Raw genomic sequence first — 144,179 nt, forward strand, 5'->3', positions numbered from 1 at the left:
TGGCAAAGTGGGGTGGCTTGGGAGGAAGGGTTGGAGGGTAGGAGAAGGGAGGAGGTGGATCTGTGGGTGGTATGTGGCATGAGTAGAAAATTTCTTAATAAAGAAAAATTGGAGGAAAAGTGGAATAAAGAGAGTGGTGACTCAGGGCAAAATCCTACCCAGCAAAGTTTCTGACTTGTGAAAAGGAACTAAAGAAAAGCTTAGATCTATTGATACAAATTTAATGTTAATTTGGTTATACTTTATGACTAGTTTTGCTCTTGTTTAGGATTTTATGTTCATTCAGCTCATTTGAAAATGTAATATATAATTACAAATATATATTAGTACTCATCTATACTAGCAAACTTATAGTCATGCTAGCTGTGTTTCCAAGGTTATACAGAGATATATTACAGACAGGCAATCTTCAAACACTCCAAAGACCTATAGGATATGGCATTTAAAATGTTTTGAGAACTTAGACATTTGCAGACAGTGAGACAGGTTTGCTCCGGGCAGCAACAATTACTTAAAAGAGGATGATGGGCATTAAAGAAAATCCATATGGAATTTGTTTTCTTTATGGCAAAAGCTAGCCATGTGGGCAAAGAAACTACCCTTGCCTTACCTGCTGAGAGTACGCTGTACAAATTGAATAAGTAGGACAGAAAAGAAAGTTGCTGCAGAAATTTGCCAAGACAAGATGGGAGAGTCCTCCAAAAATCCTGCTTCACAGATCAGTCTTTCAGATATGTTAGGCCTATCAGCCAAAGTAGGATGCCCCAACATGGCAGAGGAACTCTGGGTGACTGTCCAAGCAGCCTGACGTCCCTGTCATTAGGTAACATTGCATCCTTCTGTAGTCTTTGATGGAGTTGAAGACTAGACAGTTATATTTTTCTTTTGTTATAGTAAAAGATAAATAAGATACAAAACTTTAGACTCACTAAGATAAGACAGATAATTATTTTCTCTAACTTTATCAAATGCAAATGTATTGGATATTGTTATTGTAATTCTTATTTAATTTATTTTATAATTGAATTTAATTTTACATTTCAGCCATGGATTCCCCTATCCTTCCTCCTCTACCCACCCCTGCGCTCACCCCAGTCCGCCCCCCCCATTCCCATCTTCTCCAGGGCAAGGACTCCCCTGGGTATTCTGCCCAGTCTGGTAGATTCAGTCCAGGCAGGTCCAGTCCCCTCCTCCCTTCACCCAGGCTAAGCAAAGTATCGCTGCATAGGCTCCAAGTTCCAAACAGCCAGCTCATGCACTAAAGACAGGTCCCGGTCCCACTGCCTGGGGGGCCTCCCAAACCTTTCAAGTTAAACAACTGTCTCACTTATCCAGAGGGCCTGATCCAGTTGGGGGCTCCTCAGCTATTGGTTCATAGTTCATGTGTTTCTACTAGTTTGGCTATTTGTCCTTGTGCTTTTTCCAGTCATGGTCTCGACATCTCTTGCTCATACAATCCCTTCTCTTTCTCATCATTTGGAAACCAGAGCTACACCTGGGGCGTGGCCATGGATTTCTGCATCTGCTTCCTTCAGTCATTGGATGAGAGTTCTAACATGATTGTTAGGGTGTTTGGCCATCTTAATTAATAACTTTTTATTTAACTATATTAAGATTAAAACCTAGCTTTTTGAGAGGAGGGAAGAGGGGGATATTTGATTGGTATGTAAAATGAACAAAAATTTTTCTTTTTTTTATTTATTATATTTGTGTCTTAATTTTACACATCAGCCATGGGATCCCCCTGTCCTCCCCCCTCCCATCCCCGCCCCACCTTCTCCCCAGCCCCTCCCCTCCACTCCCATCTCCTCCAGGGCCAAGACTCCCCTGGGGATTCATTTAAACCTGGTGGATTCAGTACAGGCAGGTCCAGTCCCCTCCTTCCAGGCTGAGAAAAGCGTCCCTGTGTAAGCCCAAGGTTCCAAACAGCCAGCTCATTCACTAAGGACAGGTCCGGGTCACACAGCCTGGGTGCCTCCCTTCCAAACAGTTCAATTGTCTCACTTATCCAGAGGGCCTGATCCAGCTGGGGGCTCCACAGCCTTTGGTTCATAATTCATGTGCTTCCATTCATTTGGCTATTTGTGCCTGTGCTTTTTGCAATCTTGGGCTCAACAGTTCACACTCTTACAGTCCCTCCTCTTTCTCAACAATTGGACTCCTGGAGCTCCACCTGGGGCCTGGCTGAGGATCTCTGCATCCACTTCCATCAGTTATTGGATGAGAGTTCCAGCACGACTGTTAGGGTGTTTGGCCATCTGATCACCAGACTAGGTCAGATCAGGCTTTCTCTCTACCATTGCCAGCAGTCTACAGAGGATGTATCATTGTGGATTTAAGAGGACCTCTCCAGCACTCTGCCTATTCCTGTTCTCATGTGGTCTTCATTTATCATGGTCTGTTATTCCTTGTTCTCCCTTTCTGTTCTTGATCCAGCTGGGAACTCCAGCTCCCCTAAGCTTTCTTTCCCTCAAATCTTGCCCTTCATTACTCCCACTGTCATCCAGATTGTTCGTGTAGATCTCATCCATTTCTCTGTCATTGGGTGATCCCTGTGTCTTTCCTAGGGTCCTGTTTTCTAGGTAGCCTCCCTGGAGTTGTGTAGCAGTCTAGTCATCTTTGTTTTACATCTAGTATCCTCCTATGAGTGAGTACATACCATGTTTGTCCTTCTGATTCTGGGTTACCTCACTCAGGATGATTTCTTCTAGATCCATCCATTTGCCTGCAAACCTCATGATGTCATTGTTTTTCTCTGCTGAGTAGTACTCCATTGTGTATATGTACCATATTTTCTTTATCCATTCTTCAGTTGAAGGGCATCTAGGTTGTTTCCAGGTTCTGGCTATTACAATTTTCTTAATAAAAAAAAATAAAATAAACTTTTAATTAGACAATAAAAAGGGAAATATTTGGGATAATGCTACTGTACACTGTAAAGACTGGTTACTTGAATTGGTTTAATACAATGCTGATTGGCCAGTACTCAGGTCAGAAATATAGGCAGGGTGATTATACTAGGAAAATTGTGGGAAGAAGAAAGACAGAGTCAAGGGGTCACCAACCAGTCACAGAGGAAGCAAGATGAGAATGTCTGACTGAGAAAAGATACCAAGCCACATGGCTAAATGTAGATAAGAATTATGGGTTAATTTAAGTGTAAGAGCTAGTTAGTAATAAGCCTGAGCTACCAGCAAGTATTAATAAATAATATTAAACCTTCAAGTCAATTATTTGGGAAGGAGCTTCATGCTATTTGGGAACAGGCAGATGATAGAGAAACTTCTGCCTACAATTAAACAAATGTTCCACAGCATGAATAAATGTAACATATAGTGATATTTTATTTGTGTTGAAATGTGATTTTATTTGTATGTCAATGAAGTTGCCTTGAGGTCAGAGCAAGCCAGAGCAGAAGCTGAGCTGTAGTGGGGCACGCCTTTAATCCCAGCACTTGGGAGGCAGAGCTAGGAGGATCTCTGTGTGTTCAAGGACACAGCCAGCATGGCAGACACACGCCTTTAATCTCAATACCAACCATAGAAGACCTGGAGGTCTGTACAAACAGGCAGTGATGAGGAGGTCATGTGGCTGGGTTTACAACCAATGAAAAAACAGAACAGAAAGTCTTTAAATAGACAGGACGCACAGAAGTAGGTCTCTGGCAGAGAGGAAGAACAGCAGAAGCAGTGAAGGGTAAGGTTTTCTGCTCTTGCTCTGACCTCATGGTTTTTAACTCTGCAATAGGTTCTGTGTTTCTTATTTAACAAGCAGGTGACATCTACATTTGGCGCCCAACATGGGGCAAGAATTCATTAAAAAACCACTTGCCTTGGCAGTGGGTCCGGCTTCCCGCCTGGGCGGGCCCAGCTCCCTAGCTCAGGCTTCGCCCTGACCTAACCTGGGCCTAGCTCAGCTTAGGACTCAGGCCCAACCTGCCTTAGCTACGAGCAGTTACCGCTGCAGCTGGAGTTACTTACTTAAAAAGCCAGTGCTGAGAACAACTCAGGCCTGCAGGAGCTACCGCTAATTGCAGGAGCTACAAGCAACTGCAGATAGGCTGCTTTTGGCTGAAATGCCAGCGCACGTGGTCAGTCGGAGCTTAAGGAAGCCAGAGCCCAGGCTTGACTCGGGTCAAAGGGGAACATTGAAGCGGTTGGATTCAAGCTTTTAGCCAGAATGTGGCTACGCTTTCTCTCTCTCTCTCTCTCTCTCTCTCTCTCTCTCTCTCTCTCTCTCTTTCTCTCTGTCTCTCAACCCCACAGGTTCATGGCTATGTTAGCCACATATGGTTTTAATCTGCCTCTCTGTCCTTCTGAGCTGGGTGGTGGTGGCGCACGCCTTTAATCCCAGTACTTGGGAGGCAGAGCCAGGCGGATCTCTGTGAGTTTGAGGCCAGCCTGGGCTACCAAGTGAGTTCCAGGAAAGGCGTAAAGCTACACAGGGAAACCCTGTCTCGAAAAAACAAAACGAAACAAAACAAAACAAAACAGCAGATGAAACAGTTATTCTTGAAGAATAACTAAGCTCACCTCTCTCAATAGTAGACTGGCGTTTAATAGAGGGATATGGAGAAGAACAGGATGCCAAGATGAAGCCACATATACACAGCCAAGAAAAATGGACAGCTGAATTGAAAAGACATCAATAATTTCCAGAATTTAAAATCCTGAATCATGACATGACACTAATGGAATTCAGGTGTTTCTGGTACATGGACTGCTCTCACCAAATGTGAGGTCAAACTGTTGACCTTATATACATCCTAGTTCACAAAAGAGTCTGTCAGATATGCTAAGCCTATAGGCTGAAGATGATGCCCCAACACTGCGGAGAAACCTCAGGTGACTGTCCAGGCAGCTGGCTGTTTCTGTCAACTCACATTTTTTTTTTTTGGAAGCTGCTTGCATGCACTTCTTGTTTTTATTTTTTATTAGGTAGTATTATTTCCTCCTTGGGTCTCTGAGGGAGTTGAAGATCAGTTATTTATAGTTATAATTATCTTTGTTAAGGATTTCAGAAAAACTCACTAAGAGCTGTAAGTGTATAAATTTGAAAGATGTTATAAGACAGTTCCATTAGCAATATAAGTTAGGATAAAAGGTGAATCAGGTACCTTCTGGACTTACCAAAATAGGATAGATAATGGAATTATTTTCTCTGAATTTGTCAAATACAAATGGACTAGACATTGTTTAGGTATTTATTGTTTGTATATATGGTATATATAGTTATTATACTTTTGTATATAGTTTTTCTTATATTAGTTATAACTTTTTCCTTTTTTTTCTTTTTATTAAAATAGAAAAGGGGAAATATAGTGATATTTTATTTGTATTGAAATGTGATTTTATTTGTATGTCAATAAAGTTGCCTTGAGGTCAGAGCAAGCCAGAGCAGAAGCTGAGCTGTAGTGGGGCATGCCTTTAATCCCAGCACTTGGGAGGCAGAGCTAGGAGGATCTCTGTGTGTTCAAGGACACAGCCAGCATGGCAGACACACGCCTTTAATCTCAATACCAACCATAGAAGACCTGGAGGTCTGTACAAACAGGCAGTGATGAGGAGGTCATGTGGCTGGGTTTACAACCAATGAAAAAACAGAACAGAAAGTCTTTAAATAGATAAGACGCACAGAAGTAGGTCTCTGGCAGAGAGGAAGAACAGCAGAAGCAGTGAAGGGTAAGGTTTTCTGCTCTTGCTCTGACCTCATGGTTTTTAACTCTGCAATCAGTTCTGTGTTTCTTATTTAACAAGCCGGTTACATCTACAGTAACACATTTTAAAATAATATTCTCCATTAGACAACGAGGGAATGTTGAATTCTTTGAACTCTTAATATAAATGGCAGGCTCACCCATGTGTTGAAGCATAGGACAGAGTTGCATATTACATAGATATGGACATGTTTCCTTATCCTCTCAACTGAAAAGGAAATAAAAGCCAACAAAACATATTTCAAAAGTGAATGATAGCAACCAAAGTAGCAACCAAAGTTTGTGTTAATATGCTCTAGGAAAGTCCCTCGACCTGGCTGGTGGAAGTAACTGAGGACAGTATTTTGGTTTCTAGCTACACTAATCCACTATCATTATTCTCCATACTCTTTCTCGAGAGTTAAATGTGGATGTGACCAAAACTCTACTACTTCTTGCATAACTCTAATAAGTGGTAATAAGGAATTTATAATTGTTTTGTTTTTTATTGGAAGATAGTTGGTGTCTGAGTTCAGGTACTAGAGCTATTACATGTTCTTACCTCATAACCCAGAGGTCTCATGCCAATTACCATTTATGTTTGTTCTAATTATGAACTCAAGAACTGGAAACACAGCCTCTGAGTACATTACAGAATTCACAGAAATAGTCTAATTTGGGCAATATTCAATTTCTTATTTGTATTTTATTTTAACCTAACCAAAAGACAGTTATTATTCTCCATAGTCTCAGTTATTAGTAGATGATTACAGCTATAAACATACTTAAATATTCTCCTTCTCTGCTACGTAGATAAATGAGTTATATGTGCAACCATACTGGCAGAACAGGATCCCCCCTACTCTTACCTCAAGGAGTCTGTGTTTAAATGTATTTTAAGTCTGAAGAACTGAGAAACACACACTGGTTTCCTAGCTCTCCTGTGGAGTCACTAATCTTTTAGTTAAACTGAGTACAAGAATGGGTTGATCATCATGTGGTGCTCATTTTCTTTTATTTCTTCCTTCCTTCCTTCTTTTCTTTTTTTTTTTTTGTTTTTTTGTTTGTTTGTTTGTTTGAGATACGATATTCTATCACTATGGCAGGCAATATTAAACTGTGAAATGAGCTTCTTCATTGATTATGTCACATTTCACAAAAATTACATCTATTTTTATCTTCCACTACAGAGGTACCATTGTCCCATTGTTCCTGTGTCCTCTTAGCCTAATTGGTCTCAAAAAACTCAAGTCACAATGGCCTCTTCCATTGGTAGGTGTAACATACAGGAAAAACTCCCATAAACCAATTTGATGATGAAATTCCTCTCTCTACAATTTTCTCAGCATACATGACAAATGGTGGACTATCTAGATTTTGCATTGCAGCATAATCATCTAATCACATAAAACAGCCTTTCTATCCAGAACAGTTTCTTAATATTTTAATCACCTCTCTCACTGTTTGGAAAGAAAAACCTGACATAATATCATTTGATTAGGCCTCAATTCTTCTATGATTTGACCCAGTAGGTTTACCCTGTGTAATGATGTATTTTCCAAGTTGTTAAACACTATTCCAGGTCAATGCACCTAAATCAATAAATAACTTCTTAATCGAACCCCTCAGAACTCAATCCCTCACACACTGCTCTGTTTTCTGGTATTGTAGACTAAACACAATTTACATATTCTCACTAGCAACTTTTGTTTGTAGTTAATCATCAAGGATTTTATATAAATATATATATATATAAATAAATTTTATATAAATAAATAAATAAATATATATAAATATATATATATATATATATATATATATATATATTCATTAGTGGTTCTACAAACAAGACCACGCGTGTACACACACACATACTTTACTCTATCCTGACTTTGTTTACCTTTTCAGAATTCATATAGCATACTTTTAGGAGGTATTCCCAAAATTTTCAGCATATAGTTATTTCTAGACTCTGAAATTATAGCATTCACTGTAGTAAATACTGTTTACTAATTTTGTGAGAGTTCCTTTTTTTCATTTTTAGAGTTGATTGTAACATATATCTGTGTAGCTAAACGTTTTAGTTCCTTCCCTCACTGTTCTCACTGTTGCATTATTATAATATGGTCCCAGTTTTGGCTAAAATCATGAAAATGAGACGCAGAAATGATTCACAAATAAAAGCATGACTGGATTAATGATTAAGGCCACATACTGCTCTTGCAGAGGGCCTGAGTTAGGTTTCCAGTCTGGTGGCATACAATTTGCTATACCTCTAGGTCCAGGAGATCAAAAACCTCTTCTGCTCTTCATGAGAAACTACCTTCATATTCATGCACATAGAGGTACATAATTTAAAGTTAATCTTTTAAAAAATGAAACCATTTGATTTTTCAAAAGAAAATAAAGTGAAAATGTGAACCTATTATATATAGGCAAAAGGAAACATGAATTTACTCTTTTGCTTCTTTTCAACTATGAAATGGGATTGTTATACATGCCATATTGTATTGTAAGTTTCTGAACACTTTGGATCAATTTATTAACTATATTTAGGTTAGAACAACAACTATTTTATATATCTAGATATCTACATCCAACTACTTAAAATATCTTTCTATACCTGTACTAATACACAAATACACATTAAAACACATCTGTACATAGATACTTACAAATAATATTTTATGAAATAAAACATTCCTTGTAACATACTATATATAATGTTTTATATGTTACATATTTTACTACACTCCCACAATATATTTAAATATGGGATGCTTCATGAATTTGTGTGTCATCCTTGCACAGGGGACATACTAATCTTCACTGTATCATTCCAATTTTAGTATCTGTGCTGCCGAAGCAAGCACTACACTCACACAATTTTATCAAGCTATACATATATCTTGAAAAATGATTGATATGCATTTATTGTAGATAATTTTAAAATGTAAACAAAGTAAGTATAATTGCTTCTACCAATATATGTATTTTAGAAAATTTCTCTCTTAGATTCCATGACAAATAATGTCTTTCAGAAAATAAAGGCATTATAATAACCTTATAAATTCTTTCAACCAATTATATGTTTAAATATACAACAAAAGAAAAAAAAACATTCTTTTTTTTTTTTTTTTTTTTTTTGTCTTGTGGATCAAGTTCAAAAATACAAGTCTGGATCCAAAAATACATGAGCAGTGTGTTAAAATGTGAAGGACATTTTGCCACATCACCTAGTGTCCAATTTTCTTAGTGCCCAGCATTGACCCGGCAGTTCTGAGGTGAGTTAGATAGAATTGCCTATGTCAGTCACAAGGAACAGCTTGATTGCTCAGCCATCCTTTACAATCACCCACTGAACCAGGTAGAGGTGAAATAGTGTATACAGCAAAGTCATGAAGATTGATGGCGCCCAGCTGCTTCCAAAGTTACCCTGTTCTGCATTCAAACCACTTGACACATGAACTGATGGAAAACAAAGAGTGTTTGCACAGGAAAAGTGCCTCAGCAAGCTTAATTTCCATAGCCATTTGCACAGCAAAAGCAAGATCTAATAGGTCCCTGAGAAATCAGCAAAGCCATGATAAGAATTCAAAGCCACAAACTAAATAAAAAGAGATTATTAGCTACATTGCAGTAGGCAAACAGTAAGGACTCAAGTGATCAATACTTGACAAGAGACATGCCACTAACTTCATGTATAGGTCAGACTCACACACTGTCTTTTAAATATATCGACTGAGTCTTGGACAAGGCACATAAAATGTCACTTTTTATCTCTCAGTTGATATTTTCTTCTGGGGGGTGATATCTATTCACCTCTCTGAAAGATGTGATCGAAAAGATAGTCACTCCTGATATAAGGTTTAAAGGAGAAAACTGCAATCAAGTGGAAATTTTTGTCAGTATCTTAATCTCTGATTTGTAGAAGGTTTTGCTTTGGGATATTTGGAATGTCTGAGGATTGCCACCAAAGAGCCCTTCTGTTCTTTAATAGTGGCACTAAATCTTAACAAACGTGAGCATGAAAACTATTGTGTTGCACTTGTGAGGCATATATCAAAGTTATATTTTTTAAAGCTTGGAAAGGCAGTTGAATCATGCATGCTCTTTATGGAGCTCTGATCAGGCTGATAAAGGCAGTTCAGCTTCAATAAACGCTTTTTAAGTGAATGTTTTGGAAAGCGAATAGGAAATTCAAAGCTCACACTGTTGCCAAACGGCTCCCAGAGCACTTTGATCACTTTGTTTCTGACATTTTGTTGAAAATGTCTTGTTTTCATTAAAATGTTGGCATCTAGAGACCAAGAAAGTTAACTGTAGTCACTGAAAGTATAATATACAGTAAATCATGGAATGACATGACTTATTAAGTACTTTGTACACATTCCTTAAAAAGAAATCCATTTCCCTGTTGGGTCAAACATAGCATTGCACTTGTCTGAGAAAAAGTTCATATTGTTAAAAGAAAGACAAGTACAAAAGATAAATCAAACAGTGGCGTATTGCCCAAGGCAAAAGAAAACTAAGTCATATCCTTTTCCTTTTCAAAAGGATATGAATTGTATAATATAAAATGTTTTATATATATGCTCATAAAAATAATGTAGTGTGCACTGTTTTGAAGTTAAGATCTCAGAACTTATCTCTGACTTGAAGGACAGAAAGTCTAAGCGTTGGGAGCCTCTCACATTTGGGCACTAAGATGCTTCTTCAGTTAGAGGCTCACAAGTGGCACAGTTGGAGATGTGCAGGTTCTGCAACTCCACTGGTTTATCAGAAAGGGGAATGATGGTGAAAATGAAAAGGCAATGATTTGGAAGATTCTCAGAGACATGTTATTATGAAATAGAGTCAAGGCCCTTTACACATTCAGAAATACTTAAAAGCAAAAAGTCATGATGGCTGAAAGATGTGTGCTGTATTTTATTCTTCCACATTCCAATTTTAACTTAATAGGATAGGATATTACTTGTAATTGTAGTGGAAGTTTTCTTGCATACCAGCCAGCTGGCCAGAAGTCAGGACCAATCTCTCCCACTTGCATCCCCCAAGTAAACACACAGAGGCTTTTATTAATTATAACTGCTCAGCTATTAGCTCGGGCTTATTACTGACTAACTCTTACATTAACCCATTATTCTTATTTATGTTTATCCATGTGGCTTGGTGCCTTTTCTCAGTTCTGCCTTGTTATCTTGCTTCCTCTCTGTCTTCCTCTGAAGACTCCTGACTCAGCCTTCCTCTTCCCAGAATTCTCCTGGTCTGTTTGCCCTGCTTATACTTCCTGTCTGGCTAATGTCCAGTCAGCATTTTATTTATCAACAACACATATTTACAGGGTATAGAAAGTCATCCCAGAGCACTTCCCCTTTTCTTTCTAATTGAATAGAAAGATTTTAACTTTAACATGAAATATTTAATATATTTTTCAATGTTTTTCCTTTAATTTGGTTGATTACTCATGATATCTTCCTAAGTTAACACATGAAATTCTGGTAATTTTAATTTGCTTTTAAAGTATTAAGAACTATAAGACAAAATCACGCTTCCGAAAATATTGAGATTAATATGGATTTGACTTCAAATTAAAGAACTGAATTACAAGAATGTACTCAGAATAAGACAGACAGACAGGCAGACATACATACATACATACATACATACACACACACACACACACACACACACACACACACACACTCACGCACACACACACATTCACATGTACAAGTGTATATATACACATATACACACAGGTATACACACATATACACAAATAGCATCACATTGAAACAAATGGATCATTTACTTAATATTGACTTTACTGTTATAAACAATACATGGGTATGTATCATTTTTTCCAAACAGATTACTGAACATAACACATTCATTTTCTTGGAAAAAGTGAAGTCACAAATAATTGAAATATAAATAATTATCAATAAGTATTTTAGAAAGACACAGAATTGAGGAAGAAAAGCCAACAATGGAAACTCTTCTGCTTCCACAGACATTCCACAATCTGAATGTTGCAGCTGAAAACCAGGAGCTGTTGTGGAGCCTTTGCCAGACATCCAAGGAAAAAAGAGGAGATGGACTTGTTTCTATACGCTGTAAGAGGAGCACAGCATCATGAACTCTGTCAAAACAGACTGAGGCCCTGAAGTTCTGAATTTGACAAAGAAGTCATTTCATAATGGTAGAGAAAGACAGTATGTGATGAATAGCTGTATCTTTTCTCAATTATTTCTCTAAATTAATTTTTCTAAATACAGCGTAACAACAGAAACAAATGCAGAAAAGCATTTAAGAAATTAAAACAACTTATGGAAAAATCAGTAGAACAAAGGAAACTTTAGAAACGAAAATTAACAATGAATTATGATTTTTTAAAGAACTTAAATGATAGAAAATTTGCAATGAAGGTTAGATAAATAAAGAAAAAGCTTAAAATTAATAAAAACAAAATGATTGGATTCAATAATACATTATAAAACCCAAGGTGATTGTTCACTAATTAGAATATGAGGCCTATGAAACTATTGATTAGCTTAAAAACATCTAGAAAAGGGTAATTAATTTATGGTTTCATTTAATCCCACCATATAAGATGAATTCAATATCAGGTCAAGAACCTATGGTAAGACAGGACATAGACCCTCAGAAGGAGCCTCCTGTTATTATCCTGCTAAAGCAACACACTATTAACACAAATCCTAATGATGTCATTTTATCCAAAGACCAATATACTTCTCAGTCCTTGTCTGAGAAGCATATATTTGCAGATGGGGATTTGTGGTGATATTGTGTTCCACAAAATATCATGCACCCTAATAAACTTAGCTTGGGTCAGAGAACAGAACAGCTACTAGATATGGAGGCCAGAAAATGGTGGCATACAAAGCCTTTAATCTTAGCATTCCAAAGGCAGAGATCCACCTGGATCTCTGTGAGTTTAAGGCCACAATGGAAACAGCTAGGCTTGGTAACTAGAGCCTTTAATCCCAGGAAGTAATGGCAGAAAACAGAAAGGTATTTAAGGGGTGTGGACAAGGAACTAGAGCTGGTTAAACTTTTAGGCTTTTGAGCAGCACAGTTCAGCTGAGATCCATTTGGGTGAGGACTCAGAGGCTTCCAGTCTGAGGAAACAGGATCAGCGGAGGAACTGGCAAGGCATTCACGCCAATACCTGGCTCCAGGTTTTTTTTTGTTGTTGTTGTTTGTTTGTTTGTTTATTCAAGACAGGGTTTCTCTGTGTAGCTTTGTGCCTTTCCTGGAACTCACTTGGTAGCCCAGGCTGACCTCAAACTCACAGAGATCCACCTGGCTCTGCCTCCTGAGTGCTGGGATTAAAGGCGGGCACCACCACCACCTGGCTCTACCAGGTTTGTTTTTATTAATAAGACCCTTGAAGATTCATGCCACATCCGGCACCCAACACTTGTGGTACAAATCCGGAAAAAAAAGCTACTTGCCTGTGGCCTGGCTGGCCCCAGCTCAGACTGGAGTTACATTTTGCTAGTTGTGGTAGCACACTGGTTGAATTTACTGAAGGAGGCAGAGGCAGGAGGATCCCAAGTTTGAGGCCAGCCTGTGAGGCGTTCTAAGGAGAAACTGCAGCCAGGGCTGATCCACAAACATTGTCAGTGGGACCATGGAGGCAGCGGCTGCTGCTTTGAGTTGCTGGCTGCTTATCATCTTGTTGGTGACTACAATGATGCTGCCACCTGGGATGGAGGGTTTACTGGTGCTTGTTCAGAGAATTGCCAGGACCATCGTGTTACAAGAAAGCATTGGCAAAGGTCAGTTTGGAAACATTTGGCATGACAAATGCTGGGGAGAAATTGCTGTGAAGATTTTCTCTTTTAGGGAAGAATACTCATAGTTCTGAGAGACAGACATTTATCAGACTGTGATTGCTCCAAACCACAGAGGAGGCACACACACACACACACACACACACACACACACACACACACACACACACACACATGATCATGTCTAACAGCAACTTTGAAATCTTCAAAAAGAAGATTGGGCCGCACAATGATGATTCCACAGGGACTATGGAAAAGCCATTAAGCTGATTAATACCACAGAAAGATTGGCTTTGGATTACAGACTGCTCAGGGCAATTTCAAGATGGCTAACTGAGATGATCCAGATTCATAGACTACTCAAACAAGGACTTCAGACAAGCCCTGTACTTTCCCATTATGCAGAGACTAGACAAATGATACAGCTAAATTTCTTAGGACTTGACAATTAACCCCAAAATTTTCTTTACAGGATTCCCTAAAGATGCCTTTACCCACAGAAAGCAGGAAGTAATTTTAAGAAAACAACACCCACATTCCCAAGAGGTGGTATGGGAAGTTTTTGGTTGATTAATGAGTTATGGATATTGTCATTTTTTTTATGATGATTGGTTACAAGTTGCTAATTGTTAATGGTCAGGAAAAAAACTGAACAAAGAGATTAGATTCAGAGTTTTTGTTTAAAAAAAAGGAAAAGAAAAAAGAAGATAGATATGAGGTAGATCATTGAATCTCCTCTGAGAAAATAGATAAAGAAATAATAGGATAAATAGGTAGATCATTGAATCTACTCTAAAAAGAAAAAGGGGAAGATATAAAAAGAACAAAAGGCAGCTTATTGAATGTATTATGAAAAGAAAAAAAGAGAGAATATGAATATGATAAGATAAAAGGGGAGACTATTGAATCTACTTTTTAAAAGGAACTACTTGTTTTAAATAGGATAAGTAATGAAAATTTTTTGCCTGACTGTTAAATGTTAATGGACTAGACATTGTTAATGTAATTCTTGACTGTATATGTTGTATATACTTATTGGGTATAGTTTTTCTTGTATTAATTACAAGCTTTTTTAAATTTTAGACAAAAAAGGGGAAATGTGGTGACATTGTGTTCCCTAAAATATTGTGTACCCTAATAAACTTATCTGGGGTCAGAGAACAGAACAGTCACTAGATATGGAGGCCAGAAAATGGTGGCATACAAGCCTTTAATCCTAGAATTCCAGATGCAGAGATCCACTTGGATCTCTTTGAGTTCAAGGCCACACTGGAGACAGCCAGGCATGGTGACACATGCCTTTAATCCCAGGAAGTAATGGCAGAAAGCAGGAAGGTATTTAAGGGGTGAGGACAAGAAACTAGATCTGGTTAAACTTTTAGGCTTCTGAGCAGCACAGTTCAGCTGAGATACATTTGGGTGAGGACTCAGAGGCTTCTAGTATGAGAAAACAAGATCAGCTGAGGAACTGGCAAGGCAAGGTGGCTGTGGCTTCTTCTGCTTCTCTGATCTTCCAGGACTCACCTCAATATCTGGCTCCAGGTTTGTTTTTATTAGTAAGACCCTTTAAGATTCATGCTACTGGGATTAACATAGAGACTTCCAACCTGTCAATGTTAAGAAAACAAGAAACTATAAAGCATTATCCCTAAGGAGTATATATGTACTGTACTCCATTGCAAAGGTTCAGAGATCATTGCAGAAGAGGGAAAGGAACAATTATGAGCCAGAGACAGTGTATCACAGTAAGGAAGTATCTTGTGGACAGGACAGTGAATCTGTGCACTGAATGAGGTTGTCATCATCTTTTAGGCTGATGGAATAAAAGAAGAAAAAGAGCAAACATGAACACTGTATGTTTCACCTCCTTCTTGTCCAATATGACATGAATTGTTCTATTTAACCATTCCCTTCTCCCTCTTGGATGGAGACCGAAATCTCTTAATCCATTAGTCTCTCTACGCACCTCCACTTCTCCCTGCTTCTCATCTTATTTTGTCTGTTGTGTCACAATTACAAAATAAAACCACATACAGCTGTTATGAGGACTGTGTGTGTGTGTGTGTGTGTGTGTGTGTGTGTGTGTGTGTGTGTGTTGTTTATCTTTATAATGTGCTTTCAGATATGGTTTGAATCACTTTTTAGAAGGAATTTGGAAACATTCAGGCTACAGAAGCCTAGCTTGCAATAATCAGCAGTTCATCAACTAGCCTGGTTATAGACTAGATGTCCATCATGTTACTAGAATTGTAGATATTAGACAAAACAATCAGTCACCAGTCTATTGGGAAGTGGCTCAGAGGATATTCTTGTTATATGGTAAATCTATCTCTACTATGCCCATTTTGCAAAACTTTGTAGAAATCTAATTTAAAAGTGATATACTAATTAAATGGAATATATTTCAACATGGCCCTTGATTGAGTGTGCTTATTTACGAGTGCCTTTAGTGGGTTTAACAGCAAGAATTGGAAGCAAAAAGCACAGTTGAAGATTTTATAAACTGTGATTTGTTCTCAAAAGGAGTACCTTTAAAGTTGGGGCCAACTAAGTTGTGCCAGTTGAAGAGATTAGGACCATTAAAACAAAGTCAGCTAGCCTGAATTAGGGAACTTTGAATGATGGCTCAAAGAATCACAAGACTTTCAATCAAGACAGGCTCAATGGTGTGATGATATTAACTGGACTGAAGTAGTATGCGTCAAGAAGAAAGGAGATCCATGGTACCTTGCTAAGTAGATTCACAATGGCATGTGTTTCAGCAATTAGTCATCTAGTCCTCAGAGCATACTCTAGGTGTGATGCAAAAAGATCTAGCTTCTGTCAGAGTGTGCAGGGGCTTTTTGTATTGCTAATGTGATGATTATTCTGTAGTCATAAAAAAATGCAAGAATCATGACAGCATGGCAACTTTCATAAGGACATCAAATGGAAGCTTTGATAGAAACACACTTAGTGGCAGCATTAAAATTTCTCAGACAGCTTCATGGAGAATGAAGTATACAAGTTTCAGAAGTAAGATAAAATATAGTTGCAACCCCTGAAAGTTGGAGGTGCTTGTGTAATGAGAAGTCTGCAAAGGAAAGGTGCAAATGGTAAGTGCAGCCATATTTGGAGAGTGATCAGTCAGCTGGAAAGGGTGACCGGAGAAAAAGAGTGTAATGTTACAGATATTAGGAGTGTTGCTACCCAAGTCCATTAGAACTTACATCACAACACATTTCCAAAAAGAGGTACAACAAGTTATCCACCAGATACAGCGAAAAAAGAGTAACAAAATAGAAAGAAAAAAAAAAAAGGTTAGTGAAAATGGCCATTTTTTTTTCTGAGTTGTATGTAAGATAGAATCTGACATACCACAAAAGGTCAAAAGACAATTAACAGAATATATTTTAACCAAAGTGGATGAAATCATTGAACGGTGTGGTCAGATTATCAGAATTCAAAGAAAAACATTAAAAAAAATTAAGCATTAAGAGAGAAAACACTTGTCATGAAAAAGAATTTTTTAAAAAATTAAAATCTGATCTCTAAATATAAATGACTGAATCTGGAAGTATGGAATGTCATATTTAATACCAAGAAAAAAAACAAGACAAAGCAGACACCACCTACTCAGTATCTAGCAAAAGTATTCTCTAAATATGATGGAGAAATTATGACATTTCCTTGTAAATGGAATGTAAGGGGAATTAAAAGTAGCTTAAATGCTTCATAACTGATACCGAGGGGAGTACTTCACACTGAAATGACAGAATAATAGGCAGTAATGCAAACCATTAAATAAAGCATATTGACAGAGGTGACACATAGGCAAATAGGAATACCAATATCATTATATTTACTGTTTTTAACTCCTCTTTCATATTTTATGTGATCTAAATGGGAAATGTATAAGGAGGGAATTATAAATCTCTATAAAAATAATACAATGTATAAAGATGGAACCCATGGTAATAAAAGCATAAAAAATGAATGGAGACAAAAAGAGCAGAATACTTGATACGTTTAACCCTTTTCAAAAATCTTATCATTATTGTTATTTTAAATGCCTCTTTATTTCTAATGAGAAAAAGATGGAGTATGGAATATGAGTGGGGAGGATCTGGGACGAGTTGGGAGAAGGGAGCCTTTTATAAGAATAAACTGTCTGAAAAAAATGTTTATTTAAAAAATACTATGCTGACATTAATCTTAGTAATTTGTTGCTAGTAGAGGTGGTATTAAATCAATACTAAGAAAATATAAGATACAGAAAAATGAAATAAATAATCAAAATATATTTTTTCAAAAGAAACTAATGACATAAAAAAGTGGCTGGAAAAAACTGGAGATTATATACAAGGTGTAGAAACAATTTGTTAAATGAAAGAAGTGCACTATTAGTTACTTAAATATATATGAAATATATATGTATTCATCTCTCTTTCAAAGGATAAGGATTAGTAAATTGGAATTATAGATGATGAATAGACTTTTGTTAATTGAAAATTATATATATAATGAAATCTTACAGTGATTTGAAAGGAAACGGTCCCTATAGGAAGGGGCACTGATTAGGGGTTGTGGCTTGTTGTTATGGGTGTGGTCTTGATGGAGGAAGTGTGTCACTGTGGAGGTGGGCTCTCACCTTTCCTATATGCACAAGCGGTGCCCAGTGTGATAGTTAGTTCACTTTCTGTTGTCTGAGAATCAATACTTAGAACACTCAGCTCATTCTCGGGCAACATGTGCCTCCATGCCACCCACCACAATGATAATAAACAAAATTCTGAAGTGTACGGTAGCCCCAATTAATTTTTTTTCCTTTATAAAGTTTGTCATGGTCATAGTGTCTCCTCACAGCAGCAGAAATTCTAACTAAAACAATTCCCATTAAGGTTTTTCTTCTCCAATTAATCGCCCCCTCCCAACTTCCCTACCAGTCAGATCCACAACTTTTCTTTCTTTTATTAGAAAACAAAACAAAACAAAACAAAACAGGAATCCACAAAGGATATTAACAATAATATATAAAAGATAATATAAAATGAAAAACTAATATTCCATATTAGGACACAGCATCCCATTTATGACTGAGTGTTCCAAATTATATCACTGTTTTGTCTAGTTGTAGGTCTCTGTACTTTTTCCTATCTAATGTTGGAAGAAGTTTCTGCGATTTTGATTGCAAAGTCATTAGTCTACAAGTCTAATAGAATGTCACTAGGAGTATTTTACAGTTTTGTTTCTTTAGCAGAACATATGTATTTGGTTTTTCTCTAGCCCCCATCCTATTAGTGAATGATCCAATTTTCTCATTTTATACATAATGTCCAACTCTTGATTTCTTTATTTTTTCCCATCTGCTGCAGGAAGAAACTTCTCTGATGATGGTTTAACAAGACACTGATCTATAAATATGGAATATCATTAGTAGTCAATTTAGCACTACATTTTTTTAAATCCAGTATCATTTGGTTTTCCCCTAGGTCCCTGAGCTATCTACTCTCAGGTTATTGGTTACCAAAGCAATGCCATGTATGGGTTACATTTTGTGGAGTCAGCAGAAAGAGAAAGGTACATAAGGCGTGAGGACCAGGAACTGGAGGAGAAAAGCATGTACTTAGTTAAGCATTTGGTTGGATAAGCATTTAGGTTTTGGAGAAGCACAGTTCAGCTGAGAGCCATTGGGATGAGGATTCAGAGGCTTCCAGCCTGAGAAACAGGATCACGTGAGGAAATAGCAAGGTGAGATAGCTGTGACTTGTTCTGTTTGTCTGACTTTCCAGCATTCACCCCAATAACTGGCCTCAGGTTTGATTTCATTAATAAGAAAACTTAAGATTCATGCTACAGTCAGCCTTAAATCAAATAAGTTATTATTTAATGATAAATATAATATGTGTATACCTATATTAGCTGTGCAGGTGATGATAATCAAGCTGCATAGAAACACAATGGATAGGTATAAAGTAAGGGTAGAGAGGTAACAGAGAGATCTTTTGGGAAAGGCAAATAGAATAGATAGTAATATGCTTTTTTGGCTCTTTTTAATGTTTGTATTGTCTTATTCTGGTTTATTTTCTTTTATCACATCTGATTTTATTATTTATTATTACTACTATTTTTATTACCATTATTATTAACTTCTTGTTTATTTTCTTTTTTGTTATTTTTTTGAGACAATGTTTCTCTATGTAGCTTTGGCACCTTTCCTGGAACTTACTATGTAGCCCAGGCTGGCCTCAAACTCAGATATCTGTCTGCCTCTTCTTCCCCAGTGCTGGGATTAAAGGTGTGACCCATCATCACCACCACGCCTGGCTTCTTGTATATTTTCAAATGAGGGGAGAAGAATCTTGACTTTGTGTGAGTTTGAGAGATGGTGAGAATCTGGAGGGAGTTGGAGAAGAGGAAACTTTAATCAGAATATGTCATATGAAAATAAAGTATTTTCAATATAAATTTTAAAGTTATGGAAAATAAATTCAAAATTAGCAAAAATAAATGCATAATCAGAGAAAGCACTAGAATAAGATACTCACTCTTTCACAAGATCAAGAGTCCCATAAAACACTAACCTGAAAGCTATAATATTTACTCAGAGGACCTAGTACAGATCCCTATGATAACAGTGGGGTGAATTATCTGACTTCGCACAGCTATTGAATCTATTTCTAAATGAAGCTACACCTAATTGTTCAATGCATAAATAGAAATTCCAGCAGAATCACTTTATTTGCTTGCTGATATTATTTTCTCATTTTCAATTTTCATGTTTTCTAATGTTAGTTACATGAAAGCTGTGTTGTTTTGTGTGTGTGTGTGTATGTTTTCTTGTTCCCACCAAAAATGAAAGCTACCACAAACTTGTCAAAGTTGTTTTACAAAATCATAACTAGGAGGATGCATCCACCCTTCCATCACTCACTGTTCACATTGACCCAGTTCCTGACTCAAAGCAAAGCAAAGCAGGAAAGAGTTCTTAGGGCTGACTGTTCTCAAGGGTGCAGTCCATCATGGCAGGCAATGATGTGGTTACATTGCATCTGTAGTCAGGAAGCAGGGATAGAGTGTTGATGCTTGACTATCTTTTCATTTTTCTTCAGCCCTCAACAGAAGTCAGTTAGATGGTGCTCCTTATATATCAGCTGTCTTCAGTCAAATATTTCTGGAAATAGTCTCATAGACATACAAAAGAGTCATTTTCCTGTGGTGATCGTGAATCCAAATTGATAATAAATATAAGCTATCATAGCCATAGTCATCAAATATTGTTTGAATAATTAAAAATATCAAATCTTAAACTAAGTAATCATTTTCATCAGAAGAATGTTGGGTTTTATTTGGCATTGTATCACAGGTTATATGTTGGTGAGTGTTGAGTTCACTTTTAATATCAACAGACTTTTTCACATTTGGTTATGATTATACATTCATTTTCCAATTAACTGGCTGTATAATACCATCCACTTTATACTATCATTTTATCCAACTTAATGTTATTGTAAACATGTAGCTTATAAACACATTTAACTGTAGACATTTTCATTCTTCAATGGTTTCTTGTAACTTTTAAGAATCTTAGCACCTAGGTTGAAAAATCAATTAATGGTATAGTTATCTTTATGAATCAGATATTCTTTGTCTGTACACTGATATTTTGAAATATTTTTAGACAATACTGTACCAAGGAAAATCTTAAGGAAAGAGACGTACTTATTTACTGAATCAAAATTAGCCTCTGTGGGTGTTGAATTGAAATCAAATTTCTGTTAAATAGGGCCCCAAGAAATCAATTGTAACCAGCAGTTAATGACCAGTTTGCTAACAGCTTGAGGCAAAGCCAAGGGCAGTTAACACTTGAACAAATTAGTTGTTAACTGTGCTAATGACAGATTTTGCAGGATTATTGCTATTATAAACAGTCATCAATCTAGCTTTACCATTGAGCTTAGAAAAGTTTGCAGCCAAAAAAAAAAAAAAAAAAAAAGTTTATGTTTTCAGTTTGATATTGTGTGCTCTCATCAATATAATGGTAAAAAACTACACAATGCTTCATGTCCAGCTTTCTTGATAGTAAAATTGGTAGAATGTATTTTCTTTCTCTATGTGTGTAGTATGTGCATGGATGAATGTATGTCTGAATTTTACTGAGAAACAATAAAATACATTCAATATGCAAATCATTACACTGCATTTATCTGTAGCCCTGAAGCAGGAGGATAGGATTGTTGAGCATATACACCTGATTAATTTGATCACATATCCATTGTAAAATCATTGGACATAAATAAAAATGTTCTAATTACAGCCATTAAGTGTTTGCAGTTTAAATAACAAAAATTACAAGAAAGAAAGTAGACTTTATATTTATTTTTATAATAGATTTCATATTTTTCCAAAATAATATTTTGGAAACTAACTTACACAGTTTTAAGCACAAAAAAGTATTGACATTCCTCTCTCTCTTCTTACCTCCAGTTGTGAGTGTATCTTGCATGTGCCATAGTACGGGTACACCTTGTCTTGTTCTTTTACAACATACCAGAAAAAATATGATTCCATACTATATTATTTACTTATGGAAAGATATTTTCCTGTTTCACTAACATGTATTTATATATTCTAATCTAAACATTGATATATGGGTATTGTTTTAAGTGATAATCTATATTTTAAGGTATTTAGAATAAAACTGTTACATTCAGTAGACAATTGCAGACAATTTCAATTTTTATTAATAAACTTTTCATAAAGCTTACTTTAATATGAATATCAGATGTTTATGTTGAACTCATATATTTTAATACCTTTCATACTGCTATGATCATTCAAAGAATTTTAAATACAAGAAGTCTCATTTGACTGTTCTTATAAAATTGTTATTTATTTCAGCATCAATCATGGATTAGTTGTAGTTTGCTATTCTTTGTTTATTTTGTGAACAATATTAGTGGCCATTATATGTTTGAACATTGATATGTTGGTATATATTATGTTAGTAATTACTTAAGATTTATTATTATGTGTTTATTTTTTATACAGACACGAAACTACAGGAATTTCATATTCCTGATAAAATATGATTCATATCCTGGAATGATATTTAAGTTTCACTTTCTTTTTCATCAACAGTGACTTAAAACAAATGAGAAATGTAAATAAACTGACTGTAGTATATTGGGGTAATTATGTGTTGTGCTTATTAAACTTGCTAAAACCCAAAAGGCCTGGGTCTGATTCCCTGTGGCTTTGATATGAAAGTGTATTTTCTTCCACCAATCAGTGGACTAGGCCACTTTACTTAACTTAATATAGTAGTACTGAGTTTTCTATAGCCACTTTACTTGTGATGGTGGTATTGAAGCAGGAAGGAGTCGTGGATTACCATCTGAAAATATGTATGACACCTGAGGGTTTGTATCTCTACCTGTGTCAATCATTTGACACCAAAAATGAACATCAAGTACTCCCTCCCTCATTTGTCTGAATAAGACATAATATTCAGATATTGCCATCAAACCTCACTTGGTTTGGGTAGAGAAAAAGCAAAGAAAACACTACTTCTTATCATTTATAAACTTATTACCATGAGAATATTATTTATCTATTAATGCATATAAATTGTCCAAAATAGGCCTGGTGGTGGTGGCCCACGCCTTTAATCCCAGCACTCGGGAGGCAGAGCCAGGCAGATCTCTGTGAGTTTGAGGCCAGCCTGGTCTAAAAAGCAAGTTCCAGGAAAGGCACAAAACTACACAGAGAAACCCTGTTTTGAAAAACAAACAAAAAACAACAACAGCAAAGTTGTCCAAAATAGAATAAACTGTTTTTATGTGTTGAATTTGTTCTACATTAAATAAACATATGTAATATTTTTCTTTAATTGCTATGTCAGTAACCATGAAAGTCTTGTGTATGAGGATTTTGTAGAGGTAAGAACCAGCAGCTGACTGTTCTGTTTCTCTATTTTGTCTACTCTGGGTATTATATAACTCACTTAGAAAATGACAATGAAATAAAATTTATTTGAATTTTTTTAAAAAGACATGATGACACACCAAGCTAGCATAAAGGCAAATAATTCAGAAAGAAACAAATCCATCAATCAGTTTTCCAAAGCAAGGCAGCATTACACTTTTTGTCATAATGAGAATAAAACAGCCAGACTTGGATTAGGGATATAGTTCAGTTAGCAGAATTTTTGCCCACTATACCTGAAGCATTGAATTCAGTTTCCAATAATTTATAAAACCAATGCTCGTGGTAAATACCTGTAATCCCAATAACACAGGAGATGGAGAGATGGGAATCAGGAGTTTAAGGTCATCATTGGCTAAATAGTGAATTTAGGCAAGCCTAGAACACTTGAATGTCAGTTTCAAAAACTAGCAAATAAACAGGAGCCAGGTTTCAGTTGCATCTGAGGCCTCCTGTTGTAGCTGGGCAAATTTCCATGAGTCCTTTGTTACCTGAAAAATTAAAAACGGTGATTTTTCTCTATCCTACAGTGTTGGCAAAAGACAGAAATAAACTTTTGTGTCAAACATTTCCAAGCAAAATTTCACTTTCATATTTAATTCTAATTACTTTCATTCTCATAATCTTTCTTTTGGGGGCTCAGTGTCTCTTGTCCCTAGGAAAACTTAGGCATAGGTTTATTAACATGATCCTTAAGTGCAATTCAATTAAAAACAAACAAACAAACAAAAACAAAAAGCAAACAAACAAACAAACAGGTCAGTTTGGGAATCCTCTCCACTATTGCTAGTAGTCTAAGCTGGAGTCACCCTTGTGGATTCCTGGGAACTTCTCTAGCACCTGGTTTCTCCCTGTCCCCATTCTACTGAATGTATGAGTCTCTACTGACACCCCATACCTTACATTCTTGTAGGAGGGAATGGGGAATGGGCTGGGGGGGGGGAGACTGGAGGGGCCTACTCCACTGGAGGAGGGAAGAATGGGATCTGTGATTGGTATATAAGATGAAAAAAATCTTAATTTAAAGAAGAATAAAAAAGTTAGGTTTCTAAGAATCACAACATGCCAAAATAAGTGTTTTTCTTATCAAAATTGTTTACAATAAATGTTTAGATAAGCTGCAATTGCTTTGTCTCTATGGGAGGATTCTTCAAGTCCTCAAGCCTTTGTGAATTACACAAATGATTATGTTGTTTTCTTTCTTCATTTTTTTCTTTTTGAAAATATAAGTTGACTATGTAGGGCATTGCCATAATGCGTGATGACTATGCTGTGCTCTTCAGAATATATGGGCAACATTAGAAGGTAAAAAAAAAAAACAGTACAATCACTCATGAAATTATAATACAAGAGGAAGAGATACATTTCCTAGTTACCTGAATGCACTGGGCAGTGATCTCCTTGTTCTTAGTTATTTAGAGAATGAGGCATGTTTGAAAACATTACACTGAGTTTGGTGTTCTCTTTCTGTGTGTTTTTCCACAATACTCATAAATCTCTACTCTCTTCATGATATCCCCAAGAAAAGAATAAGCAAGCCTGAGAAAATGAGGAAACTCATATTCCATAGAAAAAAATATGAAGGACCATTTCCCATAAACAGAATCTAAGTCAACTTCCATGTGTACTCTGTATTAGTCTTTCTGTCACATGGTGAGTAGATCCCATCCAATGAATGAATCATTGAGTTTGCTAACAAGATAGACATGATTACTGCTTTATTACATTTGCTTATATGATATGAAAAATGAAGTGACTAATTCCTCTTCAGATATTGATTTCCAAAACTACATTGTAATTCAAAGATAAAGCTGTTATTCTGTTTAATTAAATTAGCTCAATCAGGAAATTACCAAATACTATACTGTGGTGGTATTGTGTTCCCCAAAATATTGTGCACACTAATAAACTTATATGGGGTCAGAAAACAGAACAGCCACTAGATATACAGGCCAGAAAATGGTGGCACACATGCCTTTAATCCTATCAATTGGGAGGCAGAGATCCATCCTGATCTCTGTGAGTTTAAGCCACACTGGAAACATCCAGGCATGGGGACTCATGCCTTTAATCCCAGGAAGTAATGAAAGAAAGCGGAAAGGTATATAAGGCATGAAAATCAGGAACTAAGCTGGTTAAGCTTCAGGCTTTCAAGAAGCAGTTCAGCTGATATCCATTTGGACACAGAGGCTTCCAGTCTGAGGAAACAGGATCAGCTGAGGAATTATGAGGTGAGGAAGCTGTGGCTTGTTCTGCTTCTCTGATTTTCCAGCTTTAACCCCAATATCTGGCTCCTGGATTTGTTTTCATTAATAAGACCTGTTAAGATTCATGCTACACTTTACTTTGGGATAGGTATTCAAATTTAATTTTTCTACTTCTTGGCCTGCTTCTTGGTATAAAATATTAAATTTCTATAACAATCTATCATCTGTCTTCCTCATTTATCTATAAGTGTCTTACAAATGCAGCTTTTCATATTTTATATCATTTGCTCATTTGTGTATTCAACATCCTTTACCTTATGAAAATTTAACACACAGTGAATTAAATTTTCAGGTAATAAGAAGAGATAAAAATGCAAACGGGGTTTTGTGAAAGTAGATTTTTCAAGAACACCACACAATTTATTCCATGATCTTTAATTAAATCGGCACTAGAAATGTTCGAGATGTTAATGAGCCTGAGTTTCTCTTATCTTTTATTTTGACCTTCAAGTGAGACATTTCTTCCTTAGAAAAACCATTAAAAATGCAGATATGTGGAAACACTCAATTTTGAATAAAATGTGTCAAAATGTAGTCTATTAATTGTCTCTTTTCATTTAAAACTGATCTATTATCCTCAGTCTGAAGTAATAATACATAATTATTCTTCAATGTATCATTCTTTGTGGTTTTTCTATTAGGATAATTTTGGAATAAAAGTGTAGAACATCAACTTAAAATTTTAGTGATAATAGAAATGTAAATGATAGCCTACATTCTCCAGCAGCATTCCACCTGACATAAAGTTCTTAGGAGACAGGCACTTTTAGAAAAACCTATCCTTTTTCATCAGAATTTCACCTTGCTTATCTTAAGTGTCATTTGCCACTGAAGTGAAGTATAAGCTTACTGATTTTAATTCTAGCAAACACTGTGATGACTAGTCAATAGACACATTTATCTTATCTCACGATTTTAATATGTCCCCTGTCCTTCTGTCTCAGTTTAAGGAGTTGTGCAATTTTTATGATAAAAGTAAGATTGTTCTGAATGATAAAACTGGCCCTTTAAACAATTTGTGAAACTAGGGTACTATACAAGTTGCTCTCCCTCTAAAATGATAGACCTGAAATTTATCAGCAGGGGGATGATTTTAAAAGTTTAAATTTTAATAATTTAAAAAATTTGAGAGTCTCTGGACCAGTCTAAATTTATGTAATTAGTACTGAGGCAATCAGAGTACATGGAATCATGATACTCACCTTCCCTAGGAAAAGGTTGCTATGTTATTTTTAACCAATTTTCAGATATTATATACAATACTGAAATGACTAAGCCAAGAATTCAGGAAACTTCATACTCCCAAGAAAGACATGGCATTGACATATTTTAGTAAGCAGGGGTTGTGTATTGACTTTGTAGCATTCTTTTGTTACTTATGGACTATGTGATAGTGAACAAAATCCTCTTGTGCATAGTTTTCTGGAGTTTTAGTCAATGGCCAGCAAAGGTTTTTAGCTATAATGCACATCAGAATATAATAAAAATTATAAGTGCTATGCAATTAATGCATAAAATTATGAGATAGTATATTCTAACCAGGCGGTGGTGTCTCATGACTTTAATTCCAGCATTCGGGAGGCAGGGGCAGGCAGATCTCTGTGAGTTTGAGGCCTGGTCTCCAAAGCGTGTTCCAGGAAAAGGCGCAAAGCTACACAGAGAAACCCTGTCTCGAAAGGAGAGAGAGAGAGAGAGAGTGAGAGAGAGAGAGAGAGAGAGAGAGAGAGAGAGAACATTCTAGAGAAACTAAATTATACTGATGTTTAAGATGAAACAAAAAATAAAAATTGATTGAGATTTAAAACAAAATGGAAATATGAATGACTAATTTAAAAACAAGGTTGAATATTATATTCTTTAAAATTAGGCCTGGTGAGATCTCAATATGGCCAGATTTTAAGATATAGGGGAAGATTTTTTTAAGATTGGGTTGAAAGGGGTTGGAGATTTCAGCTTGAGCATGTCAATACTATGGGTTTAGGTTCATTTAAAGGCAAAAAGGAGACCAGAAATCTTTAATCTGATTCTTGACTTGTATTTCTCTCATATTTGAGAACATGTGCCTATAATAAGTACTAGCGCTTTGGGATGTTTTTGCCTATTTCTTCTGGCCCTAGACCTCATTCATTGTACAACATTTATTTTATGTGGACTGAAGAAGTGTTTTTCTTATTATACAATAATTAGAATAACTATCCTTTTACTATAAAACACACCTATGCTTTGGATAAATTAGTAAAACAAGAAACAAGATAAATATGTTCTAGCTTAACTTTGTCAATTTGCCTAGGTTATCCTTAATTATTGTTACTTTAGCCTTGTGTTCTTCAATTTTGACTTATTGAACTATAACATTAAACAAAATGACTACCAATAATTTGTCAAGCATCCATGTTTCTCAACTTCTTGGATGCTACTGTAGTTCTATTTCATGTATTGAGGCTAGAGACACTAGAGACCCATATCTAAATGATTGATTGACTTTTACTTACTCTATTTTAATATTTTTTTCTTTTTCTTTTTATTAAGAAACTTTATATTCATTTTACATACCCACTACAGATCCCTTCTCCTCCCTCCTCCCCCCCCCAAACTTTCCCCCCCATCTGAACCCTCATTCCACCTCAAAGGCAAGGCCTCCCATGTGGAGTCAGCAGAGCCTGGTACATTCAGTAGAGGCAGTTCCAAGCCTCTCCTGCTGGACAAAGGCTGTGTAAAATATCTCACCTTAGGCATGTCCAATGGAGGCTCCATAGCTATTGATCCACAGTTCATGAGTTCCTGCTAGTTTGGTTTGCTTGTTTCTGTACATTTCCCCATCACTGAATATTTCTTAAAATCTCTCCCCAAAGCTTATATGTTATGCATTTTGTACTCCCAGCACCAATACCTTTGCTCAGAGGTAGAAAGTCTTACAAATCATTTTATCCTGAAGATTGAACCTCATGATTGGATTTGCCCATTTGTTAATTTGATTGCGCCCTACTTGGAGGAAGAAGGTTATTAGGACACATCTTCAAAGGACTCTGTTTTTGTCACTGGCTTCTTATGTCTCAATACATGCTTCCAGGAGCCATGAGATGAGAAGCTCTATGTCTTGCAAAGTGCTAGCTAAAATGTTCTGTCTCTTATAGTCCCGGTTATAAGGGTTCCTAAATGGAATCCAATAATGCACCAAAATAAATCCCCCTTCCCCTGAAGCAAATTTACAAAATACTTTGTGACAGCAATAGAAAGTTGACCAGCATACAATTTTAGGAAGATTGAAACACATATAATGTCTTTTTTTTTAAACGTATTGGTTTATTATTTTTGAACCTTCAAGATAATCTTCACTATCAACTCTTGATAAGCTTTGATGGAATGTGTATTTTAACTGACACCAAAATTGACATCACCCATGTACATAATTCCATATTTATATCATATTTAATATTACATAGGACTTGATACTGGAGATATAATATACCAAAGACTGTCATGAGTGACTGTCCACTGAGCCAAACAACCTCGATCTTGAAGTTTAGCTCTGCCATTCCACATCCCCTCTAGGAAAGATAACCTCAGATGGCATGTTTACAGTTGACACCCTTCCATATGGATTTCAGAGTAAGGCACTATAACACTCAGTTTTCCCCTTTCATGTGGCAATTCTATGTGTAGCCTAAAGGACAGATTACAGTATATAAAGGCAGTGAAGACTAGCGAGCTGCTCCATTTACATAGCTATGGAGAATAGTTCATTAGAGTTGTGTAAGGCTTTCTAGGAACAGCTGGTTTAGGGGAAGAGCTCCCTAATCCCTGTAAGTAACTCCTCATGTAGGCTCTGTAAGGAAGCACAATAAATTCATTGGTTCCTCAGAGTGAACTTTGGTAGAAGCATGTCTTGGTTTTCATCAAGACCTTGAGATGAGTAGTAGACATTGCTTAGTCTCTTCCAGGAGAAGAATTTTACCAACAGAGACATGTCTAAAAAATGCAATCAAGAAAAATTAAACAACTACACTAGTGTTCAGTCATGTTGAAGACAAAGACATAAAATAACTGATAAGGATAGAAAAGAGGGTTCATCACTGTGCTGCATCCAAGAGATAAAGCTCATCACCAAGGAAAGACATTACCTTAGGTAAAAGTAAGGAATGAGGCATTCCAAGATGAAACCAAAAAAAAAAAAAAAAATTCACTTGTAGGAACTATAATATCCAACAAAAAGGGCTCAAAAGAAAATGATTCAGTAGATAGAGAAGGACACTACATACTTATTACAGAAACAATCTGCTAATACATAATTCTAAACTTTTATACATCAAATGTAAGGACACTCAAGTATATAGAAGAATCACTACCACAATAAAAATCACATAACTGACCTTAGGACAGTGATGGTAAGTGATTTCAGTATCCCAATCTCACCTATAGACAGGTCAACCAGACAAAACATAAATAGAAATGCTGAAGTTAATTAGTGTCATAAATCAAATGTACCTAACTGATATCTATAGAAAATTCTAGTCAAACACTAAAGAATAAATTAATTTCTCAGAAACCCCTAGAACTTTCTCCAAATTTGACCACATATTTGGACTCAGAGCAAGTCTTAACAATGAAAATCAAATGGAAATAGCACTCCTTATCCTGTCTGACCACCATGGATTAAAGCTGGGTATCAACAAATATAGAAATGACAGAAATTATATAAACTCATGGAAATTGAATGGCTCACTATTATATGAAAAATGGGTCAAAACAGATCAAGAAGGATATGAAAATGTTTTAGGATTTTAGTGAATATGAAAAATAACATTTCCCAAACTATGTGGCACAACTGAGGCAATTATAAGAGCTAAGTGGATAGCATTATCTTCATACATTAGAAAAGAAAAAGAATGAAGGAACCTCATGTTGATACATTAATGACATGCTTGAGAGCTCTAGAAAATGACAAGAAATTATACAAAAACCAGAGCACATGGGAGTAAATAATAAACCCCAGCACTGAAATGTATTAAATAATAACAATATGAAAAAAATAATGAAATGAAGAATTGGTTCTTTGAGAAAAATCAACAAGATTGACAAATCTTTAGCTCAGTTAACCAAAAGACAAAGAGATAAGATCCAATTTAACAACATTTGTGATAAAACAGAGACATTAGAAGACAGTGAGGAAATTTAGTGACTCTTAAGGATGTACTTTACCATTCTGTATTCCACCAAACTGGAAAATCCCCCCCCCCAAAAAATAATTAATTTCTTGATAGTCACAACATAACGAAGTTAAAACAACATGGAATGGAAAAAAAAAAAGTATCTGCAACTGCTGATGAAACATAAGCAGTTCTTAAAAGTTTCACAACTAAAAAGTAAAATAAGAAGCACGGGGCCAGTGGGATTAAGCATCAAAATCAACCAGACAACCAAAGAAATGGTACTCAGTACTCCTCAGATTTAACCAAACAAGAAATGGCACACTACTCCTCAACTTTCTCCACAAAACAGAAATGGAAGGAACATACATTATAGCCCTGTTATCAAAACTGTATAAAGACTAAACAAAAATAAAGTTATAGACCAATATCCTTTATGAACATAGATGCAAAAAATCTCAATGAAATACTTGTAAATCAGGTTACAAAAATACTTAGCTATTCTTAAGCATATACCTAAAATAGACTCTATCTTACTAAAGGGTTAGATATTTATCAATGTTCATTGCTGTTTTAATCATAATAGCCAGAAACTGGAAACAGTCTAGATGCCCTCAACTGATAAATGGATAGTGAAAATGTGCCCTATTCGTACAATGGAATTTTATCCTGCTGTTATGCAAATTGAAATTATAAAATTTGCAGGTAAATTAATGGAGCTAGACAGAGTCACTGAAGATGAGATAACCCAAACCCTGAAAGACAATGTTAAATGTTTCTATTTCTTTTATACCTGGATGTTAGCTTTCAAACTTTAGATATGTGGGTTTCATTCTGAATGCCTACAGATATGAAGTATCTAGTGAGGGACTAGGGTAAGGAAGGAGGATTTTCTAAGGAAGGGGTAATAGAATGCAATGTTATAACGAGATAAAGTAGAAATTGGAATAGGAGAAGTAAATGCAGAGGTGTGTGGGAGGAAGGAATATGAAGATGGAAAATTAACGCTATTGACACTTATAAAAGCCATATGTGAACCTAAAACTGTAAAAGACTCCTAAAATATATACATATGAAGGAGTTTAAATTAAATCACTAATCAATGGCAGAGACAATCCTACAGATAGTTACCTTATAACATCAAGTAAAACATCCAGTTCCAGGAGTCAGTTACATATTCCTGATTTATTGGCCAAACTGGTCCCTTAGACTCCTCCCAAAACAAAGGATATTGCCAAGGCCATCATCCTGATATTAACGCCCTACTGCTGAAGACACAACTTACTTATTTCATTGACTATGAATAAATTAAGCTGGTTCCCTACAAGAAACTTCATTCTTAATAACTACATCATGGTGCTAAGAAGTATTTTGCATGATTCTAAAGGAGAAAAGAAATGATAATTTTTACTTATTTGGAAAGTCTTACAACAGAGAGCTGCTTGCAAGATATGCTGGTAAAATCATACAATCACTTTCTGATTGGACTTAAAGCCCATTCCGTGAGATGGAACCATGCCTGCCACTGATAATGTGGTCAAGAATTTGTGTCTAGATTGATCTAAAGTCTAAGGGAATAAAGTTTATTTATTCATCTAAAGGAATACAGAAATAAAATAACTCCTAATGGAATACTGATATATCTGTAGAACACAGCATCTGTAGAGCAGAGCAGAGAGTATTTGTTTTCCAGGGGATGACAATTAATATAGAGATCCGCAACTGATTATTGTTCAGAGTTTGAGGACATTTGCAAAACTCAGTCCTAAATAGGGAGTTGTGGGTTTTTTTTTTTGTTTTTTTGTTTTTGTTTTTGTTTTTTTTTTAATTAATGCTTTTCCAAGAATCAGAGCTCTCCTAGGGAGAGGAGACAGAAAGTTTATAAAAACCAGAGTTTATAGACCAAACCATGGAATAGTCATCATCCAGAAACAAAAGTAATGATGCACATATGAAGTCATAGATAGTACAGTTATACACAGAAATTTTCCATAGGCTCAAACAAGACAAAAATCTGAATACTGATAAATGGACAAAAATCCAACTCCTAATCAAGAATTATATTTGTGAATGATACTTTCTGGGAATGGGAAAATTCGTTTTCTACAATGGAGTGTCTCTGAGCATGTTAACCACACTCCACGCCCAAGATTAGCTCACCAACACAAAAGGACTTCTTGTTATTTCTCTGTTATGTTATTTTTTGGCTTCTGGGTTTTCTTTTCATTTCTTTCAGTCTGTGTGTGTGTGTGTGTGTGTGTGTGTGTGTGTGTGTGTGTGTGCTTTATGGTTTTTTTGTCATTGATTTCCTTTTTTGCTTTGTTTTGTTTTTATTTGATTTTGTTTTTCAGTACAAGGCTCTGTGTGAAGCCTTGGCTGTCCTAGAACTAGCTCTGTGGACCAGGCTTGCCTTGGACTCACAAAGATCACTCTGCCACTGGCTTCCAACTGCTGAAATTAAAGGTCTGTGACACATGGACTAGCTTTGGGTTTTGTTGCTGTTTGTTTCTTTTGCTCTGATTGTTTGTTTTAGGCAGGCATGTACATGGGCACAGACTTGTACACACATCCAGAGGGAGAAAGAGAGAGACTCTGAAATTGGAAGAGCATAGATGTGGGAGGATCCATATGAATTAGAAGGTAAAGAACATGATTAAAATAGATTGCACAGAAAACGGTTTTTAAATAATAATTAAGAATCTATGTCTTATTACTAAAATTACAAAGTGAATCTTGTTTCTAAGCCATTGGATCTATCTCTGAACATCATGCTATCAGTTTCTTTTAAAAAACATTCCATGAAACAATATAAAGCAATTCCACCAATAGAAAGAGAGAGAGAATTTCTTAAATTCCTAGAATTTCTTAAATTCATGCTATTCCTTTTGTCAATATAGCACGTATCAGCATAATATAAACATGAAAGTTAGGCTTATAAGAATATTAGATTTGTGGTTCTTAATGTTATGTTGGAATATCTTTTTGTTTTTGTTTTTGTTTTACTTTTTGTATCTTAATATGGAACATTTAAATACTTTTGTACCTTCAGGTATCTATGTTTACCAATTATGTTTAAGATATAAATTTCAACTCTGTTGTATAGTAATGTAAAATCTTTGGAACCTTTCGTCAGGCCTTTCGGGCACTGACCGTGAATAGTAGCAACAAACTAAACAAAGCAAACAAACAAAACACAGTGGTATTACAGCTTAAAAAACATACACAAGAAAGTTAAACTTTTAATCCAAATTATATTTGTTCCTTATTTCCTCATATTATACATTCAATAATGTGTAATAATAAGAATAATAACAATGAACCATTTTAAATTTAAAAATTATTAGGGCCAAAGTTTAAATTGTTTTAGTAGGAATGTATTTGAACTTCTTCCTTCTATAGTTCAGTAGTAACAAGATGCTGATTTTATCTTGTTGAAAACAGGCCTTTCCAAGGAATGAAACTTGGTCACCTAAGTCTTAAGCATCACCATAGTGTCTCTTCCTGCTATTTCAGTGATACAACTGGCAGCATTTAAAAAACAAAACAAAACAACAACAATAACAACAAAACCCCCTAGGTGTTTTAATTAAATGTGCTTCTACTGAAAGAAAAGTAAAATTTCTCTTGAGCTTTGTTTTTTAAAACATATTATTAGCTCACTAAAAAAAAGGCACAAGTATTTGTTAATGCCTGAAATATCTAAACTATCTTTTAAAGCAGGCATTCTTTGATTAGATGTTATAGATGGATACTCAGTTTTCAAAATCAGCAAGCACAGTAATGAATTTGCCCATAGCATTTGCATGCATACTTGTTTCTTATCAACCAGATATAGTTCTTATACCCCTGTGTGCACAACACATATGTGCAAGTGTATATAAAAACAGAGATCTAAATATAAAGATCACAATATTTCTTCACAATAGGTTACAATGTTAATTAAAATGTTGAATATCTTATCCATATGCTCTCAAAACTAAGAAATTCTTGAGGATATGTAAAAGAGCTGAATGGTTTACTTCTGGGGTTATACATACCAATATTCTTGTCTGTAATCTTGCATCTTTCTGGTCCCCAATTCAAAGATATCTCCCAGTTCCCCAGCATCTCAAATAATTTTTTCTACTTAATATCCCTAAGTGATTCCAATCAAGCCTAAGTCTAATATGCACATCTTCTGCTTTGCATGTTTTGAGAGATTACCACAATTCTGTAGAAAGCACTATAGACAGAATACATACTGTTTCATTGTTTGATAGTCATGTTTTTTTTTCTTATTACATATTTATGGTTTAATGTATGTATGCAGTCATATATCTCACAAATATTATATTTAACAGCATATATAGATATGACACAAAACTATAATTGCATGTTATTTTGGTTGTGAGCCTAGCCTTTAACAGCTGAGCCATCTCTCCAGCCCAATTACATGTTATATATTGAGTGTTTGTAAGCAAGCCCATTACAAAGTATTTCAATAAGGAATTAATGTTGTTAGTATTTCCTAGATGAGAAAACTTAGGTTTACAGATGTGTAGTCATATCTTTACTTTAATTTCAGTATGTGTCAGAATTAGACGTCAAGTAAGGAAATCTTGAATACAGGCTGAAAACTTGAATATCTATTACCATGGAAATGTACAATATCCTTGGGCAAAGGGAGTAATTAGAAAAAAAAAGATGTTACTTATTGAAAATATTGGTATTGTCTGTATGAATGTTTATTGATTTGTACTTTTAAAAAGATTGTATTAAATATTGATCTTGAAACTTGAGATTAATACACAATTAAGATTTGTTCCAAAAGCAAAGAAGAAAAGTTTTCTAAGTTTGCCTGCTTCACTTAATTATGTCTACCAAGCTGTGTAACACTTCCATTCCCTGATTCTACAGGAAGAGGAATAGCAAAATCATTTTCAAATTTCCAACTTATCGTTCAGCAGTCTAATGAACATAAGAAATTAAGGTAACTATCAGGGCCTCAATTACTTCATCTACAAATCAAGAACTACCCATAATCAAAAAATGTTATATGGGTTTTCTGTCTGTGATAAATGATCCACTTTATGATTATAATTCAAATATAATTATCCAAAATAGACCTTTTAGTAAATTTTAAAAAATGGAAAAAGTTAAAATATAAAAAACATTATCCCTTAACTTTAAATATCATCTTAGATTATATAGGCATGTGATATATGTCAGTAAAGTAATACTCATCACTCAAATAACCGTGTTTAATGTATTTTGGAGCATATTTGTTGCTGAATAAAATAGAAAATCTGAGTAATTGACTTAGAAACTGAAACATTTTCTTGTATATCTGGTTCCTAACTAGTTCAACCCAATTGCTGCAGGACAAACATTATCCAATGAAAATACTGATCTATGTTCAAGACTTGATATTGTTCATTGTTCCATCTTATTGTAAGAAAAGTGCTAAACTTCAAATGAAACAAATACACACCCAAAGAAGATATAACAAGGACATTAACCTTTCTCTAATTAAAAACTCTTCAAACTGAGAGTTTGAAGCTCAAGCCTGAATTAAATTGATTTTTTTGTCAAATTGACAGTGCCATATGGTTACATAATCTGTTTTCATTGTGGGATACTGGTTTTATGGAAATTGCAGTTGCTGTATAATCTTTAAGTCAAATTACTTGAAAATTTGTTTAAAAACTCTTGTATTTGAAGGAATGACAAACAGCGTCAGAGTAAGCTATGAGTTATTGTCACTGATTAAAAGATTTTCAGGCACACTGTACCGAATCTGTTCATTTAGTAGTTAATTATAAATTTTAACTTTAGACTCAGAGTACTACTAGGGCAAGCACTTTTAAAATACTTTAAAATTTTTATATGAAAGGTTTTAAAAAATGAAATGTTCAGTTCATCTTTTTCGTACATAAGTAAAACAACTGTGGGGGTTTGAATGGGTATGGCCATCAAAGACTGAACGCTTGACCCATACGGAGTCGCAATATTAGGAGATATAGCCTTGTTGGCATAAATGTTGTCTTGTTGGAAGACGTGTCTCAGTGAGGAGGCATGCTCTGAGGTCTTAAGTATGCTCAAGCCATGCTGAGTCTGGCGGTCTCTTCCTGTTGCCCACAGATCAAGATGTAGAACTCTCAGCTACCTCTTCACTACCATGTCTGCCTGCATGCTGCTTTTTGTCTCATCACGATAATGGACTAAACATTTGAACTTTAAGCCAGGCTCCATTAAATATCTTCCTTTATAAGCTCTGGTGATGGTGTCTCTTCGTAACAATAACTTGATAATAGCTTTATCAATGAGAAGTAATAATAGGCTCTATCACTAACGTTCCATAGCGTAGTATGCATTTCTCCCCCCTCCCCACATTTATATGTATATAACATATGAACTGATAGAGTTGTACTATGCTATTCAAAATGAGGGAGAAAGTCAAGAGCTATAATCCTTTCTAAAAGCATATGTATTATGGAATGATTTCCGACAGATAGATTTGAATAACCAATAAGGTCTGGTTTGGTGTTTTAATTCTAAAGAATATAATTATTTACATATCAATTTCTTCTTACAAAGTTGTAATATTAAACTCAGGTCAATTTTGGAATATCTGCATCACAACAAAAAATATCCTAGAACAAATACTCAATTTCAATATTAAGAATACTATGTAGGTCCAGTCGCCTCTTTCCAGGCTGAGCAAATTGCCCTTTGTAAGCCCAAGGTTCCAAACAGCCAGCTCATGCACTAAGGGCAGGTCCGGGTCCCACTGCCTGGGTGCCTCCCATATAGTTCAAGCTATTCAAACTCAGCCTGGAAGGAGGGGACTAGAGCTGCCTGTACTGAATAGTTTAAATGAATCCCCAAGGGAGTTTTGGCCCTGCAGGAGATGGGAATGGAGGAGAGGGGGTGAAGGGAAGGTGGGGGTGGGGGCGGGAGGAGGGAGGACAGGGGAACCCATGGCTGATGTGTAAAAATAAAACACAAATATAATAAAGTAAAAAAAAAAAAAAAAAGAATACTATGGATCTGACCCACAGTGTAAGAACTGAGAAATTGTTTAAAAAAATTCAAAGAAAAATCAAACCCTTAAAAGATTTTTAAGATAAATGCAATATAAATAAGTATTTAGTAAAGGAAATATACAGAAAGTAGTAAATAGCAGTGTGGTTCTGTGTAATGGAGCCATAGCCACTTGCCATTTCCTATGTGTGCATATAAGAAGATGAATTCCAGGGGGATTTGGCCACTAGGATGAAACTGCTTTTACTTGACTGTCCAATTCAAGTGAAATATTGCCTTATTGTAAAATCCAAGTATCAATTTTTTTAACCTATTTCAGCTCCCTGTTGTAATGGCTATATTCTAGAATAGTGTAGATGAAAAGTATGGGAAAATCTTCTCCACAAAAGCTCCCAGTAGTGCAGGATTTTTGTATAAGGCACAATGGTTCACCAGTAATGTAGCACCAATTTCTTTCATAATAATGGCATTGGGCAGTGCAGACTTATAGGAAGCATTATTACTCCCCTACTGAGCACTGAAGTCACAAAACAAAAATGCCATTCTAAGAAAGTGGACATCTTCTCTCTCCTTGGTTCAGGAACTTTGTCTAAAATATTATGAATGAAATAAAGGATACACACATAAAAATCTCAGAAAAAGTAATCACAGATATTAATTTTACTTGAAGCAGCATGTTGAAAAGTTGAAGAATGTAAAAAAAAAGATGACTAGACTGCTACTCACAACTCCAGGGAGGCTAACTAGAAAACAGGACCCTAAGAAAGACACAGGGATTGTCCAATGACAGAGAAATGGATGAGATCTACATGAACAACCTGGACTTGAGTTGGGGTAATGAAGGGCAAAGTCTGAGGGAAAGAAAACTTAGGGGAGCAGGAAATCCCAGCTGGATCAAGAACAGAAAGGGAGAACAAGGAATAACAGACCATGATAAATGAAGACCACATGAGAATAGGAAGAAGCAAAGTGCTAGAGAGGTCCCCAGAAATCCACAGTGATACATCCACTGTAGAGTATTGGCAATGGTTGAGAGAAAGCCTGATCTGACTTGGTCTGGTGATTAGATGGCCAAACACCCTAACTGTCGTGCTGGAACTCTTATCCAATAAGTGATGGAAGTGGATGCTGAGATCCTCCATTTGGCAAGAAAGAGGAGGGATTATATGAGTGAGAATTGTTGAGACCAAGAATAGAAAAAGCTCAGGGACAAATAGACAAACTAATGGAAACACATGAATATGATCTAATAGCTGAGGAGCCCCCAACTGGATCAGGCCCTCTGGATAAGTGAGACAATTAAATAGCTTGAACTGTTTGGGAGGCACCCAGTCTGTGGGACCAGGACCTGTCCTTAGTGCATGAGCTGGCTGTTTGGAACCTGGGGCTTACACAAGGACACTTTGGTCAGCCTGGAAGGAGGGGACTGGACCTTCCTGTACTGAATCCACCTGGTTGAATTGAATCTTCAGGGGAGTCTTTGCCCTGGAAGAGATGGGAATGGGGGGTGGCCTGGGGGGAAGGCAGGAATGGGTGGGTGGGAGGAAGGAGGACAGGGGAATCCATGCCTGATATGTAAAAGTAAATTAAATTATAAAATAAAAAAAGTCGAAGGACTATGGTGAAGTCAAAATAATGGGAAATTTTGTGCTAAACATTAAGTAGTAAAGGTATAGCTCCATGAAAAAAATTGTATGATATACTTTAACCCAGTTAATTCACAAAGAGAAAAATAAAGAAAGCAGGAGGTGGTATTTTCTCTAGTGGTTAGGATATATTCAAAGGTCAATTTCAAAATTATCTGTGTAGAGAAGCACAATTTTAATTGGTCCACATTATAAAGCAAATTATATCTCTATGCACTGTGCTAAATTAAACAAATTGGTTGGAAGTTAATGGATTATATTATATATGTGGGAATCTAACAAGATAATATTTCAACAGAGAAAACTAAGGTCAATGTGTGCTGTATAAAATACGTTCATGGTTGGTCAACTGAACAGCAACAAGTCCAATCTCTGATGAGCACCAAATGCTTTAGAGTTCAAACAAAGTTTCATGCTCTAAAGCAATCAAGCCCAATTTCTGCATAAATAAACATCTACCACTAAGCTCTTAAATAAGTGTAATCAGTATCAGAAATGCTGTAATAGGTAGCCAACTATATATAAATATACAAAAAATAGAGTGAATGTCATCAAGAAATGAAAGTACAGGTGGTAAAGAGAAGAAATCAGAAACAATATCAGCCAACAACATTAACAGAGATGACTTGATATGCAGCATGGATCTGGGCTCAGCACAAAGATATTTCAGAGTAGTACTATAAAAAATGGTCAAAAAGAAAGATGAGGGGATGGAGGATACCAAGAAAACCATGCCCTCTAAATCAAAGCTCGGTATCAAAGATCATATGAACCCAAAGAGACACAGGGCTTACATATTTCTTCACCAGGTCCTTTTCATTTATAGTATGGCTTTCACTTCAGTGTTTTTATGTGATTCCTGAGTGTGGAAGTGAGTCTCTTACTCTTGTGCCTTCTCCTGGACGCCTTTTCTTCTGTGGTTTTATCTTATCCAACTTCAACATAATAGTTTTTGGTTTATCTTATTGTATTCTATTTTGTGATATTTAAAAATAAAATGAATGAACAAAAATCTAGCTACTAGGGTTAAGAACTCTCATTTAAACCTGCCAGGAGAGGAAAAACTTCAGCTACACTCCAGTACAATGGCACTGAGTATATTAACCACTCCAGGAATTGTCTTATTTTCAGGAGTAATTGATTACAAATAATGGACTCCACAGGGTTTTTGTATGTTTTATTTGGTTACAATTTGTTGGTTTTTTTTGTTTGTTTGTTTGTTTTCTTTCTTTGTTTTTTGTGAGCTTTTTAACTTTGTTTTCCAGGTTTTGAGGGGCTTGTTTGGGGGCTTCGATTTGTTTTTGTTTTTTGTTTTGTTTTTGTTTTTTTTGAGAACTTAAAGTAGTTGAGTGAGAAGGGAAGAGAAGAGGATCTGGAAAGACTTGGGAAAACAGAAGAAATATAAATATGGCAGATGAATCACTAAAATTAATAGCTCAAGTTTCCTTTTCTCTCTGTGATAAAGTGATTTGAACAAAATCAACTTGGAGGAAGAATGCCAAGCTATGGCCCAGCACCAAGGAAATTCGGGGTCAGAACTCAACTGAGGACCTGGAAAATAAATGAACGAGAAATGATACTTGTTGACTTACTCAGTGGCTTTTTCACTGTCTCATGCTTTCTTCAATAGGCTAAGTGCTTCTGTCTAAAAATTACACCACTCACAGTGGGCTGGCGCTCCCACATCAATCATCAGTCAAAATAATCTCTCATAAATATGGACATAGTCTAATATGATCTGGACAGTCTTTCAGGTAAGCCCTGCCAGCAGCCATGTTAGAGGAGCAAGAGATGATATTTGATTTTGAGATATCAATCACTGATGGGTATATCTTGATAGGCAAGTCCCTGAGACCACAGACCCTGGAATGGTTTTTTGCTTCTGCTGTGCCTTCACATCTTTGTTGCTGCCATCTTTCTCTGGTATATGGCATGGTGTTAATGGGTGTGAGATCCCACTGCCTACAATCTAGTGTGTCTATCTCATGGAAATAACTCATTTTACTGACCATTTTTACCTGTGGTTTATTATGAAGATTGTTTTCCTAAGCTGTACTGTCTTTGTTAGTTTAAATAGAGTTTTGCTGATTAAAAATATAAATAAGGAAGCTTAGATAAAGAGTTAGAACACATGAGTTTCTATTGAGGAGCCATATAGATTGTGGCTTAGTTTACTGATTAAGAAAAACAATACAGTCCCAGTAGCCCAGCTGGGTTAAATTCTTTTAGCCTTGAGGTTGAGATGTGTGTTCACAGCTGAAACAAAGCTTTGAAAATGACTAAAAGTTAGACTACAATATTTTATTAAATAGCTTTGAGGTGAAAAACACAAGAAGACAATATGAAATTTTAGAAAAGCACATAGTTGAGTGATGAATATCCAAGTTTAGGGAACAAGAAAAAAAAATCCCAATTGTCATTAGCTGAAGTACCATTCATGCTAGGACTGATTGATGACTAATTGTGGAAACTAACTCCTTTTTTTACCTCCATCTCCTGACATAAAAAAACAAAACAAAACAAAACAAAACAAAAAAGCTATTGACTGGGTAGGTACCTTAAAGATTTAAAAAATAGCTGACTGATTCTTTTTATGTATAAAAGTTTGTGATTTCTTTAAGATTCTTTATAAGATTACCTTTCAAGATAAGTAATAAGGTGATTGGTTCTTTCTTTGTAACTGCAAAATGTAGCCTGCCAATATAAGGATACTTGCTTGCTTACACTCTGTTAATCTGTAACAAGTTACTTCAGTGTGAATGTATATTGGTTCTTGGAATAATTTGTTTTTAACCTATATTATGTAAAATTTTTAACCATGTTTTTAATTTTTTAATCATTATTTTAATTTGAACTATGTCTCTGTCTCTGTCTCTCTCTCTCGTGTGTGTTTGTGTGTGTGTGTGTGTGTGTGTTTAGTTTGTGTGGGTCAGAAGACAAATTGAAGGAGTTTGATCTCCTTTCTACTTATTAAACAGTTGGAAAACTGTTTCTCTCTTCTATCCTGTGTATCTCAGGAATCAAACTCACATCACCAGGCCTGGTGGCAAGGAGCATAACTACTCACATAACTCCTACAACAACAATCTAAAATATGAATATATACATAGCTACCAAATGCCCATTAATAAGAGAAAACTTTTTCCTCATTGCAAACCACTCTACAACACAATTAGTAAAATAAATAAAACTCATTAAATATCCTGTACATGAGTTTTCTTCACCAGATAACATTTGACAATTGTAAGTTTGACCCTTTAACAGTATAAATTTATTTGTTGCAGGTTTATTTTTCAGATTAATGTCACTGAAGGACTCATTAGCTGGTTATCGTGCTCCTGACAGTGCTAATCTAATCTGCTATAGGTCAAGAGCAGAAAGTGAATATAATGACTACACCAATTTGAATGATATTCCCACAATTTCCCAGCACTTTTAAAGAGACTCAATGACTCAAAAACCAGAATTATCTTGCCAAAGATGTCAAGTTCTGTTGTTTGCCAGGACTAGAACCTACCCCTCTCTTTCATTTACATCTTTACCATATTTCTGTTTTTGATTTTTTTCACTGCCTAAACTTGACTATTGTGAAATTTGCTCTGTTGACCGCACTGGCCTCAAAATCAGAGATCTACCAGCTTCTACATCCCTAGTGCTGGGGATATAGGCATACACCCAGGTCTAATCTTTTCTTTAATTGCTATTTACTGTCTGGAAACTTAGCTGAATGGGATCTTTCCCTGAATTCAACACTCCCTATATTCAGTTTCTTAATCTGCTTGTCTGCTTGAACACAGGAGTTCGTTCCAGTCCACTTTTTGTTACTTCTTTTATCTTTAAATTTTATATTGTGTAATTTGCCATGCTCAGCTTGTTCCTTTTCATTATGAATCTTCATTAGAGTTATGAATAGCAACCACACAACAGAGTTTATACTTGGTTGCTTTGAGGTTTCCTTTGCCAATGGAATTAATTCAATACTCTTCACTTTAGCTTCAAGCAGACTTTTTCTTGCAGAACAAAAGGCAGCCATATTCCTCACCAAAATATCAAAAGAATTATCTCTAGGCCACAAATTAATATTCTTTGCCATTGAAACCTCTTGAGCCAAGTCACTACAGTTCATCAAATCACACTCAGCATCACTGTCTTCCAAGCTCCTACTTGTATAGCCCACTAAAAAGCACTTATAGTTTTATCATATTTAACTGCTTTTCTAATCCACAGTCCCAAGGTCCATATTCCTTCAAATAAAAACATGATCAGACCTATCACAGCAATACCCCACTCCTGGTACCAAATTCTGTCTTAGGGTGCCTACTGCTGTGTAGAGACACCATTACCACAACAACTCTTATAAAGGAAAACATTTAATTGTGGTGGCTTGCTTAGAGTTCAGAGATTCAATTCATTATCATTAGGGTAGGGCATTGTGGCATGCAGGCAGACATGTTACTAGAGAAGTTTTTGAGGCAACTGAGATGCTGTGCAGTGCATTGAGTATATATAAGACCTCAAAAACCACATCCACTATGATATAGTTCCTCCAATGAGACCACACTTACTCCAAAAAGGCTACACCTCCAAATCATGCCACTCATTCTTTCAAACCACCACACCATAGAAAGGATCACGAACAAGATGAGCAAGAAACTTTTCATATTTTGTTTTCTAGTGTTGAATATTGTTACAGACATTATGGAAAACAATATAAAGGTTTCTGAAAATAGGCACAGAATCAAACAAGGCAAATTCCAAGTACTGAGAAGGGGAAGTTGGCATCAATTCTCAACCTTAACCCATAACCTATTGACAATTAATATAATAGATGCTGGTCAAAGGAAAATTAGTGGTCTTTGATGAAGTAGCACTAAGTGGATCAATCACATTCTAGAGTAGGCCCATGCCCAGCAATAGTTGGCTAGCACAAAAAGACTCAATTTTTGTTTGTGTGTTTTGTCTTAATTTGGTGGAGTTTGTAAAATTAGCTTTCTTGATTGTTTGTTTGTTTTGAATTTGGGGTTTTTTGTTTTTTTTTTTGTTGTTGTTGTTGTTTATTTTGAGAGAGAGAAAGAATATGAACCTGAAAGGGAAAAGAAATAGCAATGATCTTGGATAAGTTGGGTTAGGTCAAGGAATGTGATTAAAATATACTGCACAAAACTAACCAAAACCAATAAATCAAAAATTGAAAAAGGAACTAAATTATACCTGTCATTTGATTCAATCATTCCAAAAGTGGAAAAATATACTAAAAATGTTACCAGTGTATCAAATAATTGACATTTCTATGTTTATTTTAGGGTTATTAATAGCATTTATAAAATGAAATTAGCTGGCTATCACTGGGTGAATGAATTTTAAAATTGTGACATTCATGTGACAGGATATCAAATTATTAAACAATAGTTATTTATTATTGACTGTAAAAGTTACAGAACTGGAGATCATAATGCACATGATAATTACAAGTACACAAAAATATGGACTATTAATTAAAATTTGTGGATGTTACCTCTCACAAACAAGAAAAGACAAACTCAAAATAAAGATAAATAAACAAACAACATCATCAATACCACCACCAACAAAACAAAGAAAGGTGAAATCAGAATGCATGATAGTTTGGATGGTATAATCTGGAATGTCTTCCAAAGGCTCAGGTTAGGCAAATAGCTCTGAGCTTTTGGAGGTGTTGACAGCTGGAGATATGTAGCTTCACCATTGGTCATATGCCCTCGATGGTTGGACTTTCAAAGGTATAGCAGCTTTTGGGTCTCATTTAGCTGTCTGCTTTCTGGACAGATGTGAACATACCTTGGCAGTGTTCTGTCTATGTCAGACTATGTATCCTCCCCTAACAGGATACATTGGAATCTCTCTGATTATGTAAGCCAAAATATTGTTTCCATCCCCTACATTGGGTTCTGTTATATATTTTTTTTTGCCAAAATAATGAGAAATGTGAATAATTTTAAAGAATAGGATGCATGTGGGAAAGGGTAAATGTGAGAAGATACATAGTACAACTAGATAGAAAGAATATTGCCTAGACTTTCTGGAGTCATCAATGGCTAATATTCTCCACATTTCATATATTTTATGAATAACTAAAGATAGTAGCAACTTTCAGTCTTCAAACAAAAACAACTGACATAGTCAGTACATATTAGTACATATATGTATTGAAATGTTCTATTCAGATTCATAGTGTGAACAAAAATATTTGAATCAAAATTTCAAAAATACTGAAGTAAAAATGTTAGCTGTACTGACTTACTTATTGCATAACTAATAATAGTACTAAATTATTGTATGGTACCTAATAAATTTGTAGTTAAAATCATTAATATTTTTTAAAAAGACCTTAAAGCCAGGCGGTGGTGTCACATGACTTTAATCCCAGCTCTCAGGAGGCAGAGGCAGACAGATGTCTGAGTTTGAGGCCAGTCTGGTCTATAGAGCAAGATCCAGGACAGGCACCAAAGCTACACAGAGAAACTCTGTCTAGAAAAGCCAAAAAAAATTCTTAAGAATTGCATAGAATTCTTTTTAAATCAGGTAAGTCATAGTTTATTCTTTATAGAAGATAGTCTTCAAAGTATGATATTTAAAATATTTAAATGTAATTGAAGGATTAATATTTGATATTTTAAAAATAATTTTACCATTGACATATTATTAGAAGGACTACTTCAATCACTTTGTAGAATAAGTAAAATATATTAAACAGAATTAAACTTTTGGAAATATAAATTTGTATTATTAAATTTGGAAAAGGCTAAATTAAAAATTCTACTGAAAAATACATTTCTGTTTTTATTAATTCTGTGAGAATTTTGAGCACTGTATATTAATCATATTCACCCCTACTCCTTCCACTTTTCCTCCCCATAATACAATATACATCAATTTCATATACATCAGTGTATCATTAAAATGTCAATATGAGCTGGGTGGTGGTAGCACATTCCTCTAATACTAGCATTTGGGAGGCCAAAGCAGGTGTATCTCTATGAGTTTAAGGCCAACCTGGTCTGCAGAGTGAGTTTCAGGACATCCAGGACTATAAAATGAAAACCTATGTCGAAAAATACCACCCAATAAATAAAGAAATAAAGTGTCAATATATCTATTTTGTAACAGGAGGTTATTATTTCCAAAGGAAGTATGTAAAATCATAGTTATCTGAATACTTAATATTGAAAGGCAGCAAAGTCATTTCTGAGGTTAATTTATGGATGTAAGGTAGGAGGTGTTAAAACTCTAAAACATTTGGAAGCTTATGGTGCCATGGCAACTAATTTTTTAAAAAGTCACAATAGACCTAATGAAATGCTAACTCCACAAGGAACTAAGAAATCTGGAAATTGCAGACATTTAATTTTAGTGCTTATTTAATGGCCTATAGGGCCCTGCTAATTTTTTAAAATCTCTATGATTAAATTCTTAAACCTACAAAATAAGAAATTGCAATAATGAGAATAAAATATCATAGATGTTTTTTCATAACTACAAAATATAATAATTATAATATTTTAGCAGTAGCATGAGCTTTTATACCAAATGTGTTTTGGTGTTGCATAGCACTGGTAGAGATTATAATATTTTTAAATGACAAATAAATACATATTTTAGTATGTGCCATTCATTGAATTCAGTGTAGGAGCTGTGCTTCAAAGATAATATCTGACATTTGTTGAATAATTTGATATGGCACCTACTGAATGCTTTATATAATTATCATACCCTGGCGAATAACACTTGGGGTGTATTTAATTGACTTCATTTTTGTCTGGTTAAGAAGGAGCCTCAAATAAAATCAACCCACTCCCACTGTTGGATATATTTTTAAAAAGTAAATGTGAATTGCCTGCTTTTCTGCATGACTACTGTACCCTAGATTTTTTTCCAATAAAGTACACACACCTCCTTAGCTCATGAAAAAAATCTACTGGATTATTAAATATCAACCTTGGCAAGCTATGTATCTCTAAGTACCCTTTTGTTGTAGTAATTAAATTATTTTGCCTTATGTTTTGATTGGTATGGTATGGTAGGTAATACACAATGTCTTTTCTTTTTTTTTCAAATTGCCTTCCTTTTAAATTCTCTCAATCTGGGACAATTCCTATGTTGTCCCTTCAGAAAGCCTTTCTTCAATGTAAACCAAGGCTCCATTTTTATGAAGGTCTGTTATATTGCTACAAGAGCCCTGTGACAATTCCTTTTTGGCTACATAAACTATTAAACTGGCTTTTCACCATCTCTAAAGAGAAATGCAAAGGGACATTAGCAACTCACTTATTTTAGTTTTTGATCATTTACCATTTCATATATATATATGTAATAAATTAAGGTGATTTTACAGCATTTTCTTTTCTCATATACCATTCTTCTTGAGAGCTATCTTCTTCCCAACATGCTCCCTCCTGCTTTGGTTTCTGCTCTCTCCGTCTGTCTCTGTGTGTGTGTGTGTGTGTGTGTGTGTGTGTGTGTGTGTGTGCATGTGCACACGCACCACAGAGTTTTATTGTGAATGCTCACATGAACATACGTGAATAGGGGCTGACAGACATATTGACACAGCCTCAAAACACCTTCCTCAGCTGACCCTGGCAAAGAACCTGTACTTGTCTCTGTGCCCACTTGCAATTTTTTTTTGATTCATTGCTACCTTTTATACTTATGGGTAATTAAGCCGTATGGAGTTATGATAGATAGATTCACAAAATTTTGCAATAGTGATTGTTTTTTGGATACATAATGATTGAAATTAATTCAAAACCAAGTGTGTCATAAATACAAGATGTTTCATCAATGTTCACCCATGTTGTACTATACATTTCTACCACACTCTTCGTTTTGGACACAAAATATGATGTTTTACAATCTATATGTGATCTCACCTGTAATGTCAATGAATGTAGCCTGAGATATCCTGGTTCAGATTCTACACTACTGTATATTATGAATTGTTGATTTTCTCTTGGAAAAATCATGGTTTAGAATAGGAAACAATAATTTAGAAGTGTCCTGTCACCAGTCATCAGTATGTAAATATTCAATACTATATTGGCATACTGAACTAATATATGTTTGGGCCATGTGTATTTAAATATTTGACTATTGAACTGTTTGAGTTTTCTAAAAATTATTAATTTTGAGTTGAGATTATAGGACAAGTTACAAACATTTCTCAAATGGTTCCAAAAACACTTCTATCACTTTGTCCTATGGTATTTTGTTGTGTGAAATGGCGTTCTCAACACAGATAACTTTAAAAATATAAATCAACTCAGAAAAAGTTAAAATACTCTAGATCCTGCAATATCAAATATACAGCCAATATCTAATGTTTCTTTAGTATTCAAATTTGTTTTCAATTTTAATAGGTGAAAACTTATATGTATACAAAAGAATGATTTAAAAATGAAATTCCTGATGAGTTTATAAGTCAATGTTTGATTTATATACTAACTTTGTATTGTTATAGGACTAGTTCACATTAAACGTTTTGGTATGAAAAGGCGTCACCAGTAGAAAAAGCTTAAGATAACTTGATCACAGCTACACTGATATTAAGAAAGTACAATTGAAGATACAGGAAACAGAGAAATAGCTAAGACAATGGTACCAGAGAAGGTGACAGCAGCATGGTGCAATAGTTAAGAATCCCAGGGAAGCTAGGTGTTGATGCTGCATGTTTTTCATCCCAGAATTTGGGAGGCAGAGGCAGGCAGAGCTCTGTGAAGTCAAAGCCAGCCTGGTCTACACAGTAAGGTCCAGTACAGGTCCAGGACAGCCAGGACTACACAAAGAGACCTGGTCTCAAAAAAAAAAAAACAAACAAACAAACAAACAAAAAACCCATAATTAGTAAATGATAAATAAGTAAGTAAGTAAGTAAGCAAATAAATAAATAAATAAATAAATAAATAAATAAATAAATAGATGAAAATAAAGAGTCCTAGAGAATCAACAGACACTATGGATAGTATGGAATGTGAGAAGCCTAGGAAGATGACATCCTATGAAGAAGAGGTGGTTGGGAAGCGAAGCCAGAGGTAGAGATCGCATCACTAAACATTATGCATGGGAATCCTGAATGGCATAAGGTCTAAGACACACTGGCTCAAGAGCTGTAATTCTTATTGCCGGAGGCCTTGCTCCAGACAATTCTATTACCAGGAATAGATGTGTGGAGTGGGAGCCAAGAAGAGATTATGACCACTTGTTATTCTAAAAAGTGGCCTCAAATGTCTTGAGCCATCTTCATTTATACATTCTCAGTGGTTTGTATGAACAGTTTTACAGCCAGTCTCTACTTCCTAAGTTTCTACAAGTGGTTACAATAGTTCATTCCATGCCTCTTTCCCCTTCTGTCTTGCCAACTCTCCCACCGGTAGCCATTACCTCTTTTATTGTATCTCTAGTGCCAGAAACCTAAGCAGTTTTGTAAGCTGCAAAGGAACTTTTTTGAATAGGCATGCCTACAGGTAGAACAGTGTGCTCAGTTGGCAACCTATGCAGTTAACAGTGTCAAGAAAAGTGAAAGAAGGTTTTGTCTCTTCTGGTTAATAGTTAAATTTGGTAGGATTCTCATGATCAACTAAATTGCCAAAGCTGGATCAATATATTCTGTTTTGTATTGTTCTATCCCTTCTAGAGGCATGCCAGGGTTTTCCATTTATCCTATAAGCAACATGACTTAAATAAAATAAATGTACATACAAACACACACACACAAAAAAAACCCACCCATAAAACCACTATTGTCAAATGACATAATTTTAATTGATTTTAAGATGTAAACCTAAGATCCATAGAGATAATCAGTGGGTTAAGTGTTTGCTGTGCAAGTTTGATAATCTGAATTAGATCCTAGGAACCCACATAAATGCAGAATGAATGAACCAGTTGCACAAAAGTATCCTCTGATTTTTACATATGCATTGTAGTACCCAGAAGTCTCCCACAATAAAAACAACAATAATTAACATATCAAACCTATAATTACTATTATTATCTTTGATGTTTATTGTTGTATTTTGTTTATTTTTTACAAAACTGAACATTTGTAAAATTTATTCTTTTACGTGTGTTTGTATTCACATGAGTACAGGTGCCTGCAGATCCAGAAGATATTTTTGAATTTCCTAGAACTGGAGTTCCAGGTGGTTATGCGCCACCTGATACAGGCTTTTATACAGGAATTGAAATAACTCAAGTGCCCTGGAACACAGTCTCTCCAGGTACTAGCTATACCATCTCAAAATTTTTTTATTTGAAACTTCATGTTTAAAAAAATCCAGTTGCCTTCCCACTTTCAATGGGATATACTCTAAGCTCTGAATGTGTTGCTCTGATTGATTGATAAATAAAATGTTAATTGGCCAGTACCCAGGCAGAAAGTATAGAGTAGGCGGGACAGAGAGAGGGGACAATTCTGGGAACAGGAAGGCTGCGTCATGAGCAACATGTAAGATACCTGTAAACCACAAGTCATATGGCAAGGTATAGATTTGTAGAAATGGGTTAATTTATGATGTAAGAGCTAGTCAATAGTTAGCCTGAGCTAGTGGGCCAAGCAATTTTAAGTAATATATGCATCTGAGTAGTTAATTTATAAGTAGGCCGTGGGACTGTGAAGGCTTGGTGGGACCTGGAGAAAAACTAACCAGCAACAAATAGATGGTGACATGTGATAGCTGTTTTTTGTTGTTGTTTTGTTTGTTTGTTTGTTTGTTTTTTTAATTTAGCATGAGTTAGAATTATCTAGGAAGAGGGACCTCAGCTGAAAAAAAAAATCTCAATCAGATTCCTGTAGGTAAATCTAAGTCTATGGGAAAATGTTATGACTGATGGTTGATGTGGAAAGGCCCAGCTCCATGTGAGCTGTTCCACCCCTGAGCAGTTGTTTGGGGATATAAGGAAACAGGGTCTTCCTGTACTTATTTGTGTATGGTTGAGGCCTCACAGGAAATTGGTTGTCTAGTGCCAAAGGGTCAGTCCTGAAAATGTGTACACCATTAACAGTATATAAACTCTACAGGTTATATTTAGTAATATATATGCAGATATGTATGCAGTCACATGGTGAAAAAAATAGGGCAGGAATTAAAAAGAGAGCAGGGATATGTATATGGGAGAATTTAGAGTGAGGAAATAAAAGGGAGAAATGTATTTAAAATGTAAATTCAAAAACAAACAACAACAAAAATCTGTACACCTAAAACAAAAACAAAAATAAAACAACAACAACAAATCCCCAAAACAAAGAAGGCAGCAGGATAGTAGGCAGTGTTTCCCATTGTCCTCCTTATGAATTTTACTTTCCAGATTCCTACCCAGAGTTCCTTCTCTGGCTTCCCTTCACTAGGGTTATAGATTTAAGCTGATATAACATTGTCTCTCTTAAGTTAGATTTAGTCAGATATTTATCAGCACAATAACAAACAATCTAAGATATATTATTGATAATTTCTTTCATGACATTGTCCAGAAAAAATCATTTCTAATCAAATTTTACTCTTCTGGAAGTCATTGTTTCAAATTCTGCTTTCCTCAGTACCTCGTTCAGTTACATCTATCTGACCACGCTGGTTGGCTATGCTTTTGAGCATCACCAAATTCATGGCAATTCTTCATGACTAATTTGTTAGGTATTATGATTGGATTCACAGTATTTGCTGAAAATATTATCTGTATTTGTAAACTCTTCAGAGCAATTTCATCTTTTATACTTTGCTCTGTAAGTTTCAATGCTGTTCCCACCTCTACCTTGATATCCTTCAAGGTCTTTTTAACAGTCACAGGGAGCTAAAAATTATTTTCAAAAAAATGCCCTTGCATCTTCCTTTCCCCTGTGTGATTTTCACTGGCATTTTTCATGTTATTAGAGTTGAATATAATTTTCTCGGTGTATTGTATCTCTAAATAAATCACACGATGTGGGGTTTTAACTTCGCGTTTCCATAATGATGAAGTGCCTTTGCTCCTAAATATTTTTGTAAGAGCTCTTGACTTAAGATTTATGGTAGAGGTGACTATTAGCATTAGAGAAATTATTCTAAACGGAGAAAAAGGCAAGAGGTGATATTGGGTGTTCTGACAGTACAGTGTTGAAATTGATGTGTTATTGTCTGTTTTATAACTCTGTAGTGACAGAGGTTAACTTGTAATTACTGGCCACTGGAGATGGAAGTATTTTTCATGTATTGAGACTAATAACACCAAGGATTGTGGTTCATGTCCTTGTTGGGCATTGAGGAGTTTCCCAATAATGCAAGTTTTTGACCTTAACCTTATATTTCTTTCTCAAATTGCTTAATTTTTAAAATGCATTTTGTACCATTGTTAACATCTCATTGGTTCTCTTAATAATTAAATAATATCACTGACACATTTTTTCATAAATTTGCACGAAAGTCAAATTTTTTTTAGTTTTTTAGAATTGTTTTCTTAGGAGACCATAATTGATATTGGTGCTTTATTAAAGCTTATACTCAATTTGCAAGCAAGATTTATTTTTGCTAGAAAAAAGTCAGACTGTGTAGTATGCCAGTAATTGTACTAAATTGATATTATCTTCACACACATTGTAATATTTAAGTTAATCTCTGTTATTCAAAGGATTGTCATAAGTATGAGAATTTTTTTCCTGAAAAGGGTGTAATTCTTTGAGTATATAGGGAACTAATTGGTTTAATATCCCTGTCTTTAGGCCTCCTGGTCTTTAGCTTTGACATATTTATTGTTTTTGTATATGATCACTTCACGTACAGATAGATGTTCATGTTACTGAGAGGTTCATGAAGGTAGCTTCTGCCATTACTAGGTGACACATCTCACACAAATTTCCATATTCTCTGTCTTGTAATCATTTTTCCCCTGCAACATTCTCTGACACTTAGATACGAGAGAAAGGTTTGTAGCTGTATTGCTTGGGACTGTTCTCTTATAGAAAAATATGTAAATTTTACATATTTAAATATGGGTTCTTGAACAAAAATATGTAAATACATACTTTATATGCAAGGAACAGTTCAAATTTTCAGTGATCAAAATGTCTAAGTTCATCTTGGTGTTGTTTGTAAGACACAGACTCTGACTTCTTATTCCAGAAAATTTCATTGACTTGATCTATTTGAAGTAAATCTGAGTCACCTTTAAAAAACAGTATGATGCGATGGTCATTATTATTTATGTAGTAACACGTACATTTCTTTCTTTTCTTTCTTCCTGATCTAAGGCTGGGCAGATTATGTACAACACAGGTTGCATAAAACTGTGTGGTGGTATTTTATTTGTGCTGAAATGTGATATTTTATTTGTATGTTAATAAATAAAGTTTGCCTGGAGATCAGAGGTCATAGTCCACCATAAAGAGAAGTCAGGCGGTGGTAGCCCATGCCCTTAATCCAATCACATGGCAAGCAGAGTCTCTGTATGGTCAAGGACAAAGCCAAGCATGGTGACACACACCTTTAATTCTAGTACCCATCATAGAGCCCTGGAGGTCTGTATAGACAGGCAGTAATGACGACATGACTGGCCTTAGAGCCAGTGAGAAGGCAGAACAGGAAGGCAATGAAAAAAAAGCACAGGTTAGACAGGAAGAGATTCTCTTGGGAAGCCACAAGGAGGTGGTAAGCTAAGGTTAGTAGGCAGCTGTTACTCTGATCTCTATTGCTTGTACCTCTTTATTTAGCTCTATATTTCTTTTTTTTTTTTTTTTTTAGGAAATTTACTCTTTTTGTTTCTTTTCTTTTTTTATTTATTATATTTGTGTTTTAATTTTACAATCAGCCCTGGGTTCCCCTGTTCTCCCCCCTCCCACCCCAACCCTCACCTTCCCCCCAGCCCCTCCCCTCCATTCCCATCTCCTCCAGGGCCAAGCCTCCCCTGGGGATTCAATTCAACCTGGTGGATTCAGTACAGGCAGGTCCAGTCCCCTCCTTCCAGGCTGAGCAAAGTGTCCCTGTGTAAGCCCAAGGTTCCAAACAGCCAGCTCATGCATTAAGGACAGGTCTGGGTCCCACTGCCTGGGTGCCTCCCAAACAGTTCAAGCTATTCTGTTGTCTCATTTATCCAGAGGGCCTGATCCAGTTGGGGGCTCCACTGCTTTTGGTTCATAATTCATGTGTTTCCATTAGTTTGGCTATTTGTCCCTGTGCTTTTCCAATCTTGGTCTCAACAATTCACACTCTTACAGTCCTGGATGAGAGTTCCTGCATGACCGTTAGGGTGTTTGGCCATCTGATCACCAGACTAGGTCAGATCAGGCTTTCTCTCGACCATTGCCAGTAGTCTACAGTGGATATATATCATTGTGAATTTTCTTGGACCTCTCTTGCACTTTGCTTCTTCCTGTTTTCATGTGGTCTTCATCTATCATGGTCTGTTATTCCTTGTTCTCCCTTTCTGTTCTTGATCCAGCTGGGATCTCCTGCTCCCCTTTGGAAATCAATACGGTGCTTCCTTAGAAAATTGGGAATCCATCTCCCCCAAGACCCAGCTGTAGCACTCTTAGGCATATACCCAAGGAATGCTCAATCATATCACAAGGACATTCGCTCAGCTGTGTTCATATCAGCATTGTTTGTAATAGGCAGAACCTGGAAACAACCTAGATGCCATTCAACTGAAGAATCAATAAAGAAAATATGGTGCATATACACAATGGAGTACTACTCAGCAGAGAAAAACAATGACATTATGAGGTTTGCAAGCAAATGGATGGATCTAGAAAAAATCATCCTGAGTGAGGTAACCCAGACTCAGAAGGACAAAAATTGTATGTACTCACTCATAGTAGGGTACTAGATGTAAAAGAAAGATGACTAGATTGCTACACAACTCCAGAGAGGCTACCTAGAAAACGGGACCCTAGGAAAGACACAGGGATCACCCAATGACAGAAAAATGGATGAGATCTATGCGTTTCTTACTTAATAAGACTGTGTAGAAATTCATCTACAACATTGTGCACCACAGTTAAGGTAACGCTGTGATCTATCCCTTTTGACTTATCATTGGTTCCAACCAATGGTGGTACAGCAAGAGCAAATACAAAGGAAAAGAGAGAGATCTGATTCTACAAACCTTCATATCTAGTATATATATGAAAGAGGGTGCAACTTGGAGGAACCATAACTCAATTCTGGGATGTGCTGTGGAAGGTAATTTCTGTTCCTCTTTAGTCCCAGAGAAATTAAAGTCATACAAAACAACTTACTCTCTATTATTACAATAATGATTCTTAAATCCTGGGGATCAGTTCCTGGTCTTTTTAGGAAATCATTGGAAGCTGAGGAAGTAGTCTTGCAAGTTTAGGCTCAGCCTGGGCTACCAAATGCATTGGACATATGTCTATATGTACAGCACATTAAGGAGTTCTTGTCTGTGGGTACAGCACATTAAGGAGTGCTTGTCTAGTGTGTGTGAGGAACTAGATTTAATTGGAAGGATTCAAAAAATATATTAAGTAAAAGGTAACTGAGTGAAATTGTGGATTGTCCTTGCATTTGCCTGTGCATACTTTGGTAATTCCGAAAATACTTTATACTTTAGTTTAGCATTACTAGTTAAGTAATTTCATTGATGGCGATTCTAGATAAACATTACATTAGAGATCAAAGTTCCTGGTTTTTTTTAGGCTGATTAGTGTTTATATGAAGATCATAATCATAACTTTACACTATACATACTTGCACATGCATAAACATACTTATATCATATAATTTTGTACAAAATGTTAAAAGCAATAGGTATTCCCAGTAAGCATAGTTCTTGCTGAGAAAACAGACATTCAATCAAGGAGAGAAATTGTGGTACAATAACGTGCTTTAGACTTGTATCTGTTAATTTAATCATATCATGTTTATGTCTTATCACAAAGATAAAAACATAAGAAGAAAAGTACGTTTGCTTCTCTTCTGAACAATACGAATACATAGTAAAAATATTTAGTGTTTTAAAGCAGAACATAATGAGCATAATAGACACCCTTGTTTATATCTATGCTTCTGCCTTCCCTGAAGTGTATTACTGGACTCTCACCTTATAGAAGTCACTATTTCAATCCTCTGTCATTATACACATGCACAGACACACACACACATACACAAACATGTACACAAAAGTATTAATGATTAAAATAAAAACTCTGCTATGTTTTAAAACTGAACATGAACATGAGTTTACCACTTGGAGAATATTAGTGAAATATGCAGTGAGACTGATAATATCTTACATATTGAGAAACAGCTTCAAGTGTGGAAAGATGAGATTGCAGGCCTAGGTAACAAATTAGATTGATGTGTTGTCCTTGACATAATGGCATTTTCATTTTTGAGCCTTACAAAGTCCAAAACAAAACCATTTTTTATAGATGTTCAAAAAGCCCAAGAAAAATGAGTTCAGGTGGTCTCAACTCAGTTTCTCATGTAAAAGAGGACATATCAAAAAGCTGTCATGGGCTGATAGCAATTTATCACTTTCACTCTTAAAAGCCATGAGATTATAAGCATGATGCAAACAACAGAAAAATAAGGCATTTCTTGCAAATTTCTGAATTCTCACATTAGCTAGTATTTTCTAAATCATTGTACAGGAAGAGTCTTGTGCACAAATAATGAGAATGTGTTGGTATGACATATCAATTTAAATTTTATTTAAATATTCAGTCATTAACATTTAAAAAGAAAATTTATGTTATGTGAAGTCATTGTTTATAATAGATGTATGAACAAAATGCCATCATACATATTTAAAATCACAATCCATCCAATAAGCAAATAAAACTTAAATCTAGATTTCTTTATGCATTTTTATCATTAATACAAATTCTGTTCACATGTACAAAATTTATAGATTTTGTAATATAAAATCTTTAAATTTTCATAAATTTAGCCTTTGAGAAAGCAGGTAATAGTTGAAAATATTTCCATTAGTGTACATAATTAGGTAATAGTCTATAGAACTCGATGTTCTATAAAAAGAATAATGGTGTGGCATCATACAGTTGAGACATTGTTTTAGATGCTTGCTGCAGATAGCTACTTTTCATTCACCATCAAATCTCTTGTGACACATTGATCTCCTGGAAATCAGAAATGTCACCTGTGTAACAGTGAAGAGAATATATCAGTACATGAGACACTGCAGAGATGTAGGTCAAAGGGAAAGGACAAAGAGTAATTTATTCAAATACCCTTTGGATTTGATTCATATCTTAGCTAACCAAGAATTATTAAATCAAACAAGAAGCCAGAAGTATTTTGATAATATAAAAATCAGAAGTATGTATATAACCATGCATTTTGATTTTGAAAACAAGAAATAGAGGAATGTATTCAGGTGTCCTTTAAAACAAATTAGAGGGTAGACAGAGAATGTCATGGCTTATTATGAAGACACATTCACTCTATTGCTTTGAAAATGTCATTAAAATATGGTGCAGAATTAATGTTTGGTGGTTTGATATTGAAACTTAGGGGGAAAACTTACTACATCAATCAGGCAATAAGAAAAATTATGGGTCACCCCATGGATACTTATTCATTAAGAAGGTTTTATAGGTTAGTCTAGATAAACAAATTGATAATGGGATGTATAGTGCCTCCAATAAATAAGCGATTTAATCAATTAACTTGACACATAAAAATTAGAGACAAAAATGAAGTAAAAGAGAAAACAAATGATATTTTCCTTTCTGTGTCTGAGTTGCTTTAGTCATAAATACTGTCTCCAGCTCCATTGGTTCACCAGCAAGTTTTATTTTTAATAGCTGAATAATATTCAATTATGTAAATAAGCTGCATTTTAATTATCTATCCACCAATTAACAGAAATTTAAGGGTTTTTGTTTTGTTTTGTTTTTTGTTTTTTTGTTTTTGTTTTTCTCTTTCCTAGGTACTGTGAGTAAATTAGCAGGTATCTCCAGAGTAGTATGTGTGTTTTGGGATATATCCCAGGGTAGTTTAAATTGATCATGAAGTAGCTCTATATTAAGCTTATGGTGTCGGGGAGCAAAGCATAAGTCAGAAAAGGGAGTTAGGAGAGAGATAAATATTACTAAAGACACTATAAGAAATGTCTCTTCATGCTGCCTGACACAGTATAATACTGAAATATAGTTATTACAATTTGATGCCAACAAAAATATGTATTAGTTGTATTTTCAAATACTAGATATGGCCATTAAAGTTAATAGTCCTAATTTTTAAAAATACTACCTATGCTTTTACCCTGTCCTTTCTCAATGTATTAATTACTGAAATTACCCCAACACATAAATAAATATTCCAAGCACACTCTCCCAATAGCTTTCAACCTCCAACAGCTCCATTAGTTCCTGATAAATCAGATAAAACAAATAAATAAACAAACAACAACAACAAATCTTTTAGGTGTAGTGGAGAAAATCTGGCTAAAGGAGACCTTCACACCTTTCACCTCAGACCAGACACAATTATTCCTTACAACAGTTCTACATTTTCTTCTGTTCACTTCTGTTGATCCTCTATAGCTTCCTGCTACTTCTGCTAGCTTACTTTGTTGCAAAAACCCATGCAATGCAACTAGTCACTGTCATGCTTAATCAAGTCTATGTCCCCTGTCCCTCACTTTCCCATTCTGTCTCTCCTGCTGACAGACTTTGCAGAAAAATCTCTCACTTCCACTCTGTAACCAAATCATCTGTATATAGCCCTCGAATAATTATATTCCAAGTCACTTCAGATTACCAGACATCATATATTCTATTCTATTATAATATATACATTATATATTATATCATTATATAACATTATATATTATTTTATAATATGTACATTATATTATATAATATATACATTGTATATTATATTATATAATACCTTATCAGAAGGTACCCTCCTCAATGGACACAAAACTACCCTCTCCAACAAAGACCCTTTTCATCAAAATAAACAAACAAAACCCAGCTATAATGCCTCTGCCTGCATTTTTATATCCTCTTAGAGTTAGGAATGACAGCTTTCTGCACAGTTCCTGAAGAAGGTAAGCTAAGCTAGCTCTTTCTGTACCATAAGGGGCAATAATTCATGGTCTTTTCTAGGCATGTTGCCCATCTACAAACAGTCCTGCAAAAACTGTCTCTTTGTTGTGAATAAACATGCACTTAAAAAGACATGTTAAGAAGCCTTAAAAAGACAAAACAACACAAAATGAAAACAAAAACACTGATGACATTTATATACAAATATGAAAATGCACTCCTTTAGAAGCTTCCATAAATAGGTTAGTCTGAAAGGGTCGAAAAGGGAACTACTACACACCAGAGCCTAAAATAAACAGACAAGTGCTAGGTAGGGTTACTTCTTTTGGAATCATTGGGCAATGAACTCTTCTAGACTCCTAAATCTTACATTATTTTTGCATATCTTCCAGAGCATTACAATAAGTCTCTACCTAGAGCCTCGTACCTAGACATGAGTCACAGAACATGATGCTAAAGTTGGTATGAATATGGGAATCTTCATCATTACTGGATAGCTTTCAAGGTGCGGGGAGGTGCTGTGCATGCTATTTGAAGAGAAAAATCAACCATCAGTTTTATCTAGCTATGAAATTTGTGAGCTATGATGGTTGGCCTGGAAAGACATGTTCCCTGGGGCAATTGTGGCATAAACAGCACTGGAACAACAATTACTTTTTAATTGAATTCAAATCACTCTCCACAAGATGAAACAATTACCTGGTACAATCATCAGGATAGTAAAGCCTGGAGACAGGTCATAGTCTCTAGGGGAGAACCCATTACTATTACTTAATGGATACAGTGTTTAACTAACTTCTAATGACTTAATCTACTACTTTTAGATCAAAATATCTCCCAATCATCATCCAAGAACATGTGTTTACAGGACATAGTGATTAACACTGTCATTCATGATTTGGCAGGCCCTCCAGGAAGGCTCCCCTTTTCCAGTACTGCAGGCAGACCTTGCAATCTCCACACCTTGCTCCCACACCCATCTGCCAAAGACCCCAGCCACTTCCTGAGATTCAGAGACCAGCCCTCAGCTCCCATCCTGCCCGAGCTCCCATCTGGAAAAGATAAGGAGACCACAGACACTTCCTGAGACTCAGAGACCAGCCCCCAGCCACCATCCGGCCAGCACTACCATCTGGAACAGAGCTCCCATCTGGCCCAGAGATTCCATGTGGACAAGAGAGAGGCTCTCTAAATCTGTCAGCTCATTCTTGACCAAGTGCACTGATAAGACCAAGAACAAATCCACAAGTAGAAGGGCAGGAATCAAAACAGAAGTACATACACCAAAATAAAGACCAGTACAGCATCACCAGAACCTAGCCATTCTCCAACAGCTAGACCTGAACATCACAGAATTGAAGAAGCAGAAGAAAACAACCTTATAAGTAACATCATGAAGAGGCTAGAGCCTTATATAGAAGAAGTCAAAAATGAACTGGAGGAACAGACAAACAAAAAATGGGAAAAACACTATAAAAAACTAGAGGAAAGGACAAATAAAGCAGAAGAAAACAATAAGTCACTGAAAGAAAATCATTAAAAAGCAATGAAATCTGCTGTTGAAGATACAGTAGAAGAAATAGATTCATCAGTCAAAGAAAACCCTAAAGCCAACGAAGTCATGACCCATAATATCCAAGAAATTTGGGACACCATAGACCAAACCTACAAATAATAGTGATAGAAGAAGGAGAAGAATATCAACTCAAAGGCACAGAAAATATATTAAACAAGATCATAGAAAACTTTCCCAACTTAAAGAAGGAAATGCCTATGGAGATATAAGAAGCCTATAGAACACCAAACAGACTAGACTCCCCCAAAAAAAATCCCCTTGCAACATAATAATTAAACAACTAAACGTACAGAATAAAGAAAGAATATTAAGGGCAGCAAAGGAAAAAGGCCAAGTGACTTATAAAGGCAAACCCATCAGAATAACACCCGAATTCTCAATGGAGACTTTGAAAGCCAGAAGGACCTGGACAGATATAATGCAGACACAAAGAGACCATGGATTCCAGCCTAGACTAATATACCCAGCAAAATTTTCAATCATCATAGATGGAGTAACCAAGACCTTCCAAGACAAAACCAGATTTAAACAATATTTATCTACAAACCCAGCCCTACAGAAAGCACTAGAAGGAAAATTCCAACATAAGGAAGTCAGATACACCATCGAAAACACAGGCAATAGATAAGACCACAGCAGTAAACCCCAAAGAAGAGAAGTACACAACACTACCACCAAAAAAATAAAAATAATAACAGGAACAAACAATCACTGGTCATTAATATCCCTTAATATCAATGGACTTAATTCACCTATAAGAAGACACAGACTAACAGAATGGTTATGAAAACAGGACCCATCCTTCTTCTGCATACAAGAAACACACCTCAAATTCAAAGACAGATACCTCCTCAGAATAAAAGGCTGGGAAAAGGCTTTCCAATCAAATGATCTTAAGAAGCAAGCTTCTGTAGCCATCCTAATATCCATCAAAATACACTTCAAACAAAAATCAATCAAAAGAGATGAGGAAGGACAATACATACTCATAGCAGGAAACATTCACCAAGATTAAGTTTCAATTCTGAACATTTATGCTCCAAACACAAGGGTACCCATATATGTAAAAGAAACATTACAAAAGCTTAAATCACATATAAAACCCCACACATTAATAGTGGGAGACTTCAACACCGCATTTTCTCCTCTGGAGAGATCTGCCAAATTGAAACTTAACAGAACAATAATGGACTTACTTGATGTTATGACTCAAATGGACTTAACTGATATCTACAGAACATTCCACCCAAACCAAAAAGAATATACCTTCTTCTAAGCACCCCATGGAACCTCTCTAAAATTGACCACATACTTGGCCACAAAGCAAATCTCAACAGATACAAAACAATTGGAATAACCTCCTGTGTTCTATCACACCACCATAGTTTATAGTTAAATTTCAACAACAACAACAAAAAAGACAAACTAACAAACAAACAAAAAAAACCTACAGAAAACTTACAATCTCTCATAGAAACTGAATAATGCTCAAATGAACCACCAATGGGTTAAGGAAGAAAAGAAGAAAGAAATTAAAGACTTCCTAGAGATCAATTAAAGTGAATACATCACATACCCAAACTTATGGGACACTATGAAAGCAGTGCTAAGAGGGAAATTCATAGCACTAAATGCCCACATAAAGAAGATGGAGAAATCTCACACTAGTGACTTAACAAAACACCTGAAAGCTTTAGAACAAGAAGAAGCAAAGTAGCTCAGGAGGAACAGATGCCAGGAAATTATCAAATTGTGAGCTGAAATCAATAAAATAGAAATAAAGAGAAAAATTAAAAAAATGAAACAAAGAGTTGGTTCTTTGAGAAAATCGACAAAATAGACAAGCCCTTATCAAAACTAACCATAATACAGAGAGAGAGCATCCAAATTAACAAAGTAAGAATTGAAAAGGGGGATATAACAAAAGACAATGAGGAATTCCAGAGAATCATCAGGTTATAGTTCAAAAACTTCTACTCCACAAAACTGGAAAATCTAAAAGAAATGGATAATTTTCTGGATAGGTACAATATTCCTAAGTTAAATCAAGACCAGATAAACCATTTAAATAGTCCAATAACCCCGAAGGAAATAGAATCAGTCATTAAAAGTCTCCCAAACAAACAAACAAACAAACAAACAAACAAAAAAAGCCAAGGACCTGATGGTTTCACTGCAGAATTCTACCAGATCTTCAAAGAAGACTTAATACCATTACTCTTTAAATTGTTCCACACAATAGAAGTAGAAGGTATATTACCAAACTCCTTCTATGAGGCTACAATTACCCTGATTCCTAAACCAAACAAAGATGCAACAAAGAAAGAGAACTACAGATCCATCTCCATCATGAACATTGATGCAAAAATACTCAATAAAATACTGGTAAATAGACTCCAAGAACACATCAAAACAATTGTCCACCATGATCAAGTAGGCTTCATCCCAGGGATGCAATGGTGGTTCAACATATGAAAGTCTGTCAATGTAACACACCATATAAACAAACTCAAAGGAAAAATCCACATGATCATCTCACTACATGCAGAAAAGGGATTTGACAAAATCCAATTCATGATAAAGGTCTTGGAACAATCAGGAATACAGGGAACATTCCTAAACATAATAAGGGCAATCTACAGCAAGCCAACAGCCAACATCAAATTAAATGGAGAGAAACTCAAAGCAATACCACTAAAATCAGGAACAAGGCAAGGATGTCCCCTCTCCCTGTACTTATTCAATATAGTACTTGAAGTTCTAGCTAGAGCTATAAGACAACATAAGGATAAAAACTGGAAAGGAAGAAGTCAAGCTCTCCCTATTTGTAGATGACATGAGAGTATACATGAGTGACCCCAAGGAACTGATACAGCTAATAAAAACCTTCAGCAACATAGCAGGATACAAGATCAACTCAAAAAAATCAGTAGCCCTCCTATATACCTTAGACAAACAGGATGAGAAGGAAATTAGAGCTACATCACTCTTTACAATAGACACAAATGATATAAAATACCTTGGAGTTACTCTAACTAAGCATGACCTACATGACAAGAACTTTAAGTCCCTGAAAAAAGAAATTGACGAAGATGTCAGAAAATGGAAAGATCTCCCAGGCTCATGGATAGTCAGGATTAACATAGTAAAAATGGTGATCTTACCAAAAGCAATCTACAGATTCAACACAATCCCCATCAAATTACTAACACAATTCTTCAGAGACCTGGAAAGAATAATACTCAACTTCATATGGAAAATCAAAAAACCCAGGATAGCCAAAAGAAGGCTGAACAATAAAACAACCTCTGGAGGCATCACGATCCCCAACCTCAAGCTCTACTATAGAGCTACCATAATAAAAACAGCTTGGTACTGGCATAAAATCTGATATGTGAACCAAAGGAATCGAATTGAAGACCCTGACATTAACCCACACACCTATGAACACATAATTTTTGACAGAGAAGCCAAAAATATACAAAGAAAAAAGAAAGCATCTTCAACAAACGGTGCTGGCATAACTGGATGTCAATGAGTAGAAGGATGCAAATAGATCCATATCTGTCACCATGCACAAAACTTATGTCCAAGAGGATCAAAGACCTCAACATAAATCCAGTTACTCTTAATCTGGTAGAAGAGAAAGTAGGAAGTACTCTTGAATGCATTGGCACTGGAGATCACTTTCTAAATATAACACCAGTAGCACAGACACTGAGAAAAACAATCAATCAATGGGACCTGTTGAAACTGAGAAACTTTTGTAGAACAAAGGACATGGTCAACAAGACAAAGCAACAGCCTACAGAATGAAAAAAAGGTCTTCACCAACCCCACATCTGAAGAACTCAAGAAATTAAACATCAAAATGCCCAACAGTCCAATTAAGAAATGGGATATAGAACTAAACAGAGAATTCTCCACAGAGGAAGTTCAAATGGCTGAAAGACTTTAAGGAAATGCTCAACATCCCTAATTATCAGGGAAATGCAAATCAAAAATGACTCTGAGATACCACCTTACACCTGACAGAATGGCTAAGATAAAAAACACAGAAGACAGCTTATGCTGGAGAGGATGTGGAGCACGTGGAACTCTCCTCCACTGCTGGTGGGAATGCAAGCTTGCACAGCCACTTTGGAAATCAATATGATGCTTCTTAGAAAATTGGGAATCCTTCTCCCCCAAGACACAGCTGTAGCACTCTTGGGCATATACTCAAGGAATGGTCAATCATACCACAAGGGCATTTGCTCAGCTATGTTCATGTCAGCATTGTTTGTAATAGCCAGAACCTGGAAACAACCTAGATGCCCTTCAACTGAAGAATGGATAAAGAAAATATGGTACATATACACAATGGTGTACTACTCAGCAGAAAAACAAATAGATCATGAGGTTTGCAGGCAAATGGATGGATCTAGAAAAAAATCACCCTGAGTGAGGTAACCCAGACTCAGAAGGAAAAACATGGTAAGTACTCACTCATAGGAGGATACTAGATGTAAAACAAAGCTGACTAGACTGCTACACAACTCCAGGGTGGCTACCTAGAAAACGGGACCCTAGGAAAGTTACAGGGATCACCCAATGACAGAGAAATGGGTGAGATCTACATGAACAACCTGGATGACAGTCGGAGTAATGAAGGGCAAAGTGTGAGGGAAATAAAGCTTAGGGGAGCAAGAGATCCCAGCTGGATCAAGAATAGAAAGGGAGAACAAGGAATAACAGATCATGATAAATGAAGACCACATGAGAACAGGAATAGGCAGAGTGCTGGAGAGGTCTCCTTAAATCCACAATGATACATCCTCTATAGACTTCTGGCAATGGTCGAGAGAAAGCCTGATCTGACCTAGTCTAGTGATCAGATGGCCAAACACCCTAATAGTCGAGCTGGAACCCTCATTCAATAACTTATGGAAGCAGATGCAGAGATCCTCAACCAGGCCCCATGTGCAGCTCCAGATGTCCAAATGTTGAGAAAGTGGAATGACTATAAAAGCGTGAATTTTTGAGACCATGATTGGAAAAAGCACAGGGACAAATAGCCAAATGAATGGAAGCACATGAATTATGAACCAAAGGCTGTTGAGCCCCCAGCTGGATCAGGCCCTCTAGATAAGTGAGACAATTGAATAGCTTGAACTGGTTGGGAGGCATCCAGGCTGTGGGACCTGGATCTGTCCTTAGCGCATGAGCTGGCTGTTTGGAACCTTGGGCTTACACAGGGAGGGGACTGGACCTGCCTATACTGAATCCACCATGTTTAAATGAATCCCCAGGGGATTCTTTGCCCTGGAGGAGATGGGAATGGAGGGGAGGGGCTGGGAGGGATGGTGGGGGTGGGGGCTGGGTCGGGAGTGGGGAAGACAGCAGAACCAATGGCTGATGTGAAAAATTAAAACACAAATATAATAATGATAATTATAATAAAAATAAATAAATAAATAATTAATGTAAGTCAGGACCATAAAAAATAAATAAATAAAAAATAAAAAAAATGAAACACACACACACAAATAATAAAACCCATAAGCAGACAATAAAGATAATTAAAAACAAAATCAAAGGACAGATAAGTATGGGAGAGGGAGCCAAAATAATTTGAAATGAAAGAAAAAGCCCACAAACCAAGTCAAAGTTTTTTTTTTTTACTGTATGGCCTAATAATTCCTGGGCATGGGGACTGCTCTAGAGTGCAGGTGATATTTTCAATGACCCTTCATTGAAGGGAAGTCATTTAAAAAAAAACATGGTATCTATGTTTACTAGGTGTGTTTGTGTGTACTTGAAAATATGGACATTTGGATACAGTATAATCTGTCACAAAGAGAAATGGAAGGCTAAATATGCATTTGCTAGTGAAACTGTGAATTCTAGCAAGGCACCCCACAGCTTCCGAATGCCTATTCTAAGTAAATAGAAGATCATTGACAAATTTAATTTAATATGTTTTTATTTAAGACTATTTTCATATAATATATTTTGATTATAATTTTACTCTTCCACAGGTCCTCCCTGATCCATCACACTCTACTAAATTCAACTTTATTCTCTCTTTCCTTTTACAAAATCACAAAATCACAAAAAAAAAAAAAATGGAAATCAGTGCAAGCAAGCAAGAGACTAATGATGGGTTTATATATATATATATATATATATATATATATATATATATATATATGTGTGTGTGTGTGTGTGTGTGTGTGTGTGTGTGTTTATACACACACATATTGTTCTTTATGCTGTGAATATGTATTACTCTGATTGGTTGATTGATAAAGCTGTTTGGCCAATGGTGAGGAAGAAGAATAAGATTAGGCAGAACTTTCTAACTAGAGAGGAAGAAGGAGAAAGGCAAAATGGAGAAGAAACTGCCAGCCACCACCATGAAAAGAAAGATATGAAGACATTGGTAAGCCATGAGCCATGTGGTAAAGTATAGATTAATAAAAATGGATTATTTTAAAATGTAAGATCTAGCTAGTGAGAAGCCTGAGCCAGTAGGCCATATAGTTCAAAATTAATATGAGCATCTGTGTGTTCATTTGGGTCTGAGGGGCTGTGGGACCATGAGAGCCAGGCAGGATCAGTAAACCTTTCAGCTACAGACCAATAAGACCAAAAAAAAAACAAAACAAAACAAAAACCAAAATGACAACCTCAGCTTGGTGTGCCGGGCTCTGCTGACTCCTCATGGGAAACGTTGATTTGGAGCATGTGGGAATGGGGGGGTGGCTTGAGAGGCAGGGCTGGGGGCAGGGGGTGGGGTGGGAGGAGGAAGAGGTAGGATCTGTGGGTGGTTTGTAGAGTGAGTAGAAAATTTCTAAAAAAAATAAAAATAAAAAAAGGATTTGTCTTCATTTATATGTAATAGCAACATTTTTCAAGTCTGACCTGAAAAGCCACATTTCCCAAGACTTGCATTCTTAGAGTATTTAAGACTACTTTAAAGAAAAATATTTTTTTTTATTTTATGTAATTTCCCTCAGTGTTGCTATATGAATAATAAACATATTTCCTCTAAATCAAAACCTTAAGAAAAATCAAAACTAAACAAAAATATCACAGATACACATACTCAAAGCAAAAAAGAAAAATTAAACAAAAACAAAACAGGAAGTTTGTTTTGTGTTGACCAACTACTTTTGAGCATTGGGCATGCCCTGGAGTGTTTGTTGATATGGACACTGGATGTGGTCAATTAAAGTACATAATATTTTCTTTTTAAGTTATTTATATTAAAGTTTTAATGAATAAAATTAACAAGACAATAACAGGAAATTTTCAAAATATATCAAAAGGAAATTTGTCAAATCATAATTGAAGTGTATGATCTCTCAGTGAAGATACAATTGGCCCATGAGGCACAATACAGTGTACTCCTTGGACCTGTACCACTGTGGAAGATGCTATAACCTTTCGTAACTGTGATTCAAGGCACTGCATGGAATATATGACACTTCAAGGCTTTGGAAACAATGATGCTTCTTGATATTTCCAGTTCTGAATTAGACATTTAGTAGGTTTAAAACTCTATTCCCTGATAGTTTCAGAGTATATAGTCATTCTAAAATTAGGACTCTGCACTAAAGAAATAATACTTAAAAAAGTGGAAAGATTTTAGATAATTATAAAAGATGGGAACTTCAATTAAGATTGAGGTACATTTAATATCTGAAAACCACTTTTTAAATAAATGCAAAGAAGGTCTTATGTAATGTCAGTAACTAATAGCACACTTAAAAAAAAAAAAGACTAAAAAGAAACATCCTGTAAATTTCCTGAAAATAATCTCTGGTCCTTTCTGATTGTCGACTTACTGTCTAATCCACCCCCTCCTCCTACATACCATCCAATTTCAATAATGTTTTACTGGGTTTTTTTTTTTTTAGCTACAAAGGCCCTTGTAGAGACATTGCACTCAATTTATATTGAAGTTGGAGGACTTACTAAAATTGGTGATGGTTCTCTGTTTTCTGTATAATTTGTCAGCACTTTGGTCCAAAGTAAACTGGTAAAAGTGTAGTATGCACAAGAGGCCCTGCCTTGGTCCTTTTGAATTCACTGAAATGAGTTTCATGAAAAATTCCCTGCAATGAATTTTAAGTATGTCTTGGTCATTGCTTTCCTATTTCCATGATGGATTGTGCTTTTGCTTGATGAAGGACTACTGATTTAAAACTGGCAAAAATAGTGCCTCATTCCAAGTCTGAAATTTTCCAGTCTATATCTCTGGTGAAAAAAGTATACCCTTTTGGCCTGCCTGACTTTATAGTAACTAATGCAAACCCTAGCTTCTTATTCAGGAAATACCTCCATTCAAACCATGCTCAATATTAAGGAAAGTTTAAAATAAAATATATAATCCTAAAACTAAACTTTTGTGAGGACTGATTTTGAAGACCCAAATATGATCATTCCTTTTAATGTTAACAAATAAAATAAAATGCTTCTGGTCTTTTATGACTCTGACAGGTGCTTTACAATATTGTGACAGGCTAGTCCAAAAAAAAAAAAAAAATAGGAATTTATGCTAAATATAGACTGCCCTCTTTCAAACAGGTATGGTACATGTTTCCAATGACGTGTAAAATTATATTATGGGTCTGGAGTGAGAGCTTCGAAGTTAAGAACATGTACTCCTCTGTAGAGAGCTGCGCACAGCCACCCCCACCTTCCTGATGGTGAGTGCTCTCGGGAGTAAACAACTCCATATTTGGCTTGGTCCTAGGATCTGGCTTGCTTCCGTGAATCTGGACCTATCCACAGTGCCCATGTGGCAGGCTGGGGTTGGCCACCCAAGGACTATTTAGGTCGTGGGCGGGGTCAGAAGATTGCTCAAGGTTCCTGATTAAACTGCTGAAAGAAGAACTTGGTGTTGCCTCTTCCTTGCTGGTCGAGGCGGTCGCGACAAGTGTTGGCCGGTACGGGGAACTTCACTACTTTCAAGGAGGGCCCAGAACTTTCTGCAGTCAGGGCAGTGCACTGATAAGTTCCCAGGTAAGGTGGGAATCCGCGACAAAAGCGGGGCTAAAGGAAATCCCAGGTAAATTGGGAACCTGCGACAAAAGCAGGGCTAAAGAAAATCCCAGGTAAATTGGGAACCTGCGACAAAAGCAGGGTTAAAGGAATTCCCGGGTGAATTGGGAACCCGTGACAAAAGCTGGGAGGTTTTTGCTTTTCTCTGTAGACAAAGAGAGAGTGAAAGTGAAACATTGATTAAAAGGTTGCCAAGAGTGAAAGTGAAACATTGTTTAAAAGGTTGAGAAGTTTTAGACATGGGCGCTTCCACTTCGCACCCAATTTTTTTGGCTCTTTATGAGCTGCTTAGATCTAAAGACCTAAAGGTTAAGAAAAAACACAAATGCTGGAACAAGCCTATGTAGATCTGGTCAAAATGCTTGAAGGGAGGGGGCTGTTTATAGCCCTGAAAAGGTACAAAAGGACAAAATTATTAATTATTTAGGAGCAAAGGTTAATGAGAGATGTATCATCCCACAGAAAGTGGAATTGAGAAAAGATAATTTACGAACCCTAAATGATTTTCTAAAATTGTTAGGAGATATAAATTGGATTAGATGTTATTTAAAGTTACCAAATTATGACTTAAAGCCTCTTTACAACATCTTAAAAGGGGATTCTGCATTAGATTCTCCGAGACAATTAACTGAGGAGGCATGGAAGGCTTTACAAAAGGTGGAAGAGAGGTTACAGGGATGTGTTCTTACAGAGGATACAAGAAGGTAAAGATGTTATCCTGTGCATCCTTCCTACCTATTACCAGCCCACTGGGTTGTTATGGCAGGATGGGCCATTATTCTGGATTTATTCAAAGATTTTGCCAACTAAATCCATTGAACATTACCCTACTTCCATGGCAAACCTTGCCATGATTGGAATCCAACAATGCCTACAGTATTTCGGGGGTTGCTCTGGTTACCATTACAGTGCCTTATACCAGTCATCAAGTTCAAACATTGTGTGCTACAATAGATGATTGGGCCATTTTGCAACGTAGCTTCACTGGATGCATGGATAACCATTACCCCAAACACCCACTATTAGGGTTCTTTAAGGAACACCGGGTGATATTCACTAGGATAACTTCATCGCAGCCCATCCCTAATGCCCTAAATGTGTTTACCGATGGATCTAAGACTGGATGTGGTGTATACATGATAGATACACAAGAGCCTGTACAACACCAATTTCAACCTGGCTCCCCTCAGATTGTAGAATTGAAGATAGTGATTGAACCCTTTTAATTTGATATCAGACTCTGCCTACGTTATTAATGCCCTCAAAATTTTGGAAGTAGCCGGACCTGTTAAAAGCTCCAGTACGGTCTGCATTTTGTTTCAACAACTGCAACAATTGATTTGGCATAGGAAGTCCTGCTTTTATCCCCAACATATTAGAGCTCATACAGACCTGCCAGGGCCCCTGAGCAAAAGTAATGATATAGTAGATCAATGGACTCGAAAGGAATGGATATTCATTAGCTCTGCCTTAGACAGAGCCAGAACCTTTCATGAAACATTTCACGTCAATGCAAAAACGTTATAACAAAAGTTTCAACTTTCTCGAGCTGATGCTGGACAAGTGATTCTAGATTGCCCTCAATGTGTAGTTTATCAACATCCGCCCAGTATTGGGGTAAATCCCTGGGGTCTACCCCCGCTAAAGGTTTGGTAAATGGATGTGACACACATCTCCGAATTTGGACACATAAAATATGTGCACGTGTCTGTGGACACCTGCTCAGGCGTCATGCACGCCACACCTTTGCTTTGGGTTAAGGCATGCAATGTTATTGCCCATTGTTTGGAGGCCTAGGCGGCCTGGGGAAAACTTCATCAATTTAAGACTGACAATGGACCTGCTTACACGGGACAACAGTTTGCCTCCTTTTGTTATCAGATGGAGGTGCAATTTGTACATGGCTTGCCCTACAATCCCCAAGGTCAAGGCATTGTGGAATGTGCTCACCGCACATTAAAAGAATGCCTGCAAAAACAAAAAGGGGCAATAGGCCGCAGCCATACCCCAAAGGAAAGACTTTCTCTTGCTTTATTTACCATCAATTTTTTAAATTTGGATGCTCAGGGCCATTCCGCAGCAGATAGGCATCATGAGTCTCATGGTACAGCTAAAGGAATGGTAAAATGGAAAGATGTGTTGACAGGGCTCTGGTGCAGGCCCGATCCCGTGCTGACATGGGCACGAGGTTCTATTTGTGTTTTCCCTCAGGCTCAACAAGATCCGGTGTGGGTGCCTGAATGCCTCACTAGAAGAGTCCAGTATGGGGAAATCCACGATGGTTGAAATGACGATCCTCCTGCTCTTCCTTGTGACAATGCAGCCAGGAATGCTGGAAAAAAGATGGGGGATACTGTCAGTGTTCCGGAGACCAATGCCAGTTCGCCATGATGCCAAGTTGTTTCCATGGTTATTTAGCATTGTAATTGGACTGGAGAGTTTGACAACCTGATAGAACAGCTGAGGGTGGCTATTGTCATGGTGAACTCTACCCGGGTGGATGCTGGATTGGCGGAGGGATTGTTTTTGTGGATCTCTAATGCCATGAATCATCTCAAGGAGTGGGCGGTCTAGGAGCCTTGACGGGCCTTCTGGTGTTGGTCTCCTTAGTTTGTCTGTGGTGTATTTGTCGGATTAAGGTTTCCCAGCATTGCAATGCAGCCATGATCATTCAGGCCTTTACAGCTGTTGAGGCAGGACAGTCCCTCCAGGCATGGCTAGCCACCATGAAGTACTAAGTTCCTTAGCACAGGATGCAAGGCTTGAGCACTGCACTTGGGGTCCATTGCACATTGGATCCTAAGGAGAGCACGCCTGATTGCATGTGGGTAGATACCTCAAGTCCCACCTCTGTGAAAAGGGTATCGGACGGATCTGACGCTCCTTGGGTGGCTGACGCCTAAGTGACAGTCAGTACATTGTCCCTGATTCGTTCTTACAGAGATCAGGCCTCTACACTTACCTGTTGCTATAATAAAAAAGGGGGAACTGTAGAGAGCTGCACACAGCCGCACCCATAAGATGGCGCTGGCTTCTGCCCCCACCTTCCCGATGGTGAGTGCTCTCGGGAGTAAACAACTCCATATTTGGCTTAGTCCTAGGATCTGGCTTGCTTCTGTGAACCTGGACCTATCTGCAGTGCCCACGTGGCAGGCTGGGGTTGGCCACCCTGGGGCTATTTAGGTTGTGGGCGGGCTTTCCCCAGGGTCAGAAGATTGTTCAAGGTTCCTGAGTAAACTGCTGAAAGAAGAACTTGGTGCTGAGTCTTCCTTGCTGGTCAAGGTTGAGTCTTCCTTGCTGGTCAAGGGGGTTGTGACACTCCTCCTTCAGGGGATCAGAGTTCAGTTCTCAGAACCTACTTTGGGTGGCTCAAAACTACTACCTGGTCATCACAGATTCAATGGATCTCCAGAGGTAATTCACTCATATAAAGGAACCCACACTCAAAAGTATGCTTATACACACAATCAATGTAAGTGGTCTGTGCTGCTGCCAAAGGCCATGTCTGGGTCTGATGTCATGTTGCAGAAAGGGGTTGTTGTGTTTATGTCTTTGGCCCATGTTACCACTGAAGACCATGTGGATGTCAGTGGCCTGCAGCCAGGTTGATGTCCATTGGCCAGGCTACTGCTGGGGATCATACAGGTGTTGGTGACCTGGGTTTCCCAAGAGGCTGTGTTGATGCCCCTGACCTGTGCTGCTACAGAGGTTTATAATGTTGTTCCTGTGAAGTGGCAGAGGGCCCTCTTCATGCCTGTGGTCTATAATGACACCAGAGGCTATGCTGAGGTATGTGGCAGCTGCTGATACTGGAGACCATGTGTGGTCTGTGCTGTCACAAGAAACTGTATGCAAGCCCATGGTCCATGCTCCAACTGACTGTAAAGGGCAAAGAAGTTATTTTTGGATTGTATCAATGATCACAAATAAAGTAGAGAAAGATGGACATAGGAGGCTTATGTGAATGACCCTAAGCCATCCCCAAAATGTAACAGCCCAGTCTGAAAGCCACTGGTGAGAACTCTTAAAAAATGTGATAAGGTTGCTGAAGTGTAGTTCTCCACAATTGATGGCTTCTGGCTGGCGGGCAGGTGGGGAAGGACTCAATTTAGTTAAAAGGGGTAGCCATTGGAAGTTTGGCTATGGTATAATGGGTGTATGGGAAACACAAATTAGATTATTTTTTGTGGCAAAGAGATAAGAAGATTGGAGGAAAGATGTGGGAGTACTTGAAGTGTGTGTGATGTGGAATTCCCAAATAATCAATAAAAATGTAATGTTTGGAAAAAGAGAAATAAAATATTTTTAAAAACTATATATTTCTATAATGAGTACATAGACATTTTTCTATTTTAGTTTCCTAAAAGCTCTTTGATTATTCTTTCAGGCCTTGACATGAAGACTTGTAATTGAAGAAGAACATAAAAATAGAAAGACACTTAAAGAATGCTATAAAAAGGCAATGTCAGCACAGGGTCAAACTTTCTGCATGTGGTCTGGAGAATTATAATTGTTAATGTAGGAAACAGAGTCATGTTATCATTAGAAGCACATTCTAACTGGAGATCTTCAAAAAATATTCTCAGTGTCCTGAGGAATTTCAGCATCATGTAGATGATTTAGTATCCTGTTTCCTTTTCATTTTGCTGTGTAAAAATAGCTTGCCAGAGGCAACTTAAGTGAGGAAGAGTTTATTTTAGCTTTCAGTTTCTGAAGGTACTGTTAATCATGGTGGCAAATGAACAGCCAGAGGAGTATGAAGATGGCTGTACAAATGGAATGGCCATCCAGGAAGTGTTAATAGGAAGATGGCCAGGCCATAAAACCTCATGGCCCAACCCTAGAGATTTAACTTCCTCTAGTAAAGCCCCACATCCTAAAGGTTTCACAGCATTCCAAAACAACATGGAAACCTGGAGGTCAAGTGTTCAAACATGTAAACCTATGGGGGACATTTCACATTCAAAACACAACACTACCTGTCACACATTCTCTAGAAGTCTCAAAAAGCAAGATGCAGATAATACAATATCAGTTTGCTGCAAAATTTAATCATGTTAATATGTATTATAATATATAATACATGTAAATAGCCTTTTTTCTTATATATTTTTCAGATTAAGTTTGTGCTTTATAATAGACGCAAATCACCTCTCAGCTATGATGGTACCAAGGTCATTTTACATAATAATGCTTATGTATTAAACACTATTCCTTGTTATGAGTCCAGTATCTTGGTATAATTTACTGACTATTTGGGTAAGATCTAAGATTAGACAAAATACATCTTCTTTGTGTAGTATCTTGACCTACTATTAAAACAAATGCTTTCATGTTAAAATTTCTCAACAACTGAATCATTTCAGAAAGCAAACATCACACACACACACACACACACACACACAAACAAAAAAAAAAAAAAAAAAAAAAAAAAAACAGTGAAATACAAGATTAACTCCCTCCAATAGATCATATAGAGGAAAAAATTAAAAACTTTTATGGAATCTTCTGTTTAAAACAAAGTTTCATAAGTATAAAATTTGGTGGGAAATTCTGAGAATAGTTATTCTCTAAGGGTATTGCTTATGTTCATGTTCTCTGCCAATTAAAGAATAAAATTTAGGAAAACATTTAGATGTGACAGACAGGAAATGTTCACAAATTTATTAAAAGTGAAGAAGCAGGCAGTAGTGGTGCAAGCCTTTAATCCCAGCACTCGGGAGGCAGACAGGTGGATCTCTGTGAGTTCGAGGCCAGCCTGGTCTACAGAATGAGATCCAGACAGCCAGGACTGTTATACAGAGAAACCCTGTCTCAACACCCCAAAAAAAAAAAAAAAGAAAGAAACCTCATGCTTTCTATGCCACTGGGCTGGAGAGATGGCTCAGAGGTTAAGGGCACCAAGGTCCTGAGTTCAATTCCCAGCACCCACATGGTGCCCTCTTCTGTGTACACAATAAATAAATAAATAAATCTTTAAAAAAAAAAGTGAAGAAGCACACATAGCTAGGTACAGAGCAGATGATCAATGGGACAAGTATGTTTATGTTAGTCAGCAGAATTTCTTGACATCATGCTTAATTTTCCTTGTTTAATAAGCTAAAATATAATCATGCAACTAGATGGACCAACACCCATAGGTTGAAAATGTTAGAACTACTCTTCTCTACATCTATATTTACAGAAGTTGGAGGTTTTGTGTTGTTTTGACAGATTAAAATGTATCTAAGCAATCAGTTGCTAGCTGCACCCGACTCCTGCAGTGAAAGAATGACAAGACACTTTAAAAGAAAAAAATCAGTTGTAATTTGTCGTTCCTGATTAGGATTAACACTATAGGTCAAACCTGAGTTAAATCTGGATTCCCATGATTTTTGAAGGCACACAATCAGCTCTATCATCAAATTGAGAATCTTAGAGAGACATGCAAACCCAGTAGGTCCTATAAGTCATTCCAGAGATGCCCCATGAAAATCACGTGGATGTCCTAAATAATTTCTCCAGACAAGAGATTGAAAATGTTAAATATGAGCCTCTCTTTATTCCGGAGATTAGAGTGCTGGATAGGTTACAGCTATGATAAGCAGTGTTGCAGAGACAAACAGTGGTTCACAATGTGTAAAACACACTTTTATACTTGACCTAACTATTTTAGAAAATGGGCTTCTTTTTCCAAGCTAGAGTTAGGCACTGAAGTGGTTAGTTGAACCAATGTAATGACATCTAGGCAGGATTTTCCTTATCAAGAATAGAAAAATCACTAGTGATAATGAGTTTAGATAACAGTAGTTATCTAAACAACTTCTACTAAGGCAAACTCGAATGTTAGAGGACTGCAAGCCCTTTGACTGTTAAAGAAATATACCTATCATTTTAATCTTTGGTTATATATTCCTGAGGGGTGTTTAAGATCAAGCAGGTTGCCAAAATTAACCCATTCTTTTGTTTTAATGTCAAAGCCAGTTGAGAATTTGGTCCTTTGAAGATATTTGGGTTTGAATGAAGCCTCTGGTTTTTCATTAATTTTTCGGTTGCCATAAAAAAATGTTCTGACTAAGACAACTAAGAAAAGAAAACATTTAATTTAGCATACATTTATAGTCCATGATGGCCAAGCAAAGGCATGAAGACAATAACCTCAGGGAGCTTACAACTTACTATGCCAGTAGAAGGCAGAGACAGATACCTACTTTTGAGATAGCAAGTCTTTTTGAAACTTCGAAACCTGCTCTTGATGACACACCTCTGAATAGAGCACACCCCCATTTCTTTTCAAACAGTTACTCCTACTAGGATGATATGGGGAAATATTCATTCAAACTATCTCATTCCTTCTGTCTTTTCCTCCCAAAAGCATCCACCTATGTGTGCATAAATCAAAGCTCCTGCTTCATTTGTTTTTTATTAGATAATGGAGGTTTTTTTTCCCATCTGTTTGACTCTGTACTTTTAAAACTAAATATTTCTTAGATTGTGCCCTGTGAGACCTCCATGTTCTCTCTAAAAAAGAGGACTGGTGATGTTTGCCAGGAATGCAGGACATATTGAGCGATGCTTTTAAGTTTCCTGTGATTTACTTGACCATTGAGGACAAGAAGGAAATAACTTTAAATTTTTATTCCTCTTTCTACAATAATACAGGAATCCCTGTGTGGTTATGTACCCGCCCAGAAGGTCAGCTGCACCAGTCTGGTGCTATTAACTACTACGTAATATTTAGATAAAATTTGGGAAGAAATAAAAAAAAAAATGTTTACATAAAACTTGATTGACATACATTTGTATATCAATACTTACAAATGTAACAAAGAGTAGATTAATAACTAATGAGAATTCCATTGATTTAAATAGAGGTTAATGTCAGTGTTGGGAGCAGATAAATCCTTCAGTATATAAGATTCTGATTGGGTGCATGCTGTTGACATGAGCTCATTATGACAAAGCCTGAAATCTCAGACTTAGGGGAAGTTGGCAAAGCCTTCTCTCCTGATGGGGTTCAGAGGAATACAAAACCTTCCTTTGTTCTGTAAGTGAATGTTCATAGTCCGCAGAAAATATCCACAATAGCTTTTCCCCAGGATATTTATAGCCTAAAGACTGACCACACCCTACAGAATCTGTTTCTAACAAGATTAGCTAAACCTGATTCCTTGATTTAACAGTATAGCATAAATTCTGGATCCTTGATTCAACTATGTACCACAATCCTTGCCTCCTTGCACTAAATATTTGAGCTTCGGAGGATTCTTAGTTTTTTCAACTGAGATGCCAGCCAATTCAGTTCCAGGTTTTGTGTATCTGAGTGCCCATGTCCTTTGTTCCTTCTCTCGCTTGCCCTGTTCAGGCTTCCATGACCCGCATTGTACAAGGACACAGCACATCAGTATATAAATCTTTGACCTCACACATTTTGATACACGCATCTTCTTAAAGTCTTTTCATTTTGATATTATTTTAATATTTGAATCTTCATTTTTTCTTTTTATATCAAGAGGAATATTAACCTTTGCTAAACATTATCATCTGTTCTTAGAATTTTCTCCCTACTGGAAATAAGCAATGTCCACTCCCTTCTTATAAGGTCCCAATGACCAAATGAAGTTTCCCATTTATTTTTTCAAAGTTCACTCAGGTAATAAATTAAGTATATAAGGTTCACTTACCTAGTATGAGTGAGGAGGTGATGACAGAAATGTAGGTGATCCCAAAGTAGTTTCCTCAGAGTATTCACTGAGCATGGATCATGGTTTTCCTATAGCAAAACACATGAACTCACTTCCTTTTAGTATTTCCTAATACTATACAGTCTTCAAGAGAATGAAGGCTCAGTGCACATTAGGAAGAATTTCTTACAATTGCCAGAGAGAAACAGTTGGATATTCTACATCTGTAAAGGCATATCAACTGTTAAGAAGGAGAGGCTAATGTCACAAAGGTGACAGTCACTTATTTATATGGTATCCTTATTAGTCTTTTTCCAATTTCATACAAGCTAGAGTTATCTGGTATAGAGGAATCTCAAACAAGAAAATGCATCCATGAGTTTGTCTGGAGACAAGACTATTGGGAATTTCCCTGATCAATGATTGTGGTGGGAGTGCTCAGTCCATTAGGGGAAGTGACACCCTTTGGCAGGTGTCCTGTGGTATAGAAGAAAACAGTGAGCAAGCCATAAGGAACAATTTAGTAAGTGTCCCTTCATGGCCTCTGCTTCAGTTCTTACCTCCATGATCCTACCTTGAGCTTCTATACCGAATTTATTCATGATAGCCTTTTTTTTTTTTTTTTTTAGTTTTTAATTTAATTTAATTTAAATACGGATATTTGTGTTTCAGTTTTACATATTAGCCATGGGTTCCCCTGTCTCCCCACCTCCTGCCCCCCTACCTTCCCCCAGCCCTTCCCCCAGATTCCAATCTCCTCCAGGGCAAAGACACCCCTGGGGATTCAGCTCAACCTGGTAGATTTAGTACAGGCAGGTCCAGTTCCCTCCTTCCAGGCTGAGCAAAGTGGTTTTTTTTGTTTGTTTGTTTTTGTTTTTGTTTGTTTGTTTGTTTGTTTGTTTTGCCTGTTTGCTTTTTTTTCGAGACAGAGTTTCTCTGTGTAGCTTTGAGCCTTTCCTGGAACTCACTCTGTAGCCCAGGCTGGCCTCTAATGCACAGAGAACAGAGATCTGCCTGGCTCTGCCTCCTGAGTGCTGTGATTAAAGGCATATGCCACTACTGCCAGGCTTCATGATAGACATTTGAGTGTAAGCTGAAATACACCCTTTCCTTTCCAGTCTACTTTTGATCATGATGTTTTATCATAACAATAGGAACCTAAATTATGACAGCTGGAAAAGCAGTGCATTGGAACTTCTTTGTAATGAAGGCAAAATGAATCTAAACTACATAAGTTGCTGCAACCAATTCCAATTGCTAGTGTGTGTATTTTTTTTTCTTGTATTTTAGACCCCTGCTGCCTCTGCTTCCCAAGGACTGGCATCAAAGGCATATGCTAAGACCACCCAGCTAGTGCACACATTTTGAAAAGCAGAAAAGAATTGCACAAAAAGCCATCAATGCTTACATGTTGTTATGTCTTAAATACAAAAGTGTTGCCCATATGCTCATGTATTTGTACACTTGGGTCCTCAGTGGATATCTCCTTTTTTGAAGGTTTAGGAGACACAGCCTTGCTGGTGGAAGTATGACACTAGGAACAGCCATTGAGAATCTCAGCATAGTTCTAATTCATTCTTTGCTTTATGTTTACATTCGAACATGTGAGTTCTCAGTTTCCTGCTCTACCCACCTTGAGCGCCTGTCATTAGGGTCCACTGCCATGCCAGGGTCCTCTGTAACTATAGGCTTCTCAGAGAGCTGAAATCGCACATCATGGTTTATAAATAAAATCTATATACAAAGGCACAGATTTGTTTATAAATCATAACACAGTAGTCTACACTGGTTAGAAACCATGCTGTGGAGTCTAGTAACAATTGTCTGAGCTCAAAGCCCAAGTCCTCCTATTAGCCTCATAACATGCTCCAAAGGAGTCTTGTTTGCTGAGTCTAATGGGGACTGAAAAAACCAGAAGATACTTTCTTCCAGTTTGGAGAGCTATAAGGGGTTGATCACTTGATCTTAAAGTATCACTCTCTGATTTCCTTAAGGTTGATAAAGTCATTCATACAAGATAGTCTGAACTCATGATCAAGCATGGTGTGGCAGAAAGAAGTATTTGCCTTTAACAAGTGTCTAATTTGAGATATGTCTGGGCTAGTCTTGAGATGATAAGCAGCCTCTTTTGAAGCTGTACACACAATATGTTTGTATATGTCTATAATATTGAGTGACTTTGGGGGTGATTTTCCAGGTAAAAGAAAATTTGAACTTGAGGGAGTTTTTGGATTTTTCTTTCTCCCTTTAGAAGCTGTATAAATCATCCTCACAGGTGGTTTTCATGTCATGTATGAGCAAAGAAATGATTAAGACTTTCTTCCAAAAAGATGGTAGGCCCTTACTTTGTATCACTTGTTCTGAAGGCAAACCAGTGGGGTCTTCAAAAGGAATCTTGGACACTTCTGTCCACATCTGTAAGTGATGGAAATGATTGATGGAAAGTTATATATTCTCTGTTATATCTCTCAGTCGAACATCCAGAGTGACATTCCAGAGACAAGAATGAAGAAGGTAGGAGTTGATATAACCCGTCAGGACTCTCTCAGTATCTTTTCCCAGTGTAAGTGTGTTTATTCCAATCCATGTCTACACTCCAATTGCATATTATTTCTGTTACGACCATTTCAAAAAATACTTTAGTCTCCCTATCATCTAAATTGGAAATGAGCATACTAAGGTGAGAAGTGCACACATTCTATGAGACTGATTTCTTTTCTCTTTTTCCCCAAAGTGTCATAATGGCTTAAGGTACTATTCTTTGAGTTGATGTAAAATAACCTCTTTTCTCATACACAGGGGAGTAGGAGACCAGCATATCTCAAATAAGTAGTTTAAATAATTGATAGCTAATGACCATGGCCTGACATACAGTTCCTGTCTGGTCAATGATGATAGGAATGTAAGGTGATATAGAAGGGGGCATTCCTCAGCCTTAGGAACTTCCTGATCTGTGTCCATTCTCTTAGTCTGTTACTCCATATTGCATTTTAAAATCTTCAATAAGAAGAAGGCACAACATGACTTCCACTGACTTTCTTTTCATTTATAGAGAGCTATCTAGACTGTAAAAGCCTTCTTAGAATTCGCCAAATGGAAATGGGACTCCAGTCATGAAAATTTAGAGAATACCCAACAGAAAACAGTGACAACAACAAAAGCAGACATCTAAAGGAACTCAGAAAGAGATAGAACATCTGCCCATTTTTTTTTATATTAGCCTGTCTATGCTATGGTAGCCATATGATAAAAACAAAGGAGCATGAAGCTCATGCTTACAACTTAATTCAAGATGATAAAAGTCCTGGCTTTGGTTTGCAGTCAGTAAACTGAGTTAGCAATATGGAATTCCACAGCTAGTTTGAAGTCTCATCTAACAAGAGTCTCAGAAAAAGGGGTGAACTCTACTTTCTATGGAAATGCACCCCAAAAGAAGCCAGACAAGAATACAGAGTTCACAGAAATGCTTTGCCATGAAGTTTATACTGTGGAATACATAACTAAACAAAATTGATACTACTTCAAGTGACTTTGTAAATCAGGATAATGAAGTTAGGGGAGGAAGAGAATACCTCCACTCCTAGCAGTTTCTCTCACTTTGTTGCCTTGGAGCAGATTCAGGAAAAGAAACATATAAATAACTTAATTGGGGGGATTTAGCAGTTATGTGTATAATTTTTGCTTCTTCACATTATTATGACATTTGTTTTCTTTTTATACATCTTATATTCTCTTCTAATTGAAAAGGATGAAAACTGTGTTTTAATTTAGCTCATACTTTACATCAGTAAGATAGGGATTATGAACAGAAACATTTGACATCAATATCACTCTCAAAAATGACATTTGAGAGTGTTTGTGCTGGGCTTGTCTGCTTCAAGAATTTCTTGCTATAAAAAGAAATGTGTGCATCATCAATTACTTTTGTTTTTCTTTGGATATTATTAGATTTCCATCTTATTTTCCTTAGAGTTTGTTCATGTGCATTATGTGTCTTATCAAATGTAATTGGGAGTATTATGGAAACTGATTCTTTAAGGCTTGTCAGAATATCAGTTTTCTTACTAAGAAAGCATAGATTCACAGAAGGGATTGTTTCTTCAAAATTTTAATCTCTTCTGAGTTCAGTCGTATATTCTGCTTCATTTCTTCTCAAATATCGTATGTACTAGGTGAACAGATTTTGGAGGTTTTCACTATTAGTCTAAAGCATCAGGAGATTGGCGGTGGAAGTACTGATTTACAAAAAAAAAAAATTCCTTTCTCCTTAAAAAGGTGAAAGTAAACCTCAGTCTTGGAATTCTGATAAAACTCCACATATACACATTTTTGGTATATTGCCACTTTAAAAAGTAGATGCAGTAACGTTATGGTCTTATACAATTATCTATTTCAGAAATCGGTACTTCCAAATTACAAACTGAGAAAGTGGTAACAAAGGGAAGAGGTTACAGAAGAGAATCATGAATGGCATGAAAATGTTGCTTTAATTCCAGCTGAAGTTCATAATGCAGCTGAAGTAATTTCCTCTAAGCAAGGGTCTGATCGCTGTCCAACACTAGTCCAAAATTAATTCTTTATATTTTATTTAACATCTCATAAAATATTCGAATACAACTTGAGCAGCTTTAAAAAAAAAGCATTCCCCACATTTCCATTTTATTTTATCTTGTCACTGTCAGTGGTGTGGTATCTGAGGGAAAGAAATGATGAAAAGTTATTTCTGGCAACCAGAAATTTATCTTCATTTAAAGTAATGATACCACATCCTTTTTTTTTTTTCCCAAAAAGTCACTGGGAGAGAAAGGGAGAAAGCCAGAAGTGCAGAGTGACTGAAAGAGGGAAGCAGAAAAAGAACAAATAAGAAGGAAGGAAAAAAGGAAGTAAGGATATAGCTTGCTAAGTAAACCAGTAGCATTTATAAGTGCAAACACAATTATATAAGAGTACAAAGAAATTTTTGCTCATATATGGGTACTAAGTTTTCTTGCATCTAAAACATTTACATATGTATGTAGTTTTTAAAATTTTGGGCACAAGGAAATATTTTAAAATTGTCTCTAGATATTTGAACCTGTTTTCTGGATCTATAGTCTACCAATTTGCTTTTGATAGAGTTTTGTTCAGAAAGATAGGGGAAACAATCTTTAGGATGCACATTTTTGAAATGTCACTTATGGTAACTAATTTCTTTCAAATTTGTTCAAAATGTGTTCAAGGTTTTCTGAGCAAAAGCAATATTCCTTTGTATGAGGCAAACCCTGAATGTTGCCAACACTAAGGCTATCACTTTATATTTTCATGCTTATCATAAAATGCCAATTGCCAGAAATCCCACAGATAGACTTGAATGCATCGATTGGATATTTTTGGCAAAGGAAGTGATTGTGTTTAGTGAAAACCTAGAAGGGAAATGCTAATGCAGAGAATGTGGAAATAGTGATACTATTCACACAAATCTCAGCAGGTCAACTTTGGATTTTGCAGCTTTTTATTGTTATCTTTTCAGGAAGCATGAAATTCAGTCTCCTAAGTCAGAACGGGTTTCTGACTTTGGTCAAATCATATTATTCAAATTTTAAAATGTTAACTAAGTAATTAAAAATAAGATCATATGTGGAAAATTTCTCCTGGAAAATGTATTTTCATTTTGTAATTTGAATATACAATTCCTGTCCCACTTTCAAAGGAATGTTAAAGTGGTAGTGAAAGAATATTTCAGATAAATCTTAATATATCAATAGGAAACCTCAAAACTGGTACATAGGATTCTGATGCTTTTTATCATATTCCTCATTGAAGGATCTTCTCTGTGCAGAATGAAGTTGCTATTGGAAGCATTGAGTTACTACTGACCTTAAGCAATTTTGTGGACATGAGTATGACTTGAAGTATAGGTATGTATGTTTGCCCCACTTGGTCTACAAACCATTCAAGGCAATTAAGCAAAATAGAAATCACCTAAAAGGAGAGATGCTAGCTGTGAATAAAAATAGTTCACATTTTACCTCAGCTCAAATATATTTACTGTTTCACATTTTATACTAGATAAAATTTAATGCCATTGTCTGCTATATTGGGATAAGATATTGATTGCTCCCTCTGTTTTCGTCACTAGATATAGAGATTGGTAAGTAATCAAGAGATTGCTGAAAACCAATTTATTGCTGATAAGCGTGAAAAAGGTCAGACATGTATGAAAATGCAAAGTTAACTTTTCAAAGTTCCAAATTCATGTCATTTAAGTCTACAAAAACTGTGATTTTATTTTATTTTATGGGGTGTGTGTGTGTGTGTGTGTGTGTGTGTGTGTGTGTGTATGTGTCGGGGGCATGTACTTGTGTAGCAGTCGCAGATATCATTCATCAGGACCCCTCATCTTGTTTTTGGAGACAGATCTCTCATTTGCCTGGATAGCTAGGCTCCCTGGCCAGTTATCCCTAGGGCCTTACAACTCCCTATCTATTCATAAATGAGATTATAAATGTGCACAACCATGCCTAGCTATTTTAAAACCATGAGTACTATGGATCAATTTCAGGCCTTGTGCTAAAAGACAAGCACTTTACCACCTGAGCTTTTTCCATGAACTATATATAATTGTTTAAAATAAATTGGGAAATGTGCCAAATTGTTTATATTGTAGTGAATTGTGGTATGGTACATGAAATGAAAAAATAACAAAATTCAAATTTACTTCCAACATATGCTTTAAGGTATTTCAAAAGCCATATATTCTGTCTTTGTGTACAGATATTTTGTAATGGTTTACATGTTTATTTCATTGCAATCATGTGGCGTTAATTTACACGTACTTTTCTATTCATTTAGGTAAGAGTAAGTCATATTTATTTTCATAGTAGAATTGTAGCTTGTAGCTATGAAAAACTTTTCAGAAGAAGACTTGTCAAGACCTATTCAATGTATCACATGCAGAAAACACCTAAAGTGAATCAGGGTAAATGTTGAAGAATGACTAAACAGAAGAAATGAATAAAGGCAATGCTATTTTCCTTAAATGGTATTTTCCCTCTCTAATAGCAAATTCTCATGTGTACAATCAGACCCTTGGGAATTTTATGCTTGTTCCTTATGAAAATAGGCATTAAGTTCATGACATATTATCTTGTCTATGTGGAATAAGGAAAATGAAATTATTCCTAGAGCTTTAGACACTTGATATCCCAAGAAAGTCTTTCAGTGAATATGTATATCTTAGTTAGGATGCACTAACAAAGATCTGTAACCTGAATGATTTGTCAACAAGATACATGTATCTTTCATAAGGATGGAGGCTAGATATTGATATTAGACATCAGAACACAATACTTTCTCATTTCTAGAAGGGGTTCTGCCTATTCTGGGTATAGAATGCAATCTGCTTATTGTCACCATTGGGAAAAAAAAAAGAGCTTCAGGTCACTGAGATCTGATTTAAAGGCCCTGAGCTGATTCACAAAGGCTCCAGCCTAATGGACTATTTATTTAAAAACTACTTAACCCCCAAATCTGTCATTGGGAGGTGTACATTTTAACTTGTGAATTTCCAAGGAGACATACATTCATTCAGGTTATAACATGACTTAACCATCTAATTATTACAAGTTGGATTATCTGTTCCTGCTATGATGCCATAATCAAGATATTTAATATTTATCTCAAACTTGATGCTTAAATTGTGTGCATAACAGACTACATGGAGAAATAACTTACAAATACTTATAAAGTGCTGTTTCACATACTTCTCACGTCAAAATAATAACAGGATTGGCTTTCATGTGTAGATTACAGTATGAATATAGGCTCAATGTAGCAATAGTGTGTCCCCCAATACATTATTAACCCTAATAAACTTATCTGGGGTCAGAGAACAGAACAGCCACTAGATAGACATAGAGGCCAGAAAATGGTGGCACACGCACCTTTAATCCTAGCATTCAGGAGGCAGAAATCCGTTTGGATCTCTGTAAGTTCAAAGCTACACTGGAAACAGCCAGGCATGGTCACATGCCCTTAATCCCAGGAAGTGATGGCAGGAAGCAGAAAAGTATATAAGGCATAAGGACCAGGCACGAGAGCCTTTTAGCTTTTAGCAGCAGTTCAGGTGAGATCCATTTGGATGAGGATTCAGAGGCTCCCAGTTTGAGGAAACAAGATCAGCTGAGAAATTGGCAAGGTGAGGTTGGATGTGACTTGTTCTGTTTCTCTGATCTTTCAGCATTCACCCCAATACCTGGCTCTGGGTTTGTTTTTATTAATAAGACCTTTTAAGACTGCTGAGTTGTTTGACATATTCTCAAAATGGAAAAGACCTTGAAATACCAGTTTATTCCTTAGACATGGACACACAATATAGAAAATGATATAAATTGGGCAGTGTTACATTGTCACTCTTCTATTTTCTTTTTTTATTAAGAAATTTTTTTATTCATTTTACATACCAATGAAAGATCACCCTCCTCCCATCCCTCCAGCCTCTCTCCAACCCTCCCATTTCCTCTTATAAGAAGATGAGGCCTCCCATGGGGAGTCAGAAGAAACTTATATTTAGTAGAGTCAGGTCCAAGCCCCTGTCCCTGCCTCGATGCTTCATGAGGTGTCCTGTCATAGGTAGTAGGCTCCAAAAAGCCAGCTCATGTACCAGGGATGGATTCTGATACCACTATGAGGAGGCCCCTTAAGCAGACAAGCTATACAACTGTCTCACATATGCAGAGGGCCTAGTCTAGTCCCATGGGGGCTCCACAGGTGTTGATCTAAGTTTCATGAATTCCCACATTTGTTTTGGTTGTCTCTGTAGGTTTCCCCATTATGATCTTGATGCCCCTTGTCCCTAGAATCTTTCTTCTCTGTCTTTAGACTGGACTCCTGGAGCTTGGCCTGGTGTTTGGCTGTGGATCTCTGCATCTACTTCCATCAGGTACTGGAGAAAGGCTCTATGATGACAGAGTATTCACCAATCTGATTATGAGAGTAAGCCTGTTCAGGCACCCTCTCCACTACCCTACTCCACTTAGTAGTCTAAGCTGGGTTCATCCTTGGGGATTCCTGGGAACTTTCCTAGCACCAGGTTTCTCTCTATCCCCATGATGTCTCCCTCTATTATTGTGTCTCTTTCATTGCTCTCCAACTGCATCCCTGTTCCAGCTCCACCATCCCATTCCATTATGTTCTCATCCCCCATCCTCTACCCTCCATTGCCCACCCCTAATCCCAAGTTTACTCAGGGAGATCTCATCTATTTCCCCTTCCCAGGGTGATCTATGTGTCCCTCTTTTGGTCCTCATTATTATTGCCATGCACAAAACTCAAGTCCAAGTGGATAAAAACCTCAGTTTAAAACTCGTTACAGTGAACATGGAAGAAGAAAAATTAGGTCATAGTCTTGAATGCATTGGCACAGAAGACGACTTTTTAAATATAACACCAGCATCATAGACACTGAGAGCAACAATTAATAAATGGGACCTTCTGAAACTGAGAAGCTTCTGTAGGGAAAAGGACAAAGCAAATAAGACAAAACAACAGTCAACACAATGGAAAAAGATTTTCACAACTCTACATCTGACAGAGAACTGATCTCTAAAATATATGAAGGATTCTAGAAACTAGATATCAAAATATTGAACAATTCCAATTACAAAAAATGGGGTACAGATCTAAACAGAATTCTCAACAGAAGAATCTCAATGGGCAGAAGACATTTAAGGAATTGCTCAACATCCTTATTTGTCAGGGAAATGCCAACCAAAATGAATCTGAGATAACATCTTACACCTGTCAGAGTGGCTAACATCAAAAATACTGAAGACAGATTATGTTGTAGAGGGTGTGGAGCAAGGGGAACACTCCTCCACTGTTGGTGGGAGTGCAAATTTATACAGACACTTTGGAAATCATTATGGCAGTTTATCAGAAAGTTGGGAATAAATCTTTTTTCTTTAAAATTCACTAACTAAGAAAGCCATTTTAGTATCATCTGAAATGTGTCCATAGTACTTTAAAATTGTTTTTAAAGAACTGTGAAAAAATAGCAGCATGAAAATAATTCTACTACATTTTTAGTTGAATTTGATTTAAAAAACCAAAGTGAGAAACAATAGATTCAGCTTTGTAAATACATTTTTAAGTTTGTGGTAAGGCATCAATCTTGACTTTTACTAAGGTAAAAATTGACTGAATACAGGATCTCAGAACCCTCTGCCCAGGTAAAGAAAATATTCAAGATCCTATTGCAACTGTTTATATACCAGTGATAAATAGGAGAATTTTTTATTTTATTTTACAATTTAATTTAATTTTACATATTAGCGACAGATTCCCCTGTCCTTCTTCCTCCCCCTTCTACTCTCCCACAGCCCCCATTCTAATCTCCTCTAGGGCAAGGACTCCCCTGGGGATTCAGCACAGCCTGGTAGATTCAGTCCAGGCAGGTCCAGTCACCTCCTCCCTTCATTCAGGCTGAGCAAAGTGTCCATGCATAAGCCCCAGGTTCCAAACCGCCAGCTCATGCACTAAGGACAGGTCCTGGTCCCACAGCCTAGGGGCCTCCCAAACTGTTCAAGTTAATTAACTGTCTCACTTAACCAGAGGGCCTGATGCAGCTGGTGGCTCCTCAGTTATTGGTTCATAGTTCATGTGTTTCCACTAGTTTGGCTATTTGTCTTTGTGCTTTTTCCAATCATGGTCTCAACAATTCTCGATCACACAATCCCTCATCTTTCTTTCGGATTGGACTCTTGGACCTCCACCTGGGGCCTGGCCATGGATCTCTGCATCTGCTTCCATCAGTCATTGGATGAGAGTTCCAGCATGACAGTTAGGGTGTTTGACTATCTGATCACCAGAGTAGGTCAGTTTGGGCTTTCTCTTGACCATTGCCAGTAGTCTATTGTGGAGGTATCTTTACACAATGACATCATGAGGTTTGCAGGCAAATAGATGGATCTAGAAAAAATCATCCTGAGTGAGATAACCAGACTCAGAAAGACAAACATGGTATGCACTCACTCATAAGTGGATACTAGATGTAAAAGAAGGGATGACTAGTCTGCTACTCACAACTCCAGGGAGGCTACCTAGAAAGAAGATCCTAAGAAAGACAAAGGGATTGCCCAAGGACAGAGAAATGGATGAGATCTACATGAGCAAACTGGGGGTGAGGGTTGGTATTGGAGGGCAAAGTTTGGGGGAAAGAGAACTTAAGGGAGTGGGAGATCCCTGCGGGATCAGGAACAGAGAGGGAGAATAAGGAAAAAGAGAAGATGATAAATGAAGACCTCATGGGAATAGGAAGAAACAAAGTGCTAGAGAGGTCCCCAGATACCCACAAAGATACCTCCACAATAAATAGGAGACTTAATATGACATAATGGTGAAGAGGGGCTAACAGCATTCTGACTCTGAAGGGACGAATCAGTGCTTCTCTGGATGTTTTCAGAGTACAGTGATCTGAACTGTATCTGCAAATCAAGTATCTAGAGTAGGGTTCAATAATTCTCTGCAAACTACTACTTAGGAAGTAAGTTTTGTAAGTGGCATGATTTCAGACACAGTTGTTCACTTCTGTCTTTATAGAAGAAGAGCAACCATAAATGATATGCAAGCCACCAGGTAGTGAGTTTGATGGTTGGGAAGCATTACTTGCCTCATCTCTGCAACAGAAGATGAGAAAACAGTTTTGTACATGCTTTTGTTAAGTTCAACTACATGAAATGTTGCTGTTCATATACTTCTCATTTTTGTTGCAATTGAATGAAGAAAATAAAAGATTTATCTAGGAAAAGATGGAGATAATGTTGAAGAAAACTTAGGCAATACCATTTTAAACATTGCCAAAGGGATGGGGTGGGGCACAATTATAGAATATCCATCGAGAAAGACTTGGCTTGCAGTGAATTACAGAGAAAAATAGTTGAAAAGTAGTAAGCTGGAATGATATTTATTATCAATATTTGTAGAAAATTAAGAATTTATTAAATAGTTAGGTCAGCATCTTTTCTGAGACAGTACCAACAAAACCATCTGCTCATCTTTATGCTTTTTTCACCCTTTAATATGACTGGCAAAGTCAGGCAAATCTCATGGTAAAAGAAAGAAAGGCTATTACGACATATGGAATATTCTAACACATCGTATTTCAGTTATCCTTTGTTTCAGCTTCTCTGGAAACACTTTAGAAAAAACAATGAGGAAATTAACCAAACTACACTGGATACTTTTAATTCTGTGAAATTGTTAATAAGATGTGTCTTTTTATTATTAACTTATAATTTCTAACTCCAAGACACAACATTTGCTCCCACAAACATAAAACATACTATTTAATGATGTAGTGGGCATTGGATATAATCAGTATGAATCACGAAGTGTCATAAAGATGATTTTGACATACACCTTGACATTGACCAACAATGGGAAAACCACAAAGATGTAAAATAGATCCACTTATTCTGTTTCATTGGTTTTATATATATTAAAACTCTTATAGTTAATGACAACAGTCCCAAAATGCAACAAAAGTACTGCTATTCAAATAAATGTAGGTTTCACAGTTTTTAAATATTCAGGTTATGTTTATATCGTTCTGTCTATAAGTTTCCAGCCACACTGGAGTGCCTGATTTTGTACTCAGAAGTTTATATCAGCTCTGAAGGCACAAATCAGAGGAGAGAGATATATATTTAATTTGTACTGAGATCTATTTTTTCACATCAAGTCATTTAGGCAAGCTGACTGCTTAACTAACTGTATTCAGAAAGAACCTGCTTCACCTTTGCTAACTGTTGGGTGACTGACCATTGCCTCTTGATGTAGTCAGCAGCCTGTTGGTATCTCTCAGCTTTATTTACAGTTTAATTGGGTGCATGAGGTCAATAATTTAATAAAAGCCTCAATGGCTAATTTTACAGGTGACAAAATATTTTACAGGAATTGTTAAATTATGAAAGTAAAGATTAGCACGGGGCTCCAACTTTGCTACTCAGTACCATACCATAAGGCCTTCAAATCTGGTTACAGAGATGACACAGGGAAACTCAGTGAGCAGTGAACAAAAACAAATTAACCTTCCTGTTTCAGGTAAGACATCAGTGGTCTCCAGTGTTTTCCAATCTGACAGCATGCTAAATGTTTTCCTTACTACACTGTAAATCTTACAATTATAAACAAAGGCATTGTAAACCTTGAATCACAACTTTCAGGCAGAACAATTGCAGGTTAAAACTTTTGTGACTGGGTAGGTGTCCCAGTCCTGCCACTGGAAGCCTTGCCTGGTTACAGAAGTGGTTTGTTCAAGCTCCCTATACCCTGTTACAAGGAGTCCTCACTAGGGTCATCCTCATAGATTCCAGGGATTTCCCACTGCACTAGGTCGCCACATTACCCTCCAAATGTGCCCAAATTCCAGTCATCTCTCTCCATACTCTCTCCCTCCATCACCCCCCACACACATGATCCCTCCTGTTCCCATCCCCTCCTGCTCTCAGTCCTCCTGGAAAATATATTTCTCTTTCCCAGGGAGATCCATGCGTCTGCCCTGGAGTTCTCCCTGTTTGTTAGTCTCTCGGGTTTGTGGATTGCAGCATGATGGGGCAATGGTGGAAGAGACCCTGTATGAGTGGCTGTCCAGTGACTGGTCTAAAGGTCCAATCCATGAGAGGGAGCACATGTGAGATGCTGCTTCCACTGCCAGCAACTGACGCTGGGTAGCACAGAGTCCTATGATACAACAACAACAACAGCAACAAAAATCAATGAAACGATTCCTCATTAGGAATCATTTTCTGCTATATGATTCCAGATTCCAGGGAGTTCCCACTGCACAAGGTTGCCAAATAACCCTCCAAATCCCCCCTCCCCAATTCCTCATATTCTGCTATACTCATAGATTGTGGTGCCTTGTGCAGTCATCATCAGGGAAGCTTCACCTGGCAACAGATGGAATAATGTGCTGGGACCCACAGCCAAATATTAGGCAGAGCTCAGGAAACCCGGTTGGGGAGAGGAACAATTTTAGGAGTCACAGCGGTCAAAGACACAGAAGAGGGCCCACATAATCAATAAAGCAGGGGCCATAGTGGCTCTCCAAGACTTTTGCAACATCAAGGAGTCTGTGCTAGGTCCTCTGCATATAAGTTTTGGTTGTTTAGCTTGGTCTTCTTGTGGGACTACAAACAGTCGTAGTGGGATCTCTCTGACTCTTTTGCCTGCTTGTGGGACCCTTTCCCTTCTATTGGGTTGTCTAGTCCAGCCTTGATATGAGGGTTTTGCCTAATTCTTTTTTTTTTTTTCTTTTTTTTCTTTCTTTCTTTCTTTCTTTTTTTTTTTTTTTGTGTGTGTCTTTTTATGCCATGTTCAGTTGATAACCCTGAGAAGCCTGCTCTTTCAAGAAGGAAACAGGGAGTGGATCTGAAGGAGGGGAAGGAGGAGTGGAGGGGAAACTCTTATCATGATGCAGCATATGAGAGAAGAGTAAATTAAATACAAACAAGAAGGGAAGTATTAGATTTCTAATCATTTTGTCTCAGTTAGAAAACACTGAAGAAGTGTGGGTACACCCCCAACTTCAGCTACTTCTTAGTTACTGTCTTAAAAAAAAACATAAACAAACAACTTAAAAAAAAAAAAAAAGGAAAAGGACAGTGTAGACTCGTGATTGAGGAGTTAAAGGTATACAGCAAAGTTTATCTTATATGAATATTTATAATGCACTGCTCTAGCATTTTCCAACAATGTCTGTCTTTATAAATTGAAGTGTCATGTGAGTGTACTGGGAAAACATTGAAATTAAAACTGGGTGTAAAGGGATCATTTTATAACTCTGTTTGCCCTTTCAAAGGATTTTCTAGAATATTTAGATTTCAAACATCTTTCCTTCATCTGAGCATGAGACTTTGGATTTACAGGGGTCTTCTGATTGCATGTGGATGAATGAATTAACATCTTTAAGCAGGAAGAAATGTGGGGTAAAGGAATACATTTATCACATTTGTTGTTACTTAACAATTTAAGGAGACAGGGTAAGCTGTGTTTGTCACAGGAGTTAGAGTGTTGCTTCCTGTTTTTTCCTTGTACAAGAGACTTCGTACTTCTGAGCTTTGGTGTCATCCCTATGGATTACACTTGCACTGCCTTGGTGACTCAAATTCCCTAATTGTACTTGCAAAATCAAATGCATTTTTTCTGGTTTTACCTAAATCAATAAACTTTTTTTTTCAGCAGTCAAATAACCAAAGCTACTGAAACAAAATTATGAGAAATTGACTTCTCTTATTTTATAAAATACAAATCTGTGTATTATCATCAAAAGCTTCACAGTGTGTGTATTTTAGGATGTGTATTCACACAGTTTCAATTTATATATGTTCCTCATGAAAAGATGCAAATGGCACTGAAATTACTCTTTTGTGTAGTTCATATTGAGGGCAAGATATCAAATACACAGCCAATGGCATCAAATATTTGTGTCACTTACTATTTTTTTATTATATTTGTGTTTTAATTTTTCACATCAGCCATGGTTTCCCCTGTCCTCCCCCCCACTATATTAAACATAGGTTTAGGCAGTGGTAGCACACCCCTTTAATTCTAGCATTCAGTAGGCAAAAATCCCTCTGGATCTCTGTGAGATCAAAGCCACACTGGAAACAGCCAGGCATGGTGACACTTGCCTTTAATCCCAGAAAGTAATGACAGGAAGCGGAAATGTGAGGACCAGGTACTAGAGCCTTTTTTTTTTTTTTTTTTTTTAAGCTTTTAGATTTTAGCAGCAGTTCATCTGCAATCCATTTGGATGAGGAATCAAGAGACTTTCAGTCTGAGGAAACAAAATCAGCTGAGGAATTTGCAAGGTGAGGTTAGCTGTGGCTTTTTCTTTTTCTCTGATCTTTCAGCATTCACTCCAATATCTGGTTCCAAGTTTTTTATTAATAAGACCCTTTAAGATTCATGTTGAAAACAGTTAACTTCATTATTATTACTCAATTGAGAGAACATTCAAGCAAGGAATATTTTTGAATTTGTTTATGTTTCTTCTGACATTCATGTTTAATTAAAACAACTGTTTATATATAATTTATACATTGTCATAAGTATTAGAACAATTAACAAATTAACAATGATTACATAGGTAGGATTTACATTGCATTAGAAAATGTATGTAATTTAGAGAATGTTCATTGGTAATATTAAAGAACGGTGTTATTTTAAATAAGATATTTGATCACCTGTGGATGTGATATTACAAGGTGTCTTGATGCAATCTCTGCATATGCCAAGTATATACTAAATAAATGTGTAAAACACAAAACTATTTTATGCTAATAATAAAAATTCTTTAAAGTATTACAAAACAAGGAAAAAAGAACAGATGTAAGTATTTGGGTCAAATTATCTGTTTCTACAATTGGAGACTAAGATTGTGTCATTTTCTCCTTCTGTGTCTTATCAGATGAATAATATTAAGTGTTTTAAGAAAACACCTGGATACCCTAGTCACCAACAAGTTCATGGTTAATGACTAATGGGAAAATAATTGTTTTAACATACATGCATAAAAACTATATTTTTATACAATTCTTTTCTATATTGGAAATCGTGCTAATGTTGGGCTATGTGAGTTACTATGAATGTTAAGAATATAAAAAAGTTCCAACAAAATAAAAATAGCAGCTTGCCTTTTGGTGAAACAAAGACTTTCTATTTAATATCAAAGATGGTTTGTTGTCTAAAACAGAATTTCTTAATTGGAGGGAGAATCTGTAATATTCCTTCATGTGCTTCAATTAAAGTATGTGCTCTAATAAAGAGTACTTCTGCAATACTGAATGTTTTACAAGCAATCCATGAAATAATGCAGATGTAATTTGAGTTCACATTTTTGTTTTTGTGCAGTGATATATTGCACCAAGGGATGGCATCAGAATTGAGAACTTCTGACACTTCTAAGCTATGGTGCACCAGGCATGAGTCTGTGCTACACAGAAAGCCTTCTGTGTGTGCCCTGTAATCCTTAGAATGTTGAGTATGGTGATTTTTCCTTTTGGTTAATTTTGCTTTGCTTTTTATTCCTCAGCAGCCTAGAGTCATATCATGGGATCTCGCCTTTGTAGTTTTTTAATGCATAAATTTAATAGTCAGTGAATATTTTTTGATCTACCAGGACCTTAGTATTTTAATTATGTTCATAATGTTTAGGGGATTATTGTAGGGTATATAGATATATGAATATGCTCTCATATAATTTTTGGACTAACCTTTTTACTCATTAGCCTTAATATTGATAATCTTTAAATTTTAGGGTGTGATGTTATTCTGTAATTCATAGTGAGGTTCAACACACCTTGTGTATTTGACTTCACACGCTGTGTAAGGATGCATGATTGTGACTCTACTTGGAACACTAAGAATTGTCCTCATGATTTTTAGGGAATATAAAATACAGCATGATGGATGGTCATATTTATGGTAAATATTATATTTGTGTTCCCTTGCTAGATTTATGGAATAGTCAGTTTTAATTCAGATTTTACCAAGGTATTAATTCAAAATAACTTCCATTATTTGGAGGTTTAAATGGTTTATATACTCATTCCTTCATTCAGTATGCTTTAGTCCTACTTTGTCTGAAAAATAAACTCTACACTTTCAAAATATAAATATGAATGTTAAAAGAATGGGACTTACATGGTGCTGAACTCTCTCCACTTGCAGTATAAAGAAGAAAGACAACAAACAGACAATTGGTTATCAGTTATTAGGACAAGTTAATTATATATAATAGTCTACTTTAATATTATAAGTTAATACATGTTCGAAGTACATTTTGACCATATTTGCTTCTCCCCCTCCTTCTCCTATTAATTCACTTCTTTTTTTCCAATTAATATTTCTAAAAAATTTTAGTCTTATTTTTGAAACTAGTAAGTTTTAGTAAGTTTTATTAGTGTTGTTTACAGCATTTATGGTCTATAATGATACATTTAGGGTACATTGAATGAGAGAGCATGGTCTTTCATTCTGTTTTTTTTTTTAACCCATAGTAAAAAGCACAGTATTAGTATGTGGGTTCCATCATTGAAACAATAATGAGGAACTTAAATAAATACAGTATTTAAAAAGTACTCTGTGAGCCTCTGTTAAGTTCCTAGGACCAGCTGATAGTCTCATATTTTCCTATACTGTAACACATCAAATGTAAATGAAAGCAAAAACAAATAAAAAATCTTTAAATATGATTAAAATTTCAAAAATTCATTTTTATTAGTGTGTATGTTTTAACAACAAAATTATCATAAGTTCACTAGAAATCACTTTTATATATTTTAAGTACACTAACCAATTTATTCCATTAAAATATTATCATGTAGTTTCATAATTAGCTTACATGAATTTTATATGTCAGTTTTTTATACTTATTTATTTCTTGTTGGAATGAATTGATCTCTACTGGTCAATTATTTTTTTTCAAACCTAAGGAACTTGGAAAAATAAAACAGGAATTTTTATTTCCAAGTTCCAAAAATAAAAGACTGTGTATTTGTTTTATAGATAACTTACTAAACTTCTCTAGTGAATTCTTCAGAATGTCATCTTAGTTGTTAGATTCTTTGATTGAGCCTTAAAGTCTGTGTAATATATTTTAAAATATTAAATTTTAGAGCATCAAAATGAAGAAAGTGAACAAAATATTCAGAAAGCTAAAGATTCCAAGTTCATTTGAGGTTCAATCAATGAAGTCAATTACATTTGGAAGTTTCAGATGCAATTTTTTTTCTGTAAATTTCATATCCTAGGTAGTATCAAATGCAGTATTATAGATCAAATCTTTTTGTTATAGAAGACTCATGGCATTAATATGCTTATACTGTTTGACTAACTTCAATCATCCATAAGCCCTTAAAATACCTTTTATCCTTTCAGTGTCTAATAAATTGGCACAATTAAATCTTCACGTCACTTGAAACTTTGAGTCTCTTAGCAGAATTGTAATACCCATTAGCAATTGTCTGAATTCGGAAGCTGCTGTGTAATGAAGAGTGAGCCATAACACATCATCTCTCTACAAATACAATATTTAACAAACAGAATTTTTAAAAATCATTCCTGTTCAAGTGGAAATAACCCAGTAATTATAATTTCTTGTTTTGTAAATATGCTTTTTGTTAAGTTCAAAGTCAGTTCACGTTACTAAAATCTTTAAGATGCAAACAATTAAAAATATTCAGATTATATGGATTTCATTGTCTTATTTGTTTATGTTTTTCTGTATTAATATCTATGCACATTTGCTTATGGATCACTTACTTTTCTTTCTTTCTTTGAAAAAGGCAATACTAAAATGTTTCCACATTTAAAATAAAGTATTTATGAGATATGTTGCTTTTTTTCTATTTTATTATTTTTTGTGTATGATTGTTTTGCATGTGTATATATGTGTGTACTATAAGCATTAAGTGCACCTTGAGGCCAGAAGAATATGCAAGATTACCTAGGACTGCAATTAAAGAGGTTGGAAAGTTGTAAGCTACCCTATGAGTGCTAGGTATCTAACCCCAGCCTCCTAGAAGGACATCCAGTGATCTCAACTGCTAAGTCATCGTTCTACCCCTTATGAATAACTTTTATTAAGCCTCATTGATATGTCATAACACACCAATATTTAAAGGTCCATTTATTTTTTAATGTTGTGAGTATTGGCCTGCATATATGTATGTGTACCATGTTCATGCATGGTACTCAAGAAGGCTATCTAAGAGAGTGTCTCTTATACCCTGGGGCTTTAGTTACTGATGGCTTTGAGAAATTCAACATCCATGATAGGAAGCAAACCTGGGATCTCAGCAAAGGAAGCAGGTGCTCTTAACTGCTGTTTTATTTCTCTATTTTTTGACAAATGTTTTCTTAAAATTATTAAAATACTCTGAAATCAGAATAAAGATAAAGTGAGCAATATTCGAATATTAGAAATTGCTAGGAAAATTTCATATTTATTCTTTTTAAAATTTCAACTTTAGAATGACCTGGACCTAAGAAAAAAGATTTAGGCCAGTTAACAGTGAATAAGTTTGGTCCCTTCACAATGCATTACGAATGAGATCAGCACTGTACAATGAATTAAGGATTTCTTAGTATATGGTTTTAATTTAATCAAATCCTTTCAAGAAGAAAGGTGCATGTGTAAAGTATTTAATCATGGTCTAATTCCTACTGGTTGTTGAGATACAGAGTACTACATTAAACACAAGCAACAGAGCTCCTTTGTTTTCTCTTAATTTTCCTCTTTCTCTCAGTGATGCTCATGACACAGTGAGCCATGTCTGTAGGGAGTGCCTCACTGGCTTAAAGAAGAAACTTCAGATATAATCAAGCCACAGAAGACTTATACCATCATTCCATTTTCTTCCTCTCTAATTGATCCCTCTATACACAGTTGGGCCTCGGGAAGAAACATGACAGAAGCTAGGGCAAAAGCAACCCTGTATGGATTATCATCTGTGGGAATCAGAAGTGTTACTTTTTTCCAATTCCACTGATTATTAGAGAAAAGAAAACTGTAATGGTGCACATTTCATTTGAAATCATAAAATGACTAGGGAAGAATGTCCCTTAAATGATTAAGAGTTGAAGTAATGATTCAGAGATTAGAAGGAAGTGATGGAACCTTTGACATGATGAGGCTTTTCTTGTGTTATTAGGTCATTACAATAATGGTTTTTTTTTTTTTTCAATCTCAATCTCTTTTTATGTCACACCATATAGAAGGCTCAGAAGGAAAATAGAAGAGAGGTACAATTAAATCTTAGTGTGTTAATCATAGATATGGAGAGACTTAAGTGAGGAGGGAGGGGATTGGAGGTATAGAAAATATTGGGGATCAGAGAGGGGAGAGTTAATCAAAATAAAAGATTCATTTACAAGCCATACATACCTACTATATTGTAACATGATTAAAATATACAATCAAAAGAACATAAAGGAGGTACCCTATAGATATTGCTGCTACTAGAAATACTAGATTACTAAGCTAAATACCAGACCCAGGTGTAGAAGACCTCCATATGAGCTATTCCTCAGAGAGTCCATTGGCTCCCCAAATATGTATAATTTTGCTATTCATCTTCATTAACCCCCAGATAAAATATTGCCAAAGAAACTACTCACCCAGCTTGCAAGATATACATAAGTTAAATAGTAATTAAGCTACAAACGTCCTTCTTGATGGTTTTCTTTCACTGTTCCACAAGGTGATGATGGGCAACTCAGGAAGAAGAAGCATCAACAGCAATACACAGCTGTGAGTCCTATGAACTCTAATACCAACCTGCCAGATAAGATATTTTCATGCCTACTAGTCCAATAATGTCCTGACTGCTATGGAAGTGAGCAAGTGCTTCTGAATTTGATGAGGCATACTCCACAGAACAGAATCTATATCTGGTATTGTAATTTTCATCTAAGTCCTATGCCTGGATAGGTCATAGGTCCTAGAATAGGTCCTAGAAGGAACTTGGTATGGTTGTTTACTTAAATTTTCAGAATCAAACTGCTTGTAATACTAAAATTTATGCCAATAGGCCAATGCTACCCTTACTCTTTATCAGAAAAGCCTCTGTTTGCAGTGAACTGATGTAGAGGCTTATGCCCGCCAAAAGTGCTGAGAATTTGTGATGGCTAACAGCACAGCCCTAAACAAGACATTTGTAGTGCCCCCTTGAATGTCATGGAACATTGTACAGGGTGGGACAGAAAGATTTAGTAGCTGGAAGTTGTGAGAAAGGGCTGCAAAATGACATCTAGACATGACATAGCAATTGCATTCATAAACCCAGAGCTGTTGCTGTTACCTGCACTAAGTCTGTATATAAAAGAATTACCCTGTGGGCATAAGACAGTTCTCCTCCCTTCTGAAGTATTGGTGACAGAAATATTCTGGGATATAGGTGGTTGTTGTTTTCAGATGTGTACACACTTGTGAGCTCACATGGCTTCAATGGAGAGTTTCCAACCAAAAAGTCCAACAGTGGTTGTGTTTAACTAAATTGGTCACATGTGCTCACACGAACATACACAAAAGACATGCTTTGTGGAAAACACAATGTGGGAGGTTGTTGAGTGAAGAGGAGTTGTGAGGGTAATCAGAATGCATTTTACACATATTTGTACAAGGTTGTCAACACATTTAATGAAAAGGAAGTTGTTTAACAAGGATGAGTTTCAGGTTCGAGGTTAAAGATCAAGTTGAAATTCCACCGGGCTCATATATTACTGAGAAACTTGTATGTATGAATTCAATTGTCATAAGATTAAATATTACCAAGAGATTCATAATTTGTACACTGTTCTCAGATTTATTAAAATTTCACAGTAAGTTTTCACAGTATCATACTATTTTCATAGCTAATAAAGTCTTGTTATCTGCTGATGTGCAGCAAGAGTTCCTGAGTGTCATACTTGGGGGCATTTTTTCCCCAAATACTTATTTGGAAATAGTGTCAATCATATGGAATTTTTCTGGATTATAAACCTATGTTTTCTAGATGACAAAACATAATACTTATGGCCTCAGTGTCAAAATGCTCACAAATCTTTCCTTCTCTGTTGTGGAAAGAAAACTATCCACAGAAATTGTCATAATCTTCATTAATGAGAAAACTGTCCTCAAATGGCAATCATTGTTTTTAAAAACACTACTAGGAACTGTCATGAGACTGTTCATAAAATATGTGGAGCTTGGGCATGGAGAGTCACATCAGCAATAAATAGCAAAATCTGCTCTTGCAGAACACCAGTTCATTCCACAGTATCCATATCTGGTGGCTCACGACCACCTGCAACTCCACATCCAGGGGCTCCAACACCCATTTTGGCCTCCTTAGAAACCTGTGCTTAAAAAAAAAGTGGTTTATCTGGTCTTGATTTAACTTAGGTATGTGGTACCTATACCAGGTGGAGCTCCAGGTGTCCAACTGTCAAGATAGAGGAGGGTCTACAAGAGTGTGAATTGTTGAATCCAAGATTGCAAAAAGCACAGGGACAAATAGTCAAATGAATGGAAGCACATGAATTATGAACCAAAGGCTGTGGAGCCCCCAGATGGATCAGGCCCTCTGGATAAGTGAGACCATTGAATAGCTTGATCTGTTTGGGAGGCACCCAGTCTGTGGGACCAGGATCTGTCCATAGTGCATGAGCTGGCTGTTGGAACCTTGGGCTTACACAGGGACACTTTGCTCAGTCTGGAAGGAGGTGACAGGACCTGCCTGTACTGAATCCCCCAGGTTTAAATGAATTTCCAGAGGTACCTTGATCCCAGAAGACATGGGAATGGAGGGGAGGGGATGGGGGAAAGGTGAGGATGGGGGCGGGAGGGGGGAGGACATGGGAACCCATGGCTGATGTATAAAATTTAAAACACATAATAATAAAGAAAAAAATATTTTAAAAAGCTGTCTAATAAAGTCCAGAGATAACATGAGAAAGAAAAAAAACATACGTTTAAATATGAATAAATAAATAATTAAAATATTGTGACTAAGATTCCTGTGCTCTTTATTTATTGAAAAATATGTAATACAATATAAATATTTTTTTAGCATTTATTTTTGATTTTTCTATAGAAATCTTACAATTATATGTTAATATTTTGGTAGAGAAAATTAGGGAAAGTGTCAACTAGAATTACCTTCCACAGAAAGGTCAGTATTGCTATGTTGAATTTTCCTGTCATGTTAATAAATTGATAAATTTGATTAGTAAAATAAATTATAACTATAAACTCGAGGATGCTAACAGTGAAATACTCCAAACAGAGGAAAACAAATCCTTAAGGTCTTAGTAATAATACATACAAACCTGAAACAGTGCAGAGAAAGTAACGGACTTTCTGTGGTACTAGGGAAACTCTATAGTATTGCTCTTTCAGAAGCTTTTTCAGTAGAAATGGTTTTTCATACACTCATTTTATTGTAGTCATGATAATTCTTTACCTGATTACTTAGATTTATTTTAATATGCCCAATAAATTATAAAGAAATTCAGTTGTATGTGTAGGTGTGTAGTCATTTAACTAAGGTTCTTGTTCAAAGTTTGAAACAGAGTATATGGTAACAAAATACTAAAATGAAGGATTAAAATGGAGATATTATTTATATTGTTTATATTACATGTACATTATTATCAGTGACACATACAATCTTTATATAAATGAATCAGAAACATCAATAAAAACACTTCTTATGGTGGGCTGCCACAAAGACCCAATGCCTTAGGAAATATGAGAAATATTGAGTAGTAATTTGTATACTTTTGTTTATAGATAGTATCTGTTCTCCCTATATTTTTCTCTGCAAGATCCCAAATGATGTTTAAATAGTAAACATCCAAATATGTTTCATAATGGGCATTTTTATACTGCTGTGTTTTATAAGATAAATAGATTGCCAGTGAATACATCCTTGACTGTTGTTGGCTTCCAGAGGGAGTTTCAGGTGAAATCTTCTGGAACTCCTCAAAGATTTTTACTTTTACTTTCCTCTTGGCCTCTTTTGTTCCTTGCTTGTATTTTATTTTCACATAAACACATGAGTTATATAATCCATGAATCAATAAAAATATTTGTAGCAGAATGTTTTTTTTTTAATTTTATTTATTTATATGTGTATTTGTGTTTGGCCAGTATTTAGTCCGTGCGAGGGTGTCAGATCCCCTGGAACTGAGTTACAGACAAGCGTAAGCTGCAATATGGGTGCTGGGAATTGGTCCTCTGAAAGGGTAGCCAGTGATCTTAACCTCTGAGCCACTCTTTCATCCCCTGTAGCAGAAATATTTAACAATAGAATGTGAATAACTTCAAAATGTAGAAAATTTCAGTTTGGGCAGATGGAATCAGCCACAGTATGCTTCCTGTGCAAGAATGAGCATCAGAATTTGGATGCTTACACTGAAATAAAAAGTGGATATAGCAACAGAAACCATAATCCCAGTCCTGAGAGGAAACGTGTACACACACACACACACACACACACACACACACACACACACACACACACAAACACACACACACACAAGGCTTCCTTCAGATTTCTTGCTGGTCAAGTTAAATCACTGAACTCCAAGTTCCATGAGAAACTTTAATTAAAAACTAAGGTGAAAAGCTTGCTATAGATGTTTATACTCTACAAGCATGTTCATGTTCATAGTCAGAAATGAGTAATAACAACCCACATAGAAGCAACATGTACACACTTATATACAACACATGTACACAACGAAAGAACTATAATAAACACACTTGAATTTTAAAAGGAAATAAAGCCATTTTCTTTGTGCTTCCTAAACCTAAAGATGTGGCTGGTTAGCTATCAGCTTTACTAAATAAAATGAGATAACTCTGCTCATTCAAAGATGTTGGGAAATTATTTAAGTCAATAAATACAAAGATTGAATAGATTTTTGTTGCTGGCTTGTGTATGCTGCTCTTTTCTCTGGATCAGAGAAGTCACATAACCCTTCCTCCATACAGGAACACACAGCTCACTCACTCATCTTGCCTATGGTTGCTGTTGTTGAACAATTGTGCAATGATAAGTGTGTCTGCTATTCTCAGCATTGCTCACTGACTTCTCAAGAAGTACACGCAATTCTTGTGTATTATCTAAATTCCCTTACACAAAATTATATTCCTGGAGTTATCTTGCATTAAAATTGTTCACAATTACATTACTTATTGAAGTTCCATTACTCATATCAAAACTAACTGTATTACTAGTCTGAATTTTTATTTATCATTAAATCTCTTTTCTCAAATGTTTGTTGGTAAATTCGCCAAGGTCTCAGGAGAAGGTCCATTAAAAAGTTAGGTCATGAGATGTCTGAGTCTTTTCCAGTGATGGCTTAAGGAGAGCTTCTCATGTTTCTGAGCAGAGGAAGCTGATACTACTTCACATCACTTACTTTTCTTCCCTCTTTGGGACTGGCAAATAGCCAGGGAGACACTCAGCGTGGTTTTCTATCGATTGTCCTGTGGTTTGCAGAGCATTAAAAGACTCTGACTCTGAAACAGTACAATTAGTATTTTGAGGAAGTTTAATTCTCACTAAAAATAATAAACATAAGGATATGAGTGGCTTTGATTGTTTTAAGCAAAATGAAATAACTTGTCCAAATTAGAATTCATCTGGATAGTGTATTACCTCTTCCACATAATCTTACTTGACAAAATGCATGCAATTATAATTATTTGATTAATAAAGTACATTCATAATATTAGCCATTCAGAGTAGGTGGGTGTAGTAGCTATAATGATACAGAAATTCTAATGAGTTCACATTTGAACAAGCTACTCCACTGATTAAATTTTACCCTGTGGTTCTGATACTACAAAATCATATTCTTAAGAATGACACCTCAAACTGTAGGATTGTGGAATAATAAAAATATGTTAGCATTCTTGAGAACAAATAGTCTTCAGCAATTAAATAAGGCCACATTTATTAAAAGTAAAAAAAAAAAAGACAAAACAAAACAAACAACAAAAAACAAAACAAACTATTTTGAAGAGAAATAATCAGATTAATGGGAAAGGATAACTTTTCTACTATGATTACACAATCCCAGTAGATTTTGTTTATCATTTAGAAAATACATTATTGAATAATGGGATTGTAGCCATAAATGAAAAATACATATAATAGTAAGTATAAAAATTATGCTGATTTAATAGAGTAGCATGCAAATAACAAAGGTGTGAATGCCCAGGTTTTGCAACAAAGAGCAAAAGGCTGCTTAGGATTTCTGTCGGGAAAGTCCTGGTGATGGGATTTCCACTTTTACTTCCTTTATAAAAAGAAAAAAATGTAGATTCTTGCTTAGAATAAACTGAACTGAAGGTTTTATTTTAATCTCCATCCTCCTTCTCCCATATTTATGCCTCACTTTATTCTAAATATCTATCTTTATACCCACAGAGAAGTCTAGTAATTCTCACTCCTCTTCAGAGAAATTTCTCTTTGCAACAGATAGGGACAAGTAAAGAAAGCCAAAATAGATCAACATACAGGATTTTGGAGTTCAGTCCTAACTTATACATCTACAAGATGATTCTAGCATCAACAGCTCAAGGATTACTGCAGATGAGAGCATGCAAAGATTGTAAGATCCAGAGAAACAGTAATTTTAAGTCAGCTGATGTCTCCTAGAAATGTCAGAAAGGTTACACCCATTAAGTATCTTCAAAAAGGCTGAATCACCAACATGGCCACTAAAATAAGTGCTCTGTCTTAAAATCAGTTAAGTAACAACAATAGATGAAACTTTGAGATTTTGAATCATAACACAGAAAACAAGACTGGCTTGGGAAATCAGCATGACATATTCTAAGATCTGTAGTTATTCAAAATTTAGAGATTTTTTTTTCTTACTTTCCACTATGGGAATAAACACAAATGTTCCATACTATAACTCTATAGAATTAGAAACCATCATTGAATTATTTCTTGTAAACATGTTGTAGATGCTGTGCTTCCTTAATTGTAGAAAACTGAACATGCAGAAATTGTAATTTTGTTCAAAAGGAAAAATTAAAAATCAGTGTTTCAGTTTCTTGTACTTTGCCTTATCCATGACCTGTTCCTTTACTCTTCCTAAGGGAAGCAATATATTCACTGCCATCATGTATCTGATCCTCAAACAAAGGCGCATTCTAAAAGGAAGTTATGGAATAATTTTTTTTTTCAGGAATACATTACAATAAGAACTCTAAGTGACTTTTAGGTGTTGATGGTTGAGTCACTGAAAAAAAAAAGATATATTATTACATGGACAAACATGTTAATATTAGTATTTGCAATTATTCTAAAAGAATGGCTCTGTTGAGATTTTATTACATTTATTCTAATGATAACATGAATGTTTGGTTATTATTGAAGCTAAAATTGATTTTAGAATCCATTCAGCAATATCTTGAATGGTTTGAAAATAAAAGGCTCTGTTAGATGACATGTGTGCAATGGAGGTGGGTAGTAACTACAGCTTATATTTCCAAAATGTCTCCATTGTAATTGTCTCTTAGCATTTTGAGAGCTACTATTCTGTCTAGACACAAAGAGGTTGTTTTAATTGCTCCAAGGTTACTTTCTAACTTCTGACAAGATCAACTGAACTCATGTTGTGTTTAATTCTATGCATTGTGAACTCTTCATTTATTCTTTTATTTTGTGACCTTAAAATTTATGTAGTTTGTTAAATAACTGGAAAAACTAATACAAACCTGTCACTGTTTGTATGTGTTCTTACTTGTTTTTTTTCCCTTTACTAATACATGTTTTTCTATCAACTTATGAGTTTCATTGTAATAGTTTAATCTATGTATTTTATAGCCTCAGTAAACTAATAAAAGAATGATTAACACAATAGAACATCTTTTAAAAATTTGATTGTTATTCAAGTAATATGTATAATTTCTGTCTTTTTAATCTCTATGCTATAAATTATTTCTGTCTCATAAATCATCAGGCCAGTGTTTCTGAAGTAGTTCTATTCCTAATAAATAAATCCTTGCTCCTTATATACATGCAAAATTTTAAAAATGCATAAATCATATACTTTTTCAGTAATCCTGTGACTTAATACATGAATATATTAATAATACACATGTAATATAATATATTAGAAAAAATAGAAAATTTACCCAAATTTGTTGATGCATATTTTATATTAAAATTCCTATGCAAAGCATGAGAACTATAGTTTATACCCAGTCAATATATTCTATGTTTATATATTAAAATAATACATGTACAAGTGTTTGATATTAGAATTTTAATTAATCCTAATACATTAACTGTTAATGGAAAGACATTATACTATTTTTAAAAAAATACAAATCTAAACAAAAATATTTCTAGGTTACTAAGTAAATGAGAATGTGTAGCAAGAATCTTAACAGGTCTTATTAATAAGAACAAACCTGAGGCCAGTTATTGGGGTGAATGCTGAAAGATCAAAGAATCAGAACAAGCCACAGCTACCTCACCTCTCCAGTTCCTCTGCTGGTCTTGTTTCCTCAGACTACAAGCTTCTGAATCCTCATCCAAATGAATCTCAGCTGAACTGTTGTTCAGAAGCCTAAAAGCTTAACCAGCCAAATGCTGCTAGTTTCTAGTCTTCACGCCTTATATATCTTTCTCTTTCTGCGTCACTTTCTGGGATTAAAGGCACGTGTCTCCATTCTGGCTGTATCCTTGAACACACAGAGATCTGCCTAGCTCTGCTTCCCAAGTGCTGGGATTAAGGGCATGCAACACCACTGCCCAGCTTCTGATATGGCTTGCTCTGACCCATTTTCTAGCCACCATTTTATGCTCTGTATCTAGTGGCTGTCTGTTCTCTGACCTCAGATAAATTTATTAGGGTGCACAATATTTTGGGGAACACAGTACCACCACATTTCCCCCTTTTTTGTCTAAAATTAAAAAAGGTTATAACTAATATAAGAAAAATCATATACAATAAGTATATACAATATATACAGTCAAGATTACATTAATGATGTCTAGTCCATTAACATTTGACAGATTCAGGTGAAAAACTCCATTATATATAATAATGTCCAGTCCAGTAACATTTGATAAATTCAGACCAAAAATTTTCATTACTTATCCTATGTAAAACAAATAGTTCCTTTTAAAAAGTAGATTCCAAAATTGATCTTTTTTTCTTATCATATTCATATTCTCTCTTTTTTCTTTTCATAAAAGTTCTAATAATCTACCTTTTGTCATTTTTATATCTTTCCTTTTTTCTTTTCAGTGTATATTCAATGATCTAACCATTTATCTTATTATTTTTCTTTCTTTCTTTTTTCTTGTTCTTTTTTCAAGACAGGGTTTCTCTGTGTAGCTTTGCACCTTTCCTGGATCTTGCACTGGAGACCAGGCTGGCCTTGAACTCACAGAGATCGCCTGCCTCTGCCTCCTGAGTGCTGGGATTAAAGGTGTGTGCCACCACCACAAGGCAAATGGAGGCTTCTTTTTTTTTTTTTTTTTTTTTGTTGTTGTTGTTGTTGTTGAGCTGAGGATCGAACCCAGGGCCTTGAGTTTGCCAGGCAAGTGCTCTACCACTGGGCTAAATCCCCAACCTATCCTATTATTTCTTTATCTTTTTTCTCAGGGTAGATTCAGTGATCTAGCTCATATCTATATTCTCCTTTTTCTTTTTTAAACAAAAACTCAATTTTTGGGTTAATTATCGAGTCCTATATCATTTGTCCCACTACTGCATAATGAGAAAGTGCAGGGCTTGTCACAAGTCCTTGCTCGAGTAGTCTATCAGGCTGGATCATCTCAGCTAGCCATCTCAAAATTGTCCTAAGCAGTTTGTAGTCCAAAGTCGATCTTTTCGTGGTGTTAATAAGCTTATTGGCTTTATCATAGTCCATGTGGAATCATCATTGTGAGATCCTGTCATCCTTTTGAAAGTCACTGTTAGATGTGATCATGGTTTTTTTTTTTTGTTTGTTTTTGTTTTGTTTTGTTTTGGTTTGTTTTGTTTTGGTTTGTTTTTTGTTTTTTGTTTTTGGTTTTGTTGTTGTTGTTTTGTTTTGGTTTTGCCTCCTCTATGGTTTGGAGAAATCACAGTCTGTTAATAAATGTCTCTCTCTTGGAACCATGAATGTTCTTCCCTAGAACAGAAAACCTTCACAGCGATTCCCACCATTTGTCTTGCCAAACTTTTCCAAACTGACCTTTGCCGATGCTCTCTTGTAACATGATGGTCCTGGCAATTCTTCTCTGAACAAGCAGCAGTAAACTCTTCATCTCAGGTAGCAGCATCATCACAGTCACCAACATGATGAGAAACAGCCTGCAACTCGGAGCAGCAGCCACTGCCTCCATAGTTCCACCATTGCTTGTGGCTCGGCCCTGGCCGAAGTTTCTCCTAGGTTGGCCTCAAACTTGGGATCCTCCTGCTTCTGCCATCTTCAGTAAATCCAACTAAGATGCCACCACAACCAGCTGAGTGTAGCTCGGGCCTGAGCTGGGCGTCATAAGGCCACAGGCAAGAGGCTTTTTCGTGAAATCGTACCATGAACATTGGGTGCCGGATCTCATTTATTAGGGTGCACAATATTTTGGGGAACACAATACCACCACAAGAATGACCGTCTATCATATATGGGATAATCATTTAACTGAGGGAACCATAGTTTTGCGTTTTCTTCTCAGAGTAATCTACTGATGCTAAAAAATTTTACATTATTGATTTACTGAAGCTCCCATGATAAAATGTCCAGTTTATGTGGCATTTCACTCTTTCCCTAAATGAATTATGTTGGATCATTTCTATCATCATCATGAACATGTTCTACCATCACCAAACAACAATACTGAAGAGAATGCACTTTTAGTGAATTTGCATCAATTACCGTGAGCTTTCACATAGAACCTCTTCTACTTGATTTCTTTCTCAAAAAAACTTCATGATGAGTAAAACCTCAGTACTTGTGTCGTCAGTTTTATAACACATTTTCTTGAAATAGGAGAATGTTAGAATTATTACAATATTTGAAATCATTTATAAATTTAAACACTTTTTGCCACTGAATAAGATAAGTCTCTTTGGTGCAGGAAGGTTCTCAGAAGGCTAACAAAAGAGAAACCTGACTACCAACGCAACCACAAAAATTTTGACTTTTCAAGCTGTCCTGCTTGGAAGGTGTGCTGGGGTAATGGTTGCTTAAAGCTTGTGGAATGACAAACCAGTGTCTGGTGTAACATGAGGCTCATGCCCTACACTTCCTAAATGAGCATTAACCAGAGATTTGATAGCCAGAGATCTAAGGTAGAACCAAAAACAACTGGCCAAAAAAAAAAAAATTCAGTGAAATGTTTCCTAATGATTTTCTGTTATACTCATAGATTGATGCTTTGTCTGGTTACCATCAGACAGGCTTCCTTCCAAAGCAGATGGGAGCAGATGCAGAGACCCATAGCCAAACATTATGTGGAGTCTAGATTGGAGGCATCCATTAGGTCCCTTATCTTCTTGGAGCTGGGGAACCTTGTGGAAGACTGGAAGAAAAGACTGTAGGAGTCAGAGGAGGTGGAGGAAGCCAAGAAAACGTGATGCACAGGATCAACTAAGCAGGACTCATGTGGGCTCACAGAAACAGAAGTGGTAGGCCTGGGGCTTGCATGGACCTGCAGCAGGTCCTCTGCATATATGCTATGGTTGCTAGCTTGGTGTTTTTGTGGGACTCCTAACAGTGGTTTCAGGTATGCCTCTGACTCTTGTCTGCTCTTGGTGCTCTTTTTCTCCTATGGGTTTGCTTTGTCCAAAGTAGATATAGGGCTTTTATTTTGTCTTGTTATATTTTGTTTTGTCATGTTTGGTTGTTATCTGTTCCAGGCCTGCTCTTTTCTGAAGGGAAATGGAGGGAAAATGGACCTGGGAGGAGCTGGGACTAATAGAGGGAGGGCAAATATTAGTCAGTATATATTGTAAGAAAATAATCTAATTTCAATTATAATATGTGTGTGTTACAGTTCCTGAAGTTTCAAAAGTTTTTCCAAACTTGAATATATAACATATTTATCATACATATTGCCAATTACAAGTTCTGAGTCTATATCAAAGTACCTTCTTTAAAACCAACCTGGTTGCAAATCATACTCCTTAGTACTAAGCATTCTGAGGCTGCAGGAAAGCAAGTTCAAGGCCTGGTTCAAGGAAGACAGTATTAGGATAGGCAATTCATGGAGATTCTTTGTCAAAATAGTAATTTCAGAGAAGAGCGGAGATACAGCTCAGTATAGTAATGCTTGTCTAGCATGAGAGACATCAGCATGTACGAGGCCTTGGTTGAAAGTTTGCTCTGAGCCAGGTGCTGGTGGCTCAGGCACACGCCTTTAATCCCAGCACTTGGGAGGCAGAGGCAGGCAGATGTTTGTGAGTTCCAGGCCAGCCTGGTGTATAGAGGGAGATCCAGGAAAGGCACAAAGCTACACAGAGAAACATTGTCTGAAACCTGCCCCCCACCCCCATCAAAAGAAAGTTTGTTCTGAGAACCAACAAGAAAAATAAACATACATAAAAATAGAGAGAGAGCAACTAATTCACGTTGTGAGGAAGTATTATGATATTTTAACATGCCTTCATCAAGAATCAAATTGAATTTTGAAACATTTCTTAATAATACTTATACCACTATTTCATGAATATTGCCAATATTGCTCTGTAGTTTAGTTCTGACCATGATTTCTTAAGAAATCTCATTTTTCTGAAGGAAGATTTCATGACAAGAGTTACTCAAACTCTCTGGAGGTAGAGATAATCTACAGTTCAAAGGCATAAGTGCTCCAGCTGTTGAGAGAGCATGCCCAAAGTGCACCAAAGGATTCCCATCTTTCATGAAATGACTGGACTTCTCTGAAATGGAAAATGGTGTTAGTCTGAGAATAGCAGCGAAGCTGAGGTTTCTTTTAAACCTCCCCAAGCATGCTCCTCAACAGGCTGAATTTTAAAGCAAGTGATGTATTCCTTCTCTGCTCTCAGCATGACCTCAGAGCTGGTCAGACTGCTTTAAAGTTTTAACTTTGTTAAAGGGACTTAGAAGTTTAAAATAGTCCAACAGGAGGCCCGGGAGTGGGAGGGCAAGTGGAATATTTTCGGGGTTGGACTAACTTTGAAGCAAAACATGAATTACATTGATACTGTAATAAAATGTTATATCAAAGACTTTGTGATCATTAACATTTGAAATAACTTAAAAGATTTTGACTACTACCAGTGCAAACAGTACTTTGCATTTTACAAGTCATCACCCAATCAAATACTCAGCCATGAACATCATTATAGAATACAACGTCTAAATGCAATATAGATGGCAAAACAGCAAACGTAATTCTGACCGACTAAGTCCCAGCTTAGGTATTCAGCTGAAATGGCAATAGAATACAGAAATATTTTTAAATGTTTTTAATGTTTTATTTTTACAACTTATACTGTTTGTAAATTAAAATGCATATTGAGATGAAAATATTGATTTAAAGACACAGAAGGTATATTAAATGTGTGTACATGTCCATGCCCGCACAAGTCTATATATCAGCATTTTTGCAGAGATATTGATTACATGTATGATAAACTTGCCAATTTTAATGAGTTGAAGTGTTTGATGTAGACACATATAAGAAAACCCAAAAAATAACAGGATAGTGAATTACTAACTTTAAAAATACATATATCCTGATATAAAAGAGAGTTAATTAAATACTGTTCATTCGGTATGAATATTGTCAGTTCCTCTGGGCATACAGCTAGTCCTGTAAAGATAAGCCATGGTTGTAATATATACCCTTTGTTATTCTAATTTTAATTTTATTGAAATTTAAATACATGTTCCTCATCATGTCTTTACAGTTGTTAAATTTTCAAGTCTCCCTTAATAAAGAAAAATCTTAGATATTTCTTTATCTACAGTACTTTATACATGTAAATGTTAAGTGATAGAATAAGTATCCCTACTAAATTATGCTATTCATTTCTAATGATTTTGCTAGCTTTTAAAATTATTCTGAGTTATCCATAATTATATCTTGAACATATTCCTCATGCACTAATAACATAAATATGCTTTTTGATTCTTTCCCTCTCTGTTAAGAAAACCATAAGCTGGTTATACATCCTGTTATCCAATTTCAGAGGCTAGTCTTTAGTAAATTCATTCTCCATTTTCTTTCTTCCTTCCTTCCTTCCTTCCTTCCTTCCTTCCTTCCTTCCTTTCTTTCGTTGTTGTTTTTGTTTTTTTGAGACAGGGTTTCTCTGTGTAGCTTTGCACCTTTTCCTGGGACTCACTTGGTAGCCCAGGCTGGCCTTGAACTCACAGAGATCCACCTGGTTCTGCCTCCCTAGTGCTGGGATTAAAGGAGTGCGCCACCACACCACTGCCCAGCTCCATTTTCTTTTATTCATTGTTGATTATAAAATATTTGAAGTAAACTAATTATGGTCAGTTCTTCTCATTTATATTAGTCATGTGTTATAAAGCCAATAAAAACTCAAAATTAACAAATGCCAAGTCACATTAGATTTCTGTGAGACTCTGTTATGGCTTTGCCATAAACTAATTAATACCTAATCTTCCTTTATCTGTGTTTCTATTTAAAACATCTTGTTTAATGTGTATGGTTGTTTCTGTAACATTAAAACACTAGCAACAGCACTATAACTCATGCCAGAAGGAATATGATCTAAGGATGGAACTTTCTCTCAGAAGAACATCATAGATTCCCTGCATGTATGGAATACTTATTAAAAATTGAGTATTATTTGTAAATAATAATAAAAAGTGATAAATAGTGTTACGTGTAGGATAAAAATGCACGGGTGCAAACCAAACAGAGTGAAAGAGCAGAACAGAACGACAATGAGCAACACACAAAAATATAAACAACATGGCACAAAGTAGATCATGCAAACAGTACTTGTTTACAGTATAAGATCATAAACAAGAAGCAGAGTTGACCTCAAAAGGAAAATGTATATCTGGTATATGAGATATCTGTGGCTCTTAGTGGGTATATTACCCATAATTGACTTGAAATGTGTGACAAATGGTATCCATAGCAAACACAGTAAGTATGTGAAGCCACAAAAGTTCCCTAATGAGGATTGATTGTGCATGTTAGGCACTATCCTAAGAAAGAAAAATCAAACAAAGACTTGTGCATTTCTTCACACCCACTATGACACTTGTGAAACCATGAATGACATTCACATTTTATAACTTATTTTCTCTACATCCTACATTAATATTACATGGTGATTGTATTAATTACTTTTTTAGTTATTTGAGAGTTTTATACATGTTTTGATCATAACTCTCAACTCTTTCAAGATCCATCCTTCTTCCCTTCCCTATTAAGCCAACTATGTGTCCTATTTTTTTTTTTTTTTATGGTTGCCTTCCATGACTAATTTGTGCTATTCTAAGAATCTTGGATATGTGGTCTTCTACTGGAGAAGAGATGACTTTTCAGGGGCTACCCTCAATGTACATCTACCTGTTACCAATACCTCCACAGTTTGGGGTGAGATGATTACCCACCTCCTCTCTTGATGCTGTTATCTTATCTAGCTTGAGTTTGCACAGATTTTATACATGTTACTACAACTTTCTTCAGAAGACACTGTTTCCTTGTGTTCATCCACCACATCTTTTTACTCTTACAATATTTCAGTGTCATCTCCTAGAATGATACCTGAGCATTGGATGAAGTGTCTGTGCTTTAAATTTTCCCCTTAGAACTGAAAATTCTGAAGTTCCTTATTCTCTGAACCTTGGACAGTTGTTTTTGCTGTGGAAATGGAACCAAACACATGGTCTTTGATAATTGAAAACACATTATTAATCTTTTAAAGGTCTGGTTTTTAAAATGTATTAATGTGTTACAGGTCTCCCTCTCTGGACACCCTTTGGGGGATGAGTGAGAAGGTGTGGTGTCAGTGACACAGTCACCTGGAGTCAGGTGAGAAGCAATGATTGTAGATATGAGGAGAACCTATGTATCTTCTCCTGATTTCCCATTGGTGGCTAGAGACTCTCTTAGCTGTGTTGTCTCTTCCTCATTGGCTCCCAACATTCTGATGGTCATGCATCACCAATCATAAGGTGCAGTGGCAGACTCCAAGTTGGCTCAGCAGCAAGTAGCTAACAGGTCTTGTCAATGTGTACTACTGGGAACAGGGCAGCTGAGGTTTTATCAGGCTAACTGACTACACTACTCCCATATTCATTAACTAAGGTTTGTAATTTTGACCCTACTAATATTTATTGTTAACATGTAAATCAATATTTTCAACATTTTTTGGCCATTTAAAAGCATGCCAATGTGGTTAAAAGTCTAAAGCCATCTAATCTTATAGGCTTAGCTATTGTCCAATCAGATGGTGTTGTATGATATATTCTTTGTGTTCTTACAAATAAAGGTTGCCTGGAGATCAGAGGGCAGAGCTAGCCACTACTTAACCATAGAGGTCTGGATGTCTGTACAGATAGGCAAAGGAAGTGATAAGGTAGGGCAGAGACAGGATCTCGGTCCTTTTGGTTGGAGGATTCAGAGAGATAAGAAGTCACTGGTGGCAGTTCATTTGCTTCTCTGATCAGCTTTTACCATGATATCTGACAACTGTTTTTTATTGATAATTCCAGTTAGGATCATGCTAAAAGGTGTCACTCTGCCTTCTTGTTTTAGATGCCACACCACGAATAAAGATGTCCTTTTTAATGTTCTTCTAAGTACTATATTTGATACTTTTATTTACTTGCTGATGATTTTGTTGCTTAAATGCATCATCAAAGGGAATATTTTTCTCATCTCCTGTTCCTAAGGGACAAAAATTTGCCATATGCCTTATGGAAAAACAAAACAAAACCTATTACACAGAAATCATAAGGCTCAAGTTATTGTACTCTAAGGCTTTTATTATTTATGTAGTAAATCAACAGTAATTAAAGAATAATATATATCTAAGATGAACACATATAAAACCATATCATGCTTTAAGTTTTCGACAAAATTGTTATGACCAAAGGCACATAGCAACTTAATCATTCCAACAGAAATAAAGTCTCAAGATTTGGTAATTTAGTGATAAGAGTAACTGGAACTGACTGTAAACATTAAAATGACTGTATTTAAATATAATTATGTATGGAATGTACTTCACAATAGTCTATTGGTGATAAAATAGTAAAGATTTAGAGAAGCATAAAAGTTTATCAATAAATTATGAGTAACAATGACTCAAAAAAACTATATAAAGTGTATGATTCTGATAGATGGGGGGTGACTGATACAATCTTTCTCTATTGGTACCCTAATTATAATTATTCCCTAATAAAAAGTGAGAAATACAACAAACATTCTATTACTGAGGAAAATGAACAACCAAAGCAAAGTAGAAACACACTGTTCTGAGGTAGATATGTGAAGTAGGAGTATGTGAAAATTGCAACCAGTGCATATTTACATCTTGATATAGTCTTGACAGAAAATTTTTAAGTGTAAAGCTAGAATCAAAAAAAGGCTTGTGAATTTAAGTCATCAGGCTGAATTCAAGTGAGTGCTATTAATAAATTAAAAGATATCTAAGGGCTTAGAAATAAAATATGGAAATTGAGTGTATTTTAGTTTAGCAGTTTGTAGTAGGAAATAAGAGAAGTTCCACCACTGAGATATTTGTTAGTAAACAAAGGGATCATAAAATATAAACATAGATAAGTTTCTTGAATTATCTGTTTTAATGAGATTGTGGAGAAAAAAACTAATAAAATCAGGATTGAGATTAATATAATGGTGTACTGATTTAGATTTTATACTCAATGTGTGAGGGTTTGTAGAAGAATACAATTATTTTCATGGTTTTTTCTAAGTTATTCCTGAAAGATCCTATTTTTGTTTGCCTTCATCCTTTACACAGCTAAGACTCATGAATTCTTAGGAATTATTTTTAAAGGAAAAATATAAAAAGAGATTGATCAGAACCATTTGTGTAATCACAATGAGATAGAGTGAGGTGATCTGACTTAGGATAGTGACAGCAACAATCGAAAGCAATTGTTAATTTAAAAATCCTTTATAAGTTGGAGACAACTCGGAATAAGTAATTGATTGGTTGTAAATTGAAGATTTAGGATTTGAGTACTTAAGAACGAAACCTTTGGAAATGAAATATCTACTATCAGATAAAGATAGGATTGCTTTTCATTTTCTAAATGATTAAGACATTCTTGTAGTTGACAGGGTTCACAACTGCATGTGTTTTTTCGTGAGTGCTTTTCTCCTCTACTGCAACATGTAGCGCCTTCAGGCACTATGAAAGCTAACCAGGTATGAAACTTCCCTGACACTGCATCTCAGCCCTAGACAAGGGACCATTGGCAATTATTAGCTTCTGATACAAGGAGAGACAGTTTTCTCCAAGTTCGTAGTTTCTGCTTTGTTAAATATTCTCCAGTGAGTGAAGACCATCAATTCAGGAATATTTAGGCAACACAAATTTGTTCGATGGGTTAAAAATACTGAAAAGCATAAATAATTGGGTGAGTGGGAAAGTAAGAAAGACCTTTAAGTATTTGAGGGAAGGCAGTGCATATGATCCAAACTTGTATGAAAATTTGAAAGAACTATTGTTAGGGGGAAAAAAAAGCAGGGGCCCTTCAAAAACTGAGTTTTCCTCTTTCAACACACTCCACTGAGGGTGCATGTGTTCATTATAGTAAGCTTTGATGTCTCGATGAGCTTAGCGGTATTAGAAACCTGATGTGACCAATCACTGGCTACTTCTTTTGTCTTTGACACAGACATCATCATTCCTCTGCAAATATCCATGAAATCATAATGGGCAGATATGTTAGTTTCCAATTAGGGTAACTCTCAAGATTCATTCAACTTACAGATAATGGTTAATTAACAGCATCTAGAAAAATGGGATGGTTTCTGACATTGTACCTAAAAAATAACTGGGGTTGTGGACATAGGATAAGAATGAATCTAAATTAGAAGGAAGCACCATTTATTCTGGATATGGTGAAGTTGTTTATATTAGAAACTATAAATAAATCCATAGATAGCTGTATTCATTGATAAACAGAAAAAAGATTAATTATTTCAACTTGAATAATTTACTCATTAGGAGGAATACCACAGTTCATGCCATATGGAAAGCACATAATATATAATATCTATCCTCCACCCAAGCCAAGAAAATACATTCTGGAATTATTGTTTGTTTTCTTACCTGTATGTCTAAAACATGATATAAATTAATGAAAGAAGACTTTACATTTTCTAATCATTTCAGAGACAAATTGTAAGAAAATCATGGTAAAAGTGTCTATCAGGGAATCATGGTTATGTGTTTGGTAGTGGACTCCTGATATTGTAGTAGAGTAAGCAACCATGATAGAGCCCAAAGTTACTATAACTTTCAGAGGCACGCCTCTCTGCACCTAATAATATGTGCTGTGCTCCTCTTACCCAGCTAGCACTGTGGGCTTTCAAATATAGTGAATAAGTGATTAAAAATCGTCAAAGGAATAAACAAGAACATACTATCCATTGGTTGCTAAAGAACCATAATGCAACACACATTTACTCCAGCTTCAAAAGTCTATAGTCTATAGTCTTAACAGTGTGAACACTAACCAAAAGTATTAGTCCAAAACATGCTCTAAGATTCAAAGCAAACTCTCAGCTTTGTGACTAATCCTGTTTAAAAACAAACAAACAAACAAACAAACAAACAATATATAAAAATAACAAAAGAGTGATAGGGTGATACAGAATAGAAGTTCTCGTTCAAGTCAGGTAAAATGGGCCATAATAAGAAAGGACTAGCTGGACGGTGATGGCGCACACCTTTAATCCCAGCACTCAGGAGGCAGAGGCAGGTGGATCTCTGTGAGTTCGAGGCCAGCCTGGTCTCCAAAGCGAGTTCCAGGAAATAAAGGCACAAAGCTACACAGAATAACCCTGTCTCAAAAAAAACAAAAAAACAAAAACAAACAAATAAACAAAAAACAAAAAAGAAACAAGAAAGACAGGACTGGATGAAATTAAAAAAAAAAAAATCCTACAGCACAATCATTAAGTAAGTTTCTAGCCTATGTCTAGAACATGGCCGCAATTGTACTGCAATTTCTTCGATCTCCAGTTTCACTACCAATTTTCTGTTTTCTTCTTGTGCGAAAGTATATATTTTTACCACAATCAAGTAAAAATATGAAGTCTATACTTTAATAATTTCAGTTGAATTGCTATTATATACTATTTTTCAATTTATCTTTCAAATATATATGAATATATATGTAGAAACTTTCATTGCATATTTCATATTTAATAAATTTAAAACAGAAGTATTCAGTAATTATTTGTGACTTTTTCATTTAAAAGAGCTTATTAACATTTAATGTATTTTTCATATCACAAATTTAATTTGAAGATAATATACTGTAGGTAGTCTTTCATATTTACTTTTGATATTATTTTTTGATTCTCAATGAATATACATGAACTAGAAATGTAACTTATTTGTTTCATCTGTAAAGATTTTTTTTTACCTTGATCCTGAAGTCTTCAAACTATTCATTTCATTAGTAGGATCAAACTTTGCATATGTAGCTTTTGAACTTTTGTCTTTTTCTCAAAAGTATTATTCAAAAGGAAAGAAATAAGATCATGAAGTAATGTTGCAAGGTTAATATGAATAAGACATTAAGCACAATCTTCATTTTTTACTTTTGCAAATGCTACCTAAGATAGTTTTCTTTAGTTATAGTTGTATGTCAAGGTATTTTATAGTGTGGGTTAAAATAGATTTTTAAACTTTGTCAGATGTAGGTGTATATGTTTATTTAAAATCACTTTATTCTGATACACTGATTTCTTCTCTAAAATGCACCATTCATTTTGCAAGGTTTATGAGCAAAGGGAATCATGAATATTAAAAACTTGTACAAATTCTCATAAGGAATTTTTGAACAAAAATGTCACAGCATTTTCTGCTTTTACTATTATGTTCTAAATTACTTTGCTGGAAAAGACTAATCTGATCTTAAAAATGTGTTGTTGTTTTTTTTGGTTTTTTTTTTTGGTTTTTTTTGTAGTTTGAGTTCCATTAAAGCAGAGACAACAGATGAAGGCATGTACACCTATACTATTATAATATATATACATATATTGTCTGTTTGTGTGTGTTTACTAACTGGCATGTGTCTGATTAAAGTAATATCTGGAACTTTTAATTTCTATTTTCAAATGCATATTTGGCTATAGAGTTCTTATGAAGTGAAACATAATCTAATACAATAATGTAAATTGGATTACATGTTAGCAAATTGAGAATTGTAGATTTGATTTCCTACTAAACAAAAATAAATCTCAATTAAATTGTTACTAGATTTAGTAGAATGATAATGCCAGCTACATTTGCTTAATATTTTAAATTATCAAGAAGAAGGTGTGAGATTGATATACCTTACAATCTCCATGTATAACCTTTGGAAATTTGCAAGATGTACAGAGATTATATTTCAAATCATTAATTAATTTGAAAACTATTTCTTTGTTGACGATTCTTTCTCAGTTTGATTTTATGTTTCCAGAAGTGCCTTAAAATATTTTTATTTCTTTATTACTTACAATATGTCAGATGGAATTATTTTCTTTATTTTATTTCTTTTGATTTATACATACCCGAAAAAATATCAGACCCAAGGAAAAAATTGACATATTTAAAAAAATGTGATAGATAGAATCATATGTAAATTGATAGAAAGTGTTGGTCAATTGATGTGAAAGAAAAATGAGTTCTGTAGGTTCATCTTCTGTATATGCTCCAACAGTTCATAGATGGGGTGGATATTGGGGTGGGGCAACTCATAACCATGGTTCTGGGCCTGAGTGGTAGCTGGGTTGGTCAAAAGGTCAGCTTCCCTCATCCTTTCTCCCCGGGTGGTTCTCCAACCCTGCCTAGCCTAGGTGAACCAAGGCATCCTAAAGTAAGGAGCAGGGACAGTTCTCCAGCTCTCAGGTACTCAGATGTTTGTCATCAACACTCACACCACCAGGGCCAGCTCTTCTGTTTTATTCAGGTGATGAGAACGGCCCTCTCTTCTGATTGCTGTATGGGGCATATGAAAGGGGCAGAATATCAGTACTCCTGCTCTTAAGCCCTTAATGTTGGCACACCTATGCCCCACCTCTGACAACAGGGTCAGCTCTGGTGTGGCTCCCTAAATGGGTAGCAGGGCCTGTTCCCCTGTATGCTACAGCTGGTGATGGTCAGGTCTCTCACTCTTGTGACCCAACCCCTCTGCCGCCAGCCCTCCAACCTGCTATAGGGAGCAAGGGGAGAAGCAGGGAGCGCTTTGTCTTTCCTTCTTCTATGCCATGGTATTTCAAATCTTGCATGGCAATCCCATTATCTCCCAATCCACTCACATCTGCATCTGCCCTTGCAACTCCCCCCGCCCCCCCCCCAAAAAAAAAACAAATTTAAACGAGAAACCTAACACAATAAAGCAAATCAGGAACAGAAACTAAAAAATAAACACATCAAAACAAAACAAAAATACATCAAGAATAGAGGAGAGTCTTGTTGTGGAAACTACAGAATGGCCCATTGAGTCACACAATTTACCCTTAGTCCATTCATCTGTACATGCAAAGGTTCATTGCCATGAGTCATTGGTTTGGTTCAAGGCCTCTGGTTTGTACTACACAACCAATAATGGGTTTTCACTGGGACTCTTCTTGAATATCCTGTTTTTGGCCTCTGTTACGTAGATACTGCTGTTTTGGAAAGAATCAATTGAAGTTTATTTATTTATTATTATTGTTAAGATATTTTCTATTCATTTTACATACCAACCACAGATTACCCTGTCCTCCCTCCTCCTGTCCTCCAGCTTGATCCCCCATCACACCCCCAATTCCCAACTCCTCCAAGGCAAGGTCTCCCATGGGGAGTCAGCAGAGCCTGACACATTCAGCTGATGCAGTTCCAAGCCCCTCCTCCCTGCACCGAGGCTGTGCAAAGTGTCTCATCATAGGCACTAGGCTCCAAAAAGCCAGCTCATGCACTAGGGACTGATCTCAATCCCACTGCCTGAGGGCCCCCTAAACAGTTCAAGCTAAACAACTATCTTGCCTACACAGAGGGCTGCTGTGGATATCGCTCTGTATAAATAAAATGCTGTTTGGCCAGTGGCCAGGCAAGAAGTATAGGCGGGACAAGAGAGAAGAGAATTCTGGGAGGTGGAAGGCTGGGGGGAAACACTGCCAGCCCCTACCATGACAAGAAATATGTAAGGTACTGGTAAGCTACGAGCCACGTGGCAAAGTATACATTAATAGAAATGGGCTAAATATAAGAGTAAGAGCTAGACAATGATAGGCCTTAGCTAATAGCCAAGCAGTTTAAATAATATAAATGTCTGTGTGTTTATTTTACAAGTGGGTTGTTGGACTAATAGGGCTTGGCGGGGGCTGGAGAGAAGGTCTCCAACTACAGAGGGCCTAGTCCAGTACCATGGGGGGCTCCTCAGCTATTGATCCACAATTCATATGTTTCCACTAGTTTGGCTAGTTGTCTCTGTACTTTTACCAATCATGGTCTTGATGTCCCTTGCTCATAGAATACCTCCTCTCTCTCATCGATTGGACTCCTGGAGCTCATCCTAGTGCCTGGCTGTGGATCTCTGGATTTGTATCCATCAGTCACTGGGTGAAGGCTCTATGATGACAGGGTATTCAATCATCTGATCATCAGAGTAGGCCAGTTCAGTCACTCTTTCAACTATTGCAAGTAGTCTATGGTGGGATCATCCTTGTGGATTCCTAGGAAATTCCCTAATGCTGTTTCTCCCTATTCCCATGATGTCTTCATTTATCATGGTATCTCTTTCCTTCTCTCCCACTCTGTTCCTGCTCTAGCTCAAACATTTATCTCCCTATGTTCTTATCATCCATTTCTTGTTGTCCATTAACCCCCCTCACCTCCAGTTTGCTCATGTAGATTTTATCTATTTCTCCTTTGCTGGGTGATCCATGTGTCCTTCCTAGGGTCCTTCCTACTAACTAGTCTCCCGTGAGCTGTGGGCCGCAGTCTGGTTGTCTCTTGCTTTACATCTAGTATCCACTTATGAGTGAATATATACCTTATTTGTCCTTCTGAGTCTAGGTTACCTCACTCAGGATATTTTCTAGTTCCATCCATTTGCCTGCAAATTTCATGATGTCATTGTTTTTCTCTGCTGAGTAGTACTCCATTGTGTATATGTACTACATTTTTCTGTATCCATTCTTCAGTTGAGGGGCATCTTGGTTATTTTCATGTTCTGGCAATAGCAAATAATTCTGCTGTAAAAGTTTAAAACAAATGAGTTTTAAGATAAAACTCAACAAGGAAGGATAATCACATAAAAAATTCAGTGAATATCTGTCTATGGTCATTTGAGTAGCATAGAGATCAGAGCTTTGCAGCCTGTCTGCCCTTAGCACAATTGCTGGGCAGTGTTCAAGATGCCATGGGATGAATAGAAATCATTCAGATAGTGACATGTTTTCAAATTAATTGCTTTTGTTTGCACAAGTTTAGATTTTGATTGGGGTGAAAGCCTATTCTTTAAAGGTTAAGGGAGATCTGTCTGAATGATACACATTCTATAATGGGGGAGGGGCTTCCTGAACTGTTATATTTATTCTGACTTGCAGATATTTCTTGACCATAAATATCAATACTTTCAAGCATAGTTTTGTCTGTCATGTTTCTAACTTTTACTTTACAACTTACCATAGTTCATTACAATGCAGAAGAGTAAGAAATTAAAAATACAAATAAATGTAATTACAATAAAATTTGGAATATATATATATATATATCTATATATATATCTCCATAACATTTTTATTTTACAAATCAGAACTATGTAAATACGTTTTATTTCATTCCAACTAAACACTTCATCAAGATCTGTAAGCCTTATTTCTGTTGTTTATAGAAAAATAGCTAATAAATATAACATTATTAAAAAATTTGTTAGCTTAGATATAAACAGCTATTTTGTTGTCAGAATTAATATAGTTATCTATTGAAACTTTTACATGGTTTTGCATTTTCTGTGGTATGTTTCATCATGGGTAAATTATAGAAGAAATAGACCATTGAAATGTGTTAATTCTTTTTCTGGCTAATAGCATTTTAAACTCTCAGTGCAAATATTGATAATATCATTTTTTAGGAAAATTATGTTGTTTGCATTTGTTTAATTAGTCATGAGTTTAATTTGTTTAATTCCTAATGGGTATTAAAAGCATGAAGGTTAAGATAAACACTGGAAACCCATCAATTCCATCGGCAAAAGGGAACAATGGATCCCCTTCTCAAATTCACAGCACAAGAAAAGAAGCACTCATCTAGCTACTCAGAGCTCCAAAATAGAGCAATGCAAAACAGCTGAGGTTATGATCAGTATAACATAAGCAACCACACATTGAATTACCCATATCATTAGGAACAAAAGCAGCTGACATACAAGTGAAGCAGTGTAAATGAAAAAGGGAAGTCATTCTAGACACCAGGAAAACATACTATAATAACATTGAAGTAACATACCAGTAACTTACAAGTTACTTAGAAAGTTAGCTCTTATATTTTTGGTTGTGAGCTTAGCCTTTAATGGCTGAGCCAAAAAAAAGTTATCATCAATGACTTTGAGTTCGTTCATGAGTATGGATGTTTAAATGGAAGAAGATTAAATAGAAAATTTTTTTATGAAAATGACTTCAATTTATGATTGCATCTGTTATGAAAACTGAGCCTATTGGAGGATATTGTTCCTGTTTATATAGTGTATTTACAGAATGTTTCATATGTAAATGTTACATATAATGAAGCCACTTTCCCCTCAGTTTTCTAGGTGAATTTATTTGGGAAGGAAGATTGGAAGCTGTGGTGATATTTTATTGTACTGAAATGTGATTTTATTTGTATATTGGTAAAGTTGCCTTGGGGTCAGTGCAAGCCATAGCAGAAGCTGGGTGATGCTTGTATACACCTTTAGTCCCAGCACTTGGGAGGCAGAGCTAGGCAGGATCTCTGTGTGTTCAAGGACATAGCCAGCATGGCAGACACATACCTTTAATCTCAATACCAACCATAGAAGACCTGGAGGTCTGTATAGACAGGCAGTGACGAGGAGGTCATGTGACTGGGTTTACAACCAATGAGAAGGCAGAACAGAAAGTCTATATAAAAGACAGGACACAAGAAGTAGGTCTCTCATAGAGAGGAAAGACAGCAGAAACAGTGAAGGGTAAGGTTTTCAGCTCTCAGCTAGTGCTTTGACCTCTTGGCTTTTAACTCTACAATTGGCTCTGTGTTTCTTATTTAACAAGACAGTTACATCTACATTTGGCACCCAACCAGAGAGCTACAGAATATGGCATTTAAAATGTTTTAATAACTTAGGAATTTTTCCTTTTTGTTATAACTATGAGACATGTCGGTTCCTGGCAGTACCAATCTACTTCAGAGAAAATATGGACATTGAAGAAACTGCATATGGAGTTAACTTTCTTTGTGGCAAAAGTTAGCCACTGGACAACAAAGTATCCTCAAATCAACTGCTGACAAACAGGACAGACAGGACATGAAACAAAGGACTACCGATTCTTGCCAAAACAAGTGTGGTTGTGGCTTTAACAAAAGGCATCTTCTGAAGCAAGGACAATATGGCACCATCCCTGAAGTGAGTGGCCTTTGCAGTCTGGAAAATGTACTGTGCCCTTTTCTTCGAAGGCAGCTAAACAGGCAGTGGGCCAATGGCTTCTGATGTGCAATGGAACAGCACCTGAAACAGTTATTCTTGAAGAGTGACTAAGCTCACACCTTTCAATAGTAGACTGGCATTTAATAGAAGGGTGTGGAGAATGGGATGCCGAGATGAAGCTACTTATACACAGCCAAGAAAAATGGACAGCTGAAAAAACAAACAAACAAACAAACAAACATCAACAATTTCCAGAATTTAAAATCCTGAATCATGACAGTGACACTAATGGAATTCAGGTGTTTCTGGTACATGGACTGCTCTCACAAAATGTGAGGTCAAACTGTTGACCTTGTGTACATCCTAGTTCACAGATGAGTCTGTCAGTTACGGTATAGGCTATATAGCCTATAGGCTGAAGATGATGCCCCAACACTGCGGAGAAACCTCAGGTGACTGTCCAGGCAGCTGGTGGTTTCTGTCAACTCACATTTTTTTTGGAAGCTGCTTGCATACACTTCCTGTTTTTATTTTTTATTAGGTAATATTATTTCCTTCTTGGGTCTCTGAGGGAGTTGAAGATCAGTTAGTTATAGTTTTCCTTGTTAAGAATTTCAGAAAAGAATCTCACTAGAGGTGTAAGTCTATAAATTTGAAAGACGTTATAAGACAGTTCCATTAGTAATATAAGTTAGGATAGAAAGTGAATCAGGTACATTTTGGACTTACCAAAATAGGATATATAATGGAATTATTTTCTCTTAATTTGTCAAATACAAATGTACTAGACATTTTAGTTATAACTTTTTATTTCCTTTTTTTTTTGGAAGCTGTTCAGATTGTAGGGACACTAGATAATAATTAAAAAAGAACTTAGCCTTGTGGTAGAATAATAGGAATTCCTTAAAGACAATTAATTTTTTGATAAATATTTTCATTGAGTGGTGACTGGGTCAAGATCAAAGGAAGAATAACATATTAGAGTTCACAAAACTTTTCTAAACCTTTGTCTTCAAGATATCTAAGAGATTATGCAGAGTAGGAAGCTCTGCTATATTCAGAAGAGGTTAGCGAACACACTGAAAAAATGTGCTATGTAACAACCAGGTAGTGATGATGTATACCTAATTAAATGATTACCAGTCTCTTCCTGCCACTTTATTTTTCTACAAAGACAGATTATGACTTTACCTGCAGGAAATTTGACACGTTCTTGTAAAAATGTGCTCATGCTATCTCTATATTCACATGTTAATACAAATATATTACATTCCAAACTTTTCCCAGTGTTATAATTTTGTTTAACCAAGTGTAAAATAAAAGTGAATCTGTTGACTATACAGTATTGCCAATATCTATTCTATAGTAAGCATTTATATATCATTTAATATTTCAATTCATTCTTAGGCTTATATTAAGATTATATATGTACATATAAACTGCTTATATATGTAAAGGCTGCATGAGAAGTTGATGGTGGGCTATGTTCTTATTGCACTAACAAACATGCTTTCAGCATTGATAGATGAGTTATGCTGCTTAGCAACACACTTCCATTTATACATTGTGTTGCTTAGCAGCAAACTTTCAATAAAGTGCTGTTCTGATGGGTACTAGACCACTTGTCCCTGACTTGGGAAATTTACTGTTTCTAATGGCTCCTACTCTCCCAATGACTACACTAAAACTGGATAAGACAAGAAGTCCATTTATCTGGCATCCTTGGCCTTCATTCTAAAGGTTATCTTATACCTTATCTGTAAGACATTTTATCTAAATCTAACATCTTAGAAAAAATCCTATTTTAGTAATTATCATTATTAGAAGTATGATATTATTATACAACATACATACAAAATAAAAATTAAACCATTGTTTCCCCTATGTCTAATGTTTTATGTCATAGTTTCTAATTATTAATTAAATTAATAAAATAAATTACAACAAAATATGTCATACTCTATGGACTCAGAGTCATTCTTTGGAAATATTTTATTCCTTGGCTTTAGTATCCTTGTCAAAAAGTCATCAAAACATTTCATCTTATACAAATTATTTGTTTTGTTAAACTTCTATCTTTCATTCATCATCTAACTTTCATCTTTAAACTTCAAGATTTTTTCCAGTCACTGTTATGCAAGGTAGACATAGCACATCCAAATAATTTTATTATGGGCTTCATTACGGAAATAACTCTCTAATTAATTAATGCATTAAAACTGCCTCTTAATGGATTACAAGAAATTATTAGTGCATCTATGGTATCAATATAAAATCATATTCATAGTTAATGGCTAGGCAATACATTCTAAATTTATAAAATATTAAGATGATTTAAACACTAAAGACAATGGTAGCTTTGTTTCTAAGTTTTAATATTAAAAATGCAAGAGCCTGCTGTTCTGTGGGACACTACATATTTAAGTCAAGGGTAACAAAATAATCCTGTTCTTAGGACACAAACAAGGTGAAGCATGATTTATGCTCCTATTTAAGATTGGTGCAGGAGGAGCAGGATGTAGAATATATTATAATGAACTGATTTTCCACTTTGAAGGCAAAAATCATTAGGTTCATGTTCTGATAAATAATCAAGAGAATCACACTACAGTTATAAGCAAAGTAGCAATCATTTTAAATCTAGGCATTAAAGAAATATTAAACATCTCTTTTTTAAAAAAAACATACTTCTAAATTACATATTCAAATTATAAGAAAGGCTTACAAGATTAAAAACTACATATGCTGATTAACTGAAAGTTTATTAGAAATCCCAGCAATTCCAATGCTTGCTATTCTCAGTTAAATCTCTTCTAGCCCTTACACCTGAAATCTCATTCAGCTCATCTATATCGATTTAGCATATGGAAGATTCACTGTTTGTTTCGCATTGCGTATTTTAAACTTCTTGTTCTTTGTCTAGACAACAATAAATTGTTCACATACAACATATCAGTAGGGCCTGAGATTATGAACTTAGGTTTTCTTTGTTTTGTTTTGATTTTTAGTTTCCACAACGCTTAGAAAAATACCTTGTGTTATGGAAATATTTTTTTCCAGAGAAGACCTGTTATTAATTCCAGTCAGTGCTGTGTTGCAGTATTCTCTGAGGTAAAACCACTCACCACGGAAGGAAGTTCCTTGAAATACAGGATGTAAGAAGAAGAGCTAAAACAGTGATGTCATGGCAATGCATTGAGTTGAAGATTAGAATTCTTCACAGATGCTCCATAGGAATTAAACATCTCAAAAACTTTAGGAATTCCATGAAACAAACATGATTTACTAGACCCCCATTCCTCAAATATTTGTAAGCTGTAGGGATGGGTAAAGAACACATTTAGTCAAATTTAACATCCTGAAAGTAACAGAGATTTAGTTGAACAGCTTAGAAGGAGGAAAAAGACATTCTCTCACCTGTTAAAGTCTACCTTCAGTCTGTGCAGTGTGCTCCAGGTTTCAAGCCATTCTGCATTCTTTATTCATGCTGGGATGGGCTTTGGTTACATAGCTAGCTGTCTATGAGTCATTTCTATTCCTGTGAGAAGATAGTCAGTCATATTCAGATAAATAATATCTATAAAATTCACCAGTGTACCTAGTAGGACTTTGATGGTATCTGATTTTTGGTCTGTGATATACTCCCTGTCTAGTGTGAGTAGACATTTGTTCGTGTCTCTACAGAAATAGTGCCAAAAAACAGACATTCAGCAGATAAAGCCTATATGCTTACCTCAATGTAAATGTAAATAAAGCTAATACTTAAGTTTTTAACACAATCTTGGAAAAATTAGTCACTTATATACTTTCAGTTCATTAAATGAATTTCATAAGTTCATAAAATTAAAGAGGTTGTCATTTTGCTCAGAGAATAACACTAACATTTCCTGAATACTATATATTATTTGTTCTTAGATAAAGTTAACTTCTCTCAATTCAGGAATAAGAAAGTATATACTTTGTATTTCATTATTTGTTGACCTGTTTGTGTTTATGGTGTGCTTGTCTGGTTATTTTGTTATTAGTGTTCATGTTAATAATAATCATTAGTTTGAAAGGTTCCGCATCAGAATGAAGCTTCACATTGAATTTGGTAATCAACAATTATAAGAAAATTATAAATAAATTATAAGTAAATTATAAATAAATCTAATTCAGTGGTGAAATATTGTGCTTTCCTCCCCATTTTATTTATGAGTAACAATTAAAAATTAGTCCAACTTTAATACTTTCTTTCCTCCTGTTCTCCTTAAACATATACTTGATATTATTACTCAGTAAAATACTGTTCATCTTACATATTATGTACATCATCCATTCCATCAAAAATATCAAAAGAAAGGTTCATGAGGGCACAGATTATTAATTTTTCTATTCTCTGTGTATCTAAGCTTTGCCATATGCTCAGGCTATCATAATATTTTCTGAATGTTTAGATAAGTGTGAGACATTAAAAGAGATATAAACACGACCCCATGTGTACAAGTACGAGTCATTTCTAATGGCAGATGTAATAAAATATAAGACAATTAGGACATGATAAATAAGCAATAATGAATCGAGAGAAGCTACAGGACACAGATATGTGAGAATAGCAAATCGAATGGCTTTCTGGCTGCTTACTTTACAGCCCTGATGTCCTTCCTATGTGCAGTTATAAAGCTTCTAATGCTGCACCACAAATGACTGCAAGGTTTATAGGATTTATTTCTTCATTTCCACCTCCCGTTCTTTGTAGAATCCCCTAATGAATAAAGATAAAAATATAAAGAAATTGACTTCAGTCAATCTTCATGTATTATTCATTTCTCTTCTGTGTATATGTGGTGTCTAGATACTCTTTAATTAGCTTCCTTGGGCAGAATAGGTCTGGTTTTAGGATGTTAAAATATAATAAGATTCCAAGAGCAGTTCAGGGCAAATATAGTGTTAGGTTGCTAGTGTTAAGTTTGATAGTATCAATTTCTTGGCATTACTTTATTAGTAATAGTATACATTATTTGACTATGATACCTTTTCAACAAACCAGGTATAAACCAAAAATAATTAAAAATTATTCTTCATACATCTGGAAACTGTGAGTATATCAAATAATTTTATATTTTATATTTTATGTCATGCATAATGTCTTAATTCATTATTTTAAACCTATGAATACTTTTTTTCTCAAATAAACTATTGATACTGTATAAGGTTGATTGCTTAGATTTTTAACATGACTTCAACAAATAAAAGCTTTTCTAATTCAATGTTACTCTGGATAATTTTTGAAGCATATAAGTAGTGTGTATTTAATACAACTTTGTCAAACATAAATTAATGTAATCTTACAGATTTAAAAATTAAAGTTGAGGAAAGTCTACCCTAATTTAAACTTGATATTCACTATGAAATTTGTATTATAAGAAGGCTTATCTCCTATAAACTTATTAAAATTGTTGATAAACATGATCGCAATATTGGTAACATTCTGATTATTAAAATGAAATAAGTACAGGAAATAGATAATTCTACAGTATGCTAAAAAGAAAACCATAAGAAACAGTTGTAATAGTCATTTAAGAAATGTAAGAGCACTATCTAGAACCAAGCAGACATTACAAAAAATGTCTTATGGCTACAAGAGCTCATATTGCTATCCAGGGTTTTATAACAACATTTTGACATTAATTTTTGAAATAATATTTACTGTCTTCTGAACGTGGCATTTTCTAATAAAAATGTTTCTACTAAAGAATCCAAAGAGCTTTGCATTGTCGTCATTTGATACATTATGAGGAGCCTGTTCATTTGTTGACAAATTATTCCCCTTTATAGTCTTCCTTCTTTTCCTGTCCTGGTCATCCTACCTGTCATTTACTCATGTCAAATATGCAAACCATATTTCAAACCTGTGCTTGATGTCAATGTTACGAATGTAATAGGCAAAATTTCTGACCCCAATAATAAGTGTAGGAATGTAGGAAATAACAAAGAAAATGATACCATGTAAGTGGAGTTTTCCTGGTCCTGCCTGGCTCACAGTCAGGACAAATCTCTCTCACCTGTCAGTCTCACAGCTGCTCAGACCCAACCAAGTAAACACTTAGAGTCTTATATGGCTTACAAACTGTATGGCCATGGTAGGCTCCTTGTTATCTACTTCTTTTATCTTAAATTAACCAATCTCTATCAATGTATACTTTGCCACGTGGCTCTTGGCTTAATGGTACCTTACATCTTGCTTGTCATGGCGACAGCTGGCAGTGTCTCTCCACCTCAACCTTCCACTTTCCAGAATTCTTTCCTCTGCATATCCTGCCTGGCTACTGGCCAATCAGTGTTTTATTTATTAACCATTCAGAGCAATACATTCACAGAATAGAGAACATCCCACAGCAATACCATTCTTTCTTGTTTAAATAAAAGAGACATTTAAATTTAGAAAGTGGTCTCCTGTGCCAATGCATTCAAGACTATTTCCTACTTTCATTTCTCTCAGGTTTAGAGTAAGTGGATTTATATTGAGGTCTTTGATCCACTTGGACTTGAGTTTTGTGCTTGGTGACAGATATGGATCTATTTGCAATCTTCTACATGTTGACGTCCAGTTATGCCAGGACCATTTGTTGAAGATGCTTTTTTTCCCCCTCATTGTACAGATTTGTCTTCTTTGTCAAAAATCAGGTAGGTGTTCACAGGTATGTGGTTGATGTCAGGGTCTTCAATTCAATTCTATTAGTCCACATATCAGTTGTTTATGTCAATACCAAGCCATTTTTATTACTGTAGCTTTATAGAAGAGCTTGATGTCAGGGACTGTGATGCCTCCAGAGGTGGCTTTGTTGTATAGTATTCTTTTAGCTATCCTGGGATTTTGTTTTTTCCAAATATAGTTGAATATTGTTCTATCCAGGTCTGTGGAGAATTGTGTTGGGATTCTGGGGATTGCATTGAATCTGTAGATTTTTTTTTTTTACTATTTTTTTGTTAACATGTTTACTATGTTAATATAACACCAATAGCACAGACACTGAGAGCAACAATTAATAAATGGAACCTCCTGAAACTGAGAAGCTTCTGTAAGGCAAAGGACACAGTAAATAAGACAAAATGACAGTCTACAGAATGGAAAAAGATTTTCACCAACCACACATCTGACAGAGGGCTGGTCTCCAAAATATGTAAAGAATTCAAGAAACTAGACATCATAATAACAAACAATCCAATTAAAAATGAGCCATAGAATGAAACAGAGAATTCTCAAAGGATGAATTTCAAATGGCTGAAAGACATTTAAGGAATTGCTCGTCATCCTTAATTATCAGGAAGATGCAAATCAAAATGACTCTGAGATACCATCTTACACCTGTCAGAATGGCTAAGATCAAAGCACTGCAGACAGCTTATGGTGAAGAGGATGTGGAACAAAGGGAATGCTCCTCCACTGTTGGTGGGAGTACAAACTGGTAGAGCCACTTTGGAAATCAGGATGGCTGTTTCTCAGAAAATTGGGAATCAATCTTTCTCAAGACCCAGCTATACCACTCTTGAGCATATACCCAAGGAATGCTCAATCATACCACAAGGACACATGCTAAACTATGATCATAGCAACATTATTCACAATAAACAGAACATTGAAACAACCTAGATGCCCCTCAACTGAAGAATGGATAAAGAAAATGTAGTACAAATACACAATGGAGTACTACTCAGCAGAGAAAAACAATGACATCATGAAGTTTGCAGGCAAATGGATGGAACCAGAAAATACCATCCTAAGTGAGGTAACCCAAACTCAGAAGGACAAACATGGTCAGTACTCACTCCTAAGTAGATACTAGATATAAAGAAAAGGGTAATCAGGCAACAACCCACAACTCCAGAGAAGCTAACTAACAGGGAATACTCAAACTGGGATGCATGGACTGCCCTGGGAAGAGGAAATAGATGAGATCTCCATGAGTAAACTGGGGATGAGGAGTGGCCAGTTGAGAGTAGGAGATGGGGGATGAGAACATAGGAAATGGGATAATTGAGCTGGAACAGGGATGGATGGGAAAGCAATGAAAGAGATACCATAATAGAGAGAGATATCATGGGGATAGAGATAAATCCAGTGCTAGGGAAGTTGCCAGGAATCCCAAAAATGACCCCAGCCTGGACTATTAGCAATAGTGGAGAGGGTGCCTGATCTGCACTGGCTTGCCCCAGAGATCAGACTGGTTTAATACCCTAACGGTCATCACAGAGCTTTTCTCCAGTGACTGATGGAAGTAGATGCAGAAATCCACAGCCAATCACCAGATAAAACTCCAGGAGTCCATTCAAAGAGAGAGAAGAGGGAATCTTTTAAGTTTGTATATTTATTTACAGATTGTTTTCTTTTTTGATGTGTGTGTGTGTGATTTGTTTTAATTTTATGATTTAATTTCATTTTACATATCAGCCACAGATTCCCCTGTCCCCCCTCCTCCTGCCCCTTCCACCCTTTCTCCAGCTGACCCCCTATTACCATCTCTTCCAAGGCAAGGATTCCCCTGGGGATTGAGCTCAACCTGGTAGGCTCGGTAGAGGCAGGTCCATTCCCCTCCTCCCAGGCAGAGCAAAGTGTCCCTGCATAGGAAGAGGGGTTCTATGAGCAAATACATCAGGATCATGATGGGGAAACATGAATGGTTGACCAAACCAAACTAGAGGGAACTCATGAAAGTTGGATCAATGGCTGTGGAGCCTACATGGGACTGGACTAGGCCCTCTACATGGCGAGACAGTTGTATAGTTTGATCTGCCTGGGAGGTCCCTTGGCAGAAGGATCAGAATCCATCTCTGGTGCATGAGCAGGCTTTTTGGAGCCAATTACCTGTGATGGGACACCTAGTGCAGTCTTGAGGCAGGAGGAAGGGCTTGGACTTGCCTCTGCTGAATGTGCCTCCCCATGAGAGGCCTCACCTTCTTGTGGGTGGGAGAGAAGGTTGGGTTGGGAGGGGGAAGCTGGGGGGACAGGAGGAGGGAAGAGGGGGGCTCTTTGATTGTTGTGTGAAATGAATGAAAAACTCGCTTAATTAAAAAAAAAGAAATAAAGAAGACATTTATAGAATTTTGGCTATAAAAAATGTACCAGGATAGTTGGCCTTTTTATTTTGTTTGTAGTGTGAATACTGCAAGTTTGTACACTGCACTTACTCTAAATAATTTTAGGTGTGAATATTATGTGAGTAAAAACTTTTCTATGAAAATACTTTCTTATTCGTGTCAATATGGCTTTAAACATTTCTCTATTTCTGCAAGTATTGACATTTGAAGAGGAAATGTAATCAAACATTCATTTTCTCACTGCTTTTGGAGGTCAGTGGACCTCCTTGTAAATAACAGGCACATTTAGTTCAGGCACAGTTACAGCTCAGAAATATGTAGTGAACAAAATGAAGGGTGAGTGTTTAAGGTTACTAGGATGTCTCTCTGATCTTAGTTAAATTCCCTAGTTCACATCACATTATGAATGAATTTAGAGGCATGACACAGCACAGGTAAGAAGACAGTCATGCTTTATTACCAAGTTAAGTGGGCATTTTCAAAAGAGAAGAGTGAACAATGCCCAAATAGTTCTAGACAACAGGCTTAAATGCAACAAGAACTGTATCACATAATTCATTCTTGCATCTGCAGCATATAGAAATATATCTAGTATAATTTTATATTCAATAAATATGTCCTTTGTAAATGAACAATTTCAAATCTGAAGTGTGCTAAAACTTAATAAAAAAGTATCAATTTTTGAAATTTGTTTTCATGTTTGTCTCAAATAGTTTTACTACAAATTCTCAAATAGATGAGATCTCTTGGAAAATGTTTTAATAATTCCCTAAAATTGTTCTATACAACATCTGCAACCTTACCACATTTGCTAATTATGAAATGATTTTATTATTTGACTTTTTATCTTTTGTAACCTGGATGGTCTACCAGGTCACTGCACATCTGTTTAGTTCTTTACTAACTCTTATGAAATAAAACATTTTAAAATTCTGTGTTAATAGCGCAACAATAATTATTTATTTCAGAAATATGCTTTTGCTCACTACAGGCAAATATGAACCTTAATGAACTGTGGCCAAAAATTTGTAGTTTACACATGTGCACAGATACATACACATATACATGTGCATATGTATGAATATGCTATGACAGAGGAGTAAAATTAGAGGCTGATGGATGATAGGTTGCTATGGGATAGTCTGTATGTCAAATGTGTTGCTCTGATTGGTTAGTAAATAAAACACTGATTGGCCAGTAGCCAGTCAGGAAGTATAGGAGGGACAAGCAGAGAAGAGAATTCTGGGAAGTGGAAGGCTGAGGCAGGGAGACATCGCCAACCACTGCCATGACAAGCGAGATGTAAGGTACTGATAAGCCATGAGCCATGTGCCAACTTATAGACTAATATAAATGGGTTAATTTAAGATAGAAGAAATAGATAACAAGAAGCCTGTCATGCTCATACTGTTTATAAGTAATATAAACGTCTGAGTGATTTTTTATAAATGGGCTGTGGGACTGTGGGGGCTTGGCAGGAGATAGAGAGAAAAACTCCAGCTACAATGGGTATATTTTTCTATCTTATAATCTCAAACATATGAAAATCACCAGTAGTAATTAAATAAGTTCAACTAATTTTCTTCTGGACCTATATGAGCATCAGTATTTCAAAACTTTCCTCAGGTTGCAATGATGTTTCTGCTTAAAATATTTTTATTTGTTATTAAAACAGTACATACCAATTTTCTTCATTTAGGCACAGAAACCATATACTTAAGAATAAAGCAACAATTTTTAATTAGTTTCCAACAAAGCACTAAACACATATTCCTTTTGGACTAGAGTTATATTGCTTTTCAGCAGCTAAAAATATGAGGAACAAGATAACCTTTGAACAAAGAAAAGAGAAATGTCATCTTTATTGCCAATAGGGCACAGAACATGACCGAGTTTTTATTAGTTATGTTCAAGAAGCTGATGTTAAAGATGTCCTTCTGGTGAGTGAACATTGCTGCATCTCAAAGATTGTGTTAATGGCACAGTTCCTAACCAGTACTGTTGAATGCAAAGAGGATATGTTTTATTCTTATTGTCATCTATTACAAATATTTCTTCCTTTGTTTATAAGATTTCCACAAGCGGCCAGTCCACTGTAGTCCCATTGTGCACACGTTTTCAGCACACTTATAAGCCTTATTTCTACTTACCACTATAATTGTGTTGTTTAGTTATGATCCCACTTGCATTTTCTAGATTACCACCTGTTGCCATTTTGCAAAATAAATTGGTCTGATAAATGAAGCCCCATAAAACTGTTAGTGATTTTATTAGCCCTGGCATATGTGGTCTCAATTTGAAACTGAAGTATGAATGAATAATTTTGGTTCTCTTAGCAATTATTTTTAAAAAAAATTAGTATCTCTATAAATCAAATAGCTATTTGGAGAATATTCATTTCTTTGAATTGAAGTTGTATAACTTCTAACCAATGTCTTCCCCAGTTCGACATTTTGCTATTCTAGTTTCCAGTATCCAACATTCTAAAATCCGTTTTCCTTTTAAGACTTCATATATAACTGCAATCAAGCAAATTTTTATATATTTTCTGTATGTATATTTTGTTTAAGTTAGCATGAAGTACTTCATGTTTATCCTTATTGTAGAACTATAAAGAATGGTAGATATTATTAGCTTCACATAGCAATTACATAATGGATGCATGTTTTAAAGAATGTATTGTGGGTGCTAAATACTTATTCAGTGTATGAAATAACAAGACAAATTCTAGGGTTTTATGTGGAAATAATGTTTTCATATTGTGATCAGATTACTAAAGCAATGCTTAGGAAAATATGTGGGCCTTCTTTAGGTAGACTGAAGACACATGAATACAGCTGAATTTCTGTAGATGGCCTACAGAAATTCCAGTAATTTATGTTGTCTCTTGGGATGCTGACTTTGCTCTGTTTTGTTTTTTTGAGATAGAGTTCTTTGTGTAGCTCTGGCTGTCATGGAAGTCATGTTGTAGACTAGGCTGCCTTTGAACTCATAGAGATCTGTCTGCCTCTGCCTTTTGAATGCTGGCATTAAAAGTGAGTGAAATCACTGCCTAACACTTTTTTTTTAGAAGTTTTTTTTTTGTTGTTGTTGTTGTTGTTGTTTTTGTTTTTTTGAGATGGGGTTTCTCTGTGTAGTTTTGTGCCTTTCCTAGAACTCGCTTTGTAGGGTTTCTCTGTGTAGTTTTGGTACCTGTCCTTGCTCTCCCTCTGTAGACCAGGCTGGCCTTGAACTTACAGAGATCCATCTGGCTCTGCTTCCCAAGTGCTGGGATTAAAGGCATGTGCCACCACTGCACAGCCTGCCTAGCTCTTCTAGGTCTATCTGAAAAATATTAATCACTAGTAGCACCTTATAATCCCCTTGACAAAAGGATATAGAATTTCACTTGTAAAAACAAAGGATTGGCATTATTCTTAGACACAGAAGAATTGTGGTCATGTTTAAAACAGCATAAATCATTCTCTGTTCATTACACATATCACAGTGACATTCCAGGCTTGTCAGAACCTTGTTGTGTTTTCTTTAAGAAACATTCACATCTTACTTATTGTGGGAATGTTTTAGGAGTTTGGCATTCATTTCTTCTTAATGTGTACAGCAGAATTGGTTCCTTCCCTATTGGAACATAATTTAGGCCTTTTGCCTAAGGAGTTATACAGTGTTAGCAGTTGGAAGAACACAGTCATACTTCCCATGCTGCAACAAAGTAACAGCAAAAATTACTTCATATATGGATATTATCTGTAGACATCTTAAGAGTGGAGGCAAGAGAAAGAAATGCTGAGAATCAATCAGTATTCTCACGTAAACATTATAATCAGAAACCAATCATGAAGTTAACTGCTTTGGGGAGGTGCATGGCTTTCTAATGGCTGATATGCAATGATACATTCTCAGAAAAACGGGCTTATAGGTAAGTAACCTTCATCTTTCCAAAGGCAATGCACACCATCTATTATACTGACAGGATTCTATAGCTGGAGGCTCAGAGAGCTCTTAACTTGTAAATAGATTTTGGATAATGGTTAATTCCAAATGACTTCATTCTTGAGGCAGATTACAAATAACACTTTTTAAAGAAAGGTGTGATGGCAAGACTAGCTAGCTCCCTAGTAATTTTCTACCACTGTATATTTTGGCCCTAAGAAAAAAGTAGAAACACTGCTGCTGGATTCTTCTCTCCTACAGTAGATTTTTACTGGTTCTGTTACTATAACAGTATTTACACAAACTTTTATTGTTTCCTAATGATTTTTTATTCAATATTAACTTTCAGATTCAGTTTTAACATTAAGTGTGTCTAAGTACCAAGACATAAACTAAAAAATTTCTATCAAATTTTTAATTTTTTATGATGTGCTTTATGTTCTTTTTTATATTTTCTTTTATAATTAATATATTTTCTTTTATAATTTTACATATCAGCCATGGATTACCATGTCCTCCCTCCTCCCACCCCCTAGCCTTCCTCCCCAATCCATCCCCATCCCTACCTTCTCCAAGCCAAAGTCTCCCCTGGGGAGTCAGCCCAGCCTAGTAGATTCAGTTGAGGCAGGTCCAGTCCACTCCTACCTACACTAAGGCTGAGCAAAATGTCTCAGCATAGGCCCTATGTTCCAAAAAGCCAGCTCATTCACTAAGGACAGGTCCAGGTCCCACTGACTGGGGGCCTCCTAAATAGTTGAAGCTAATCAACTGTTTCACTTATCCAGAAGTACTAATCCGGTTCCATGGGGGTTCCTCAGCTATTGGTTCACAGTTCATGTGTTTCCATTAGTTTGGCTATTTGTCCCTGTGCTTTTTCCAATCATGGTCTCAGTATCTCGTGCTCATGTAATCCCTCCTCTCTCTTACCAATTGGTATGTTAAACAAAAGCAAAATTCTTAGCCAAATTTTGTAATGAAAACACTAATAGAACTTAAGTACTGGTATATTTGTGAGGACATGGGATTTGTGAAGACATGTGTTTCATCATGAATCAGGTCATAAATGGGCAATATGAGGTAGTTACAATGTAGAATTTTAACATTTCTTTGGTCCTAATACTCTAGAAGTATACCATAAAGATTTAATAGATATATATGTTGGATCAAGTCTTTTTTATTTTTTTTTTCAAGACAGGATTTCCCTGTGTAGCTTTGTGCCTTTCCTGGAACTCACTTGGTAGCCCAGGCTGGGCTTGAACTCACAGAGATCTGTCTGCCTCTGCCTCCCAAGTGCTGGGATTAAAGGCATGTGCCACCACTGCCCAGCTCTGGATCAAGTCTTAATAGGTATATATAACTCTGAAAAATAAATGCTAACACCAATTTTTGTGTATGTAGGTGGACATATTTTATATATATATATATATATATTAGAGATAGATATATGATAGATGATAGATAGATTAAATATATGATAAATAGTTATAGATACATAGACAGATAGACAGATAGAGAGGGGATCAGAGACTATCTAAAAGTATTGTGATTTAGGCATTAGCATTTGTTTGTATGGCATAAGGTCTCTTATTGACATAACCTGGTAAAGTAGATAAATAGGACCAGGGAGCCCACAGATCAGTCAGTCTCACCTTCCCTGGTGATAGCATCAGATGCATACATTACCTTGCCAGTCACTTTTATAAGAATTCTAGGGATTGAACCCCTGTCTTCATGCTTGTAAGGCAATAATTTCCTGACTTATCTATCTTCCCAGTCCTTAATGTTAATACTTTTAATAACCCACAGAACAATATCTATGAAATATTGATTTCAACAAGCAGCATATTGATATGAATTTGCCTATTTTTAATCTCAAATTTTTACCAAGGAGGAAAGCTGTTTTTATATGCAAAGATGTTTTACAATTCTTTATGGTAAATGATATATACTTGATATTCTCATGCTTTCATATTTGAAATAATTTTACACATTCACCATGGCAGTATCAATATTTTAATTACTACAAAAATATTTTACTTCATATGTAATTCATAGGGAGACCCTATGTAATAGACAGTGGATAGTCTGTCCTTTATTGAAATATTACAGGGATGTAAGTCACAGGAGAGCAGAAAGAGATTTGTAGGTTGACAGTTCATTCAAAATGGTCATAGGTGATAAAGAACCTTAAGATTTCAAGTAAGCCAGCAGAATAAACCTATGTCATAATGGAAAAGTATGTAGCAGGAAAGAATTTTCACAAAAGAATCTGAGGTTAATAAATGATGTGCTTTACAGGCAAATCAAAAGGCTTTGGCCTTGACCCTGAAATCTAAATGTCTTCTTCATCTTTGTAGAGGATGGTTTTATAAAGCAGGGATAACTGAAGTAAAAAATGTTTATAGCCTACAGTTTTCCTCTATAAATTAAAGGGCTTTGTTGAATTCTATAAATAATATATATTCTTATAACTTGGTAGACCTACCTTATTGAATACAAGAATGTAACTCAGAAATTGGCACTGCTCTTTAATAATGAAAATATTAATATCTAGAAATATTCTAGCATGAATAACATAGAAGTATCCCTATCTTTCTTCATTTCTTTGTGATTTGCCTCAGAATTACAGAGGCAGGCTCATATTAATATCAAATTGCATGCTCACTTTACTGAGACAAGATCTGAAGTGCAGGGCCAGGAAGTTATTTTCTCCATCTCATAGTATAAAAAGAATGGGATTCACAGTTTCTTTCTAATGCAGCATTGGCTGAGATCCTCTCATTTATCAGATTCTGTGCTCTGTTGTTAATTCTCAAATATTTTTATGCCTATATACATAACTAAATTTTAAAAACTAAATAATTTCCAGATATTATTACTTTCATTATTTAAGTGAACATTTAAACTATTGATTTTTCCACCTTTCTTAAACCTGGGTTAAGCAGTAGAGGTGGATGCTCATTTAACTTGTGTTATCCTACTACAAGTACTGTTGCCAGCACTGATGGTTTGGATTGGCCAGGTGCTCAGGTATCTTTATCATCAGCAGATTTCTTCTAATATCCAAGTTCCAGTAGGAACACAATACCGTTTTTGCAGGCTGAGAACTTAATAGTCTTTGTGTTGGTTGGTCTGTCCCACTGTTATTTTTTACACAAATTAAAACTTCTTTCTGGAATTAGATTGTTTCATGAATTGGATTATGATGTACTCAAATATGACAACTTTTGTAATTGAGTATTTATGCTAAATGGAATGGAGAAAACAGAAGAAGCAACCTGGAAAAATGTTCTTCTCTTCACTTTCTTTTCAGTACAGATCTGTACAGTACAGAAGTGAGAGGTCTATACAGTACAGGAGTAAGGCAAAAGGCCTGGGGAAATAGTAACAGGGTTTTGAAAGTTCTCTGCAGTTTACTGGAATTCGGCTATTGTTAGATTAGACTAGATTACATTTTTTCCAGACATACTTTTGGATGATTATTCTACATTGCAAAAAATTTAAAAATAATTAGGTGGGACAAATAGTTAGCATAGAGATATTCTACATGAAAGCATGATGTTTCTCCAAGAATCCATTGTTCAACAAACAAAATCAAGTAAGAACCAGAGCCCTACCCCAACAAAACAGGCTATTGCCATTCATAATGGTTGCCTATCATAAGTAGGTGATAAAATTTTATTTCTGAAAATACCATATACCTTGGTTGCAAGATAGAGAAAACTCAAACTTGTACTGTACTAAAAGCTTTTTCTCTGTTGGCCAACTTTCATACTGTCAGAAAGTACTATGAAGCATGTTAAGGGAAGCAATACTAACATGTTTGGTATTTTCCCAATTGTGAATTCTGTGAACTACACTGCCACCTTGCCAGGCAAAAGGTGCTCACCAGAACAATACTGAAACAACTATCACTGGGGTAACCAACTGGTTTCCAATTGGATTGGGAATGCACTCTGTGAGAAAGAATTACACCAAGAACTGTGCTCTTGGTCAAAAGCCCATGGTTGGGAGGTAATAGACCTAGGGAGAAACTCACTACTGCTGTTTAGCTAAATCCATGCTTTTCAGAACAGAAATAATTTTATTCACACTCATAGAAAAAGTACTTTCTTCTATTTTTATTTTTAATATTTATTATTTTTGATAATTTAATAGGTGAGTATTCCATTGGCATAATTTCTTCCCCATGTTCTTCCTTCAGCTCCTCTATATTTTTCTAACACCACATCAAATACACAGCCTCTTTTTCTTTATTTATTTTGGTATATAAATATACATACATTTATATATAAATATAACATGCTGAATGCAATTGGTGCAGCTCCTATTTCTATGTATTTAAGGCTGACCATAAGGACTGGATAACTGTTCAAGGAACTTGATCTTGGAAAGATTGAGTCTCCTTCTCTTAACAAATATCAATTGCCCATGGCTCTTTGTTTTGTGGTGGAGCCTTGTGAAATGTTCCCAATTCACATTATGATATAAACTGGAAATATACTATACAACTCTTGTTTACATGACCATAGGTTAAGATTTCATAAGTAAACAGTAAGTTGAAGCATATTTCCTAGTCCTTTGACATTTAAAATTCCCCATTCTTCTGCAATATTCCTTGAGCCTTAGCTCCTCTTATTCTTAATCACTGAAATACCTTTGCAGTGAAAGGTGATAAATTCAGAGTCATGACTACTTAATATGCTTAGAAAAAAAATGCCACTTGAGTCTTTAACCATAAACAGGCCATTATGGCAATCCTTCTAAGTCTCATAAGCATTTCAGAAGTGAGAGTCAAAATAATAAGACTATTCTTTGCTTTATATCTAGTATTTACTTATGAGTGAGTAAATACCATGTTTATCCCTCTGAGTGGATGATATTTTCTAGTTCCATCCTCTTTCCTGAAAATTTCATGATGCCATTGTTTTCTTA

General features: G+C 35.8%; 1 non-coding gene across 1 annotated transcript; it reads right to left on the reverse strand.

Annotated features, from left to right (window-relative positions):
* Positions 1–8,461: 8,461 nt before the first annotated feature.
* LOC118591715 lies at positions 8,462–8,568 on the reverse strand. Its single transcript, XR_004946004.1, has one exon. It is a non-coding gene; the product is annotated as a U6 spliceosomal RNA (small nuclear RNA).
* Positions 8,569–144,179: the final 135,611 nt, after the last annotated feature.

This window comes from Onychomys torridus, chromosome 9, assembly GCF_903995425.1.
Source record: "Onychomys torridus chromosome 9, mOncTor1.1, whole genome shotgun sequence".
Taxonomy (NCBI): Eukaryota; Metazoa; Chordata; class Mammalia; order Rodentia; family Cricetidae; genus Onychomys; species Onychomys torridus.